Source organism: Anolis sagrei, chromosome 1 (assembly GCF_037176765.1).
Source record: "Anolis sagrei isolate rAnoSag1 chromosome 1, rAnoSag1.mat, whole genome shotgun sequence".
Classification (NCBI taxonomy): Eukaryota; Metazoa; Chordata; class Lepidosauria; order Squamata; family Dactyloidae; genus Anolis; species Anolis sagrei.
Window position 1 is genome coordinate 159,703,281 of NC_090021.1, and position 135,155 is coordinate 159,838,435.

The window sequence follows — 135,155 nt, forward strand, 5'->3', positions numbered from 1 at the left end:
TCAAAATAAAAATAGGTAAAATTACATTAATTGAGGCATCAGTAGATTAAATGTTTCTGAATATTTACATTTTATTTATTTATTTATTTATTTATTTGACTTGTATACTACTACTCCCAATTTGGCTCGGAGTGGTTTACAGCAGTAGATTAAAACAATACAACCAACTTTGTTGTTGTTCATTCATTCAGTCGTCTCCGACTCTTCGTGACCTCATGGACCAGTCCACGCCAGAGCTCCCTGTCGGCCGTCACCACCCCCAGCTCCTTCAAGGTCAGTCCAGTCACTTCAAGGATGCCATCCATCCACCTTGCCCTTGGTCGGCCCCTCTTCCTTTTACCTTCCACTTTCCCCAGCATAATTGTCTTCTCTAGGCTTTGCTGTCTCCTCATGATGTGGCCAAAGTACTTCAACTTTGTCTCTAGTATCCTTCCCTCCAGTGAGCAGTCGGGCTTTATTTCCTGGAGGATGGACTGGTTGGATCTTCTCGCAGTCCAAGGCACTCTCAGAGCTTTCCTCCAACACCACAGTTCAAAAGCATCGATCTTCCTTCGCTCAGCCTTCCCTAAGGTCCAGCTCTCACATCCGTAGGTGACAACCAACTTTAAAATACAATAAAAACAAGAACAGACATAGTCCTGAGTTATTCACCCATCGAAAGCCCTCGGAAAAGAAAGGTCTTACAGGCTTTCCGAAAAGCAAGTAGGTCTCGGATGGTTCGGGTTTCAACTGGCAAGGCATTCCATAAATAAGGGGCCACAATCGAGAAGGCTCTCTGCCTAGTAGAGGACAGATGATAAGTCCGGATGTTGGGGACTTCAAGCAAATTTTGGTCCTCAGACCGAAGTAATCTCTGGGGTTGGTATGGGGATAAGTGGGCCCTCAGGTACGCCGGCCCCAGACCATATAAGGCCTTAAAGGTTAGTACCAGCACCTTGAAGATAATCCGGTACTCAATCGGAATTGTAGAATTGGGGTGATATGACATCTCGCCGGAACCCCGGTGAGAAGACGAGCCGCCGCAGATTGAAACTAAATCCAGATAAGACAGAGGTACTCCTGGTCAGTCAAAAGGCCGAACAGGGTATAGGGTTACAGCCTGTGCTGGACGGGGTTACACTCCCCCTGAAGGCGCAGGTTCGCAGTTTGGGAGTTCTCCTAGATTCATCGCTGAGCCTGGAGCCCCTGGTTTCGGCGGTGGTCAGGGGAGCTTTCGCACAATTAAAACTTGTGCGCCAGCTGCGCCCGTACCTTGGGAAGTCTGACTTGGCCATGGTGGTCCACGCTTTGGTTACATCCCGTTTATACTACTGCAACGCTCTCTACGTGGGGTTGCCTCTGAAGACTGCCCGGAAGCTGCAGCTAGTCCAACGCTCGGCAGCCAGACTGCTAACGGGGACTGGGTACAGAGAGCACACCACTCCGCTGTTACACCAGCTCCACTGGCTGCCAATTAGCTTCCGAGCACAATTCAAAGTGCTGGTGTTAACCTATAAAGCCCTAAACGACTCCGGCCCTGTTTACCTCTCTGAACGTATTCTCCCCTATGAACCATCAAGATTATTAAGATCGTCTGGAGAGGCCCTGCTCTCGGTTCCACCGGCCTCGCAAACTGAGTCTGGATGGCTGTCTGTGGGGAGAGCTTTGATCGCGTCTTCCTGTCTGGCTAAAGGGGGCTAGATTAGATGTCCTCTGGGGCTCTCCTCCACTGATGTGTCCTTCTCTTGAGGTTCACCCCCTCCCAGGAGGTTTATTAAAAACTTAAGTGCAATACTTTCTAGAACATGGTTTAATATGCATGAACTTGAATGAATGTTCAGTATGCAATCAATATTTCATCAGTTGATACTTTCATTTCCTCGTTAATTTTTATTTAAGTTTTTAGTCTTATTATTTACAATCAATTTCATCTGGTGCATATGCAAATAAAAAGGCATCATAGTCATAAACATATCTAAAGAATGAATTTACAATTCCTGTGTCTGTACCTTGTCCTTTTATACATTATACAAGATAGAGGAGGTGATGGAGAAATAGAAGCGGGAGGACCTCCCTGCCATCCAGGTGGGCACCCCCACTAGCCCTTTGCCCTGGCAGGGCTCCCTCTCTCCATCTTGAGATCTTCCAGGAAGACCTTTCTTCTTTCCTTCTTTCTTTCCTTTCTGGAAGACCTTCCTTCATCTTAAAATCCTCCTTCCGTCAAGGTCTTCCAGATAGTCTTTCGTCATCTTGAGATCATCTTTCCTTTATCTTGATATCTTCCAGGAAGACCTACCTATCTTCAAAATCTTCCAGAAAAACCTTCATTTATTCATCTTAAGATCTTCCTTCATTTCAATGTCTTACATGAATATCTGTTCTTTTCATCTTGAGATCTTCTATAAAGACCCTTCTCTGTCCCACCATCATTACGGGGTCATCTGATAGGAACGTTGGGGCAAAAAGAAGCCATGTTGCTGTCTGTCCCAATATAAACCCCATAAGGTTTAGGTTAAGGCCCACATTCTCCAAGCCTTCCTTCATATTGAGATCTTCTGGAAGGTCCTTCTCATCCATTCATCTCCACAGGGAGAAAACGGAATATTCTTGGTGTCTGCCCCAGATATATAAGCCCTTTACGGCTCATGTCAAGGCTATCCAAAGGACTATACCTCTTTTCCTTCACCTTGAGATCTTCTAGAAGGTCCTTCTCCAAGTTCCATCATCTCCTCAGGGATACCTAGTAAAAGAATGGGTCCAGACAGACTCAGCTCACTCCCATGTCTATCTCTTCCGGTAGAAGAGCTGGACAAGTTCATCATGAACCAGCCTGAGAACTGTAAGAGGAACCCTGCTGAGGCAGAAGCTGCCTGGAACATTCCGTCCCAGCTTACACAACCACCACCACCATCACCTCTCATGATGCTGTCCTTGCACCACACGCCCAACTCACTGGCCCCCATGCAGTACCCACTACTGCACACTCTCCGCAGCATGGGTCACAGCTCCCTCCTGCAACCAATGCTGCTGCCACCACTCAGTTACCATAAAACTTAATTAAATTGTTCAGAGATTCCACATCAAGTTGCAGTGATAACTTGGTATTTTAAACAGTCATTAAAATGTACTGTTTAACCATTGTCAGGTGTCACCAGTGGCACAGCAGGTTAAACCAGTGAGCTGCAGAACTTGCTGACCGAAAGGTAGGCAATTTGAATCCAGGGAGCAGGGTGAGCTCCCGTGGTTAGGCCCAGCTTCTGCCGACCTAGCAGTTCGAAAACATGAAAATGTGAGTAGATCAATAGGTACCAGGAGGGAAGGTAAGGGTGTGCCATGCAATCATGCCGGCCACATGCCCTTGGCGGTATCTACGGACAACACTGGATCTTTGGCTTAGAAATGGAGATGAGCACTAGACTTAATGTCAAGGGGAAACCTTTACTTTTATAACCACTGTCAGTTTCGATCATTTAATAGTAAAATCTGAGAATCTGAGAATTTTCTCCCATTGTCTTTGTATGTATAAATGTGCATAATATTAGGAAATTAAGGACAAAAATGCAACAAATGAGTCCCACCTTCGAACGAACAAAAGGACGAGCAAAATTGTATGAAAATCCATTTTAATGAACATGGGAAAAATTAAACTTTTCAGTACCCGGACCCACTGATATCCTTCCTATGAGAAAGAGTGATATTTCCTGTAGTGAAGGTAAATATAGTTATTTTCTTATCCCTTTTAGGAAAAGAATACATATATATAATATGTATATTATATATACACACATACACACTCTTCCATGAATTTGCTTTATATATTCATTAACAAAACAGTGGTATTCGCAATGAATCTTGAAAAAAACTGCAATTTTGTGCTCTGTGGTGAAAATAGTGAAAAACGGCATTCTTTTGAATTGAATTTTTGTAGGATAGGCTCAATTTTTTTTTCTAATATGGCAGCTCCTTTCCCGAGTTAAAGACTATCTTGTCTTGCAGCAAAATATTAATATTATTGTATTAATATATATTACTATATTAATGTTGGTATATTATATTATTAATATTAATATGTATTAATATTAATATATTAATGTATTAATATGAGTTGAATTTTTGTAAAACAGCCTCAAATTTCTCAAATATTGTGGATCCTTTGCGGCATTAAATACTATTTTGGCTTGCAGCAAAATATTAATATTATTAATATATCAATATACATTAATATGTAATAATATGTAGTCATATAAGAATGTTTATAGGATAGGCTCATATTACTCAAATATGGTGGATCCATTACCACATTAATAATATATATTAATATAATATAATTATATTAGCACATAATATTAATGTCATATTTTATTATTATCATATTAATTCCTATTACTGACATGTTATAGTATTATATTAATATTTATTAATATTGTCATTATTGTACTATATTAATATCAATGTTAATATAATAATAATTAATATATTAGTATTTTGCCATAAGCCAAATATATGAATACTGCATTGTCTTTGTATATGAATAAGACCACTGTTGAGGTTGCCACAAACTCAACACAATAATCCAAATACCCATAAATGTAACTTGCCAGTATTTTTCAGAACCTTTGTTTCTACGCTTTAGGTACTCAATTCCTCTTCAAAAAATAGCATTTTTCTCTATCATACCATTGGGAAACATTATGGATCCTCCATTGAAGAAGCTGTATACAATTGTCATTTAGTGGTCCATGGTCCATGGATGGATCCGTCTGTTGGCCTTGATCCATTGGTCATCTCTCCTCAAGAGGAAGTCGGGTTGTCCATGGTGGCCAAAAGCCGGACGACTTGGGTCCGCTGGGCCCTCGACAGATGCTGGGTCATGTGGATGATGCAGTCCATGGTCACCTCAGGGTTGGCTTGGACCAAGCTATAAGAGAATTAGAAGGTTTGTCCAAGGACACCATCCAATACCTCCCAACTTAGAAACTTCCAGAGAAGGAAGGAGACTCCGCCAGACTTCCACTGCCTTATCATTATGGAGTTCTTCCTACCGTTTGAATCAATGGCTCAATGGGACCTCCTTCCAGGTATGTAAATATGGCCCTCATGTCCACAATTGATCTTTTCCTTCTCCAAGGTAAACACCATCTCAATGGAACAATAACTTCCTATGATCAATACTGACTTACCAAGCTGAATGCTGACTTCCTATTTTGTCAACATTAACTTACTAAGCTGAAAGTTGCCATTCTATGGTCAACACTGAATTACGCTGAAATATGAGTATTTAGTTTCCTTTACATGCTAATCACATAAATAACTTCAAAGTTGTTACACCACGTAAGGTTTTTGAGAAATGGCCAATTTTGTTTTACAGTCATTGTCAAATTATGAAACATTTTCTTTCTCGGCAGTAATTTGCATGATTTTTTAGATTGTTCATATCTTTGACAACCATAACCAACATTATGTAACATGTAAAAGAAACTCAGTCTATTAGCATACCACAAAATACATTTCTGATCATGTAGAAACTTGCTTGGGCATGTCAGAGGCATGGACACTAGAAGATGAGGAGGTAGACAACCAGTCATTTATATTACATTTCTAACGGAACAAAGCAAACAAACAGACAAAATACAAAATTTGTGAGTTTGGTAGTTGATTAAATGTCCTTTGAGCAGTATCTGGCCACTTGGAGTGCTTCTGGTGTTGCTGCAAGAAGGTCCTCCATTGTGCATGTGGCAGGGCTCAGGTTGCACTGCAGCAGGTGGTCAGTGGTTTGCTCCTCTCCACACTCGCATGTCGAGGATTCCACTTTGTAGCCCCATTTCTTAAGGTTGGCTCTGCATCTCAGGTGCCAGAGCGCTGTCTGTTCAGCGCCTTCCAAGTCGCCCAGTTTTCTGTGTGCCCAGGGGGAGTCTCTCATTTGGTATCAGCCATTGGTTGAGGTGCTGGGTTTGAGCCTGCCACTTTTGGACTCTCGCTTGCTGAGGTGTTCCAGTGAGTGTCTCTGTAGATCTTAGAAAACTATTTCTAGATTTAAGTCGTTGACATGCTGGCTGATACCCAAACAAGGGATGAGCTGGAGTTGTCTCTGCCTTGGTCCTTTCACTATTGGCTGCTACTTCTTGGCGGATGTCAGGTGGTGCAATACTGGCTAAGCAGTGTAATTTCTCCAGTGGTGTAGGGTGGAGACACCCCGTGATAATGTGGCATGTCTCATTAAGAGCCACATCTACTGTTTTAGTGTGGTGAGATGTGTTCCACACTGGGCATGCGTACTCAGCAGCAGAGTAGCATAGCGCAAGGGCAGATGTCTTCACTGTGTCTGGTTGTGATCCCCAGGTTGTGCCAGTCAGCTTTCGTATGATATTGTTTCTAGCACCCACTTTTTGCTTGATGTTCATGCAGTGCTTCTTGTAGGTCAGAGCACGGGCATGGGCAAGGTAGGATATAACTGGGATAGAAATTTCGGAGGGGATAGGGCGTGCAAATCAATCCTAAATCAATAATAAAGTGCATTTTGAGGACATATTGCTGAGAGTTTCAATTATTCTGGAAAGGCACACTGGAACGACCATGTTTTCAGGCTCCTCCTAAAGATTGCCAGAGTTGGGGCATCCCAGATGTCCTTGGGAAGCGAGTTCCAGACATTGACATATCAAGCTGAACATTCAACTTCCAACATCAAAGTTGACTTACCAAGCTGAACATTGACTTCTTATGGTCGATGTTGACTTATCAAACTGAACATTGACTTCCTATGGCCAGTGTTATCTTACCAAACTGAATATTGACTTACCATGCTAAATGTTAACGTTGTATGGTCAATATTGCCCTACTAAGCCGAACATTGACTTCTTATGGTCAAAGTTGACACAAAAAGTTTAACTTTGACTTATCAAGCTAAAATTGACTGCCTAGGAACACCATTGACTTCCTAAGCTGTACACTACCTTCGTGTGTTGAATATTGATCTTCCAAGCTGAATGTTGGCTTCCTATGGTAAACTTTGACTTGCCAAAATGAAAGTTGACTTCTAGAGTCCTCTAGTTAACCCTTGACACTACTGCTTCCATGTTGGATCTGGGGCCTACTCCATTTATCCATAAACAACCCCCAGAACCTCCCGATACTCACTTCCGAATGTGCTTGAGGGCATAGTCTCGCTTCAGGTACTTGATGTTGTCCCGGATGGCAGACTTGGCTCCATCTTCCTCCTTCAGGTGTTTCTCCAGCCATTCCACCACCACTTGGTTGTTGTCCCAGAGGTAACCCTGAAGCCAAAGGGAGTGAAAATAAGCCAAGAGTGATGCAGCAGCTAAAAAGGCCAATGCAATTCCAGGCCTCATCAATAGAAGTCTAGTGTCTACATTGATGGAAGTCATAAAAGATATGGATAATTCATATAGCATATGGCTCTAGAGGTCACAGTAGACCCCAAGTTAAATATGAGCCAAGAGTGTGATGCAACAGCTGAAAAGGTCAATACAATTCCAGCCTGCATCAATCTTGTAGGAGGCTAATATCTACATTGATGGACATTATGGAAGATATGGATCAATTATACAGGAGCTAGATAAGGGTCTTGGGGTCTTAGTAAATCCCAAGTGGAACATAAGTCAAGAGTGTTATGCAGAAGCGAAGAAAGCCAATGGAATTCTAGGCTGTGTCAACAAAAGTATACATTAAGGGAACTCTTATAGGATATGGATAAGGTTCTAGGGGTCTTAGTGGACCACATGTTGAACATATGAGTGTGATGCAACAGTGAAGAAAGCCAAAGCAATTCTAGGCTGTGTCAATAAAAGTATACATCGAGGGAAGTCATATAGGAAATGGATAAGAGTCTTGTGGTCTTAGCAGATGCAGTAGCTTAAAAGGCCAATGCAATCCCAGGTTCTTAAAGGGAGGCACCTTGACTGTCCCTTCTGTCTCCAGGAACCACCGGCGCAGCATGGACTGGATATGGCTGTTACTGAGCTCGTGGTTGGCGCTGAGGATGTCCGCCTTGACCACTTCCTCCAGCAGGAGGCGCCGCAGACGCCAGTAGAAGAAGCTACGGGCAGTTTTCCACTGGAGTATATCCTAGGAAGGGGGTGAAATATGGTTCAATTATAGATCCTCTGGGAGGACCTAGGGATTCCTACAAGCACACTTTTTCTAGGAAAGCATTACCGTGATGACACCCTTCTCCTGCATGCGTCCTGGAGTGTCATGGAGGTCAGCGAACTGTACTGCCACCTGGTGGTAGATTGGGAGAAGGTGTTCCTCCCTCACTTGCAGTTGCATCTCCAAATCTTGGCGCTTCTCTTTGGGGAGATCCGGGGCACCTGCGTTGGGTTTGTTGGTACCTATTACAGCCGTATTTTGCTTCCTTACTCTCCCCAAAAGAAAACCCCACACTCATCACACTCCTTACCCAGCCTCTGTGCGATACTGGCACAGGTCTTGTCAACTCTCCGCATGGTTTTAACCAGGTCTTTCTTGCGGAACTTGATCTCCACGGTGCCCTCCGCCTCCAGGATGCCACCCCGGCTCTCCCTGTCGGCATAGAGCTCCATGTGCAGAGGGTTGATAGTGGGGTCAATGACCACCCAGGAGCCACCCCGCAGCTCACTGTGTGGTGGGATGTAGACCAGGGCTGGTTGCTTGAACTGTCGCAGGCTGTCCACGATGTAGGCCCCAAACTTCAACACCTGATCGTACATATCTGCAAGGGAGGATCAACAGCCAAGAATCAGCGGCCAGGAACTTCCATGCTCCCCTGAAGTCCCCTTTCGCCCCAGAAATCATCTTCAGTTCCAGAAGTCCCCTCACATTCCAGAAGTCTCCTCTGCCCCAGAAGTCCTCTCACTCCACAAGTCCTCTTTCACCCCAGAGGCCCCTTTCCATCCCAAAAGTTTCCTCTCATTCTAAAAGTCACCTTCCACCCCAGAAGTAATCTTGTCCTATAAGTCCCTCTCATCCCAGACGTTTCCTCCTGCCCTGGGAGTTCCTTTTCAGCCCAGAAGTCCCCTTCCATCCCAGAAATCACCAACCATCTCAGAAAATACACTCACCTGATGTCCCCTCTTGTTTTAGAAATCCTCTTCATCCAGAAACTACCTCTCATCCCAGAAGTTTCCCCTTACCCCGGAAGGTTCTGTCTTAGAAGACCCCTTCCATCCTGCAAGTCCTCTCTCAGCCAGAAAATCCCTTTCCATCCTGAAGTCACCAGGAAGTCCCCTTTCAACGTGGATGCTCCATCTCATCCCACAAGACCCCTTTCACCCCAGAAATCCTCTTTTGCCCCAGAAAACCATCTATTTGCTGAAAACCATCTATTGCACCAGAAGCTCCCTTTCACCCTGAAAGTTACTCTTCACCCCAGAAGTTACCTTCCATCCCAAAAGAACTTCTCATGCCATAAGTCACCTTTTCTCTGGGAAGTCCCCCCTCCCTCACGCTCTAGATGTCCCCTTCCACCTCAGAAGTCACCTGGAAGTTACCTTTCATGCCTCCGGAGAAGCCCCTCCAGTTAGCAAATACCAAGAGTGGGAGACGCTCGCGATCAAAATCCCTAATAGCTTGAGCTGTCTTGAATGCCGAATCGGGGAACCAGACCTGTCCAGCTTGCTGGATGACCTGGAAAAGAATCATCATCATCGTCATCGTCATCATCATATCCCTCTTTCCTCTCAACCAAACAGGGCATGGAGCATTATCCTCCTGGGTGCTCCTCCTGACCTTTGCTTCTGACTCAGGGTTCGCAGGGTCAGCAGGGACTGCCAGTTCCACAGTCCTTGTTTCCACAGCAATGACCCCAACTGGGATCCCTCCCAACCTGCAATGGAGAGAGAGGAGTCACTGAACAAATCTTGAATTAAGACAGTAAACTGTGCCTAATCAATTCCAAGCCAATGCATGCATTTTCTCTTATCTATCCTGCTTTCCTTTCTCTTCCATACTTTTCATTCCTTCCTTTCTCCCCTCCCTTCATTTCTTCTTTCACCCTTTCCTTACTTTTCCTTCCTTTCTTCCCACCTTCCTTCATCCCTTCTTTCCCTCTTCCTTTCGTTTCTTCTTTCTCTTACCTTCTTTTCCTTCATTTCTTCCCTCTCTTACTTTGAACTTTCTCTCTTCCTTGCTTTCCCTTCCTTTGTTTCTACTTTCTCCCTCTCCTTCTCTTCCGTTTTTCCTTTCTTTTCTTCCCTTACATCTTTCCTTTTCTTCTTTCTCTTCCTTTCTTCCCACCCCCCCCCTTTCTCTTTACTTCCTACCTTGCCTTCCCATATACATCTTCCCCCTCTTCTCTCTTTCTTTCCTTCCTTCCCTTCTTTCTCTTTCCTCCTCTCTTAATACCTGGCTCGGCCGACCACCACTGTCTGGGCCCAAGGCTGCATGATTTCTGAGAAGGAGCCATGGTCAAAGAAGCCACTTTGCCACGATCCCTTTGTCGCTAGAAGAGGAAAACAGAAAAGGAAGGTGGCCATCTGTCAGGGGGGATTCGATGGCACCTGGCAGAAGGGGCAGAATGGGACGGATGGCTTTTGGGGGGCCCACTTACTGGGGTGAGGCCTCCCAGCCAGCATCCATCGGGGATCATAGGGACCTTTGGGAGGGAAAAACTCGATCTCTCTCTCAATGGGGTCAGTGGGTGGCATGATGGGTAACGGGCTGTGATTGTCCTATAAGAAATAACACCATTTATTTTAATTTTAAACAAAAGAAGAAGAAGAGACAATAGATCAGAGAGAAAGAAGACTGAAGAATTTAGGGCCTAAATACCCAGGCACCAAATCCAGAAATGTAGGGTTAGCCCTGACCTTTGGCATATAGGAGAGCCATTGCAGGATGGTGTAGACGCCTTCGAAGTCATCAGGGACGGCAACGTGGGAGACGCCATTGTTGTGCATGATTTCCACTCCTCCCAGTTGGTTGCTGGAAGTGTAGACTTCCCTGCCCAAGACCTGGTCAGGTAGGAAAAACAAAATTGCCCTCCAAAAGCTCAGCATATTATGATGGACATATGTCAGGAGGGATGGGAAGGTGTCTTCCTGACTGGGTTGGATTGGATAGCCCTTGGCTCCCTAGGGTTCTACCTTATTCAGAGCTGCAGCGCCTGTCAGTATGATATGGGAGTTTTCCACCTGAATGACTCGCTGGCCAAGCCTCACCAAATAGGCCCCGATCCCAATGGCGCGACAAGTGACCTACAGGGTAGAAATGAGCAGGGATTACATTATGGTTCTTTCCATTTATTTGATTTACAAAGGCTCTAAATCCCTACCATGCTAATGGTGACGATTTCATCATAGGCGAGGGACGACTCCCCTGCAATGGCTGCCGCTGCCCTGAGATTCTCCACCCCGAAGCCTTCGTCTTTGCCGATTATGTCAGTGAGGATGTACCTGCGGGAGAGGGTTACAAAGGTGGCGTAAAGGATGAGGAGGACGACAACAATGAGGTTTGGAACTGCAATGCATCATGCGCTCACCTGGATTCGCCGGCCTCTTCCACATGTTTGCAATGCACCACGTTTGAGGAACTGATCTTGGTGTAGTCCTGGGGGGTCAGGTACAGGTATTTGAATCCCTTTTGGAGGGAAAGAGAAGGTTAGCTGAAGATATGTTCAAGAGAAAGAAGCCCATTCAGAGCAAGAGGAAGAAGCCAATTCAATATAAGAGTAAGAGGTCATTTGGAGTGAGAATAAGAAGCCAATTCAATGTTAGAGTAACAAACCAATTCGGAGCGAGACCAAGAAGCCCATTCAGAGCAAGAGGAAGAAGCCAATTCAATATAAGAGTAGGAGGCCATTTGGAGTGAGAATAAGAAGTCAATTCAGTGTTAGAGTAACAAACCAATTCGGAGCGAGACCAAGAAGACCATTCAGAGCAAGAGGAAGAACCCAATTCAATACAAGAGTAAGAGGCCATTTGGAGTGAGAATAAGAAGCCAATTCAATGTTAGAGTAACAAACCGATTCAGAGCGAGACCAAGAAGACCATTCAGAGCAAGAGGAAGAAGCCAATTCAATAGAAGAGTAGGAGGCCATTTGGAGTGAGAATAAGAAGCCATTTCAGTGTTAGAGTAACAAGCCGATTCAGAGCAAGAGCAAGAAGACCATTCAATGTGAAAATAAGAAGATGCTTAGGAGCGAGGATAAGAAGACAATTAAAATTGAAAGTAAGATGCCAATTCAGAGCAAGAGTAAGAAGGCAATACAATGTAAGAATAAAACAACTAGGAGTGAGGGTAAGAAGACAATTCAATGTGAGAGTGAGAAGACAATTAGGAGTGAAAGTAAGAATGCAACTCAATGTGAGAGTAAAAAGGCAATTCAAAATGAAAGAAAGAAGGCAATTCAATGCAAGAGTAAGGTGGCAACCTGATTTGGAGGGAGAGTAAGAAGTCAATTCAATGCAAGAGCAAGATACCAATTTGGAGCAAAAGTAAGAAGGCAATTCAATGTGAGATTAAGAAACCAAACTGGAGGGGAAGTAAGAAGATAATTCAATGCGAGAGCAAGATGATAATTCAGAGTGAGAGAATGAAGGCAATTCAATGTGAGAGTAAGAAGGCAATTTAGGGCAAAAGTAAAAAGGCAAGTCAGAGCAAGAGAAAGAAGGCAATTCAATGTGATAGAAATAAGACAACTCAATTGAGTGCAAGAAGCCAGTTCTATGCAAGAGTAAGATGACAGAGTAATAAGGCAATTCAATGTTTGAGTAAAAAGATAATTCAGTGCAGGAGTAAGAAGCCAATTCAGAGCAAGAACAAGAAGCCAATTTAAAGCCAATTCAATGGGAGAGTAATAAGAAAATTCAATGCAAGAGTAATAAAGACAATTAAATGTGAGAGAAAGAAGACAATTCAGTGAGAGTAAGACACCAATACAAAATGAGAATATGAAGCCAATTCAATGTGAAAGTAAGAAGACAATTTGGAGTGACAGTAAGAAGTCAATCCAGAGTGAGATCAAGAAGCCAATTAAATGTGAGAGCAAGAAACGAATTTGGAGTGAATGTAAGAAGGCAATTTGGGGCAAGAGTAAGACGGCAATTCAATATAAGAATAAGAAGAAAATTACATGTGTGAGTAAGAAAACAACTTAATGTGAGAAGCCAATTCAGAGTTAAGAGCAAGAAGATTATTCAGATTGAGAGTAAAAAGCCAATTCGGAGTGAAAGTAAGACAATTTAATGCGAAAGTAAGGTGATTCAGAGGAAAGATAAGAAGACAATTCAAAGGGAGGTTAAGAAGACAATTTGGAGAGGAGATAAGAAGTCAGTTTGGAGCAAGGAAGGAAGCCAATTCAGAGCAAGACTAAGAAAATTATTAAATGTGAGAGTAAGAAGCCAATTCAATGCGAGAATAAGAAGCTAATTGAGAGAAAGAACAGGAAGCCAATTTAATGCGAGAGTAAGAAAACAATTTGGAGTGAGAGCAAGAAGTTTATTCAGTGCAAGGGTAGGAAACCAATTCGGGGCAAGAATAAGAAGCCAAATCACAGTGAAGGTAAACCCACTTCTCCCTCCAATTTGCCCACCTTGTAGGGGTCAGCGGGGTCAACCCAGGCCACTTGGAACTTGTGCTTGACCTCCTCAGCAAATCCGATGCGGGCCCCGCTGTTGGCAGCCACGTAGATTCTGGGGATGCCCTCGGCCCTGGCCAGCTCTGAGGTGCGCAGGAAGAGGAGATCCTCCTCGGGGCCAAATGACCCCATCTTGTAGGTGATGTCGTTGACAATGAACACCACCTCACGGCCCGTGGGGTATTCAGGAGTCCTCAGCTCCATCTTGAAGGCCACCATCCCGATCCCGTTCCCACCGGGAAGGCGATTCATCTGCATCAGTTTGCCCTGGGAGTCCAGCACTAGCTCCGTAAAGGTCAAGACCTCCGCAGGGCATGACTCCGAGGAACACCATAACTTGAACAGAGCCTGAGAAGGAAACATTGGGAGATCAAGTCTCCAAAGGACGGAGGTGTCATCTCGGTCAAAGAGCAGGGAGGGCTCACCTGCCGGATCATTTCCAGGAAGTCGTAGACGTAGGTGGTGCCCAGGGACTGGGCCTGGAAGCGCTTGGACTGCAGCAGATCCTTGGTGACGTATGGCGTGTTGATGAGCATCCCATGCAGGGGTCCCTGCTTTTCCCCAAAGGAATGGAACATGATCTAGAACAAAGAGAGGTAGGTGTCCCCTCTAGGCACTTGCTAGGTCCTTCAAATAGATACGATAGATAGATAGATAGATAGATAGATAGATAGATAGATAGATAGACAGATAGATAGATGACTAGACAGATGGACTAGATAGATAGATAGATAGATAGATAGATAGATAGATAGATGACTAGACAGATGGACTAGATAGATAGATAGATAGACAGATAGATAGATAGATAGATAGATAGATAGATAGATAGAGATAGATAGATAGATAGATGACTAGACAGATGGACTGGATAGATAGATAGAAATATAGGTAGATGGGTGGATAAATAGATGAGTAGACAGATGGCTGAGTAGAAAGATACAAAGAAGGATTGACAGATAAATAGACTAAAGGATGGATAGAAGGACAGACAGATATAAAGATAGATAAATAGAGAGACACAGATGGGGTGGGTGAATGGATGGATGGATGGATAGATAGATAGATAGATAGATAGATGGATGGATAGATAGACAAACAAGACAGACTGACAGAAGGAAGGATGGATGGATGAATAAACAGAGTAGTTAGGTACAGTAGATAGACAGAAAAATAGATGGATTGAAGGATGAATAGATAGGTATGTAGATGAAGGCATACACTCTTTAGGGGTCTCAGTTAGACCCCTAGTTGATTGTGAGCCAAGAGTGTGATGGTGCGGCCAAAAGCGGTCATTGTGATCCCGGATTGAGACCCTTGTCTCGAAGGGGGACTTACACTTCCAGTGCTGGGGTCATAGACCTCCCTGTACAGGCTGATGTCCAGGCGGTACCCAGATTCGTCGGTGAGGAAGAGGCGGACAGGGAGGGCGGGGTCAGAGAGCGACAGGCGGATGTTGATCTTGACCTCGGCCTGAAGGACACGCAGCCGCCACAGACGGCGCCCGTAGCGCATCACCATTGAGCGCACAGACTCCTCAATCTGCATAGGAGCAAATAATAATAAAAGTAATAATATATTACAGTAAAATAATACATCAAATAATAATAAAGCTTCCAATATAATAAAATAATAATAATAATAGTTATTATTATTATTATTGCAAAGGCTTTGGCAAATGATCTCAGCCAGTGCCAAATGATCTCAGCCAGCCTTTGAAAACAAAATCACGATCTGTCAACTGCAAAAGGCCACCTTACTTGGATCTGCGCACATCATTCGAAAATACATCACACAGTCCTCGACTTGTGATTTTGTGATATGAAATCCAGCATATTTATCTCATTTGCTGTATCAAACTGTGTTTTTGTGTACATAATAATAACAAGGTAACATCTAGTAGGGCTTCCATAACAACAACAACCTTGGCAGGATCCATGACGACGGTGGGGACAAAGTTGAGGAAGATGTGGTTGCAGTCGGTACGGAGGCCTTTGTCATTGAAGGCTACCTCCAGCTCATCCATGGCCTCCAGCAACAGGCGCTCTCCTTCATTCTGGAGGTACTCAAAGGAGGCCTCCTGCAAAAGAAAGAGGGTGTGACAATTTATATTTGTGTGTGTATGTGTGTAATTTTATAATTTATTATTATATAATTTTATTAATTTATCATTGTTTTACTATTATTTCCTACCAGTCTTGAAATATAATATCTATATAAATAAAAATGTAATGTTCGTTTGTAGTACTCACAGCACTCAGAAACCGCTGGACGAATTTACACCAAATTTGGACACAAGACACCTAACAACCCAATGTATGACCTTCATTCAAAAATTTTGAATTTGTCATTTGGGAGTTGTAGTTCTTGGGATTTATAGTTCACCTACAATCAAAGAGCATTCTGAACTCCACCAGCGATGGAACTGAACTAATCTTGGCACATAGTTCTCTCATGACCAACAGAAAAGACTGGAAGGGTTTGGTGTGCATTGACCTTGAGTTTGGGAGTTGTAGTTCACCTACATCCAGAGACCACTGTGGACTCAAACAATGATGGATCTGGACCAAACTTGGCAAGAATATTCCATAAGCCCAAATATGAACACAGATGGGGAAATAGACCTTGACATTTGGGAGTTGTAGTTACTGGGATTTATAGTTCATCTACAATCAAAGAGCATTCTGAACCCCACAAACAACAGAATTGGGGCAAATTTCCCACACAGAACCCCCATGACTAACAGAAAATACTTAAGGCCATCCAGTCCAACTCCCTTCACCGGGGCAAGAAAACGTAATCAAAGCCCTCCTGACAAAGAGCCATCCAGCCATAGATATAGATATATATGACTCACACACAGAGGGATATAATATCATAGATTTGTAAGGGACCCATAAAAAAAGACAATTATATTCCAGAGTAGGCAAACCAGACACTCTCCACATCAACACTGACAAAGAAACAACAAGAAATACTGTTTACCCACAAGCAGAAAGAAATTACATAGATTAGAAACCATTACTTTATCTTCCAGATCACCAAACTGGGCCACAGCAATGTGTGGCAGGGGACAGCTAGTAATATAATATAATATAATATAATATAATATAATATAATATAATAACAATATAAAATAATAATAGCATTGGCATTTTTGTGGCAGGATTGCATTGTTGACATTATTATCATTATATCATTATCATTATATTACATTATTATACTACCAGTCTTGAGGTAAGAAACAATATAATCAGAATAAGAATAGCATTGGGCTTTTTGGCCCGCACATCACACTGTTGGTTTCTTCTTCTTTCTTACTAGCCTTGAGCAGAGTAATGATAAAGCCAAGATTATCATCATCATCGCATTGGCTTTTTTACTGTAACATCATATTAGCCTTGTGGTTTTATCCTGCGGCCGGTTGATTACCTTGGTGATGAGATCTGAGTGTCGGACGATGGCACGGACAAAGAGGCGCTGGTCGGTGCTCTCAGGGCGGGCCCTGACCCTGGCGGTCCCCAGATAGAGATGCATCTTGTGGTTGGCGCAAGGCAAGGCCTGCAGGTGGAAGTGGCGCATGCGGCTCAGCTCCAGCTGGAAAGCCAAGGCAGGCTCCAGGTGTCGGTAGATGCGATCCTCACCAAACTGCAAACCAAAGAGATATTAGTATTATGATGGTTATCATTATATCATCATCATATTGTATTATATTATTATTTTATTATATTTATTATAGTCATATTATAAATATTATTATTATTTTGTTATTATATTATTATCATTATATTATTTTATTATTATTATATTATTATTATTTCTAAATCTTATCAATTTTGTATTGTTATCATTATTAATAATATTATAATATTAGAATAAGGGTGACAATTTCATACTATTATTATATGACTCTAAATTTTAATATAACATTATAAATGTTATAATAGTAATAATTATATACAATGTTATAATAATAATAATACATTCTCCTCTTTCTCCTCCCCCTCAAGGATTAATATTAAAATACACAGATAAAAACATAAGATCGTTGAAACACATATATTAAATGAAAGTAATATTTATATATATTGTCGTGTCAGAAGCGACTTGAGAAACTGCAAGTCGCTTCTGGTGTGAAAGAATTGGCCGTCTGCAAGGACGTTGCCCAGGGGACGCCCGGATGATTTGATGTTTTTATCATCCTTGTGGGAGGCTTCTCTCATGTCCCCGTATGAGGAGCTGGAGCTGATAGAGGGAGCTCATCCGCCTCTCCCCGGATTCGAACCTGCGACCTGTTGGTCTTTAGTCCTGCCGGCACAGGGGTTTAACCCAATGGGCTCCAAAGTAATATTAAATAATAATAATAATAATAATAATAATAATAATAATAATAGGGTTATTGTAGGTTTTTTCGGGATATAGGGCCATGCTGTAGAACATTTGATTCCGGCCATGAAAGCCTTCGACAATACATTGAACATCTCTACGGGGAGAAACTGTTCCAAGACACACAAAAATTGGAAAAACTAAGGACCAGGAAAGCACATCTACTGTGTTCCCTGACTTTCCTTCTACACTGCAGAGACACAGATACCATCCCACAATTTCTCACAGCCAAAAGGACTTTCAAAACTCTAGAACATGGCCATATAGCCCGAAAAAAACCTACAACAACCCAGTGATTCTGGCCATGAAAGCCTTTCGACAATATAATAATAATAATAATAATAATAATAATAATAATAATAATAATGTTGAATATATTTATTATTTGTTATTTACTGCATTTTTACCCATCTCTACCTCACCCCAGAGGGGACTCAGAGCGGCTTCCAGTTTGGCAATAATTCAATGCCACATTGAACATAAAAGCAAACAAATACACAACACATTAAACATTAAAATCAGAAAATAAAGCATATAAATACAATTAAATAACAGTTAAAAATATAGCACCAAATCCCACAACCATAGTCCAAGCTGACTACTACTCCCCAAATGCTATAATATAAATATAATAATAATATATGTGATATATAATAAAGATACTAATAATAATAATGGATAAAAATAAAAGTAATAAAATGATTTAAATAATAATATACACATAATATCAATACCAACAATAATAACAGTAATAATACAGGGTACCTTGTCTCGGGCCCGGAAGGTGAAAAACTTGGGAAACTCCCTCTGTAACAGAGAATATAAATTAAAAGGTGAGGGGAAAAAAATATAAACTAGGTACTTTGTTTTTATTAAAATAAAAATCAAAAATCTTCTTACTATTTAAAACTAATAATTGATAGGTATCAATACGTTCATAGTATTTACACCTACTTGCTGCATGATCAAAAAGGTGATTCTTCGGAGCCCATAATCCATGAGGATATTGTTCTGTATTAAAAACAAGAGACCAAAAAAGGGATTAGACTCATAGAATCCTTAGACTTGGAAGGGTTTCCCCTGAGGTCATCTAGTCTGATTCTAATGCTCAATTTAAGGCGGGAGACCCATTATGTCTATAGGCCACTGGGGTCCATTGCTGGGCTCCAAAGAGTGGGAAATCCTAAACTTGAATGGGGGGGGTCACATGAGGTCATGTAATGTGGCCCCAATTTTCAGTAGAGGAACTTTATTAACATCACTTGCCATCCCCTGCCATGCGTTGCTGTGGCCCACATGTGTGTTCTGTGTGGGAGGTTTGGCCCAATTCTATCACTGGGGTTCAGAATGCTCTGTGATTGTAGGTGAACTATAAATCCCAGCAACTACAACTCCCAAATGTCAAGATTCTATTTTCCCCAAACTCCACCAGTGTTCACATTTGGACATATTGAGTATCCATAGTAGAGTTTGGTCCAGATCCCTCATTTTTTGAGTCCACAGTGATCTCTGGATTTAGGTGAACTACAATTCCAAAACCAAAGGACACTGCCCACCAAACCCTTCCAGTATTTTCTGTTGGTCATTGGAAAACTGTGTGCCAAGTTTGGTTCAATTCCATCATTGGTGGGGTTCAGAATGCTCTTTGATTGTAGGTGAACTATAAATCCCAGCAACTATAACTCCCAAATGACAAAATCAATTTTTTTGAGTGAAGGACATACATTGGGTTGTTAGGTGTCTTGTGTCCAAATTCGGTGTCAATTCGTCCAGTGGTTTTTGAGTTCTGTTAATCCCACAAATGAACATTAGATTTTTATTTATATAGATTAGGACTCCATTAATCTCTGTAAACAATTCAGGTCCACTGCTTGAACTGCAAATATATTATATACTAGTAATATTGTATTATTATGTCATATTATTTCATACTATTATCTTTTATTATATTTATTATTAAGAGAAAATTAATAATAATAATAATAATAATAATAATAATATAATAATAATAATAAATCTGACTGCATATATATTAATTTTATTATATTATATTATTAGGATAATATAATTATATAATAATAATAATAATTCCCGAAGGTCAGAGAACCCCAGACTTGGAAGAAGTCACTTGAGGTCATCTAGTCTGGTCTCAATTCTCAATGGAAAACCTCCATTAAAATCATGAAGCAGAAAGACCCCCTTTATTTCTCTAGATTATTGGGGTCCATTGGTGAACTACAAAAGACAGAGGACTCTTGACTCAGAAGGACCCTCGGAGGTCATCTAGTCTGACCCCATTTATTTATTTATTTATTTATTTACAGTATTTATATTCCGCCCTTCTAACCCCGCAGGGGACTCAGAGGACAATGTACACATATATGGCAAACATTCAATGCCAAAGACACACTGTGATAAGAAGTTCCTTATCTTAAAGGGAGACCTTGGACTGTGCAAAGGACCGGAAGACAGGCACCAGCTCCTCATCTTCGCCTTGATCCACAAAACGGAGGGCAACATTCAGGATGTGGATGGGCTCCTCCTGGAGATTCTGCAGCAAAATATTAAGATATGTATTACTGAAAAATTAACAATAAACGTCAATTGAAAAAAATAAACTAATATTACCTTCTGATCCTCTTCTTCGTCTTCTTCGTCATAACGGGTGGCCCTGGCATCTCGGAAGAGGGGCCCCTCCGAGGGTGGGTCCGCAAAACAAGAAATGACCTCATCGAAGTTCCTGAGGGGCCCCACCCACCAAAGAGAAAAAATGTTATCAATTATATTATTTTATTATTATTAAATTGTTTTATTTTAATATATTTAATAGGTATATAATATTGTATTAATATTAACATATGATATTGTACTATTAACATAAATATATTTATATTGATATTAATAAAATATACAATTTATAAATATTAATAAAATGTCTGTGTATATCTGTATATTATGTAAGTTAATATTTTAGTATTTTAATATACTGTTTTATTTTGATAAAATGAATAAATATGTAATATTTTATTAATATTAATATACATAGTATATATATATATAAAGTATTACAAGTCATATCTACGTTGATATATGTATATTATGTAAATTAACATTTTGTTAATATTATTTTAATATTAGTTTATTGTTTTTAATGAAGTTAATATGTATTTTTTAAAAATATTAATTTTTATATTTTATATATTAATTTTAAATTTTACATATTAATAAGAATATGTATGTCTATATAGGTGTATTATGTATGGATATATATACTAGCGGTCCCCTGCCGCGTGTTGCTGTGGCCCAGTCTGGTGATCTGGAAAATAAAGTAATGAGAAAGTGTTGGTTTCTAATATATGTAATTCCTTTATGCTTGTGAGTAAACAGTATCTCTTGCTGTTTCTTTGTCAGTATTGTCTGTTGGTCATGGGGATTCTGTGTGGAATGTTTGGCCCAATTCCATCATTGGTGGGGTTCGGAATGCTCCTTGATTGTAGGTCAACTATAAATCCCAGTAACTTCAACTCCCAAATGTCAAGGTATATTTCCCCCAAACCCCATCTGTGTTTATATTTGGGCATATTGAGTATCCGTGCCAAGTTTGGTCCAGATTCATCATTGTTTGAGTCCACAGCGCTCTCTAGATATAGGTGAACTACAACTCCAAAACTCAAGGGCAATGCTCACCAAACCCTTCTAGTGTTTTTTGCTGGTCAGAGGAGTCCTGTGTGCCAAGTTTGGTTCAATTCCATCATTAGTGGAGTCCAGAATGCTCTTTGATTATAGGTGAACTATAAATCCCAGCAACTACAACTCCCAAATGACAAAATCATAACTTTTTGAGTGGTCACTCCTTATGTAGTGAGACGTTTTGTTGCCAAATTTGGTGTGATTTCGTTCATTGGTTCTTTTGTTTTTAAGGTATGCACAGAACATTTTTAAATATATAGATATATTTAGTATAAGTAACTACATGCATATTATGTATGTGTATTAAAGTATGAATAAGCACAAGTGTGTCTATATATGCATATTATAAAAGTTAATATTTTTATTATTATAGTGACCAGAAATGCCCCCCCCCCCCCCCACTTTCTGTTGTTACAAAAGTCCCTTGACTACCTAGTGAAGTCCTGGAAGTGGTCAAAGGCCACCATGACGCCCATCCGCTGGGAAAGAGGGGAGAAGCCGCTGTCCATGAAGAGCTCAGTGCTGTGGCGGGACAAGTCCGGGTTCAAGAGCCCTACTGGGACACACATCCTGCAAGAACAACAACAACTATAATAATAACAATAACAATTGTTATTAAGCAGGAGCTAGCTGGCCATCTGTCAAGAGGGATCACATGATGGCAGAATGGGAGTTGGTCTGGATGGCCCTCTGTGAAAGTCCCTTCTAAATCTAGGATTCTATAGCATTATCATCAACATTAGTATTTTTGGGTTGTTGTAGGTTTTCCGGGCTATATGGCCATATTCTAGAGGCATTTTCTCCTGACGTTTCGCCTCACTACCTCTGAGGATGCTTGCCATAGATGCAGGCGAAACGTCAGGAGAAAATGCCTCTAGAATATGGCCATATAGCCCGGAAAACCTACAACAACCCAGTGATTCCGGCCATGAAAGCCTTCGACAATATATTAGTATTATTACTATTATTATTGATTAGAGGCTGGATGACCATCTGTTGGGGGATTGCATGGTGTCCTTCTACAATTATTGGTATTATTAAGCAGAGGCTGGACGGGCATCTGTCGAGAAAGATTTGATGGGGACTTTCTATAATAATAATAATAATAATAATAATAATAATTCAATGTGGATGATCGAGATGGTTTTATACAGTGGATTTTGATGTAGAGATGAATGATTTTAATATTTATGTATGTGTACAATTTATGTATATCCCGGCATTGAATGTTTGCCGTTTTTATGCTGTGCTCCTCTCTGAGTCCCCTTTGGGGTGAGAAGGACGGAATATACATTATTTAAATAATAAAATAAATAAATAATAATAAAGCAAAGGCTAGATGGCTATCTCGGGAGGGACTGGATGGTGCCTTTCTTCATTGAAGGAGAATGGGCTGGATGGGTAGGATGGTGCCTGGCCTTACCTGTTAGGGTGGGAGGAGGGCAGCCTGAACTGGAACTGCAGGAGGCAGGTGTTATCAGACAAGGGGCGGTGCTGCAGGCCTTGTAGCTCATAGGCTATGTAGGCCCTCCGTACATAAACCTATAGGACACAAATAGGGAGGGACAAGAATGATGTGGTGGAAGAGGCAAAGATCATTCCAGGATGCAGTCACAACATGGAAGCCACAGACCCATCCTCTTCCCCTTTGGTCAAATCTAGAAGAATTGGGTATAACTGCTTATTATTATTATTTATTAATAATAATTTGTCGTTAATTTATATTTATTATAATTAAGTAGAATCAATTAAGAATTTGTTATTTATTTTATTATATTATAATATTATTTTTATTAATCACCATTATTAATATTTTTTTTATTAACTACCAACCCCAGAGATCCCTCCGTTCTGAGGACCAAGATCTATTGGAAATTCCCAGTGTCAAGACCTTGCGTCTAACAGCAACCAGATGCAGAGCCTTTACAGCAGTGGCACCATCACTCTCGAATACTCTGCCACCTGAAGTCCGTGCCTTGCGGGACCTATCAGCTTTCCGCAGGGCATGTAAGACATATCTGTTTCGACAGTCCTTTGATCTCTGATATTGTTGTTTTTAAATTGTGTTAGATTTTAGCCTGTTCTTGTAAGCCGCTCAGAGCCCCAGGGGAGTGGCGGCATATAAGTTTGAATTATAAATAAATAAATAAATAAATACATATTTATTGATCTATCTCCAAGGTAAGCCATAGTTCCACTCTCTTCTGCTTTGGTCAGGGCTCTTCACCTGGAATAATAACCCTGGGTCCAGTTCCCTATTATTATTATTATTATTATTATTATTATTATTAATACTTTCTTGTAATGAATTATTTAATATTCTTAATTTATTACATTTTCTTAATTTATTATAAATTATTATTCTTGATTTATTCTAAATAAATAATCTATAGTTATTCTTAATTATTATATTATTGTTTTATTACTATAATTAATAATACATGATTATACTTAATTTAATTAGTTTTAATCAGTTTGTCTTTTAATCATTACATGTTATTGTGCCTGTGCTTACTGTAATTTTTTACATTGTTATGTATGCATATGTTTTATGTTAATATGATGTTATTGTTATTGTTCGCGTTTTCGGTTTGTGTTTTGGTTTTTTCTTTATTGTAATTGTTAATTGGGCTTGGCCTCATGTAAGCTGCTCGGAGTCCCCATCGGAGAGATGGTGGCGGGGTATAAATAAATAAATTATTATTATTATTATTATTATTATTATTACTACTTTAGCACTATTAGTCATCCTCATCCTCATCATTATTATTATTATTGGACAATATGGAATGAACTACGGATTCTGAGCTTGGCGAACGTTGAATATTAGATTGTTTTTTATTAATTGTGATGTATAATTGGATTGTTTTTAATTGTTTTGTAACTGTTGTTGATACATGTTTATTTTATTATGTTTGTTGGCATCGAATTGTGCCTTTTTTGTAAGCCGCCCTGAGTCCCCCCTCGGGGGTTGAGAAGGGCGGGGCAGAAGTGCGCGAAATAAATAAATAAATAAATATTATTGAAATACCTCCAAGGCTGCCATGCGGACCACTGGCTTGTCGTGATAGAAGAAAGTGGGCAAGACATCAAAGATGGTGGTTTCTGAAAGGATCAACTTCTGCAAGGAATGCATAGAAAGAACAAATGTTTCTAGATGAGTTAGGAAACAGGGCAACTTACACAACAGAGATGGGAAACATCAAGGGTTTTCTCTTCATATAATTTGATATGAACGTTATGTATGTATTTGTCATAGGAAATATTATTATAATATAATGCTGGAGCATGTATTTTGTCAGATACGGGTGTGTTATGATGTATATTATATTAACAACAACAACAATGTATCTCTGAACATGACTTTTGTCAAAAGAAATATCATAAAGAACAATTGACATTAAATTAATAATAGTAATAATCGTTTGTGTTCAAAATCTGAAACCTTTCTGGTCCCAAGTGTTTTGGATATGGGATACCCAACCTGTATTGTTATGTGTATTATTGATCGATTGATTATTGATCAATTATTGGCTGACTTACCTTGAGGTTTTCAGGGCAGAACTGGTGCCCATACAGATCGATGGCTGAGAGGAAGATGGACTCCACCTGGTTGAGTCTCAGTTCGTAGGATGGCAGGTGGGATGCAATCAACACCTAAAAGGGATATTAAATAATAATAATAATAATAATAATAATAATAATAATAATATTTAAATAGGTTGATTGGATTATTTGTATGTGAAGATAATGCAGCATTAATATATTGGATTTAAGGCAAAATAATAATATATTATTATGCCAATTAGCTTCCGAGCACAATTCAAAGTGCTGGTGTTAACCTATAAAGCCCTAAACGACTCCGGCCCTGTTTACCTCTCCGAACGTATTCTCCCCTATGAACCATCAAGATTATTAAGATCATCTGGAGAGGCCCTGCTCTCGGTCCCACCAGCCTCGCAAGCGCGTCTGGTGGGGACGAGGGACAGGGCCTTTTTGGTGGTGGCCCCTTAGCTCTGGAACTCTCTCCCACTGGAGATCAGAACCACCCCTTCTATCCTGACATTTAGGAAACAGGTGAAGACTTGGCTATGGAGACAGGCATTCAACAAGTGAGTCAACACCCTGAGATATGGAAGGAGGATGATGAGCAACGATTTTAGTGTGACGACTGACCATTGTAGTTATTGATTGTAATTGCTGTTTTAATGTTTTACTGTAATATGAATTATGATGTTTTATTGATTGTCTATGATATTATGGTTGGAAACCGGTCTGAGTCCCTCAAGAGAGGTGAGAAGGCCGGTATATAAAACCTTTAAATAAATAAATAAATAATATTAATAATACTACAATATTAACATTAATATCAATCATGTAGTACTGTAATGTAATGACATTAATAGTTATAAACATTAATAATGAGATGCAGTGGCAAAAAAGCCAATGGGATTTTGGCCTGCAACAATAGGAGCATAGTGTCTAGATCCAGGGAAGTCGTGCTCCCCCTCTATTCCGCCTTGGTTAGACCACACCTGGAATATTGTGTCCAATTTTGGGCACCACAATTGAAGGGAGATGGTGACAAGCTGGAATGTGTCCAGAGGAGGGCAACTAAAATGATCAAGGGTCTGGAGAACAAGCCCTACGAGGAGCGGCTTAAAGAGCTAGGCATCTTTAGCCTGAAGAAGAGAAGGCTGAGAGGAGATATGATAGCTATGTATAAATATGTGAGAGGAAGTCATAGAGAGGAGGGAACAAGCTTGTCTTCTGCTGCCCTGGAGACTAAAACGTGGAACAATGGCTTCAAACTACAACAAAGGAGATTCATCTGAACATGAGGAAGAACTTCCTGACTGTGAGAGCCGTTCAGCAGTGGAACTCTCTGCCCCGGGGTATGGTAGAGACTCCTTCTTTGGAAGCTTTTAAACAGAGGGTGATTGGCCATCTGTTGGGGGTGATTTGAATGCAATATTCCTGCTTCTTGGCGACTGGATGGCCCATGAGGTGTCTTCCAACTCTTTGATTCTATAATACTATAACTATATACTATAGCCGCCCTGAGTCGTTCCCCCGCCCCGGGGGTTGAGAAGGGCAGGGTACAAATATTTGAAATAAATAAATAACAACATGAGGCCATCTAGCCTGACCTGCCTGGCCCTGAGGGCCACCTTGGCATTCTCCGTCCGGTGCAGCTGTGTCAGTTCATTCAAGATGGTCTCCAGCTCCTCCGTCAGAGTTGGGTCTCGGCCCCAGAGCTGCTCCTGCAGGGAATAAGAGGACAGAAAGGGATTTGTCTAGATGCTCTTGAGGGGACCCTCCCCTTCTGACTCCGAGGATGGTCCTCACATGAATGTATGTGTATATCAGCATTTTTTAGTGTGGTCCATGGAGCCTTTGGGGCTCCAGGAAGGATATTGAGGGGCTTCTCTTCTCCTCCTTCATTCTCCCCCCCCCCCCCCCAAAATTAGTTCACATAAATTTTAAAGCATCAAAAAGTTGCCCATGCCTGATTTATATACATTATATGTAATATATAATATAATATATATTACCGGACCCAATTCAAGGTGCTGGTCTTGACCTACAAAGTCTGGTCTATAATACCGGACCCAATTCAAGGTGCTGGTCTTGATCTACAAAGCCCTAAACGGTTCCGGCCCAAAATACCTTTCTGACCGCATCTTGGCCTACGAGCCCACGAGGACCTTGAGATCGTCTGGGGAGGCCCTTCTCTCGATCCCGCCTGCATCACAGGCACGGCTGGCGGGGACGAGGGAGAGGGCCTTCTCGGTGGTGGCCCCCCGGCTGTGGAACACTCTCCCGGCACACATCAGACAGGCGCCCTCCCTCATGTCCTTTCGAAAAAGCCTTAAGACCTGGCTGTTCGAGAGGGCATTTAATTAAGTGCTAAGCAACAACATTACGGTAATGAGAACTGGAATGGTATAAGGAAAATGAGACTGGCTATGATTCTACTAAGAGACGAAGCGGATTTTTATGTAGTTTGTATTTGTTGTATAGTCATATGTTGTTGATACTGGCCTCTGTAACTGTCTTTTTATGTGTACTGTACACCGCCATGAGTCGCCCGTAAGGGCTGAGAATGGCGGTCAATAAGTGCATCTAATAAATAAATAAATAAATAAATAATATATAAACATTTCTTAGGGCTCCACAAATAACTTTTGCTTCAAAAAGGGCTCTATGGCTGAAAAAGTTTGAGAACTCCTGGTATATAATTAAATATATATATGTTTATATACACAAATACATATTTCATATATATATGCACACACACACATATACATGTTCATATGTAAATACATATATGTCTATATTTATAAAAAAATATTATTTATTATTAATATTTTATTATTTCTTCTGACCAGCACTGAGATAAGAGATGATGATGATGATAATAATAATAATAATAATATAATAATAATAATAATATAAGGATAGTAATATAATTTGCCTTTTGACTGCAGCATCAAATTGTTGGCATTATTATTATTATTATTATCATCAATCATCAATGTGATGATGATGTTTATATTGTACTTATATTTTAATGTGTAATGATGATGCACTGTGTTGTTTTGTATATTATTGTATATGAACACATGTTGTGAACCGGCCTGAGTCCTTCCTTGGAGGTGAGAAGACCATTACCTAAAACTTCTAAATAAATAAATAAATAAATAAAATACTACTATCATTACATTATTATTATTATTATTATTAATAATAATAATAATACTCAATTTATCATTATTATTACGAAACCTGAGATAAGGAATATAATAATATACAATAAATTAATATATTAATAATATACATATATGATAATTATTTTTATAGTTATTATTCTTATTAATACTTAGTTTATCATTATTATTACCAGACCTGAGATACGAAAGAATATAATAATATACAATAAAATAGTATATTAATAATATACATATATAATTATTTTTATAGTTATTATTCTTATTAATACTTAATTTATCATTATTATTACCAGACCTGAGATAAGAAAGAATATAATAATATACAATAAAATAGTATATTAATAATATAAAGGTAAAGGTAGTCCCCTGACATTAAGTCCAGTCATGCCTGACTCTGGGGTGTGGTGCTCATCTCCATTTCTAAGCTGAAGAGCCAGCACTGTCCGTAGACACCTCCAAGGTCATGTGGCCGGCATATTATATTATTATATGTTTATTATATTAATAATATACACATATAATAATTATTTTTATAGTTATTATTCTTATTAATACTTAGTTTATCATTATTATTACCAAACCTGAGCTAAGGAATATAATAATATACAATAAAATAGTATATTAATAATATACATATATAATAATTATTTTTATAGTTATTATTCTTATCATTGTTTATATCTTATGTTCCAAATAAAGAGTAAAAGCCCATTAAAAACACATAAGACACCTTTGGGGCCTCTTTCTCTGGAAGGTTCTGCCCTTTTTCAGGAGGGTTCGGATAGTGCCTTCCTCCCTGTCAGACTGAATGGCCCCTTGGGGGGGGGGGGGGTGGTGGTTCCTTTCCACCTCTAGTGAAAGTCTATGGCCCTGTTCCTCCCTGCCTGATGTCTGTAACCACCTAGGGCCCATCTAGATACCCTTGGGAGCCCCTTAACTCACGATGAGGCTGGCCACCAGGCGGTTCTTGTAGGCCACTTGGGAGTGGGAGAAGAGGCAGCCCAGGACCGGGGACATGTCCCGCAGGTGGCGCTCCCGCAGGCGCATCACACTCTTCTCATAATGGGCTGCAAAGAGGAATGGAAGGAAGGAAGGAAGGAATAGAAGGGGAAATCAATATTCTGGAAAGGGAATATATTAAAGCCAACTCTACCTTGCTGGAACTCGGACTCCACCTGCAAGTAGCGCCTCAAGAGGTCCAAGACCACCGACTTCATGTGGCCCCGGATCCCACTGCGGTACCTGGATATGGAGAAGATTATTTTGTTGTTGTTATTACTATTATTATTAATCATCTTATAATCTTGTATTTAGTTTTAGATGTTATGATAATATTTATTTTTAAAATATTTGATTAATAATCATGTATTTATATTTTATTATATTTTATAATTATGAAAGTATCATAGGAATATATATAGTATAAATGTAATAATAATATGAATAAAATATAAATAACTAGCTGTCCCCTGCCACACGCTGCTGTGGCCCAGTCTGGTGATCTGGAAAATAAAGTAATGAGAAAGTATTGGTTTCTAATATATGTAATTTCTTTATGCTTGTGTTGATGTAGAGATTGTCTGGTTGGCCTACTCTGGAGCATGCAACATATAATTGTCCTTCTTTAGGGATCCCTTTCAAATCTATGACACTATATCTCTCTGTGTGTGAGTCATATATATCTCTCTATATTTATGGCTGGATGGCTCTTTGTCGGGAGGGCTCTGATTACATTTTCTTGCCCTGGTGAAGAGAGTTGGACTGGATGGTCTTAAGTATTTTCTGTTGGTCATGGGGGTTCTGTGTGGGAAGTTTGCCCCATTTCTGTCATTTGTGGGTTTCAGAATGCTCTTTAATTGTAGTGAACTATAAATCCCAGTAAATACAAATCCCAAATGTCAAGGTCTATTTCCTCCAAACTCCATCTGTGTTCATATTTGGGCATATGGAATATTTGTGTCAAGTTTGGTCCAGATCCATCATTGTTTGAGTCCACAGTGCTCTCTGGATGTAGGTGAACTACAACTCCCAAACTCAAGCTCAATGCCCACCAAACCCTTCCAGTGTGTTCTGTTGGTCATGGAAGTCCTGTATGCCAAGTGTGGTTGAATTCCATCATTGGTGGAGTTCAGAATGCTCTTTGGTTGTAGGTGAACTATAAATCCCAGCAACTACAACTCCCAAATGTCAAGGTCTATTTCCCTTAAACTCCATCTGTGTTCATATTTGGGCATATGGAATATTCGTGCCAAGTTTGGTCCAGATCCATCATTGTTTGAGTCCACAGTGCTCTCTGGATGTGGGTGAACTACAACTCCCAAACTCAAGGTCAATGTCCACCAAACCCTTCCAGTTTTTCCTGTTGGTCATGGGAGCCCTGTGTGCTAAGTTTGGCCCAATTCCATCATTGGTGGAGTTCAGAATGCTCTTTGATTGTAGGCAAACTATAAATGCCAGCAACGACAATTCCCAAATGACAAAATCATTTTTTTTGAGTGGAGAACATACATTGGACTGTTAGGTGTCTTGTGTCCAAATTTGGTGTCAATTCCCCCAGTGGTTTTTGAGTTCTGATGGTAGCACGAACTAACATTACATTTTTATTTATATAGATTATATTTTATAATTATGAAAGTATGATAGGAATATATATTGTATAAATGTAATAATATGAATATACTATAAATAATAAAATAATAATAACAACACAAACTACTTTGCATCTCAAAGAGATTAAATAAATAATCATACAATATAAAATAATTTGTACCTATGAATATAATGATATAAATGAATATAATAGAAACACACACACACACACATATATATATGAACATGAGCGGGTGTGCATCTGAGATAAATAAAAATAAGATATGATATAATATGAACATAATACGAATATGGGATGATGCTAGTACAATATCAATAGGTTTCCCCTTGACATTAAGTCTAGTCATGTCCAACTCTGGGGGGTGGTGCTCATCTCCATTTCCAAGCCGAAGAGCCAGCTTTGTCCATAGATGCCTCCAAGATCATGTGGCCGGTGTGACTGATTGGAGTGCCGTTACCAAAGTGGTACTTATTGATCTAATTACATTTGCATGTTTTCAAACTGCTAGGTTGGCAAAAGCTGGGGTTACTCATCCTGGATTTGAACCGCTGACCTTTCGGTCAGCATGTTCAGCAGCTCAGTGGTTATATATACTGTATATACTGTATATACCCTTTTTTTAGGCTGAAAAAGCCCCCCTTGGCTTATACTCGAGTCAAAGTTATTTATTATTTTACTCTGCTGCTGATGTTATTATTATTATTATTATTATTATTATTATTACAGTTATTATTTTACTCTTTATTATTATTACTATTACATTTATTATTTTACTCTATAGTATTATTATTATTATTACATTTATATTATTTTACTTTATTATTATTTTTATTACATTTTTATTGCATTTCCATTATTTTACTCTATTGTTAATATTTTAATTACATTTATATTATTTTACTTTATTATTATTTTATTACATTTATTATTTTACTCTATTATTATTGGAAGGATACGTAAGCACATTTACATTGTAGAAGGTTAGAATAATGGTTTAATCAGAGTTGGACAGTCTTATCTTAAATTACAGTTTTATGTAAATATTCAGAAACATTTAACCTAGTGATTCCTCAATTAATGTAATTGTATTGGTGTGTATATACGATATATATATATATATACACACACAACCACATATAACATAAATATAAAACTTATAATAAATAATATGAACCACTTTGCATCTCAAATAAGTGAAAGTGTGATATATGAACATAATATGAATATAACAATAACATAATACAGGGTTAGTCAAAATGCATAGGCCAAACATACATACAATTGTATGTATGTTTGGCCTATGCATTTTGACTAACCCTGTATAATATAAATGTAATATGATGATGATGATAACAACTATAATAATATTGCCTTTGGACCAGCTGGACAATGCTCTGGGTGTCCATGAAGAAGGCCTCCCGATCGGCCTTGCGTTGCAATGTTGCAGCATGACTGTCCAGGATACTGGCGATCTTAAAGGGAAGGAACACGATAAACAATCTCAAACAAGACCTATAATTTTCCTTACAAGCTGCTACAACAACAATAACAACAACAACAATTACAATAATAATAATAATAATAATAATAATAATAGCCATAATAATAATAGTAATAAAATCACTAATAAATTATGATTATCGTCCTGGTCACCTGCTGGCTGGGGAACTGGCAGAGGACAGAGGTGGCATTGCTGGCGTATTGGGCCATGGCCATCCGTATGGCCTTCTCCACAGAGGGTGGCAGGCGTCCTGAGAGGCTGGTCATGAGGTCCTGCAGCTCCAGGAGGGGCAGGGAGGGGTCCCGCAGGGTCTCCATCAGCGTCCTAACCCACTCCTGAACCTGGAGGGGGAGGGAGGTTAGAGAATGAGGGGAGGTAAGAGCCCCCCCAAAGGACCCCCAGAGAACATCCACCCGGTCCCTCTCCATTTACCTTGGTGCTGAAGTAGGGCTCCGGCAAGCAGTACCCATTCAGGACATTCACAAGGCTGTCCAGGACATTTCGGAAGACCTGGTGGGGATTCCCCCCGAGGAGGGGCAGGGGCTGCTGTGGAGGGAGGCCTCCGGTGTAGAGCTGGGCCTGGAGGACAGCCATAAGGACACATTGGAGGATCTGGAACCTCCCAGGCAGGTGTTCTTCTAGCCTTCCCAAACATTGGGAGCTGCCTAGTCAGTTGTTCTCCCTAGATTTCCAAAGTACTGGTATACCTAGAACTTTCTACATAGCTGTTCTCTCTAGTCCAGCAGTTCCACACTGAACTTCTGCTAGATGATCACATAAACACATTAGTGTACCTAGAACCTTATAGACTTCCACTGAGGTTCAACCACAAAAATGCATAAGAGAACCTAGAATGTCTTGGATATTGTTTCTCTTCAGTTTTGAAAGCACTGGTGGACCTAGAATCTCTTATGTAGATTTCTCTCTCTAATTTTAGCTCTATAGACAACTTCCATTGGAGATTGACTGTTGGCGGGCCTAGAACCTCCCAGACCTCCACTTGATGTATCACAGAAACTCATTGGCAGACCTAGAACATCCTAGATGTGTTCTTTCTAGCCTTCCAACCAAATGGACAACTTCCACTAGAGGTTGAACAGAGATACATTTGAGGGCCTACAACTTCATAGACCATAAGAATGCACTGGAGAATCTGGAACCGCCTAGATAGGTGTTCTCTCTAGTTCTCCAGCTATATGGACAACTTCTACTGAAGGCTGACCATTGGGAAACCTAAAACATCCTAGACAAGAGTTTACCTTAGCCTTACAATGCATTGGTGAGACATGAACCTTATGACAGAGTTTGTCTCTAATCCTCCAGCTCTACACTCAACTTCCATTGGAGGTTGACCATAGTGACACATTGGCAGATGTAAAAACTTGTAGGCAGGTCTTCTCTCTAGACTGCCAACACATTAGTAGAACTAGAACCTCTGAGACAGCTCTATGGAGTGCTTTGAATGCGATTTTCTTGCTTCTTGGCAAGGAGTTGGACTGGATGGCCCACGAGGTCTCTTCCAGCTCTATGATTCTATGGTCAACATTCAATGATGATGGTTAGAGAACCTAGAACCTCGTAGACAAGTGTCTCCCTGGGGTGACTTTATGGTCAAGATCCACTTTAAGGTGACCTAGAACCTCCTGGACTCACTGGGTGAACTTTGCTGGGGTTGTCCAGTTCCAGCTTGGCGATGATGCATCCGGGCTCCAGCAGGGTCCCGGGGCGTTTCAGGTAATGGATGACCCCAGAGTCCTCCACGGAGAGGGTCACTACCATCTTCATAACCTACAGAGTAAGAAAGACCAAGAGGTGATGCAGCCTAAGATTGCATTGGTCTTTTAAGCTGCTGCATTGCACTGCTGCCTGAGGCTCACCTCCATTTCTGCATAGCTGTCTCCAGCGCAGACGTGGCTCCCATCGTCCACAGTGTAATGCAGCAGCTTCCCGGCAGAAGAAGAGCGGAGCAGCGTTGGATCATTCTCCTTCTCAAAGTCGCAGGTTTGATTGCCAACAGTGATGCGGTACCTGCAGGATCAAGGGGAGGGAAGGCTGGGTGATCAAGGCCATCTCCCTGCCTTTGGGTCCAACTCAAGGATTCCCATCGGGAAGAGCGTTCAAGTCAGAGAAGAGAGAGAAAAGATGAAAGAGAGGAAGAGAGGGCAGATATGAAAAAGGGAGAAAGAAGAAAAAAGAAGGAGCAGAAAAAGAAGAGAAAAGGAAGGAAAGAAAGAAAGGGAAGGAGGGAGAGAAAGGGAGGGAGGACAGAAGGTTAGAAAGAAAGGAAGGAAGGAAGGAAGGAAGGGAAGGAGAGAGGAAGATAGGGAGGGAGAAAAGGAAGAAAGGAAAAAGAGAGGAAGAAAGGAAAAAGAGAGAAGATCAGAAGAAGAAGAGGACAAATGCAAGATACTCCACTTAGGCAGAAAAAACGAAATGCAAAGATACAGAATGGGGGACGATGATGCCTAGCTTGAGAGCAGTAAGTGTGAAAAAGATCTTGGAGTCCTCGTGGACAACAAGTTAAACATGAGCCAACAATGTGATGTGGCGGCAAAAAACAGCCAATGGGATTTTGGCCTGCATCAATAGGAGCATAGTGTCTAGGGTCCAAGGAAGTCATGCTACCCATGCTCTATTCCGCTTTCGTTAGACCACACCTGGAATATTGTGTCCAATTCTAGGCACCACAATTGAAGAGAGATGTTGACAAGCTGGAATGTGTCCAGATCAAGGGTCTGGAGAACAAGCCCTATGAGGAGCGGCTTAAGGAGCTGGGCATGTTTAGCCTGAAGAAGAGAAGGCTGAGAGGAGGTATGATAGCCATGTATAAATATGTGAGAGGAAGCCACAGGGAGGAGGGAGCAAGCTTGTTTTCTGCTTCCCTGGAGACTAGGACGCAGAACAATGGCTTCAAACTACAAGAAAGGAGATTCCATCTGAACATGAGGAAGAACTTCCTGACTGTGAGAGCCATTCAGTAGTGGAACTCTCTGCCCCGGAGTGTGGTGGAGGCTCCTTCTTTGGAAGCTTTTAAGCAGAGGCTGGATGGCCATCTGTCAGGGGTGATTTGAATGCAACATTCCTGCTCCTTGGCAGGGGGTTGGACTGGATGGCCCATGAGGTCTCTTCCAACTCTTTGATTCTATAATTCTATGATTCTAGGAGTGAGCGAGGGAAGGAGGGAGAGAGAGAAAGAAAGGGAGAAGCAGAGAAAGGAAGGACGGTAGAAACAGAGAGGGAAGAAACTCAGAATACTCCAGGAGGGAGGCGTGGTGCAGTAGTTTGAACTTCGGACAAAGGCCTTCTTGCCTCAGAGAAGGGAAAAAAAGGCAGGCCCTTCCTTCTCCTGAGACTGGATGAAGGCCGTGGATGATAGGGGCATGGGACATGCCTACCTGCCAAGGTCCTCCTGCATATAAGTAGTGTGGCTGCTCCCACCGAAGGAGAGGAGAAGTCCGCCATCATTCAACCGGTGGACATCTACCTCCAGGAGGGAGCCGTTCATCAGGACCACATAGGTGCTCAGAGACTGGCGCGCCACCTGTGAAAAAGGACTGTCAGTTGTTGCTGTAGTTGTTGTTGTGTGCCTTCAAGACATTTCAGACTCAGGAAAACCCTAAGGCAATGCTCTCAAAGAATTTTCTTGTCAAGATTTATTCAAAGGAAATTGGCTTTTGTCCTCCTCTGTGACTTATCAGTGTGTGACTTATCAGTCAATGGGTTCAGAGCCACAGTCCGAGTTTCAAACTGCTTTCTGAATTCCTTCCCTCTCTCCTTCCTTTCTTCCTTCCGTTTCCTAGATAACCTTTCTGCCTTTTCTCTCTCCCTTCTTCCTGTCTCCCATTCTTTTCTTCCTTCCCTGTTTCCTAGCTATCCTTAGTTCTTTCTTCCCTCCCTCCCTTTTTCACTTCCTTTCTTTTCCCCCTCTGCCCCTCCCTCCCTTGTTTCCTTCCTTCCTGCCTTTCCTTTTCCTTGCTTTCTTCTTTCTCCCATTCCCTTCTTTTTCTTCCTCCCTCCTTCCCCTTATTTCCTCCATCATTCCCTTTCTCCCTCCTTACTTTTCTCCCTCTCTCATTCCCTTCTTCTTTCCTTTCTACCCTTCTCCTCTTTGCTCCTTCTTTCCTCTTCTCCTTTCCCCCTTCTTTCCTTCCCTTCTTTCTCCCCCTCCCTTCCTTTTCTCAGTCCTTCCCTCCCTCCTTCCTTTCCTCCCTTCTTCCATATTCCCTCCTTCCTTCCCGATCTCTTTACCTTCAGGACATATTTAATGCCATCAGAAATGAGTTCAACATCAACGAGATTCAGGAGGGAAGTGGCCGGCAGCACTTGGCCCCTGGATGAGATTGAAATAGGATTATTATGCTTTTAAAATATTTTCATGGCTCGATTATTCATTTTATGGGCATTACCTTTCCAGGGAATGCAAGAAGTCGTCCCTGCAGGTGCGGAAGGCAGCGTCGGCCACATTCAACGCCCCACAAACCACTCCCAGCATGGTGTCTGGCTTCTCCGCCTTTTGAGCAAAAATAACAACAACAACAACACATAAGAAAAGGAATAGGAATAATCATGTGGTGTTTCTGTCTTTAAGAAATAATAATAATAATAATAATAATAATAATAATAATAATGGGAATAATATGGTGTCCGGCTTCTCTGTCTTTAAGAAAGAAGAACAAGAACAAGAACAAGAACAAGAACAACAACATGGTGCCTGGTGTCTCAAGCCTTTGAGAATAAATAAATAAATAAATATTATTATACTGTTCTATACAAACACACACACACTAAAATAAATAATAAGAATAAAATGAATTAATTAAATGAATTTTAAAAAGCAAAACCTTTCTAGCCTCACAATTCAACAAAATCATAACAAAAAATGCCCCCCCTCCAAGGACTGGACTACCAGTATAACCATACCAATTTAAGGCCAAAGGAGACATCTACAATTACTCAACATACTACCCAATATGCCTATTGTGTCATGAAATGAAAGTATTTGAAAGACTAGAATCATAGAATCAAAGAGTTGGAAGAGACCTCATGGGCCATCCAGTCCAACCCCCTGCCAAGAAGCAGGAATATTGCATTCAAAGCACCCCTGACAGATGGCCATCCAGCCTCTGTTTAAAAGCTTCCAAAGAAGGAGCCTCCAGCACACTCCGGGGCAGAGAGTTCCACTGCTGAACGGCTCTCACAGTCAGGAAGTTCTTCCTCATATTCAGATGGAATCTCCTTTCTTGTAGTTTGAAGCCATTGTTCCGCATCCTAGTCTCCAGGGAAGCAGAAAACAAGCTTGCTCCCTCCTCCCTGTGGCTTCCTCTCACATATTTATACATGGCTATCATATCTCCTCTCAGCCTTCTCTTCTTCAGGCTAAACATGCACAGCTCCTTAAGCCGCTCCTCATAGGGCTTGTTCTCCAGAACCTTGATCATTTTAGTCACCCTCCTCTGGACACATTCCAGATTGTCAATATCTCTCTTGAATACTGGATGAAAGGCTAAGAAGTCACACAGCTATTACACCAAATCAGTGTGGCTTTGTCAGGAGAAGTGGCACAACAGATGCTGTTTGGTTACTTGTGGAAAAACATTGGGAAAAGAAGAAACCACCTTGGTCTCAAAAAAACATTTGATCGGGTTCCCCATGACCTGATCTGCCAAGCACTATGGTCACATGGAAAAACAGAAGACTATGTAAGATGGATAAAGCTACTATACAATAATACAACAAGTATAGTCCACTGCCCTGCAGAATTTCACCACCCTTCAACATCATTATTGGAGTGCATCAGGGATCAGCACTCTCACCATTATTATTCATACTCTGCACAGACACTACTACCGTGGATTTACAGACTATGCATCCCAGGACAGTCTCATATGCAGATGACATCGCACTCAGACACCAAAAATGTGCAGTCCTCCAACAACAGTTGCAGACATGGAGTGAAAGTGAACTTCAGCTGAACATACCCAAAACAGAGTATCTGGAATGTGGCCTTCAAACTGGAAAAACAATCCAAATTAATGGGCAAGCACTAAAGAAGGCCACCCAATTTAAATGCCTGGGGTCACTGGTCTTCATAGATGGTGACACAAAGCCAGATGTACAGTCACGAATAAATGCTGCCTGGTTTAGATGGCGGCAAACTACTATGTGACTCAAAAATGCCTGTACAACTCAAGGCTAAGATCTAGACTAGTTGTTTGCCCAGTAGCCCTCTACAGAGTGCTGACCAACAACAAAGAAACCTGTACAAGATGTATTGTCGAAGGTTTTCATGGCCGGAATCACTGGGTTGTTGTAGGTTTTTTCGGGCTATATGGCCATGGTCTAGTCATCCGCAAACCAGATCAACAATTGGGTCACACCGTTTACAGAAAACCCACACACACAGATAGATATCTACATAAAAACTCCAACCATCACCCAAGTCAAAAAAGAAGCACCATTAAAGCCTTGGCAGAATGACAACCACATGGAAGGCCAAGGAAAAGATAGATTGACACCATCAACAAACACATACGGGCTGCCATCCTGAGACCTGAGGATGCTCAAAACAAAGCCCCGTGGAAACAAGAATCAAAATGCTAGCCCCTCCATTGGGAAAATAGCTTACAAAGAAGAAGATTAATAAAATAAAATATTTCTAGGAAATGAAAGCAGAAATGGGTTGTTGTAGGTTTTTTCAGGCTATATGGCCATGTTCTGGAGGCAATTTTTCTCCTGACGTTTCGCCTGCATCTATGGCAAGCATCCTCAGAGGTAATGAGGTCTGTTGGAACTAGGAAAAATGGGTTTATATATCTGTGGAATGACCAGCGTGAGACAAAGGACTTTTGTTTGCTGAAAACAAAGCAGAAATATTTATTATTATTTTATTAAAATATATTCTTGTTTTCGTTTTCTAGAAGAGACCCCAAATACTGTTATTTGGATCTAGTCCCTTCTTCAAACAGTGGCAGGAAATGTCCATTTTGGCAGCCATTTTGAGAAGGGCTCCCCCTCACCTGGACGTTCCCTGCAATCAGATGGTCCAGCCAACTAGTGTCGACCTCGTTGGCCCGGAAGGCCTCCGTCTCCAACAGCTTGACCAGATACTCGACAGTAGTCTGGAAGTCCCCCCGGATGGACAGTTCCTTCAGGGCCACCACCAGGTTCCTGCAACAAATCCAGAATACTATCATTTGCATTGGACTCCTTCACAAAATGGCTGTAATTTCATGAGGAAAAGTGCAAAACACCACCAGACAGGCTCCCGGAGCCCCCAAAACAGCATTGTTTTTTTCTGGGTCCTTCTCAAAATGGCAACAGGAAGTGCCTCTGCAGTCGTTCTGGTGGCCATTTTGAGAAGGATTTCCACAACTCGGAGTGGGTTTTCAAAGAGGGAAGGGCCTACTGACGCAATTGCCTCCTCTCGGTCCTCTCCCCAGGAGAAGCAGTGTCCAAATTGGGAGTCTGCGAATTCGTGGAGCCCCCCAGCGGCCGCCACACTGAAGTATCCCCAAACGTCCCGGCTGCTGCGGAAGTTCAGCTCCTGCACCGTCCCAGAGCTGGGCTTGAAGCCCTGAAACAAAGGGAGAGAGGGAGACCCCTCGGAATTAGGGAATGGACAACATAGGCTTAATCAAAGCTGGAGAAGAGAGGAAATAAGTATTTGAGTAGGAGAAGGGAGAAAGTAGGCTTCCTTTTCAGAGCTGGGGAAGGGAGGAAGTAGGCAAACTCGACTAACCTCCTCTGGGTTCTCGCTAGTGATCCGTGCAGCAATCACGTGGCCCCTGGGCACTGGGACGGTGCTGGGATTATCAAAGGATATTGGGGTATCAGCCCAGGGGGGCTCCCCATAGAGAGTGCGGATGTCCTTGATCCGGTGCAGAGGGACCCCCATTGCGATCTGAGAGGAACAACAGCAATAGCAATAACAATACAAATTAAAGCCTGGTTTAATCTTATCAGATGATGATGATAACAACAGCAGCAGTGGTTAAGCCATGGTTTAATTGTGACAAATAACAATAATAATAGCTGTTAAAGCCTAATTTAATCATACCAGTTATTAACAATAATGATAATCATAATTATAACAACAAAACAGCTACAACACTCTGGTTTAATCATAGCTAATAATAATAGTAACAACAACAACAACAACAATCATGCTGCTGATGGGCACCTGGAGCTGTGCTGCTGGGAGGTTGACATCGGCCACCATCTCAGTGCAGGGGTGCTCCACCTGGAGGCGGGGGTTCAGCTCCAGGAAGTAAGGAGCCCCTCCTTCTGCGTAGAGGTATTCCACCGTCCCGGCCCCCACAAAGCCCCCACTCTTAGCCAGGCGCACTGCCCACTGCGGAAGAGAGGGGGGAAGAGTTGTGGGTCGCTCCCTGACATTTGGGAGTTATAGTTGCTGGGTTTTATAGTTCACCTACAATCACAGAGCATTCTGAACCCCACCAACGATAGAATTGGGCCAAACCTCCCACAGAGAACTCCCATGTAGGCCACAGCAATGCATGGCAGGGGACGGCTAGTCTCAAATAACTGGCCAGAGAGAAGGAAATTTGTTTAATGCTGCTTCTGTTGATTCCTTCCCTTCTTTCTTTCTTTTTCTTCCATCTGTTCCTTTCTTTCCTTTCCTCTTCCTTTCTCCCTTCCCTTTTTTCTTCTTTCCTTCTCCATTACCTCCTTTCCATTTTTCTCTTTCCTAACTCTTCCTTTCCTTCTTTCTCTTCCTAACTGCTCCTTCCTTTTCTCTCTGCTTCCTTCCCTTCTTATTCTTCCTTCCTTTTCCATTACTTCCTTTCCCTTCCTTCTCTACTTTTCTTCCTCCTTGCTCCTTCCTTCCCTCTCCTTCTTTCCTTCCTTCCCTTTGGAAGCAAAGCCGAGAGGGTAAGGCTGTGGCACTGAAGGCCAAAGCGATGGCTCCCTACCTGCTCCATGCAGCGGAAGGCAGAGGGCGGGGCCACCGAGGCGGGGGCCTCCTCAATGATCTTCTGGTGCCGCCGTTGGAGGGAGCCGTCTCGGGTGAATAAGGAGAGGGCATTGCCGTACTGGTCAGCCAGGACCTGGACCTCCACGTGCCGGGAATGAGGCAGGAAGCACATCACAAACATGGGGGATCCCGGAGCCTCGCTTTGGACCTGTTTGGGGGGGGGGGATTCACACCCAGAACCAGGGAGAAAGGGAACGTGATGTCCAATCAATAGTTACATCAAAAGTGAGAAAGCAGATCTCCTTCTCAGACCCATAGAAGGAGGAATGCCTTTGGTAATTCCTGTCTTACCTGCCGGAATCGAGCAGGGAAACCTTCAGCCGTTTCTGCCACCCGGATCCCTTTCCCGCCTCCTCCTTCCGAGGCCTTGATCACAACTGGGAAGCCAATCCTCTTGGCAGCCTTGAAAGGGGAAGAAAAAGGACATCAGGGACCCCATCCAATCCCTCCTGATAGAGGGCCATCCCAAAGGAGGCCCCGTCAGACTCACCTCCAGGCCTTCCTCGACATCCTTCACACAGGCCTTTCTGTATATGTCTGGTGGGACTAAGAGGGTCTTTGTCGGACCCTCTTCTTCTTCTTCCGAAGGAGTCCATTCAGCCACCAAACCTAAGAAGAGGAAGCACAGGCACCCGATGGCCATCTGTTGGGAGGGATCAGATTGTGCCTTCCTCCATGGCAGAAGTTTCACAGCCCTGTGTATCACAACTCTGTGTATATTTATGAGCTCCATGCAAATAACTTGCAAATAATCTTTAGTTTCACAACCCTGTGTATCTTTATGAGCTCCCTGCAAATATGAGGGACATGTTTTAAGTAAGGTCTGTTTTGTTGTAGACACTAGTAGTTCGCGCGCATACCGCAACGAGCGCGTGCGTCGTGTACCGGCATGTCTCGGGAACAACTGTGCTCAGTTTCCGCTCTGTAGCTAACCTGTACGATTCTGTTCTGTGCTTTAAAAATGTTTAAGACTATCAACTCACCCTCCGCATGTGAGGTTTGCTCGCTTCAACTGAAGCCACCGAATTGTCTGTAATCAAAGAAGGGCGACCGGAGCGGTCCACATCATGGACGTTGTCACGGCCATCTTTGAATTGTCGTACCCACTTACGCACTTTGCTTTCACTCGTTAACAGTATCACTGTACACTTCACAAATCTGTCGATGAATTTCTGCAGCAGGCAGATTCCTTGCTGACAAAAACCATATCACTGAGCGAACCTCACAGTTGATAGTCTTAAACATTTTTAAAGCACAGAACAGAATCGTACAGGTTAGCTACAGAGCGAAAACTGAGCACAGTTGTTCCCGAGACATGCCGGCACATGACGCACGCGCTCGTTGCGGTATGCGTGCGAACTACTAGTGTCTACAACAAAACGGACCTTACTTAAAAATTACCCCTCGTAACTTGCTCCTATTTTTATCTCATTAGAGTTTTTAACATTTTATCCTATACATGTGGCCCGCCCACTGTTTACTGCGACTGTGCTTTTGTTTACTGTAATGTTTTTTTGTTATTGTATATATATATATATTTCTTTTTTCCCTATGTAATTTTGATGATGTTGCTTGTTGTTTATGTTTTGTTTTGATGTAATATGTTGTTCAGGCTTGGCCCCATGTAAGCCGCTCCAAGTCCCCATCGAGGAGATGGTAGCAGGGTAGAAATAAAGATTTATTATTATTATTATTATTATTATTATTATTATTATTAGATCCGACAGAAGGACCCTCTTTGCGGTCTCTTCCAACTCTTGGATTCTAATCTATTGTATTTTAATTATTGTTGTTATTATTTTTATTGTTGTTGTTATTAAGCAGGAATTGGATGGCCATCAGAAGATAATGGTATCTTCTTTTATGGCAGAATGGAGTTGGACTGGATGGCCGATGGCCTATCTCTTACAACTCTAGGATTCTACCATTCTAAACCCAAGAGAGAAATCCTATCCTTAGTTAGTTATTATATAAAGGGAAAGTTGGGAGAAAAATTAAAGTAAATAATGATGATGATGAAGTTAAAGTAGGTAATATTAATAATTGTACTGGATAAAAATAAAATATCAGCAATAGATAAAGATAATAATAATGGATAAAAATAAAATAAAGTAATGATAAGAATGATATTAATACCGGACAGAAATTAAAGAAAACAATAACAATGGAAAGATAATAATAATGATAATAATAATGGACAGAAATTAACATTAATAATAAAAATAACAATAACAATACCGCTTCCACTCCATGGCAAGGTGGGCACCTTGAGTGTCTGGGCCACGATGGTGGAGGCCACTTTGTCCCCTAAAGACCACATGGCTTCGCTGGACGGACCTGATTGATGGAAAAAGAAGTGGTCAAATAGCCAGGGAGGGCGGGACCACAAAAGACTGGTATAAGGACATCCCAAAGGCCTCCAATGGGATCCCATCCAAATCTCTCTTGTTTATGGGGTCAATATGAACTTACCTAGAAAGGCAACCCCATGCTTGTGCAGCAATTCAGGAAGTTTGGGGTTTTCAGAAGCATGGCCCCATCCGGCCCAAACGGCCTGCAATAAGGATGGAAAACAGTGGAATACAATCATTATCATTATTATTACTATTATTATTATTTAAAGATAATAATAATAATGGATAAAAATAATTTAATAATAATAATGTATAATAATAGATAATAAAATAATCATAATACAAATATAAAATAATAACAATAATAATATACAATAATAGTACAATACAGCTATTTCAAGTTGAATTGTCATTGTATATTATCATTGTTATTATATTATTATGTATTATAGAACCAACCCTAATGTTTATTGTCTATGTCTCAAAATGTATCCTGTATTGTTTTTAATCACAATTCATCACTTTTTGAGTATTTTTAGAAGAAAAATATACAAAAAATAAAAACAATAATTAAAATGCAAAATAAATATAACAAATAGGTATAATAAATATAATAAATTAAACAAAAATAATCACAATTCACAATTTTTGAGAAAAGTAGAATATATACAATAAAAACAATCATAATTAAAATGCAATAATGAATAAACATAAACAACAAAATAAATATAATGAAATAAATATAATAAACATACTACAATAAAAACAACAAATATAAATATAATAAATATAATACAATAAATATGATGAAATAAATATAGTAAGTATAACAATAAACATATGATACATAAGAGATAAATACAATATTAAAAGAATACATATAACAAATATAATGAAGTAAATATAATAAAATTATATATATAATGAAATAAATACAATAAATAATAATAATAATAATAATAATAACTTTATTTATATACCGCTCTATCTCTCCTAGGGGATTAAAGTGGTTTCCACATAGACAAAATAACACAAAAAAACATACAGAGTGAAACATAACCATAGGCATCAAATATTGTAATATAATATAAAGGAATAGATATAATAAACACAATGAAATATAATGAAATAAATACAATAATCTACGCAATACAATGCATATAAATAATAATAAATAAAATAAATAATAATATAATGGCATCCAAAGATGGCCCCTTACCTGGACCGGGATGCGCCTGGCAATGTCCACGATGAGCTCTACATTGGCGTAATTGTTATTGTTACTCCCTCCAGGGACTGGGACGTATTGATCGGCCATCTTTATGTACTCTGGAAAGTGTGGGAGGTATGGAAATGTATGCAAATACATTTAAATGTATGCAAATACATATAAAATTTTGCTACCCCTCCACCAACCTGCGTTGGCCTTAAGATCCTCAGGGGTCACCATGACCACAAAGCGGATGGCCCTCTCATTCCGGAACATTTCGTAGGACCAGCGTCGGATGGAGCGCATGCACTTCACGGCCGCAATGCCATTGTTGGCAATCAGCACCTGCCCAAACAGCTTATTTACATATATTTACATATGTTTGTGTGCTTGTTTCATCTATCTATCTATTGATATAGATCAAAGTTTTGGCTATCTGTTCATATCACAAAAGTAGGTGAAGACATATAATATTTATTATATATTTATTATTATTATTATTACACATCTATTGTTAGGCAAAGACTTAAATGTAGTATTTTCTCTCTATATAGAATATTGTTACATATTGATTGCTAGGTGAAGATATTATTATTATTACTCCAGTTTATCTTCTCAAAGGGGACTCAAAGCGACCTGGCATAAAAGCATTGGTATCCAATTTAAAATATACAAATATACAAACATTAAAACAGAATTAAACACAAACAGCATTAAAATTTTCAGTTAAAAACCATCAAAACATATTCAATGCTAAAAACCATGGCATCTTGACTAGATCTTAAACACCCTCATCTTTAAAACCCTGAATAAAAAGCCTGCCACGGGAAGGACATCAGGGAAGGGGCCATTCTGGCTTCCCTAGGAAGAAGGGAATTCCAGAGTGAGGGACAGCCACTGAGAAGGTGGAGGTGGGATCAAGAGAGGGGCTTCTCCTGAAGATCTCAGGGCCTGAACAGGTTTGTACAAGGGGATGCGGTCAGTCAAACAGCCTGGACCTGCATCGTCTTATATCTATATAAATAAAAATGTAACGTTGGCTTGTGGGATTGACATAACTCAAAAACCATTGGATGAATTGACACCAAATACAGACACAATACACCTCTCAGGCTAACAAGTGACCATCAATCATGAAAACACTAAAAAACACAGTGAAAGAGACTTAAAAAGCCATAATAATAATAAAAAATACATTAGAATGCATGCACAAAACCACAATTATACACGTATATACACACACAAAACACATATACACAGGCTGGGCCACAGCAATGCGTGGCAGGGGACGGCTAGTATCTATATAAATAAAAATGTAATGTCCGTTTGTGGGATTGACATAACTCAAAAACCACTGGATGAATTGACACCAAATACAGACACAATACACCTATCAGGCTAACGAGTGACCATCACTCATAAAACACTGAAAAACACAGCAAAAGAGACTTAAAAAGCCAAAAAATAAAAAAAATACATTACAACACATGCGCAAAATCGCATATATACACATATATATACACACACAAAACACATATACACAGGCTGGACCACAGCAACGCGTGGAAGGGGTAGGCTAGTATCGATATAAGTAAAAATGTAATATATCCATTTGTGGGATTAACATAACTCAAAAACCATTGGATGAATTGACACCAAATTTGGACACAATACACCTATCAGGCCAACAAGTGATCATCCCTCATAAAAACACTGAAAAACACAGCAGAAAAGACTTAAAAAGCCAAAAAAAAATTTACATCACAATGCATGCGCAAAACACACAAAACACACACACAAAACACATATACACAGGCTGGGCCACAGCAACATAACTCAAAAACCACTGGATGAATTGACATCAAATTTGGACACAATACACCTATCAGGCCAACAAGTGACCACCACTCATAAAAACACTAAAACCACAGCGAAAGAGACTTAAAAAGCCAAAGAAATAAAAAAAATACATCACAACGCATGCGCAAAATCACATATATACACACACAAAACACATATACACAGACTGGGCCACAGCAACGCGTGGCAGGGGATGGCTAGTATATATATATGTATGTGTATACATAATATTACATATCTGTTACTAGGTGAAGAGAGATATTAATATTTATATATAATATAATGAATATTGCATATACATATATATACAGTAGCCGTCTCCTGCCACACATTGCTGTGGCTCAGTCTGTGTATATGTGTGCCTATATATTTGTGTATATATGTAGTTATGCGCGAGCATTGTAATGTATTTTTTATTTTTTGGCTTTTTAAGTCTCGTCTTTTCTGTTTTTCAGTGTTTTATAAGTGAAGGGCACTCATTGGTTTGATAGGTGTAATGTGTCCAAATTTGGTGTCAATTTGTCCAGTGGTTTCTGATTTCTGTTAATCCCACAAACCAACATTACATTATATATATAGATATAGATAGATATATATTACAAACCTGTATCTAGGTGAAGGCATATAATATTATATAACAGACCTACTACTAGATGACGATGTATAATATAGATACATAGACAGACACATGTGTGTGTGTTGTCTGAAATTAAGCAGCTGTCTAACTGGTCCTGTATGATGTAACTAGGGAAGGACATATATGAGGAAAAAGGAGGAATCATAGAATCAAAGAGTTGGAAGAGACCTCATGGGCCATCCAGTCCAACCCCCTGCCAAGAAGCAGGAATATTGCATTCAAATCACCCCTGACAGATGGCCATCCAGCCTCTGTTTAAAAGCTTCCAAAGAAGGAGCCTCCACCACACTCCGGGGCAGAGAGTTCCACTGCTGAACGGCTCTCACAGTCAGGAAGTTCTTCCTCATGTTCAGATGGAATCTCCTCTCTTGTAGAGAAAGGAAAGGCGAAGGGAGGGAGGTTAGAAGGAAAGAAAGAAAGAGGGAACGTTATGAGGGAAAACGAAGGAAGAGAAAAGAGTCATTCCAAGAGAGGAGGCCTGGCCAAAACTGAAGAGTATGGGACTCCGGGCTTCCTTCGACCTGCACCCTTGGCTCCTCTGGATGTCCTCAACCTGTTCTACCGCAGCCTCACATTTTGGGATCCAGTACCTTTTGGAGGAGACGCTTCCCTCCGAAGCGGGTGAGGAACTCAGCTGGAGAGGCCACCGCCACCAAGTCCCTGGGAGGAAGGTCCCGGCCTCCCCTTCGCTCCATGCGCCGTCCCAAAGACATGCTGGGCCTGGAAAAGGGGGCAAGGGAAGAACTATTATTATTGATTATCTGCTATGATTAAACCATTATATTTGTTATTCCTACTATTATCGCTTCCGATTATTATTTTGAATCCTACCCAAAACCCTTCCCTCTGAAACCAACCCCAACTTCCAATAACTGACCCTCCTATCAGATGCTGCAACCAGTTCAATCCAGCCCTTTTTTCTTCCAGCAGATGACTTGCAGACTGGTTTGTTTGTGTATTTGTTTACTGGTGACTTGCTTGTTTGCTCACTTGTTCTGTGGCTTCCTTGCTTGTTTTCTGGAAGCCTCACTGGCTTGCAGTCTTGCTTACTAGTTTGCTTTCCTACTAGTTTGATTGCTTACTGGTTTCTTCATTTACTGGTTTCCTTTCTTCCTCACTTGATTGTTTACTGGTGTGTTTGCCAGGTTGTTTGCTTTCTGGTTTACTTGCTTACTGACTTCTTCTTTTACAGGTTTCCTTTCTTCCTCGCATACTGGTTCCCTGTCTTGCTTGATGACTGGTGTGCTTGCCAGACTGTTTGCTTTCTGGATTGTTTGCTTTCTTTCCTTGATTACGTGGTTCCTTTATAGCTCGCTTGCTGGTTTCTTGGCTTGTTTACTTGCTCATCTCCTTGCTTTCTTACTGACTTTGCTCCTTTCTTGTTTGCATACTGCTTTGGATTGCTTGCTCACTGGTTTCCTTCCTTGCTTGTTTGCTGGCTTGCTTTCTTGCTGGTTTCCCTTCTTGATTGCTAACCGGTTAGCTTCCTTGCTTTACTACTGGTTTGCTCAGCCTTCTCCTTTCTTCCTCCCTTCCTCCTTTCCTTCCCCTTTTCTTTCTCTTTCCCTTCTGCTGGCCCCTCCTTGGGCTCCCACCAGCGACCCCTGGTGGCCACATCTAGATTATTATTCGGTTTGAATGCCTGGAAAGGAGATTCTTTCCAAGGAAGCCCATAATGCAATAGAATTGGAAGGATACCCCAAAGGTCATCTAGACCAGGGGTCCTCAAACTTTTTAAACAGAGGGCCAGGTCACTGTCCCTCAAACTGTTGGAGGGCCGGATTGTAATTTGAAAAAAAATAAACACGAATGAGTTCCTATGCACACTGCACATTTATTTATTATTTATTTATTTACCTTACTTATATACCGCTGTTCTCAGCCTGAAGGCGACTCACATCGGTTCACAACAAATACGAACGGCAAAAATTCAGTGCTACAGTATAGAAACAGTTAACAACCTAACACATTGCACAATTAATAAACAGTTAATACAATACCCATTCAATGTCGTCTCGTCATCAAAAACATGTTCCAGATTCGTCATCCATTGTTCCATTCCAGTGTTCATTAACCAATCATTGCACTAATTATTCGAACGCCTGCTCAAACAGCCAGGTCTTCACCTTTTTGCGGAATACCATTAGAGATGGTGCTAGTCTAATGTCTGTAGGAAGGGCGTTCCACAGCCGAGGAGCCACCACCGAGAAGGCCCTATCTCTCGTCCCCGCCAGCCGAGCTTGAGAAGCAGGCGGGATCGAGAGCAGGGTCTCCCCGGAAGATCTCAAAGTCCTGGTGGGTTCATAGGCAGAGATGCGGTCGGATAGGTAGCTTGGGCCGGAACCGTTTAGGGCTTTAAAGGCCAACACCAGCACTTTGAATTCAGCCCAGGAGCAGATCGGTAGCCAGTGGAGTTGGCGCAACAGGGGGGTTGTATGCTCCCTGCGCTCCGCTCCTGTTAAAATCATGGCTGACGAGCGTTGGACTAGTTGGAGCTTCCGAGCTGTCTTCAAAGGCAACCCCATGTAGAGAGCGTTGCAGTAGTCTAAACGGGATGTAACCAGAGCATGGACTACCGTGGCCACATACTTTATTTGTAGTGCAAAACCCACTTTAAAACAATGCAATAATAAAAATGAAGAATAATTTTAACAAATATAAATTTATTAGTATTTCAATGGAAAGTGTGGACTGCTTTTGGCGGATGAGATAGGATTGTTGCTGTTGTGTGCTTTCAAGTCATTACAGACTTAGGTTGACCCTAAGCGAGGGCCGGGTAAATGACCTTGGAGGGCCGCATTCGGCCCCCGGGCCGTAGTTTGAGGACCCCTGATGTAGACTAACCCCATTCTCCTATAAAGAAATAGAAAATGATGACCATAGAATCATAGAATCAAAGAGTTGGAAGCCATCTAGTCCAACCCCCTGCCAAGAAGCAGGAATATTGCATTCAAATCACCCCTGACAGATGGCCATCTAGCCTCTGTTTCAAAGTTTCCAAAGAAGGAGCCTCCACCACACTCCGGGGCAGAGAGTTCCACTGCTGAACGGCTCTCACAGTCAGGAAGTTCTTCCTAATGTTCACATGGAATCTCCTTTTTTGTAGTTTGAAGCCATTATTTCGAGTCCTAGTCTCCAGGGAAGCAGAAAACAAGCTTGCTCCCTCCTCCCTGTGGCTTCCTCTCACATATTTATACATGGCTATTATATCTCTTCTCAGCCTTCTCTTCTTCAGGCTAAACATGCCCAGCTCCTTAAGCCGCTCCTCATAGGGCTTGTTCTCCAGACCCTTGATCATTTTAATTGCTCTCCTCTGGATACATTCCAGCTTGTCAATATCTCTCTTGAATACTGGATGAAAGGCTAAGAAGTCACAGTCTCCTCTCAGCCTTCTTTTCTTCAGGCTAAACATGTCCAGCTCCCAGTCCAAGGCAAGAGAAAAAAGGTCAGGAAGTGAGTCAACAACTGAAATACAAGTTGGAAGCCCAGCTAATATTGAAGTTCAAGCTCTGGGGTGGAGGAGGAAAACCGGGAACAACCCCTTAGAAGCCCTTATGGCCTGGTGCAGCAAAATACGTCCGGACATCTCAATATCACAGGACAACATTGGGAGAAATGGAAAGATTGGAAAGCCGTTTACCTCTTCATTTCCCAAGAACTCTGTAAAAGATTGAACTGTAAGATTTGCAAGATTGTCAAAGAAAATGTAATTCTACTCAACTCTGGCTAAAAATCAAAACCTGACTAACAGGAGAAGAAGAGCTTGAGATTGAACAGGATTTGGTGCCTGACCTGCTGAAGAAGCAAATGGAGTGAAAGCCAATGACAAGAAAAATGAAAGCACAGAAGGCTGCTGCTGTTCCTGCAAGTTGGAGAAGGAATTGCTAATAGGCAAGGCCACAGAAAAAAAGCGAATGCGCAATCTTGAAGAAAAGCATCGCCACTGCTATGTCTAGAAAGCCCTAAACGGTTCTGGCCCGACTTACCTGTCCGAACGCATCTCCCCTTATGAACCATCTAGGACGTTAAGATCGTCTGGGGAGGCCCTGCTCTCATAGAATCATAGAATCAAAGAGTTGGAAGAGACCTCATGGGCCATCCAGTCCAACCCCATTTGGCCAAGAAGCAGGAAAATCGCCTTCAAAACACCCCCAACAGATCATAGAATCATAGAATCAAAGAATTGGAAGAGACCTCATGGGCCATCCAGTCCAACCCCCTGCCAAGAAGCAGGAATATTGCATTCAAATCACCCCTGACAGATGGCCATCCAGCCTCTGTTTAAAAGCTTCCAAAGAAGGAGCCTCCACCACACTCTGGGGCAGAGAGTTCCACTGCTGAACGGCTCTCACAGTCAGGAAGTTCTTCCTCATGTTCAGATGGACTCTCCTCTCTTGTAGTTTGAAGCCATTCTTCCGCATCCTAATCTCCAAGGAAGCAGAAAACAAGCTTGCTCCCTCCTCCCTGTGGCTTCCTCTCACATATTTATACATGGCTATTGGTTCCTAAAGATTATTTAGGCCAACCCCATTCTTACAAGGATACATAATACAATAGAAATGGAAGGGGACACCCAAAAGTCATCTACTCTGTCCCATTCTCCTATAAAGAAATGTAATATAATATAATGACAATACAATTTGAAGGCTGCCTAAGAAGGAAAGTCTATCACTTTCAATGGAAGTCTATATTCCCATTAGAAATGGAAAGTGACCCTAAAGGTCATCTAGTCTGACCCCATTCTCCTATAAAGAGATAGACACCTAGAGATGACTATCCAAACGCTGACTGAAGGCCTCCAAAGAAGGATGAGCCAGCATCTTTCCAAGAAAGTGTCTAATGCAATAGAGTTGGAAGGGTACCCCAAAAGGTCACCTGGGCCCCTTCCACACAACTGAATGAAATCCCAGATTATCTGCTTTGAACTGGTTTATTACTGCCAGAAGGGACAGAGTTTCATCTATGCTGATGACTGTGCCATTACCGCTCAAGCAGGGAGCTTTGAGATGGTTGAACAGAAGCTCTCCAAAGCTCTAGGTGCTCTTACTGCCTATTACAGGGAAAACCAACTGATCCCTAATCCATCTAAAACACAGACATGTGCCTTTCACCTTAAGAACAGACAAGCATCCTGAGCTCTGAGGATTACCTAGGAAGGGATCCCACTGGAGCATTGCAGCACACCCAAATACCTGGGAGTCACTCTGGACCATGCTCTTACCTACAAGAAGCACTGCCTGAACATCAAGCAAAAAGTGAGTGCTAGAAACAATATCAAACGAAAGCTGACTGGCACAACCTGGGGATCACAACCAGACACAGTGAAGACATCTGCCTTTGCGCTATGCTACTCTGCTGCTGAGTACGCATGCCCAATGTGGAACACATCTCACCATGCTAAAACAGTGGATGTGGCTCTTAATGAGACATGCCGCATTATCACAGGGTGTCTGCGCCCTACACCACTGGAGAAATTACACTGTTTAGCCGGTATTGGACCACCTGACATCTGCTGGGAAGTAGCAGCCAATAGTGAAAGGACCAAGGCAGAGACATCTCCAGCTCATCCCTTGTTTGGGTATCAGCCAGCAAGTCAACAACTTAAATCAAGAAATAGTTTTCTTAGATCTACAGAGACACACGCTGCAACACCTCAGCAAGCAAGAGTCCAAAAGTGGCAGGCCCAAACCCAGCACCTTAATCCGTGGGTGATACCAGATGAGACTCCCTCCTGGGCACACAGAAGACTGGGCGACTTGGAAGGCGCTGAACAGACTGCACTCTGGCACCACGAGATGCAGAGCCAATCTTAAGAAATGGGGCTACAAAGTGGAATCCACAACATGCGAGTGCGGAAAAGAGCAAACCACTGACCTCCTGTTGCAATGCAACCTGAGCCCTGCCACATGCACAATGGAGGACCTTCTTGCAGCAACACCAGAGGCACTCCAAGTGGCCAGATACTGGTCAAAGGACATTTAATCAACTACCATGTTTGCAAAAATTGTGTTTTTTAATCTGTTTGTTTATTTTGTTCTGTTAGAAATGTAATACAATGGTATGGTTGCTGATGACACGATAAATAAATAAATAAATAACCTGTTTATTTGCCTGTGTGGTTTCTGCCTTGATATTCTGGCTTATATGGCTGTGTGAAAGGGCCCCTAGACTGACCCCCATTCCCTATAGGAAAAAATAGAGATAGAGATGGACATCTAACTTCTGTTGGAAGGCCTCCAAAGAAGAAGAGCCTTTCCAAAGAAGTCCATATTGCAATTGATATGGCAGGGACTCCCAAAGGTCATGTATTCTGACCCCATCCTGAAATGCAAACTCAAACCCTCTTGTCACTGACCTCATGGGGAGGCCGACCTCCGAAGCCAAATTCATGGAGGAAGAGGAGGTCCTATTGCTGGCCAAGCTGCCTCTCCGCTTTTGGGCTGCCATTTCTTCTTCATCCGAGGAGTTGTCCTCAAAGGAGCCCAGTACGAACTTGGCCAGGGCCCCTTTCCGACCCTGAGGGTCTGCATCAGGATGCAGGGACTTGCCTTGGCAATCAGGGGGCTCCGTGGGCTCAGAGGGGGCTTCCTTGGGATCGGCCCTTGTCTGTGCCAATGGGGTTTCCGGCAGCGGCGACGAGGGAGGAATCTCTGCCATCTTGGGCCAAGCCCAGCAAAGCAGGAGGATGGCCAAAGACACTAGGAGAAGCAGCATTCAGGACAACTGGAAGAGGCCCAAAAGGAGAATGATTATTATTAATATTATATGACATTATATTATTGTTTTTATTATGTAGCATTATATTGCTATTACGATTACCATATGGCATTGTATTATTGTTATGTGAAGTACTATTATGTGGCTGTCATTCTCACCAGTATTATATTTGTATTTTTTTATTCTGTGACATATTATTGTTAACATCATCATCATCATCATCATCATGTGGCTGTCATCATATATATATATATATATATATATATATATATATATATATGATGTATTATTATTATAATTATTATTATGTAGCATTATTTATTTGGGTTGTTGCAGGTTTTTTCGGGCTATATGGCCATGTTCTTGAGGCATTTTCTCCTGACGTTTCACCTCCATCTATGGCAAGCATCCTCAGAGGTAGTGAGGTCTGTTGGAACTAAGAGAAAGGGTTTATATATCTGTGGAATGACCAGGGTGAGACAAAGGACTCTTGTCTGCTGGAACTAGGTGTGTGTGTATATATATATATGCTAGGTATATATAAACACAGATATATAAACCCACTTTCCTAGTTCCAACAGACCTCACTACCTCTGAGAATGCTCGCCATAGATGCAGGCGAAACGTCAGGAGAGAATGGCCATACAGCCCGAAAAAAACTTGCAACAACCCAGTGATTCCGGCCATGAAAGCCTTCGACAATACATTATTTATTTATTATTTACTGTATTTGTATACCGCCTTTCTCAGCCAATCGGCAACTCGAGGCAGTTTCCAACAAAACAGTACTCATAATAACATAAAACAAATTAAAACAGTAAAACAGTATAAAGCAACAAGCAATTAAAAACAACATCGTTAGCATCTTATTATCAAGCATTGTCCAGTTATAATAATGTTATTATTAGTATTATTATCATTACGCAACTGTCATTGTTATATTTATAATTATTATGTGACTTATTATTATTGTGTGGCTGTCATCATTTATATATATATATGTGGTTATATTATTGTGTAGCATTATATTGTTATTATTGTGGTGTTAGTATATTATTATTGTTATGCAGTTGTCATCATCATCACTGTTATTATATTTATAATTATTATTCTGTGACATTATATTATTATTATTATTATTATTATTATTATTATTACTAGTACTACTACTGCTACTGCTATATTTATACCCTGCTTCAATAATATAATAATAATAATAATAATAATAATAATAATAATAATAATAATAATATTTTTTGTCGTGTCAGGAGCATCCTGTTGTGAGAGAATTAGCCGTCTGCAAGGACGTTGCCCAGGGGACGCCCGGATGATTTTGATGTTTTATCATCCTTGTAGGAGGCTTCTCTCATGTCCCCGCATGAGGAGCTGGAGCTGATAGAGGGAGCTCATCCGCCTCTCCACGGATTTGAACCTGCGACCTATCGGTCTTCAGTCCTACCGGCACAGAGGTTTAACACATTGCGCTACCAGGGGCTCCTAATAATAATAATAATAATAATAATAATAATAAAGCTTTTTTTCTAACCCACCCTTGCTCCAAAAACCAAGGGGCAAACATCTGATGCCATGTGCAGTATCCAAATATGCAAAATAAGCAAAAATTGACAAACAAACAACAATTGAAACGAACAGTTAAAATAAATAGATTAAAATGAACAAATAAAGACAACCTTAGCAAGAGAATGTCATTGGTTAGGCCTCATACGTAATACATTAACATATTAAGACTCAAAGTGGCTCATGACTATGTGTACTATTATTACTATTATTATTATTATTATTATTATATTTCTTACCTGCCTCTCCTTGTGGCTTGAAGTAGATTACAGAATAATTAAAACACATAAACATTGTAAAATATTACAAATACGCATATTAAAATTTATTTCTATAAAAGATATATATTAAAACGTATTTCTATAAAATACATATTAAAACACACAAAACAGAGATTAAACAAAGGACACACTTATAAAATTCATGTTTAAAAACTGTCTGGGTAGACCTGCCAGAAGAGATAGGTCTTTAGATGGCATTATTACCATTAATACCCTGCTTATATATGAATACACATAATAATAACACATATATTAATATACTACCCCTGTGCATGTGTATATATACCAAAGTATACATGTAATATTATAATAATTAATTATAATTATATAATAATTATATAATAATATCGTTATAATTATAATAATTATATAATAATATAATAATTATAATTATATAATTATATAATAATTATTATATTATTATAATATTATAATAAATGTAATATTATAATATTATAATGTATAATATTATTATACATGTAATACTACTTGTTATAATAATACACCGCTTTCCACACATAACACGTATGAATAATACTTGAATAATAATAATAATTTATTTATAACCCACCCTATCTCCCCAAGGTGTCTCATAATATATGCATATAATATATGTATACACACATACACACAACATTAACAACAATACCCCAGTTTTTCTGTAATAAGAACAATAATAGTAATGCACATAACACCACACCACTGCTAATAATAGTATCCTAACTTTCCTCTCATAAATGAAGCTCAATTGGCTAAGGCATTGTGTATAATAATAATAACAATAATGCACAAAAATACAGAAAATAATAATAATGCATAAAATTACAGAAAATGAACACACCAAACTACCCTGGGACTTCCAAATTCAGACTGACTGAGTTTTGGAGCACAATACTCCTGACCTCACAACTGTGGAAAAAAACAAATTGTGGATAGTTGATGTTGCAATCCCAGGCGACAGCAGAATTGATGAGAAGCAACTGGAAAAAAACTTACACGATATGAGGATTTAAAGATCAAACTGCAAAGACTCTGGCACAAGCCAGCAAAGGTGGTCCCAGTGGTGATGGGCACACTGGGTGCAGTACCTAAAGACCTTGGCCTGCACTTAAAAACAGTGCTGACAAAATTACCATCTGTCAGCTACAAAAGGCCACCCTACTTGGATCTGCACACATTATTTGCCGATACATCGCACAGTCCAAGTCACTTGGGAAGTGTCCGACGTGTGATCCAATACAAAAGCCAGCTTAATTATCTTGTTTGCTGTATACCTATCTTGTTGTGTATCCAATTGCTGTGTATCAAGTAATAATAATATTTATATCTCATTTCCTTATCTGAAACAAAACTTCGGGCAACTCAGAATGTGTGGATTATTATTAGTATTTATTTTATTATTTATTTGTTTATTTACGGCATTTATATGCCGCTCTTCTCACCCTGAAGTGGACTCAGAGCAGCTTACAATATATATTTTCATACAATATATTATATTATTAGCATAGTACAATATTAGTATTATATATTACTATATTGCACTATACCATTATATTGTAATATTATTAGTAATATTACATGTAATGTAAATATATAATTATAATTATAATACAGATTCTCCCCTATGAACGATCAAGGTTGTTAAGATCTTCTGGAGGGGCCCTGCTCTCGGTCCCACCACCCTCGCAAGCGCGTCTGGTGGGGACGAGGGACAGGGACTTCTCGGTGGTGGCCCCTCGGCTCTGGAACTCTCCCCCATTGGAGATTAGAACTGCCCCTTCCCTCCTGGCTTTCAGAAAGTTGGTGAAAACCTGGCTTTGGAATCTGGCATTTGATGAGTGAGTCAATAACTTTTGACCACACGGACGGATGGGGATGAATAGTGATTTTTATGCTAACGACTTGGCTTTATGTAATTATATGATAGTATTTTAATGTGTTTATATCAGTGTATTATTGATGTGATGTTTTTAAACTATTGTGTATGAACCCCCTTGTTGTAAACCGGCCTGAGTCCCTCGTTGGAGGTGAGAAGACCGGTATATAAAAGTTCTAAATAAATAAAATAATAAATAAAATATTGTATTATTATAGTATTTATATTATTTATATTACTCACTGCTCAGGCGATGCAAATCATGATTATTAGCTCTCAAAAAACTTGTTGGAATAATAATCATAACAAGGTTTGTCTTAGGAGCCAGAAAATGCATAATGATAATAATAATAATAATAGTAGTAGTAGTAGTAATAATAATCCCAGGTGACAGCAGGATTGAAGAGAAACAACTGGAAAAGATGACACGATATGTGTATTTAAAGACCGCAAAGACTCTGGCACAAGCCAGTCAAGGTGGTCCCAGTGGTGATCGGCACACTGGGTGCAGTGCCTAAAGACCTTGGCCTGCACTTAAACACAATTGGTGCTGACAAAATTACCATCTGCCAGCTACAGAAGGCCACTTTACTGGGATCTGCATGCATTATTTGCCGATACATTACACAATCCTAGACACTTGGGAAGTGTCTGACGTGTGATCCAATTCAACAGCCAGCAGAGTGTCTGCTGTGGACTCATCTTGTTGTGTTTCCAATAATAATAATAATAATAATAATAATAATAATAGGCAGAAAATACTTGGAGGGGCTTACAACAACTATAATTTCAGATACAAACATATCACAAAATAAACAGTGCTAGGTCTTTTCCTTGATGCAAGATCCTTCTTTGTCAATCCCCATTAATAACCAGAAAAATATGAAATATTAATGGGATCCCAAGGCCCGGACTCTGCCTTACCGAATGCAGGGCTCCTTTGCTGGCTCCTCCAGTTGCTCAATCCTCAAAGTTTCCACCCTCCTCCTCCCAAAGCCAGGATATAAATAAGCACAGGGTGAAAAGTGAGCTGGGCAGCAACAAACATTAGATAAACTGGACCCTCCTCCAGGGCTAAAAAAAAGGAAAAACACACACACACACAGTGAACGAAAGAGCACAAAGCAAGCCTATAAGGGCAGGAATGCCTGGGCATTATTATTATTATTATTATTATTATTATTATTATTATTTTGAATACAAGATTAGTTATTATTATTATGTGGCTGTTATCATAATAATTATATTCATGATGATGATGATATGGTGGTGATCATCAATATAATATTTATTACTAGCATTGGTTTCCAGTGGAAGGCGGTCTTGGTCGGGGTTGGCTTGACGCGCCTTCCTCTTGGCACGTTTCTCTCTTTCACCCTCCATTCGTGCCTCTTCAAATTCTACAGCACTGCTAGTCACAGCTGACCTCCAGCTGGAGCGCTCAAGGGCCAAGGCTTCCCAGTTCTCAGTGTCTATGCCGGAGTTTTTAAGGTTGGCTTTGAGCCCGTCTTTGAATCTCTTTTCCTGCCCTCCAACATTCCGTTTTCCGTTCTTGAGTTCGGAGTAGAGACGGTGGTCGGGTATCCGGAAAACATGGCCAGTCCAGCGGAATTGATGGCAGAGGACCATCACTTCAGTTCTGGTGGTATTTGCTTCTTTAGCACGCTGACGTTTGTCCGCTTGTCTTCCCATGAGATTTGCAGGATTTTCCAGAGGCAGCGCTGATGGAATCGTTCCAGGAGTTGCATGTGACGTCTGTAGACAGTCCACGTTTCGCAGGCATAGAGCAGGGTTGGGAGGACAATAGCTTTATAGACAAGCACCTTGGTATCCCTACGGATGTCCCGGTCCCCAAACACTCTCTGCTTCATTCGGAAAAATGCTGCACTCGCAGAGCTCAGGCGGTGTTGTATTTCGGTGTCGATGTTGACTTTGGTGGAGAGGTGGCTGCCAAGGTAGCCATTTCAAGGTCAACATTTTCTAATGTTACACCATTAGTCTGTATCACTGGCATTGGAGAGGGGTTGGCTGGTGTCTGCTGGAACAGCACTTTGGTTTTCTCGATGTTCAATGACAGGCCGAGCTTCTCGTATGCTTCTGCAAAGGTGTCCAGGGTGGCTTGTAGATCTTCTTCTGAATGCGCACAGACAACGTTGTCATCAGCATACTGGAGTTCTATAACAGATGTTGTTGTGACCTTGGTCTTGGTTTTCAGTCTGCTGAGGTTAAACAGCTTGCCATCTGTCCGATAGATGATTTCCACTCCGGTGGGAAGCTTCCCATCAACAAGGTGAAGTATCAAAGCGATGAAGATGGAGAATAAAGTTGAGGCAATAACACATCCAGCACTATACAGATATAAAATAAAATATTTATATACAAGTTGTCCCCTGCCATGCGTTGCTGTGGCCCAGTCTGCGTATATGTGTTTTGTATGTGTGCATATATTTGTGTATATGTGTATATATGTGGATTTGCACATGTGTTGTAATGGGGTTTTTTTGTGGCTTTTTAAGTTTCTTCCGCTGTGTTTTTCAGTGTTTTTATGAGTGATGGTCACTCGTTGGCCTGATAGGTGTATTGTGTCCAAATTTGGTGTCATTTCTCCCAGTGGTTTTTGAGTTAAATCAATCCCACAAATGAACATTACATTTTTATTTATATAGACTAGCCGTCCCCTGCTACGCATTGCTGTGGTCCAGTCTGTGTATATGTGTTTTGTGTGTGTGTATGCGTATATATGTGTATATATTTGTGTATATGTGTATATACATGTTTGTCTATATATGTGGTTTTGCGCATGCGTTGTAATGTATTTTTTTGTTTTTTTGGCTTTTAAAAATAAAGAGACTTTAAAGAGACTGTGTTTTTCAGTGTTTTTATGAGTGATGGTCACTCGTTGGCCTGATAGGTGTATTGTGTCCAAATTTGATGTCAATTCGTCTTTGAGTTATGTTAATCCCACAAATTAACATTACATTTTCATTTATATAGATTTAAAAACATTTCACATAATACAGCTATCTTGTTATCTCATGTTATCTCTTGACAGATTAGAGAGATGAGCCAAAACTAACAAAATGAAGTTCAACAGTGACAAATGCAAGATACTCCACTTTGGCAGGAAAAACGAAATGCAAAGATACAGAATGGGTGACGCCTGGCTCGAGAGCAGTACGTGTGAAAAAGATCTTGGAGTCCTCGTGGACAACAAGTTAAACATGAGCCAACAATGTGATGTGGCAGCAAAAAAGGCCAATGGGATTTTGGCCTGCATCAAATAGGAGCATATTGTCTAGAATCAAGGGAAGTAATGTTACCCCTCTATTCTGTCTTGGTTAGACCACACCTGGAATATTGTGTCCAGTTCTGGGCACCACAATTCAAGAGAGATATTGACAAGCTGGAATGTGTCCAGAGGAGAGCGACTAAAATGATAAAAAGTCTGGAGAACAAGCCCTATGAGGAGCGGCTTAAGGAGCTGGGCATGTTTAGCCTGAAGAAGAGAAGGCTGAGAGGGGATATGATAGCCATGTATAAATATGTGAGAGGAAGCCACAGGGAGGAGGGAGCAAACTTGTTTTCTGCTTCCTTGGAGACTAGGACGCGGAACAATAGCTTCAAACTACAGGAGAGGAGATTCCATCTGAACATGAGGAAGAACTTCCTGACTGTGAGAGCCGTTCAGCAGTGGAACTCTCTGCCCCGGAGTGTGGTGGAGGCTCCTTCTTTGGAAGCTTTTAAACAGAGGCTGGATGGCCATCTGTCAGGGGTGATTTGAATGCAATATTCCTGCTTCTTGGCAGGGGGTTGGACTGGATGGCCCATGAGGTCTCTTCCAACTCTTTGATTCTATGATTCTATGATTCTATGATTCATCAATTTCCAGATCTATATCCCGTCCCCACCCCTGCCATGATTTAGATAGCAATATACTATGTATCTTCAAAACGTATCCAACCATATTTTTTGTGTGTATGTAGGGGATCCTAATGTTTAATTTTTTTCCTGCCTGCAGGGGCTGTCAGCTGCCGGCAGACAACAGACGAGTGAGGAAGTGTATATCATTGCTATGCGATTTTTGTAGTTGACAAAATGACAAAAAAATGTGAACAATGCTACTGCTTTAAATTTTTGTGTCAAGGTTTGTGATTCCCAAGTGGAAACGATCCTCAAGGTTCAGAAACCAAGCTATGGGCACCACATAGAAAAAGGAGTGGAACAACTGTGTCAAAAATGGCCGCACATCAGTGGAGGGTGAAGCATGTTTTGGTAGGCTCCCAACATCCAGAAATGAGATAGTCATTGACCAAGTGAGGACCCTGTTGATGTAGGATCGTTGAATCACAATCAGAGAACTTGCAGACAAGACAAGGGACAGGGCCTTTTCTGTGGTGGCCCCTCAGTTATGGAACTCCCTCCCGAGTGAAATTAGATCAGCTGCATCCCTCTTGTCCTTCCGGAAACAAGTAAAATCCTGGCTATGGGATCAGGCTTTTGAAGAGTAGGCTGACTTGCTAACGTGCTGACCTATATAGAACTGATGGACTGCCCCTGGATAATGTGTAAATCGGTGACTGTTTGTTGTCTGTTTTTATACTGCTTTTATATTGTTCATATGGTTTTATACTGTTTCGACTGCTTATATTACTGTTTTATTGTATTATTGTTAAATTATATATTCATGTTTTGATGTGGGCGCCATGGGTGCCGATTTGTTAGCCGTCCTGAGTCCCTCTGCGGAGGTTGAGATAGGACGGGATATAAAAAGCCCTAAATAAACAAACAAATAAATAAATAATTATCAGCACTGGATCCTTTCATTCCACTTTGAATCTCAGTGAAATTTGTGTCAAAGCTGCTAATGACAGAGCAGAAGCAACTCCATTTTGAGATCACACAAGACATGCTGCAGACTATGATCAGTAATCCCAACTTGCTCAACACAGTGATGACTGGTGATGAGTTCTGGGTTTATGGGTATGACCCAGAACCAAGCTGCAGTCATCACAATGGAAGCATCCAACATCCCCGAGGCCAAAAAAAAGCACAGCAGGTCCACAGCAATGCCAAAGTCATGCTGACTATCTTCTTTGACTCCAGTGATGTGGCTCATCATGCATACGCACTACACTACACAACCATCACCAAGGAGTACTACCAAGAGGTTCTGTATCACTTTCATAACACTGTGAAAAGCAAACAGTCAGACTAGTGGGCAGCAAGCCATTGACAGCTCCTTCACGATAATAAACCTGCTCATTCTTCATAATTGATTCAGAATTTCCTGGCCAAACACAGCAAACTTAGTTTGAAGCTGCTCAATTGACACAGATTTGCAAACTTGTTGTGATAAAGAATCCACACATTGAAGAGAAGCGAAAAGACAAGCACACACACGCCTCCCAAAAAGTTGTGTGATGGTGACAGAGCTTATTCACAGTAATGTTTCTGGGTCTATGAGAGTGACACCAGTTGCTGGGAATAGGTATTTCTTGACTTTTAAGGATGACTCCAGGATATTATTTATTTATTTATTAATCATTTTTATATACCGCCACTCCCCGAAGGCTCAGAGCGGTTCACAATATACACCTGTTGTTGTAGTAGAGTCTATTGGCAATGCTGCAACTGGTAGTAGGAGTGGTAGAGGAGGGAAACGAGGCGCCCAGGTGTTAGATGAAGAGCTTTCAAAGATCTTTTGCCATATTGAGGCACCTTCTTCAAAACCTGATTTGCTATCTTTCTTGAAGTGATCTTTAATCTGAAGGCGTTGGAACCAGATTATGTTAGGAAATTCCTTATTTAATTCTTCTTGCATTTTCAGTTTAATTTCCCTTAGTTCTTTCTTCAGAATATCTTTATAGAAATATGTGTTTTCTGATGTTCTTTGGCGACCCCTCTGCAACCCCCTCGTCCCGACCCCCAGGTTGAGAAACGCTGTTCTATGAATCCTTGCACCACCTGGCACAAATTCAAGAAACAAAAGACAGGAGCATCAAACTATTTTTAAATGTTTTATTTAAAAATAAATAAAATATTATTATTATTATTTCTCTCTTATTACCATTACTATAATGTAAAAAGTTACCTTTTGAAGAGATTCAAAATCAACATTGCATGAGAGTTTTCCTACGGCACCTATACAGTTGATTCAGATATTTACACCATCTAATTATTCCACTTTCTGTCAATCCCTTAACAATTAAATATCACAAACCTACATGTAAACATAAAACATTTTTAAAATTCAGAATTTATAACCCAGCATCCAAATTGAGAGCTTTGAAGGCTCCACGTTAAATGCCATGTCTGGATTACCAGACTGAACCATCAGGACCAATTCAGAAATACATCTATAGAATCTGCTATGCTGAATACAAGAAACCGACTTTTGAACTATTACCAGTAACTATAATTCCACTTCAGTTTATCTTATCATTTATAAATACACAATGTTCACATCTTTGGTTCAATAAAAATTTAACAAATCTTAAACCTAAACTCTGTTATAAATCTTTAATGTAAGTAAAACTACCAGTAACTATAATTCCACTTCGGTTTATCCTATCACTTAGCCCTAGTGCTTTTGGCACAGGAAACAAACTCTTGCAGTTCTGCAGTTTCAAAGTATAAACACACAACGTTCAATAAAAATCTGATAAATCTTAAACCTAAACTCTGTTATAAATGTTTAATGTAAGTAAAACTGCTTAAATATGATACACAGATATACGTAGATTACCACCAAAGGCATCCCAGTCAGATATGACACAGTCTCTTTGGGGTTTTTTTTCCATCAGGTGACTTTTCATCAGTCTTCATGGTTAGCAAGACATTTTTTCCTGCCCAATTTCAATAAAGCTGATCACACTCCAGTATACAAAGACAAAAAATAAATGTACAATAGAAAGACACGGTAAATCAAGAGGGGCTTCATCGTTTTGAATTCTTCTCCAACTAATAAAGAAGCAGCACTGTCCACAGCCCAAAAGACTCCCAAAAGTTTTGTTAGAGTAGAAACAACTTCAAATGATCCGACCACCAGAAGCACAGGTGCTATTACAATAAGAGGGAGTAAAAAATATCCAATCACTCCAAGAACCTGACCGTAAGCGACCTCTCCTCCAAGAACTCTGGCCGGTAGGAAGATGGTCAAGGATCCGAATATCCAAATAGTTATAATCCACCTTGAGGTGTCCATATAGTCCACCTTGAAGTGTCCAAATAGTTATAATCCACCTTGAAGTGTCCATATAGTCCACCTTGAAGTGTCCAAATAGTTATAATCCACCTTGACGTGTCCATATAGTTCACCTTGAAGTGTCCAAATAGTTATAATCCACCTTGAAGTGTCCATATAATGAGATCATTGAGAATAACAGAACAACTGCTGGAGGACCCCAAAAGTCAGGATTACCTCTTACTACTTGTCTATTAAATCCAAAAGAAGGCATAGGCGTCAAGACACACCGAATTTTGTAGTTTATGTCCTTCAGATCAGACACAGTCTCTGTTTTGTTTTGTTTTTCCATCAGGTGACTTTTCATCAGTCTTCATGGTGAGCAAGACATTTTTTCCTGCCCGATTCCAATAAAGCTGATCACACTCCAGTATACAAGGACAAAAAATAAATGTACAATAGAAAGATGGGGTAGATCAAGAAGGGCTTCTTAGTTTTAAATTCTTCTCCAACTAATAAGGAAGCAGCACTGTCCGCAGCCCAAAAAACTCCCAAAAGTTTTGTTAGAGTAGAAACAACTTCAAAAGATCCGACCACCAGGAGCACAGGTGCTATTACAATAAGAGGGAGTAAAGAATATCCAATCACTCCAAGAACCCGACCGTAAGCGACCTCTCCTCCAAGAACTGTGGCCGGTAGGAAGATGGTCAAGGAACCGAATATCCAAATAGTTATAATCCACCTTGAGGTGTCCATATAACGAGATCATTGAGAAGAACAGGACAACTGCTGGAGGACCCCAAAAGTCAGGATTATCTCTTACTAGTCTATTAAATCCAAAGGAAGGCATAGGCATCAAGACACATCGAATTTTGTAGTAGATGTCCTTCAGATCAATGTCTAACTCCTCCAAGAGAGGTTTATTATCTTCAGGGTCATCATCTTCTACTTCCAAAAGCCAGCCATATCCTCTCTGTCTCAGAATGTAGTTGCTGTAGATTCGTTACCAAATTTACCACTTCCTCTTTCAAGTTGGAGCTTCACATCTGGAGATGCTATTGAACTGCTCAGATCTGCTGTCCTTCCTTCTTTTTTCTCTCCTAGAAAGAAAACAAGACTCATATCAGGTAATGCAAGCTTTTTTTCACAAGTTCTCAGCAGCATCTTTGAAGTTAAGCCTGTTGGGATAGAAACATTTACATGACTCTTGGGTAAGGAACATAAGCATTATACTACTGTTTACATTTTTCAGTTAAAAAATAAAGAAACTATAGAAATCACTCACAATATAAAACAGCTCTGTTGCTGTAACATTTCTGTATGGTATCAGCGCTGCAGCCAAGCCGGGAGACAAGGAGTGAGGACCCCGTTCCAGAGGAGTCCAATGAGTCCTGGGTGGGGAGCGATGGACAGACCATGGAGCCAGCTGTCCCAGGGGTTCTTCATTCGAGATCTTCAATCACAATATCTGTTGTTGGTCTAAGAGAAACAAAAAGACATGTAAGAACATAATACACAAATACTCCTCCAACTCAACAAAGGACCCCACCCCCACCCAAACAGTTACTTCTCTCCCTGGGGCAGCGGGCTCCATGGTCCGTCCATGCTCCCGTCATCCGACAGGTTGGTAATGGTGACCTGTGAAAGAAAGAGAAGATCAAAGTGATTATTTGAAGACTTTCTCTGAAAGCTTGCCCCCCCCCCCCCTTCCCCTTGCCAGAAAGACAGTACTCCTGCCTCTCGCTCCTTACCCAGGACTCAAAGGACTCCACGTGAAGGGGGTCCTCAGGCTTGTCATCCGGGCATGGCTGCGGCACTGGTACCATACAGAAATGCTGTAAAGAAAAAAGAAGAGACATTATTCAAATCCCGATCCCCTCCGCTTTGCAGAAGTACAATCCTCCTGCCTTCCCCTCCTTACCCAAGTCTCCAAATCGAGTTCATCGGAGGAGGACGCCTCAATTTCTTCTTGGGGGCTAGAGAAGGAGAGAAAACAGCATAAAGTTAGCAACAGATCAAGGGTGCTCACTAAAACACCCGTGAATTAAATTATAACAAGCAGAAAGAAATAAGGAAGGGGGATACCTGAGGGGATAAACCTTGATCGATGTCCTCCTCCTACAACACGAAAAAAGGTCTTCGCAGATGTTCCTGATGTTCTGCAAAGGAGAGAGGAGGACAAGGTCAGAGGGAAGAGGACGGAGATGCTTTGGGAGAGCGGCTGTTTTAGGGCCATTGCTCTTCCCATAGCAGCTTCGTTTTTGTGACATACATGATTTTTGAAACTATTTAGCTTACTAACAACACCAATAATAAAATAATAAAGTTTATTTATATCCTGCCAGGCACAAAATTATAACAAATCATGTTTATTTATTTATTTATTTACATATATATATATATATACATACACACACACACCGCTTTTCTCAGCCCTTAGATAACTCAAAGCGGTTAACAAACAGCAAGATTCAATGCAAAACATTACAAAACAGATGTGTTAGAGGTTAAATTCGTAAAATTTGGTAAAACCCTGGATGAGATTTTTGAGGGAGATGTGTTTCTGGGGGGGGGGGGGGACTCGAAAGGACAAAAAAAACCCCTATTTAAGTTAAACCTACAATAACTCTCCCCTCCCCCCTTTTTGTTATTTTGCTAACTATTTTCCCTCTTGGTTCTTGTGGGTTTTTTTCAGGCTATAGAGCCATGTTCTAGAGGCATTTCTCCTGACGTTTCGCCTGCATCTATCGCAAGCATCCTCAGAGGTAGTGAGGTCTGTTGGAATTAGGACAATGGGTTTATATATCTGTGGAATGGCTGGGGTGGGGCAAGGAGCTCTTCCCTGCTGCAGTTAGGTGTGAATATTTCAGCTGATCACCTTCATTAGCATTTGAAGGCCTGCCTGAGCCTGGGAAAATCTCTTGCTGGGAAGTGTTAATCTGTGCCTGGTTGTTTCCTCTCTGTTGTTTTGCTGTTGTAATTTTAGAGTTTTTTTAATACTGGTAGCCAGATTTTGTTCATTTTCATGGTCTCTTCCTTTCTGTTGAAATTGTCCACATGCTTGTGGATTTCAATGGCTTCTCTGTGTAGTCTGACATGGTGGTTGTTGGTGTGGTCCAGCATTTCTGTGTTCTCAAATAATATGCTGTGTCCAGGCTGGTTCATCAGGTGCTCTGCTATGGCTGACTTCTCTGGTTGAAGTAGTCTGCAGTGCCTTTCATGTTCCTTGATTCGTGTCTGGGCGCTGCGTTTGGTGGTCCCTATGTAGACTTGTCCATAGTTGCATGGTATACGGTAGACTCCTGCAGAGGTGAGAGGATCCCTCTTGTCCTTTGCTGAACGTAGCATTTGTTGGATTTTCTTGGTGGGTTTGTAGATTGTTTGTATGTTGTGTTTCCTCATCAGCTTCCCTATGCGGTCAGTGGTTCCCTTGATGTATGGCAGGAACACTTTTCCTCTGGGTGGATCTTCATCTTTACTCTCATGGCTTGTTCTTGGTCTTGCAGCTCTTCTGATGTCTGAGGTGGAGTCTCCATTGGCCTGGAGAGCCCAGTTGAGGTGGTGCAGTTCATCTTGGAGGAGGTGGGGTTCGCAGATTCTTTTTGCACGGTCTGCCAAGGCTTTAATGGTGCTTCTTTTTTGACTTGGGTGATGCTTGGAGTTTTTATGGAGATATCTATCTGTGTGTGTGGGTTTTCTGTAGACGGTGTGACCCAATTGTTGATCTGGTTTGCGGATGACTAGGACATCTAGAAAAGGCAGTCTTCCTTCATTTTCTTTTTCCATGGTGAACTGGATGTTTGGGTGGATGCTGTTAAGATGGTCCAGGAACCTGTTGAGTTCTTCTTCTCCATGGCTCCAAATGGTGAAGGCGTCATCCACATATCTGAACCATATCGTGGGCTTTTTGGTTGCTGTCTCCAGGGCTTGTTTTTCAAAGTGTTCCATGTAGAAGTTAGCTATGACCGGGCTGAGAGGGCTCCCCATAGCTACTCCATCTTTCTGTTTGTAGAATTCATTGTCCCACTGAAAGTAACTGGTGGTGAGGCAATGGTGAAACAGAGCCGTGATGTCTTCTGGGAACCTCTGGTTGATGAGTGCCATGGTGTCTGGTACCGGGATCATGGTAAATAGAGATACCACATCGAAGCTGATCAGTTTGTCGTTGGTATTTAGCTTGAGATTGCTGATTTTTTTCTATGAAGTGGGCTGAGTCCTTGATGTAGTGTGTAGTAAGCCCAATATGGCTTTGTAACTGTGCAGCAAGAAATTTTGCTAGGTCGTATGTGGGGGATCCAATGGCACTCACGATGGGTCTTTCCCTCTTTCCTGCTTTCCCTCCTCCCCTCCTGTCCCACGAGTGCCAAAGGGCCCAGGCATGTAGCCGGGGGGGGGGGGGGGCCTCGGGGGGCTTCAGCCCCCCCCCCCCCCGAAATTCTCACGGTGGTTCACGAAAAGGCCTTACTGGTGCATTATTTAAACTATTTATTCATATCATGATCTGATCACCATACTCAATATATCCCATACGCATGGGGGTATTGGGGTAATGATACAAAAGGTTTGCTAGGCTAGACCCTCTTTCACTCAGACTCAGCCCCCCCCCCGAAACTCAGCCCCCCCCGAAACCCCCCTGAAAAAAATTCAGCCCCCCCCCCCCCCCCGAAACGAAATCCTGGCTATGAGCCTGTCCCAACACTTACAGTAATGAACCTTCGGAAAGACATCTTTGATGATTGCAGGTTAAACACAAAGCCAAAACCTGCCTTCGGCTTAGAAAACAGCAACGGATCTGGTTTGAACATTCTTATTCTTATGGCAACGGTGGAACACGAAGCTCCAGGGAAGCCATGGGCCCTTTCCATTGGATCCATACCAAGAGGGCAGTTGCCCAACAAGATTTGAAATGAGTAGTATTTATTTCCTGCACTTATATACTGCCTTTCTCACCCCTGGGAGGACTCAAAGCGGTGTACATCGAGTAATGGCAAGATTCAATGCCAACGTATATAGAAAACCAAGCATAATAACTAAAATGATAACATATGGCTATAAATTAAACCAGTTCAAATCATATTAAACATAGAACATAAACAGACATTTAGGCAATTAAAACATAGAATCCATAAATTAAAGAACTATTAAAAGAAATAAGACTCCAATATATTATATATTGCCTGCAAAATCAAGATCCAAAGATTTCTTGGGAGAAAAAAGTCTCCAACCATTTGTGGAAAAACATTAAAGGGATGCCTGGATCCCTGTCTGGGAACGGGAAGGGATTTCCAGAGCTGGAACAGCCACTGGGAAGGCCCTCTCCCATGTTCCCACCAAATGGGAATATCTTTGAATTGGTCCCCAAGTTTTAATTTGCGATTGATGGGGATGAGGGACAGGGCCTTCTCATCAGTGGCCCCCTGTCTGAGGAATTCCCTCCCCAGGGACATCACACTGGCCCCCTCCCTCCTGTCTTTTAGAAAGAAACTCAAGACTTGGCTACATCTTTATTAATGACTTAGATGAAGGGCTAGAAGGCAGGATCATCAAGTTTACAGACGACACCAAATTGGGAGGGATAGCCAATACTCCAGAGGACAGGAGAAGGATTCAAAACGATCTTGACAGATTAGAGAGATGGGCCACAACTAACAAAATGAAGTTCAACAGTGACAAATGCAAGATACTCCACTTTGGCAGGAAAAACGAAATGCAAAGATACAGAATGGGAGACAATGCCTGGCTCGAGAGCAGTACGTCTGAAAAAGATCTTGGAGTCCTCATGGACAACAAGTTAAACATGAGCCAACTATGTGATGCGGTAACAAAAAAAGCCAATGGAATTTTGGCCTGCATCAATTGGAGCATAGTGTCTAGATCTAGGGACGTCATGCTACCCCTCTATTCTGCCTTGGTTAGACCACACCTGGAATATTGTGTCCAATTCTGGGCACCACAATTCAAGAGAGATATTGACAAGCTGGAATGTGTCCAGAGGAGGGCAACTAAAATGATCAAGGGTCTGGAGAAAAAGCCCTATGAGGAGCGGCTTAAGGAGCTGGGCATGTTTAGCCTGAAGAAGAGAAGGCTGAGAGGAGATATGATAGCCATGTATAAATATGTGAGAGGAAGCCACAGGGAGGAGGGAGCAAGCTTGTTTTCTGCTTCCTTGGAGACTAGGACGCGGAACAATGGCTTCAAACTTCAAGAGAGGAGATTCCATCTGAACACGAGGAAGAGCCGTTCAGCAGTGGAACTCTCTGCCCCGGAGTGTGGTGGAGGCAGTAACTTACCTTCTGGGCACCACAATTCAAGAGAGATATTGACAAGCTGGAATGTGTCCAGAGGAGGGCGACTAAAATGAGGAGGGTCTGGAGAACAAGCCCTATGAGGAGCGGCTTTATTAAAACTTTAATTTTTTTTAAACTCTTGTTAGAGCCATTTTAGGGTTGTCATAAATTGGAAATGACCCGAAGGCACAGAAGAACAAAAACAATTATAATCTTGTTGTCAAAAAGAGCTTAATGAAAACCCTTATAACTCCCCAGAGCTGGGGTTGTAATTGGGGAAATCACCCCATTTTGTAAACAAACACAATTGAATAGTCTTTCAAGTAGAAAACTTGCTTAGCAGGAAGTGTCTTGGATTAGGACCTCTCAACTGAGACACTTGTTTTGGGGAAAATGCAAAGAGCTAAACATACAAATGGGGAATCATTCTGAAACGGCCTCTTCTCCTTGCAGCAACACAACATCAGGCGTCATTCTAGCTCATAAGTAGACTTCAAATAAATATATCATGCTTTGCATTTGTCCATCCTAATTTCCTCCCTTACATGCCTCTGATTACTGTTTTTCTGGTGTTATTGATTTCATCTCTACTTGCTTGTTGTTACAGAGCCACTGGATGGCAGCATTGTTGCACTATGTTTCCTCAAATGTTGTGTTTTGAATCTCATGTCAAGCTCTATGTAGTGTAATGCGGCAGGCGGCATTCTGTTCCCTTCAAGGCATTTGTATGCTGGGTATGCAGAGTCTTTGAAGACAAAAGAGGGCCATGCCAGGATCCCTCAGTGTGTTCAGAGAATGTCTACTTTCCTACTCAACTATTCTTACCAAGCCCAGGTCTTTTGATACATAAATCACATTTAAAACTTTAAAAATATGTATTATATAAATATGTATTATGCAGCATTTTTCCGAATGAAACAGAGAGTGTTTGAGGACTGGGACATCCGTAGGGATACCAAGGCGCTTGTCTATAAAGCTATTGCCCTCCCAACCCTGCTATATGCCTGCGAAACGTGGACTGTCTACAGACGTCACATGCAACTCCTGGAACGATTCCATCAGCGCTCCCTCCAGAAAATCCTGCAAATCTCTTGGGAAGACAGACGGACAAATGTCAGCGTGCTGGAAGAAGCAAAGACCACCAGCATTGAAGCAATGGTCCTCCGCCATCAACTCTGCTGCACCGGCCACGTTGTCCGGATGCCCGACCACTGTCTCCCAAAGCAGTTGCTCTACTCCGAACTCAAGAAAGGAAAATGGAGTGTTGGAGGACAGGAAAAGAGATTGAATGATGGGCTCAAAGCCAACCTTTAAAACTCTGGCATAGACACTGAGAACTGGGAAGCCCTGGCCCTTGAGTGCTCCAGCTGGAGGTCAGCTGTGACCAGCAGTGCTGCAGAATTTGAAGAGGCACGAATGGAGGGCGAAAAGGAGAAACGTGCCAAGAGGAAAGCGCGCCAAGCCAACCCCGACCGAGACCGCTTCCCACCTGGAAACCAATGCCCTCACTGCGGAAGAAGATGCAGGTCAAGAATAGGGCTCCACAGCCACCTACGAACCCACCCCCAGGAGACTGAACTTGGAGGACCATCATCCTCGGACAACGAGGGATCACCTAAGTAAGTAAGCATGTAACAAACCCTCTAGAAAGGCAAATAAGGTTGGTTCTCTCTGCATACAGAAATACATGGCACCCCTAAAGCTTTCCTGTCACTTAGGCCTGAACCTTAGATTTGGTGGGAGTCAGAGTCTGGCTTTGTCCCCATGGCACCTATGTGCCACTGAAAATTTCCCTTCACAACTATTGATTTATATAAAATCAGTTGTAGTAAGACGTGAAAGAAATGAGCAGTTGTAATATTTCAGTGATCCATGATTATATTTTGAAACTGTAGCTGTTTTGCATGAATAGTTGTGACTTGGCCATTTTTGTGGCTGTCACAAACTTCTCTTTTTCTCAAATCGGAGTTTCCAGAAATTTTCTCTGTCACTTCTTCATATCACTGTCCAACTACAGCACCAGATGGGCTCCTTTCCCCATCGTACGCTGCTTCATCTCCTTTTTCTCAACAGAGCCCATTACATCCGGAGTTTCGGGGTACGGTGTCATCTGTAAGCAGATGATGTCCAACTCTGTCAACCCTTATCTACCTGCTACTAAGGAGGCTGTTCAGGTCCTAAGGAGGCTTGGCCACTGTGATGGTCTGGATGAGGGTGTTTTTTTTTGTTGTGTCAGGAGCAAGTTGCTTCTGGTGTGAGAGAATTGGCCGTCTGTAAGGACGTTGCCCAGGGGACGCCTGGATGATTTGATGTTTTTATCATCCTTGTGGGAGGCTTCTCTCATGTCCCCGCATGAAGAGCTGGAGCTGATAGAGGGAGCTCATCCGCCTCTCCCCGGATTCGAACATTCACTCCTGCCGGCACTGGGGTTTAACCCACTGCGCCACCGGGGGCTCCTTGGATGAGGGTGAACCAATTGAAATTGAATTCAGACAAGACAGAGGTACTCCTGGTCAGTCGCAAGGCCGAACAGGGCATAGGGTTACAGCCTATGTTGGATGGGGTTGCACTCCCCCTGAAGATGCAGGTTCACAGCTTGGGTGTGATCCTGGACTCATCGCTGAGCCTGGAACCCCAGATCTTGGCGGTGACCAGGGGAGCATTTGCACAGTTAAAACTTGTGCGCCAGCTGCACTCGTACCTTGGAAAGTCTGACTTGGCCACGGTAGTCCACACTCTGGTTACATCCCGTATAGACTACTGTAATGCACTCTATGTGGGGTTGCCTTCGAAGACTGTTCAGAAGCTGCAAATGGTCCAACGAGCAGCAGCCAGGTTGCTAACAGGAGCGGCAATCAGGGAGCACAAAACTCCTCTGTTGTGCCAGCTCCACTGGCTGCCTGTTTGCTTCCGGGCACAATTCAAAGTTCTGGCTTTAGCCTATAAAGCTCTACACGGTTTTGGTCCAACTTACCTATCCGAATGTATCTCTCCTTATGAACCATCTAGGACGTTAAGATCCTCTGGGGAGGCCCTGCTCTCGCTCCCGCCTTTTTTGCAGATGCGTTTGGTGGGGACGAGAATAATAGAATCATAGAATCAAAGAGTTGGAAGAGACCTCATGGGCCATCCAGTCCAACCCCCTGCCAAGAAGCAGAAATATTGCATTCAAATCACCCCTGACAGATATAGCCTCTGTTTAAAAGCTGCCAAAGAAGGAGCCTCCACCACACTCCGGGGCAGAGAGTTCCACTGCTGAACGGCTCTCACAGTCAGGAATTTCTTCCTCATGTTCAGATGGAATCTCCTTTCTTGTAGTTTGAAGCCATTGTTTCGCGTCCTAGTCTCCAAGGAAGCAGAAAACAAGCTTGCTCCCTCCTCCCTGTGGCTTCCTCTCACATATTTATACATGGCTATCATATCTCCTCTCAGCCTTCCCTTCTTCAGGCTAAACATTCCCAGCTCCTTAAGCCTCTCCTCATAGGGCTTGTTCTCCAGACCCTTGATCATTTTAGTCACCCTCCTCTGGACACAGGGCCTTCTCAGCAGTGGCCCCTCAACTGTAGAATACCCTGCCTAGAGATATAAGTTTGGCTCCCTCCCTCCTGGCTATTCGAAAAAAGGTGAAAACCTGGCTTTTTGAGCAGGGCTTCCCAAATATGGCATAGCTAAACAGAATTACGGAACTACTCGACAACGCAATGGAATAACGATTTGACATGGAGACGCTCACTATAATGTTTTAAGCCATTGTACGGTTTTTATATTTTTTATATCATATGCTATTGTTTTTAACAGAATTTCTTGATTTTTTTACTTGTTATAATTGTTGAGGCATCAAATTGTTGCCAATTTGTGAACCGCTCCGAGTCGCCTCTGGGCTGAGAGGGGCGGTATATAAATATAGTAAATAAATAAATAAATAAATACACGACACATGCATACTTTCAGCCAGACTCAACTGGGAAAGGGGAGAGCAAGCAGAGTATGAGGGGAAGCCGGGCAGTGACCTTTCCCCACATGTGATGGGATCCCTGGTAAGTCACAAGATGCAGGGCATGGAGCGACAGGTTTTCTCCACCTCCCACCTCCACCTCCCCATGAATTTGCCATGATGCATGACAAATCCATGGACCTTTGTGATGAAATCCTATGACAAATTTAGCTTGCTGCTCTGGGTGGAAGAGGGGATGTGAAGCAATTCTGATACATTCACTGAGCCTTTATAGCGGACAAGCAGTAGGGATTGAGGAATTAAATCAGTTCCCTATGTGAGCCTCTATAGTTGTGACTTCCTGTCCAGTGACTTCCTGTTTTGCATAAAAACACCCAATAGTCTGAAAAAAGATCCTAAAAGGGCGAGTTTCCCAGCAAAGTGGTACACATAATCAACAATGCCCCACGAGGCTTATGCTATTGTCATTTGGGACAGAAACACTTCAAATTTCAGGAAGTGGTCAGGAGAACTCTTAGAACTTCTAAATAGCCTCAAGAACCATGTGCAGCCTAGGAGATAAGGAAGTAGATCTTGGCATTGAAATCTGTCAGTCCACTTTTACATGTTATTGTGTGCCTCCAAGTTGTTTCCAAATTATGGAGACCTAGAAGTGAACCTATCATGGGGTTAGGTTAAAAGATAACCTAACCTAACCTAAAAGCTAAAAGTTAAATTCATTATTATGTGACTGATGATGATATGGTGGTGATCATCAATATAATATTTATTACTAGCATTGGTTTCCAGTGGAAGGTGGTCTCGGTCAGGGTTGGCTTGACACGCCTTCCTCTTGGCACGTTTCTCTCTTTCACCCTCCATTCGTGTCTCTTCAAATTCTGCAGCACTGCTGGTCACAGCTGACCTCCAGATGGAGCGCTCAACGGCCAGGGCTTCCCAGTTCTCAGTGTCTATGCCAGAGCTTTTAAGGTTGGCTTTGAGCCCATCTTTGAATCTCTTTTCCTGCCCTCCAACATTCCGTTTTCTGTTCTTGAGTTTGGAGTAGAGACGGTGGTCGCGTATTCGGAAAACCTGGCCAGTCCAGCGGAATTGATGGCAGAGGACCATCGCTTCAATGCTGGTGGTCTTTCCTTCTTTAGCACGCTGACGTTTGTCCGCTTGTCTTCCCATGAGATTTGCAGGATTTTTCAGAGGCAGCGCTGATGGAATCGTTCCAGGAGTAGCATGTGACGTCTGTAGACAGTCCACGTCTCACAGGCATATAGCAGGGTTGGGAGGACAATAGCTTTATAGACAAGCATCTTGGTATCCCTACGGATGTCCCAGTCCTCAAACACTCTCTGCTTCATTTGGAAAAATGCTGCACTCGCAGAGCTCAGGCGGTGTTGTATTTCGGTGTCGATGTTGACTTTGGTGGAGAGGTGGCTGCCAAGGTAGCCATTTCAAGGTCAACATTTTCTAATGTTACACCGTTAAGTTCTATCACTGGCATTGGAGAGGGGTTGGCTGGTGACTGCTGGAACAGCACCTTGGTTTTCTCGATGTTCAATGACAGGCCGAGCTTCTCGTATGCTTCTGCAAAGGTGTTCAGGGTGGCTTGTCGATCTTCTTCTGAATGCGCACAGACAACGTTGTCATCAGCATACTGGAGTTCTATAACAGATGTTGTTGTGACCTTGGTCTTGGTTTTCAGTCTGCTGAGGTTAAACAGCTTGCCATCTGTCCAATAGATGATTTCCACTCCGGTGGGAAGATTCCCATCAACAAGGTGAAGTATCATAGCGATGAAGATAGAGAATAAAGTTGAGGCAATAACACATCCAGCACTATACAGATATAAAATAAAATATTTATATACAAGTTGTCCCCTGCCATGCGTTGCTGTGGCCCAGTCTGCGTATATGTGTTTTGTATGTGTGCATATATTTGTGTATATGTGTATATATGTGGTTTTGCACTTGTGTTGTAATGGTTTTTTTTTTTGGCTTTTTAAGTTTCTTCCGCTGTGTTTTTCAGTGTTTTTATGAGTGATGGTCACTCGTGTGCCTGATAGGTGTCTTGTGTCCAAATTTGGTGTCATTTCTCCCAGTGGTTTTTGAGTTAAATCAATCCCACAAACGAACATGACATTTTTATTTATATAGACTAGCCGTCCCCTGCTACGCATTGCTGTGGTCCAGTCTGTGTATATGTGTTTTGTGTGTGTGTATGCGTATATATGTGTATATATTTGTGTATATGTGTATATACATGTTTGTGTATATATGTGGTTTTGCGCATGCGTTGTAATGTATTTTTTTGTTTTTTGGCTTTTACAGTCTCTTTGGCCTGATAGGTGTATTGTGTCCAAATTAGATGTCAATTCGTCTTTGAGTTATGTTAATCCCACAAATTAACATTACATTTTCATTTATATATGTTTAAAAACATTTAACATAATACAGCTATCTTGTTATCTCATGTTATCTCTTGACAGATTAGAGAGATGGGCCAAAACTAACAAAATGAAGTTCAACAGTGACAAATGCAAGATACTCCACTTTGGCAGGAAAAACGAAATGCTAAGATACAGAATGGGTGACGCCTGGCTCGAGAGCAGTACGTGTAAAAAAGATCTTGGAGTCCTCGTGGACAACAAGTTAAACATGAGCCAACAATGTGATGTGGCGGCAAAAAAAGCCAATGGGATTTTGGCCTGCATCAATAGGAGCATAGTGTCTAGATCAAGGGAAGTTATGCTACCCCTCTATTCTGTTTTGGTTAGACCACATATGGAATATTGTGTCCAATTCTGGGCACCACAATTCAAGAGAGATATTGACAAGCTGGAATGTGTCCAGAGGAGAGCGACTAAAATGATAAAAGTTCTGGAGAACAAGCCCTATGAGGAGCGGCTTAAGGAGCTGGGCATGTTTAGCCTGAAGAAGAGAAGGCTGAGAGGGGATATGATAGCCATGTATAAATATGTGAGAGGAAGCCACAGGGAAGAGGGAGCAAGCTTGTTTTCTGCTTCCCTGGAGACTAGGACGCGGAACAATGGCTTCAAACTACAAGAGAGGAGATTCCATCTGAACATGAGGAAGAACTTCCTGACTGTGAGAGCCGTTCAGCAGTGGAACTCTCTGCCCCGGAGTATGGTGGAGGCTCCTTCTTTGGAAGCTTTTAAACAGAGGCTGGATGGCCATCTGTCAGGGGTGATTTGAATGCAATATTCCTGCTTCTTGGCAGGGGGTTGGACTGGATGGCCCATGAGGTCTCTTCCAACTCTTTGAATCTATGATTCTATGATTCTATGATTCCCCACCCCTGCCATGATTCAGATAGCGTTATACTATGTATCTTCAAAACGTATCCAACCATATTTTTTGTGTGTATGTAGGGGATCCTAATGTTTAATTTTTTCCTGCCTGCAGGGGCTGTCAGCTGCCGGCAGACAACAGGCGAGTGAGGGAGTGTACATGATTGCTATGCGATTTTTGTAGTTGACAAAATGACAAAAAATGTGAACAATGCTACTGCTTTAAATTTTTGTGTCAAGGTTCGTGATTCCCAAGTGGAAACGATCCTCAAGGTTCAGAAACCAAGCTATGGGCGCCACATAGAAAAAGGAGTGGAACAACCGCATAAAAAATGGCCGCACATCAGTGGAGAGTGAAGCATGTTTTGGTAGGCTCCCAACATCCAGAAATGACATAGTCATTGACCAAGTGAGGACCCTGTTGATGTAGGATTGTTGAATCACAATCAGAGAACTTGCAGACAAGGCGAGAGACAGGGCCTTTTCTGTGGTGGCCCCTCAGTTATGGAACTCCCTCCCGAGTGAAATTAGATCGGCTGCATCCTTCTTGTCCTTCCGGAAACAAGTACAATCCTAGCTATGGGATCAGGCTTTTGGAGAGTAGGCTGACTTGCTAACGTGCTGACCTATATAGACCTGATGGACTGCCCCTGGATAATGTTTAAATCGCTGACTGTTTGTTGTCTGTTTTTATACTGCTTTTATATTGTTCATATGGTTTTATACTGTTTCTACTGCTTATATTACTGTTTTATTGTATTATTGTTAAATTATATATTCATGTTTTGATGTGGGCGCCGTGGGTGCTGATTTGTTAGCCGTCCTGAGTCCCTCTGCAGAGGTTGAGATAGGACGGGATATAAAAAGCCCTAAATAAATAAACGAATAAATAAATAATTATCAGCACTGGATCCTTTCATTCCGCTTTGAATCTCAGTGAAATTTGTGTCAAAGCTGCTAATGACAGAGCAGAAGCAACTCCATTTTGAGATCACACAAGACATGCTGCAGACTATGATCAGTAATCCCAACTTGCTCAACACAGTGATGACTGGTGATGAGTTCTGGGTTTATGGGTATGAACCAGAACCAAGCTGCAGTCATCACAATGGAAGCATCCAACATCCCCGAGGCCAAAAAAAAGCACAGCAGGTCCACAGCAATGCCAAAGTCATGCTGACTATCTTCTTTGACTCCAGTGATGTGGCTCATCACGCATACGCACTACACTGCACAACCATCACCAAGGAGTACTACCTAGAGGTTCTGTATCACTTTCATAACACTGTGAAAAGCAAACAGTCAGACTTGTGGGCAGCAAGCCATTGACAGCTCCATCACGATAATACACCTGCTCATTCTTCATAATTGATTCAGAATTTCCTGGCCAAACACAGCAAACTTAGTTTGAAGCTGCTCAATTGACACAGATTTGCAAACTCGTTGTGATAAAGAATCCACACATTGAAGAGAGGTGAAAAGACAAGCACACACACGCCTCCCAAAAAGTTGTGTGATGGTGACAGAGCTTATTCACAGTAATGTTTCTGGGTCTATAAGAGTGACACCAGTTGCTGGGAATAGGTATTTCTTGACTTTTAAGGATGACTCCAGGATATTATTTATTTATTTATTTATTTATTAATCATTTTTATATACCGCCACTCCCCGAAGGCTCAGAGCGGTTCACAATATGCACATGTTGATGTAGTAGAGTCTATTGGCAACGCTGCAACTGGTAGTAGGAGTGGTAGAGGAGGGAAACGAGGCGCCCAGGTGTTAGATGAAGAGCTTTCAAAGATCTTTTGCCATATTGAGGCACTTTCTTCAAAACCTGATTTGCTATCTTTTTTGAAGTGATCTTTAATCTGAAGGCGTTGGAACCAGATTATGTTAGGAAATTCCTTATTTAATTCTTCTTGCATTTTCAGTTTAATTTCCCTTAGTTCTTTCTTCAGAATATCTTTATAGGAATATGTGTTTTCTGGTGCTCTTTGGCGACCCCTCCGAAACCCCCTCATCCCGACCCCCAGGTTGAGAAACGCTGTGCTATGAATCCTTGCACCACCTGGCACAAATTCAACAAACAAAAGACAGGAGCATCAAACTATTTTTAAATGTTTTATTTAAAAATAAATAAAATATTATTATTATTATTTCTCTCTTATTACCATTACTATAATATAAAAAGTTACCTTTTGAAGAGATTTAAAATCAACATTGTATGAGAGTTTTCCTACAGCACCTATACAGTTGATACAGATATTTACATCATCTAATTATTACACTTTCTGTCAATCCCTTAACAATTAAATATCATAAACCTACATGTAAACATAAAACATTTTTAAAATTCAGAATTTATAACTCAGCATCCAAATTGAGAGTGTTGAAGGCTCCACGTTAAATGCCATGTCTGGATTACCAGACTGAACCATCAGGACCAATTCAGAAATACATCTATAGAATCTGCTATGTTGAATGCAAGAAACCGACTTTTGAACTATTACCAGTAACTATAATTCCACTTCAGTTTATCTTATTATTTATAAATACACAATGTTCACATCTTTGGTTCAATAAAAATTTAACAAATCTTAAACCTAAACTCTGTTATAAATCTTTAATGTAAGTAAAACTACCAGTAACTATAATTCCACTTCAGTTTATCTTATCATTTAGCCCTAGTGCTTTTGGCACAGGAAACAAACTCTTGCAGTTCTGCAGTTTCAAAGTATAAACACACAACGTTCAATAAAAATCTGATAAATCTTAAACCTAAACTCTGTTATAAATGTTTAATGTAAGTAAAACTGCTTAAATATGATACACAGATATACGTAGATTACCATCAAAGGCATCCTAGTCAGATATGACACAGTCTCTTTGGGTTTGTTTTTTTCTCCATCAGGTGACTTTTCTTCAGTCTTCATGGTGAGCAAGACATTTTTTCCTGCCCAATTCCAATAAAGCTGATCACACTCCAGTATACAAAGACAAAAAATAAATGTACAATAGAAAGACGGGGTAGATCAAGAGGGGCTTCATCGTTTTGAATTCTTCTCCAACTAATAAGGAAGCAGCACTGTCCGCAGCCCAAAAGACTCCCAAAAGTTTTGTTAGAGTAGAAACAACTTCAAATGATCCGACCACCAGAAGCACAGGTGCTATTACAATAAGAAGGAGTAAAAAATATCCAATCACTCCAAGAACCTGACGGTAAGCGACCTCTCCTCCAAGAACTCTGGCCGGTAGGAAGATGGTCAAGGATCCAAATATCCAAATAGTTATAATCCACCTTGAAGTGTCCATATAGTCCACCTTGAAGTGTCCAAATAGTTATAATCCACCTTGAAGTGTCCATATAGTCCACCTTGAAGTGTCCAAATAGTTATAATCCACCTTAAAGTGTCCAAATAGTTATAATCCACCTTTAGGTGTCCATATAAGGAGATCATTGAGAAGAACAGGAGAACTGCTAGAGGAAACCAAAAGTCAGGATTACCTCTTACTACTTGTCTATTAAATCCAAAAGAAGGCATAGGCATCAAGACACACCGAATTTTGTAGTATATGTCCTTCAGATCAGACACAGTCTCTTTGTTTTGTTTTGTTTTTCCATCAGGTGACTTTTCATCAGTCTTCATGGTGAGCAAGACATTTTTTCCTGCCCGATTCCAATAAAGCTGATCACACTCCAGTATACAAGGACAAAAAATAAATGTACAATAGAAAGATGAGGTAGATCAAGAGGGACTTCGTCGTTTTGAATTCTTCTCCAACTAATAAGGAAGCAGCACTGTCCGCAGCCCAAAGGACTCCCAAAAGTTTTGTTAGAGTAGAAACAACTTCAAATGATCTGACCACCAGAAGCACAGGTGCTATTACAATAAGAGGGAGTAAAAAATATCCAATCACTCCAAGAACCCGACCGTAAGCGACCTCTCCTCCAAGAACTCTGGCCGGAAGGAAGATGGTCAAGGAACCAAATATCCAAATAGTTATAATCCAACTTGAAGTGTCCATACAGTCCACCTTGAAGTGTCCAAATAGTTATAATCCACCTTGAGGTGTCCATATAAGGAGATCATTGAGAAGAACAGGAGAACTGCTAGAGGCACCCAAAAGTCAGGATTATCTCTTGCTAGTCTATTAATCCAAAGGAAGGCATAGGCATCAAGACACATCAAATTTTGTAGTATATGTCCTTCCAATCAGACACAGTCTCTTTGTTTTGTTTTGTTTTTCCATCAGGTGACTTTTCATCAGTCTTCATGGTGAGGGAGTAAAAAATATCCAATCACTCCAAGAACCCAACCGTAAGCGACCTCTCCTCCAAGAACTCTGGCCGGTAGGAAGATGGTCAAGGATCCGAATATCCAAATAGTTATAATCCACCTTGAGGTGTCCATATAATGAGATCATTGAGAAGAACAGGAGAACTGCTGGAGGACCCCAAAAGTCAGGATTATCTCTTACTAGTCTATTAAATCCAAAGGAAGGCATAGGCATCAAGACACATCGAATTTTGTAGTAGATGTCCTTCAGATCAATGTCTAACTCCTCCAAGAGAGGTTTACTATCTTCAGGGTCATCATCTTCTACTTCCAAAACCAGCCATATCCTCTCTGTCTCAGAATGTAGTTGCTGTAGATTCATTACCAAATTCACCACTTCCTCCTCCAAGATGGAGCTTCACATCTGGAGATGCTATTGAACCGCTCAGATCTGCTGTCCTTCCTTCTTTTTTTCTCTCCTAGAAAGAAAACAAGACCCATATTAGGTAATGCAAGCTTTTTTTCACAAGTTCTCAGCAGCATCTTTGAAGTTAAGCCTGTTGGGATAGAAACATTTACATGACTCTTGGGTAAGGAACGTAAGCATTATACTACTGTTTACATTTTTCAGTTAAAAAAATAAAGAAACTATAGAAATCACTCACAATATAAAACAGCTCTGTTGCTGTAACATTTCTGTATGGTACCAGCGCTGCAGCCAAGCCGGGAGACAAGGAGTGAGGACCCCGTTCCAGAGGAGTCCAATGAGTCCTGGGTGGGGAGCGATGGACAGACGATGGAGCCAGCTGTCCCAGGGGTTCTTCATTCTAGATCTTCAATCACAATATCTGTTGTTGGTCTAAGAGAAAGAAAAAGACATGTAAGAACATAATACACAAATACTCCTCCAACTCAACAAAGGACCCCACCCCCACCCAAACAGTTACTTCTCTCCCTGGGGCAGCGGGCTCCATGGTCCGTCCATGCTCCCGTCATCCGACAGGTTGGTAATGGTGACCTGTGAAAGAAAGAGAAGATCAAAGTGATTATTTGAAGACTTTCTCTGAAAGCTTGCCCCCCCCCCCTTCCCCTTGCCAGAAAGACAGTACTCCTGCCTCTCGCTCCTTACCCAGGACTCAAAGGACTCCACCTGAAGGGGTTCCTCAGGCCTGTCATCCGGGCGTGGCTGCGGCACTGGTACCATACAGAAATGCTGTAAAGAAAAAAGAAGAGACATTATTCAAATCCCGATCCCCTCCGCTTCGCAGAAGTACAATCCTCCTGCCTTCCCCTCCTTACCCAAGTCTCCAAATCCAGATCATCGGAGGAGGACTCCTCAATTTCTTCTGGGGGGCTAGAGAAGGAGGGAAAACAGCATCAAGTTAGCAACAGATCAAGGGTGCTCACTAAAACACCCGTGAATTAAATTATAACAAGCAGAAAGGAATAAGGAAGGGGGATACCTGATGGGATAAACCCTGATCGATGTCCTCCTCCTACAACACGAAAAAAGGTCGTCGCAGATGTTCCTGATGTTCTGCAAAGGAGAGAGGAGGACAAGGTCAGAGGGAAGAGGACGGAGATGCTTTGGGAGAGCGGCTGTTTTAGGGCCATTGCTCTTCCCATAGCAGCTTCGTTTTTGTGACATACACGATTTTTGAAACTATTTAGCTTACTAACAACACCAATAATAAAATAATAAAGTTTATTTATATCCTGCCAGGCACAAAATTACAACAAATCATATTTATTTATTTATTTATTTACATATATATATATATATATATATATATATATATATATATACATACACACACACACCGCTTTTCTCAGCCCTTAGATAACTCAAAGCGGTTAACAAACAGCAAGATTCAATGCAAAACATTACAAAACATATGTGTTAGAGGTTAAATTCGTAACATTTGGTAAAACCCTGGATGAGATTTTTGAGGGAGATGTGTTTCTGGGGGGGAAGGGGGACTCGAAAGGACCAAAAAAAACCCTATTTAAGTTAAACCTACAATAACTCTCCCCTCGTTTTTGTGACATACATGATTTTTGAAACTATTTAGCTTACTTACAACACCAATAATAAAATAATAAAGTTTATTTATATCCTGCCAGGCACAAAATTACAACAAATCATATTTATTTATTTATTTATTTATTTACTCTCTCTCTCTCTATATATATATACACACACACACCGCTTTTCTCAGCCCTTAGGCAACTCAAAGCGGTTAACAAACAGCAAGATTCAATGCAAAATATTACAAAACAGATGTGTTAGAGGTTAAATTCATAAAATTTGGTAAAACCCTGGATGAGATTTTTGAGGGAGATGTGTTTCTGGGGGGGAAGGGGGACTCGAAAGGACCAAAAAAAAACCCTATTTAAGTTAAACCTACAATAACTCTCCCCTCGTTTTTGTGACATACATGATTTTTGAAACTATTTAGCTTACTTACAACACCAATAATAAAATAATAAAGTTTATTTATATCCTGCCAGGCACAAAATTACAACAAATCACATTAAACCCTATTTAAGTTAAACCTACAATAACTCTCCCCTCCCCCCTTTTTGTTATTTTGCTAACTATTTTCCCTCTTGGTTCTTGTGGGTTTTTTTCTGGCTATAGAGCCATGTTCTAGAGGCATTTCTCCTGACGTTTCGCCTGCATCTATGGCAAGCATCCTCAGAGGTTGTGAGGTCTGTTGGAATTAGGACAATGGGTTTATATATCTGTGGAATGGCTGGGGTGGGGCAAGGAGCTCTTCCCTGCTGCAGTTAGGTGTGAATGTTTCAGCTGATCACCTTCATTAGCATTTGAAGGCCTGCCTGAGCCTGGGAAAATCTCTTGCTGGGAGGTGTTAATCTGTGCCTGGTTGTTTCCTCTCTGTTGTTTTGCTGTTGTAATTTTAGAGCTTTTTAATACTGGTAGCCAGATTTTGTTCATTTTCATGGTCTCTTCCTTTCTGTTGAAATTGTCCATATGCTTGTGGATTTCAGTGGCTTCTCTGTGTAGTCTGACATGGTGGTTGTTGGTGTGGTCCAGCATTTCTGTGTTCTCAAATAATATGCTGTGTCCAGGCTGGTTCATCAGGTGCTTTGCTATGGCTGACTTCTCTGGTTGGAGTAGTCTGCAGTGCCTTTCATGTTCCTTGATGCGTGTCTGGGCAATGCTGCGTTTGGTGGTCCCTATGTAGACTTGTCCACAGCTGCATGGTATACGGTAGACTCCTGCAGAGGTGAGAGGATCCCTCTTGTCCTTTGCTGAACGTAGCATTTGTTGGATTTTCTTGGTGGGTTTGTAGATTGTTTGTATGTTGTCTTTCCTCATCAGCTTCCCTATGCGGTCAGTGGTTCCCTTGATGTATGGCAGGAACACTTTTCCTCTGGGTGGATCTTCATCTTTACTCTCGTGGCTTGTTCTTGGTCTTGCAGCTCTTCTGATGTCTGAAGTGGAGTATCCATTGGCCTGGAGAGCCCAGTTGAGGTGGTTCAGTTCATCTTGGAGGAGGTGGGGTTCGCAGATTCTTTTTTGCACGGTCTGCCAAGACTTTAATGGTGCTTCTTTTTTGACTTGAGTAATGGTTGGAGTTTTTATGTAGATATCTATCTGTGTGTGTGGGTTTTCTGTAGACGGTGTGACCCAATTGTTGATCTGGTTTGCGGATGACTAGGACATCTAGAAAAGGCAGTCTTCCTTCATTTACTTTTTCCATAGTGAACTGGATGTTTGGGTGGATGCTGTTAAGATGGTCCAGGAACCTGTTGAGTTCTTCTTCTCCATGGCTCCAAATGGTGAAGGTGTCATCCACATATCTGAACCATATCGTGGGCTTTTTGGTTGCTGTCTCCAGGGCTTGTTTTTCAAAGTGTTCCATGTAGAAGTTAGCTATGACCGGGCTGAGAGGGCTCCCCATAGCTACTCCATCTTTCTGTTTGTAGAATTCATTGTCCCACTGAAAGTAACTGGTGGTGAGGCAATGGTGAAACAGAGCCGTGATGTCTTCTGGGAACCTCTGGTTGATGAGTGCCATGGTGTCTGGTACCGGGACCATGGTAAATAGAGATACCACATCGAAGCTGATCAGTTTGTCATTGGTATTTAGCTTGAGATTGCTGATTTTTTTCTATGAAGTGGGCTGAGTCCTTGATGTAGTGTGTAGTGAGCCCAATATGGCTTTGTAACTGTGCAGCAAGAAACTTTGCTAGGTCTTCAGGGGGGCTCGGGGGGCTTCAGCCCCCCCCCTGAAATTCTCATGGTGGTTCGCGAAAAGGCCTTACTGGGGCATTATTTAAACTGTTATGATTATTCATATCATGATCTGATCACCATACTCAATATATCCCATACGCATGGGGGTATTGGGGTAATGATACAAAAGGTTTGCTAGGCTAGACCCTCTTTCACTCAGACTCAGCCCCCCCCGAAACTCAGCCCCCCCGACCCCCCCCCCCCCCTGAAAAAAATTCAGCCCCCCCCCCCCCCGAAACGAAATCCTGGCTATGGGCCCGGGCCAAACACTTACTTTGAGAAATCTTCGTAAAGACATCTTTCTGTGTGCAGTTCAGACAAAACAAAGGGAAAGCAGTCTCCGGCTTCGATCTCAGCCACGGAATGGCCAGCCCGGGTCTGGTTCGGAACTGCATTCTTATGGCAACGGTGGAACACGAAGCTCCAGGGAAGCCATGGGCCCTTTCCATTGGATCCATACCAAGAGGGCAGTTGCCCAACAAGATTTGAAATGAGAAGTATTTATTTCCTGCATTTATATACTGCCTTTCTCACCCCTGGGAGGACTCAAAGCGGTGTACATCGAGTAATGGCAAGATTCAATGCCAACGTATATAGAAAACCAAGCATAATAACTAAAACGATAACATATGACTATGAATTAAACCAGTTCAAATCATATTAAACATAGAACATGAACAGACATTTAGGCAATTAAAACATAGAATCCATAAATTAAAGAACTATTAAAAGAAATAAGACTCCAATATATTATATATTGCCTGCAAAATCAAGATCCAAAGATTTCTTGGGAGAAAAGAAGTCTCCAACCATTTGTGGAAAAACATTAAAGGGATGCCTGGATCCCTGTCTGGGAACGGGAAGGGATTTCCAGAGCTGGAACAGCCACTGGGAAGGCCCTCTCCCATGTTCCCACCAAATGGGAATATCTTTGAATTGGTCCCCAAGTTTTAATTTGCGATTGGTGGGGATGAGGGACAGGGCCTTCTCATCAGTGGCCCCCTGTCTGTGGAATTCCCTCCCCAGGGACATCACACTGGCCCCCTCCCTCCTGTCTTTTAGAAAGAAACTCAAGACTTGGCTACATCTTTATTAATGACTTAGATGAAGGGCTAGAAGGCAGGATCATCAAGTTTACAGACGACACCAAATTGGGAGGGATAGCCAATACTCCAGAGGACAGGAGAAGGATTCAAAACGATCTTGACAGACTAGAGAGATGGGCCACAACTAACAAAATGAAGTTCAACAGTGACAAATGCAAGATACTCCACTTTGGCAGGAAAAACGAAATGCAAAGATACAGAATGGGAGACAATGCCTGGCTCGAGAGCAGTACGTGTGGAAAAGATCTTGGAGTCCTCGTGGACAACAAGTTAAACATGAGCCAACTATGTGATGCGGTAACAAAAAAAGCCAATGGGATTTTGGCCTGCATCAATAGGAGCATAGTGTCTAGATCTAAGGAAGTAATGCTACCCATGCTCTATTCTGCTCTGGTTAGACCACACCTGGAATATTGTGTCCAATTCTGGGCACCACAATTGAAGAGAGATATTGACAAGCTGGAATGTGTCCAGAGGAGGGCGACTCAAATGATCAAGGGTCTGGAGAACAAGCCCTATGAGGAGCGGCTTAAGGAGCTGGGCATGTTTAGCCTGAAGAAGAGAAGGCTGAGAGGAGATATGATAGCCATGTATAAATATGTGGGAGGAAGTCACAGGGAGGAGGGAGCAAGCTTGTTTTCTGCTTCCCCGGAGACTAGGACACGGAACAATGGCTTCAAACTTCAAGAGAGGAGATTCCATCTGAACATGAGGAAGAGCCGTTCAGCAGTGGAACTCTCTGCCCCGGAGTGTGGTGGAGGCAGTAACTTACCTTCTGGGCACCACAATTCAAGAGAGATATTGACAAGCTGGAATGTGTCCAGAGGAGGGCGACTAAAATGAGGAGGGTCTGGAGAACAAGCCCTATGAGGAGCGGCTTTATTAAAACTTTATTTTTTTAAAAAAACTCTTGTTAGAGCCATTTTAGGGTTGTCATAAATTGGAAATGACGCAAAGGCACAGAAGAACAAAAACAATTATAATCTTGTTGTCAAAAAGAGCTTAATGAAAACCCTGATAACTCCCCAGAGCTGGGGTTGTAATTGGGGAAATCACCCCATTTTGTAAGCAAACACAATGGAATAGTCTTTCAAGTCGAAAACTTGCTTAGCAGGAAGTGTCTTGGATTAGGACCTCTCAGTTGAGACACTTGTTTTGGGGGAAAATGCAAAGAGCTAAACATACAAATGGGGAATCATTCTGAAACGGCCTCTTCTCCTTGCAGCAACACAACATCAGGCGTCATTCTAGCTCATAAGTAGACTTCAAATAAATATATCATGCTTTGCATTTGTCCATCCTAATTTCCTCCCTTACATGCCTCTGATTACTGTTTTTCTGGTGTTATTGATTTCCTCTCTACTTGCTTGTTGTTACAGAGCCACTGGATGGCAGCATTGTTGCACTATGTTTCCTTAAATGTTGAATTCTGAATCTCATGTCAAGCTCTGTGTAGTGTAATGCGGCAGGCGGCATTCTGTTCCCTTCAAGGCATTTGTATGCTGGGTATGCAGAGTCTTTGAAGACAAAAGAGGTCCATGCCAAGATCCCTCAGTGTGTTCAGAGAATGCCTACTTTCTTACTCAACTATTCTTACCAAGCCCAGCTCTTTTGATACATAAATCACATTTAAAACTTTAAAAATATGTATTATATAAATATGTATTATGCAGCATTTTTCCGAATGAAACAGAGAGTGTTTGAGGACTGGGACATCCATAGGGATACCAAGGTGCTTGTCTATAAAGCTATTGTCCTCCCAATCCTGCTCTATGCCTGCGAAACGTGGACTGTCTACAGACGTCACATGCAACTCCTGGAATGATTCCATCAGCGCTGCCTCCAGAAAATCCTGCAAATCTTTTGGGAAGACAAGTGGACAAATGTCAGCATGCTGGACCACCAGCATTGAAGCAATGGTCCTCCACCATCAACTCCGCTGCACCGGCCACGTTGTCCGGATGCCTGACCACCATCTCCCAAAGCAGTTGCTCTACTCCGAACTCAAGAACGGAAAACGAAATGTGGGAGGACAGGAAAAGAGATTTAAAGATGGGCTCAAAGCCAAACTTTAAAACTCTGGCATAGACACTGAGAACTGGGAAGCCCTGGCCCTTGAGTGCTTCAGCTGGAGGTCAGCTGTGACCAGCAGTGCTGCAGAATTTGAAGAGGCACGAATGGAGGGGGAAAGAGAGAAACATGCCAAGAGGAAGGTGCGCCAAGCCAACCCCGACCGAGACCGCTTCCCACCTGGAAACCAATGCCCTCACTGCGGAAGAAGATGCAGGTCAAGAATAGGGCTCCACAGCCACCTACGAACCCACCCCCAGGAGACTGAACTTGGAGGACCATCATCCTCGGACTACGAGGGATCACCTAAGTAAGTAAGCATGTAACAAACCCTCTAGAAAGGCAAATAAGGTTGGTTCTCTCTGCATACAGAAATATATGGCACCCCTAAAGCTTTCCTGTCACTTAGGCCTGAACCTTAGATTTGGTGGGAGTCAGAGTCTGACTTTGTCCTCAAGGCACCTATGTACCACTGAAATTTTCCTTCACAACTATTGATTTATATAAAATCAATTGTAGTAAGACATGAAAGAAATGAGCAGTTGTAATATTTCAGTGATCCATGATTATATTTTGAAACTGTAGCTGTTTTGCATGAATAGTTGTGACTTGGCCATTTTTGTGGCTGACACACACTTCTCTTGTCTTTTTCTCAAAAAGGAGTTTCCAGAAAATTTCTCTGTCACTTCTTCATATCACTGTCCAACTACCTCACCAGATGGGCTCCTTTCCCCTTAGTACGCTGCTTCCTCTCCTTTTTCTCAACAGAGCCCATTACAGAGTTTCAGGGTACGGTGTCATCTGTACGCAGATGATGTCCAACTCTGTCACTCCTTTCCACCTGCTACTAAGGAGGCTGTTCAGGTCCTGAACCGGTGCTTGGCCACTGTGATGGTCTGGATGAGGGTGTTTTGTTTTTTTTGTTGTGTCAGGAGCAAGTTGCTTCTGGTGTGAGAGAATTGGCCGTCTGCAAGGACGTTGCCCAGGGGACACCCAGATGATTTGATGTTTTTATCATCCTTGTGGGAGGCTTCTCTCATGTCCCCGCATGAAGAGCTGGAGCTGATAGAGGGAGCTCATCTGCCTCTCTCCGAATTCGAACCTGCGACCTGTTGGTCTTCAGTCCTGCCGGCACAGGGGTTTAACCCACTGCGCCACCAGGGGCTCCTTGGATGAGGGTGAACAAATTGAAATTGAATCCAGACAAGACAGAGGTACTCCTGGTCAGTCGCAAGGCCGAATAGGGCATAGGGTTACAGCGTGTGTTGGATGGGGTTGCACTCCCCCTGAAGACGCAGGTTCGCAGTCTGGGTGTGATCCTGGACTCATCGCTGAGCCTGGAACCCCAGATCTTGGCGGTGACCAGGGGAGCATTTGCACAGTTAAAACTTGTGCACCAGCTGCACTCGTACCTTGGAAAATCTGACTTGGCCACGGTAGTCCACACTCTGGTTACATCCCGTATAGTCTACTGCAATGTACTCTATCTGGGGTTGCCTTCAAAGAAGCTGCAAATGGTCCAAATAGCAGCAGCCAGGTTGCTAACAGGAGCGGCGCTCAGAGAGCACACAACTCCTCTGTTGTGCCAGCTCCACTGGCTGCCTGTTTACTTCCGGGCACAATTCAAAGTGCTAGCTTTAGCCTATAAAGGTCTACACGGTTTTGGTCCAACATACCTATCCGAATGTATCTCTCCTTATGAACCATCTAGGATGTTAAGATTCTCTGGGGAGGCCCTGCTCTCGCTCCCGCCTTCTTTGCAGATGCGTTTGGCGGGGACGGGAATCATAGAATCATAGAATCAAAGAAGGAGCCTCCACCACACTCCGGGGCAGAGAGTTCCACTGCTGAACGGCTCTCACAGTCAGGAAGTTCTGCTTCATGTTCAGATGGAATCGCCTTTCTTGTAGTTTGAAGCCATTGTTTCGCGTCCTAGTCTCCAGGGAAGCAGAAGACAAGCTTGCTCCCTCCTCCCTGTGGCTTCCTCTCACATATTTATACATGGCTATCATATCTCCTCTCAGCCTTCTCTTCTTCAGGCTAAACATGCCCAGCTCCTTAAGCCGCTCCTCATAGGGCTTGTTCTCCAGACCCTTGATCATTTTAGTCACCCTCCTCTGGACACAGGGCCTTCTCAGCGGTGGTCCCTCAACTGTGGAACACCCTGCCTAGAGATATAAGATTGGCTCCCTCCTGGCTTTTTGAAAAAAGGTGAAAACCTGGCTTTTGAGCAGGCGTTCCCAAATACGGCATAGCTAAACAGAATTATGGAACTACTCGACAACACAATGGAATAACGATTTGACATGGAGACGCTCACGATAATGTTTTAAGGCTTTGTACGGTTTTTATATTTTTTATATTCGATGCTTCAACAATTATAACAAGTAAAAAAAATCAAGAAATTCTGTTCAAAACAATAGCATATGAATGCTATTGTTTTGAACAGAATTTCTTGATTTTTTTTACTTTTATAATTGTTGAAGCATCGAATTGTTGCAAAATAAATACACAACACACACATACTTTCAGCCAGACTCCACTGGGAAAGGGGAGAGAAAGCGGAGTATGGGGGGAAGCCGGGCAGTGACCTTTCCCCACATGTGATGGGGTCCCTGGTAAGTCACACGATGCAGGGCATGGAGAGACAGGTTTTCTCCACCTCCCGCTGGGACCCCATGAATTTACCATGATGCACGACAAATCCATGGACCTTTGTGATGAAATCCTATGACAAATTTAGCTTGCTGCTCTGGGTGGAAGAGGGGATGTGAAGCAATTCTGATACATTCACTGAGCCTTTATAGCGGACAAGCACTAGGGATTGAGGAATCAAATCAGTTCCCTATGTGAGCCTCTATAGTTGTGACTTCCTGTCCAATGACTTCCTGTTTTACATAAAAACACCCAATAGTCTGAAAAAAGATCCTAAAAGGGCGAGTTTCCCAGCAAAGTGGTACACATAATCAACAATGCCCCACGAGGCTTATTTATTTATTTACTTTACTTTACTTTACTTTACTTTACTTATATACCGTTGTTCTCAGCCCGAAGGCGACTCACAGCGGTTCACAACCAGTAAAACAGCAATAATTCAATGCAGAATGTAACAACCATTAAAAACTTAACACATTACCCAAACAATAAACACTTACTACAATAACCGATCACAATCGTCTCATTATCAAAAACATAATCCAGATTCGTCATCCATTGTTCCATTCCTATGTTCATTACCAATCATTGCACTAGTTATTCGAACGCCTGCTTGAACAGCCAGGTCTTCACTTTTTTGCGGAATACCATTAGAGATGGTGCTAGCCTGATGTCCATGGGAAGGGCGTTCCACAGCCGAGGAGCCACCACTGAGAAGGCCCTATCTCTCGTCCCCGCCAACCGTGCTTGAGAAGCAGGCGGGATCGAGAGCAGGGCCTCCCCGGAAGATCTCAAAGTTCTGGTGGGTTCGTAGGCAGAGATGCGGTTAGATAGGTAGCTTGGGCCGGAACTGTTTAAGGCTTTATAGGCCAACGCCAGCACCTTGAATTGAGCCCGGTAGCAGATCAGCAGCCAGTGGAGCTGGCGCAACAGGGGGGTCGTATGCTCCCTGCGTTCCACTCCTGTTAGAATCATGGCCGCCGCACGTTGGACTAATTGAAGCTTCCGGGCCATCTTCAAGGGCAACCCCACGTAGAGAGCGTTGCAGTAGTCTAGGCGGGATGTAACCAGAGCGTGGACTACCATGGCCAAGTCAGACTTCCCAAGGTATGGGCACAGCTGGCACACAAGCTTTAGCTGTGCAAATGCTCCCCTGGTCACCGCCAAGATCTGGGGTTCCAGGCTCAGCGATGAGTCCATGCTATTGTATTATGCTATTGTCATTTGGGACAGAAACACTTCAAATTTTGGGAAGTGGTCAGGAAGGCTTGTAGAACTTCCAAATAGCCTCAAGAACCATGTGCAGCCTAGGGGATGAGGAAGTAGATCTTGGCATTGAAATCTGTCAGTCCACTTTTACATGTTATTGTGTGCCTCCAAGTTGTTTCCAAATTATGGAGACCTAGAAGTGAACCTATCATGGGGTTTTTCTTGGCAAGATTTGTTCAGAGGGAGATTTCCTCTGAGGTTGAGTGTGTGTGACTTGCCCAATGAGACACTGTAGGTTTCCATGACATAGAGGAGATTCAAACCCTGGTCTCCAGAGACATGGGCCAATGCTCAAACCATTACACCACACTGGCCCTCTTTTTAACATGTAGACCTCTTGTATTCGTAAAGTTCTTATTAAATACTAGCCATCCCCAGCCACGCGTTGCTGTGATCTGGAAAATAAAGTAATGAGAAAGTGTTGGTTTCTAATATATGTAATTTCTTTATACTTGTGTTGATGTAGAGATTGTCTGGTTGGCCTACTCTGGAGCATGCAACATAGAAGTGTCCTTGTTTAGGGATCCCTTTCAAATCTATGATACTATATCTCTCTGTGTGAGAGTAATATATATCTATATCTATATCTATGGCTGGATGGCTCTTTTTCAAGAGGGCTTTGATTACGTTTTCTTGCCCTGGAGAAGGGAGTTGGACTGGATGGCCTTAAGTATTTTCTGTTGGTCATGGGGGTTCTGTGTGGGAAGCTTGCCCCATTTCTGTTGTTTGTGGGTTTCAGAATGCTCTTTAATTGTAGTGAACTATAAATCCCAGTAACTACAAATCCCAAATGTCAAGGTCTATTTCCTCCAAACTCCATCTGTGTTCATATTTAGACATATGGAATATTTGTGTCAAGTTTAGTCCAGATCCATCATTGCTTGAGTCCACAGTGCTCTCTGGATGTAGGTGAACTACAACTCCCAAACTCAAGGTCAATGCCCACCAAACCCTTCCAGTGTGTTCTGTTGGTCATGGAAGAAGTCCTGTTTGCCATGTTTGGTTCAATTCCATCATTGGTGGAGTTCAGAATGCTTTTTGATTGTAGGTGAACTATAAATCCCAGCAACTACAACTCCCAAATGTCAAGGTCTATTTTCCCCAAACTCCATCTGTGTTCATATTTGGACATATGGAATTTTTGTGTCAAGTTTGGTCCAGATCCATCATTGCTTGAGTCCATAGTGCTCTCTGGATGTAGGTGAACTACAACTCCCAAACTCAAGGTCAATGCCCACCAAACCCTTCCAGTGTGTTCTGTTGGTCATGGAAGAAGTCCTGAATGCCATGTTTTGTTGAATTCCATCATTGGTGGAGTTCAGAATGCTCTTTGATTGTAGGTGAACTATAAATCCCAGCAACTACAACTCCCAAATGTCAAGGTCTATTTTCCCCAAACTCCATCTGTGTTCATATTTGGGCATACGGAATATTCGTGCCAATTCCATCATTGGTGGAGTTCAGAATGCTCTTTGATTGTAGGTAAACTATAAATCCCAGCAACGACAATTCCCAAATGACAAAATCATTTTTTTTTTGAGTGGAGGACATACATTGGGTTGTTAGGTGTCTTGTGTCCAAATTTGGTGTCAATTCCCCCAGTGGTTTTTTGAGTTCTGATGGTATCACAAACGAACATTACATTTTTATTTATATAGATGATGATGATGATGATGATGATGATGATGATGATATCCTAGTTATGTGAAGTTTCACCAACATATCATTAGATTTCATGGATTGGATTGTCCTGGGGGTGGGAATTGGTGAATGCTGCTGCTGATCAGTACTGCCCCTTTCTCCCATCCTTTTCACTGGAGTCATTGATGAATGCCTTTTAGAATAATACAAGAACTAAACAATGGTTTTCTGTTGAAACTGAATGGAATCCCAGCATATTGTCATTTTATTTGTAGCTGGCACTGTCATGCTGCTAACAATGTGAAGATAACTGTTCTGGAGGTGATGCTCAGAATATTTATGTGTATGACCTATGATTCAGTTTGTACAGAATCGGAAATGCTGTGACTCACCAAGAGCCTGGAAACTCAACAATGTTGAAAAAGCTTCTCAGGACTTACGATGTGCTCCATCTTTATTTTAATGTGTTGCTATTCCCTGCCTGAATCCACAGGGAGAGGCAGATTAGAAATTATTATCACCATCACCATCATCATTATGAAATATACTCATAACTCAGTTCACATAAGTATACTAAGCTTTAAACTACTTAGCAGCTAAATCTACTGTATCTACATTATTTTTCAAGTCAACATACTTTTAATTCCAGCTATAAATAAAGTGATTGATTGATCAGCTTAGGGCTCCTTTTAGATAAGGAGTAAGTATTTTGTAATTTCAAAGGGAGAAGCCAGATTGTATTGCTTGCTTTTTTTTTTTTTTTTTTTTTGGAAATGTCATTCTTCTCTGTCAGTTCATAGCCATGTGGGAGGGCTTACTGTTTGTCTGTATACATTTCCTAAATAACACCCCAAAGCAAAAATGAAGAAACTATGATCACAACACTATCATTCTTTCCCTTGCATGCGACTAAAATGATCAAGGGTCTGGAGAACAAGCCCTATGAGGAGCGGCTTAAAGAGCTGGGCATGTTTAGCCTGAAAAAGAGAAGGCTGAGAGGAGACATGATAGCCATGTATAAATACGTGAAAGGAAGTCGTAGGGAGGGGGTCTGGAGAACAAGCCCTATGAGGAGCGGCTTAAGGAGCTGGGCATGTTTAGCCTGAAGAAGAGAAGGCTGAGAGGAGATATGATAGCCATGTATAAATATGTGAGAGGAAGCCACAGGGAGGAGGGAGCACGCTTGTTTTCTGCTTCCATGGAGACTAGGACACAGAACAATGGCTTCAAACTACAAGAAAGGAGATTCCATCTGAACATGAGGAAGAACTTCCTGACTGTGAGAGCCGTTCAGCAGTGGAACTCTCTGCCCCGGAGTGTGGTGGAGGCTTCTTCTTTGGAAGCTTTTAAACAGAGGCTGGATGGCCATCTGTTGTGAGTGCTTTGAATGCAATATTCCCGCTTCTTGGCAGGGAGTTGGACTGGATGGCCCATGAGGTCTCTTCCAACTCTAGGATTCTATGATTTTACCATTTTTGCCTGATGAAAACCCCTGTGAGTTTCAAAATCCAGCTTCTTATATTTTGCAGTGTAGTGATTTGAGGATTGGACTATGAATCTGGAGACTGGGGTTTGATTCCTTACAAAGCCATCGAAACTCACTGGATGATCTTGCTCAACACATACACTCTCAGTCCCAGGGAATCATGTGACAGATTTTCATCATATTTATTTATTTATTTATTTCATGCATTTCTCCCCCGCCCTTCTCCCCCGAAAGAGCGACCTCACACAAGCATCATATAATGCTATCAGCATATAAACAATCAAAAAATTACATTTAAAACAGTAAAAATCATTAAAACACATTATACAATTTCATTAAACAATAAATTAAACATGCCAATAAAACCAAGTCTAAATCAGGATAAACCCAATGTCGCAGTTATCCTAAGTTTCTTTCCAATTGCCGCTGTCCACTAATTGATTGCCTAGAGCCAAAGCCAATACTTAGTTGTCTTCTAAAGGACAGGAGGGAGGTGGCCAACCTGATGTCCCTAGGGAGAGAGTTCCACAGATTGGGGGAGGGGGGGCACTGCCGAGTAGGCCCTGTCTCTCGTCCCCACCAATCGCATTTGCAAAAGTGGTGGGATTGAGAGCAGGGCCTCCTCTGACGATCTTAAGCTTTGTGTTGGTTCATAACAGGAGATATGTTTAGACAGGTAAAATGGGCCAGAACTGTTTAGGGCTTTAAAAGTAAAAACCAACACTTTGAATTGTGCTCGGAAGCTGATCTGCAGCCAGTGGAGCTGGCGTAACAGAGGAGTTGTATGCTCCCTGTACACTGCTCCAGTGAGCAACCTGGCTGTCGACTGGTGTCTAGATCTAAGGAAGTAATGCTACCCCTCTATTCTGCCTTGGTTAGACCACACCTGGAATGTTGCGTCCAACTCTGGGCACCACAATTCAAGAGAGATATTGACAAGCTGGAATGTGTCCAGAGGAGGGCGACTCAAAGGATCAAGGGTCTGGAGAACAAGCCCTATGAGGAGCGGCTTAAGGAGCTGGGCATGTCTAGCCTGAAGAAGAGAAGGATGAGAGGAGATATGATAGCAGTGTATAAATATGTGAGAGGAAGCCACAGGGAGGAGGGAGCAAGCTTGTTTTCTGCTTCCCTGGAGACTAGGACAAGGAACAATGGCTTCAAACTACAAGAGAGGAGATTCCATCTGAACATGAGGAAGAACATCCTGACTGTGAGAGCCGTTCAGCAGTGGAACTCTCTGCCCCGGGGTATGGTGGAGCTGCCTTCTTTGGAAGCTTTTAAACAGAGGCTGGATGGCCATCTGTCAGGGGTGATTTGAATGCAATATTCCTGCTTCTTGGCAGGGGGTTGGACTGGATGGCCCATGAGGTCTCTTCCAACTCTTTGATTCTATGATTCTATGATTCTAGAGGAAACTACACAAGAATCAACTATTGTACATAAGAAGTGCAAATAAAAAAAATGTCAAACCTTGTTTATACAGTAAAGATGCGGAAGTACTTCATCAGTGTAGCCGATGGATGATGAAAGCGACAGCACCCCTGGTGGCCAGAAAAGTGAAATAGCCTCTGACTGTCTGTCTATATCTATTGTGTGTCTTTGGCACTGAATGTGTCAGGTTTTACAATGTATTGTAATGTAATATAGCTGAGTCATGCACTGCTAATAGGCTTCTATTGGAAATGCTGAGTCATGCATTAACTGTATATAGGGAATCATTTGGGGAATGTGTTCTGGCCTAGTCCAGGTGATTGTGAATGATGTAATCCTGGGTCTGAGTTAAGTTAATGAGTTGGGAACCAATCAGAGATTGCTATGTGTAATTGTATAGAATTGTATATAAGGAAGTCATGTAGAGTGTATTCTCTCTCCTTGTGCTGTGATGCTGTTCGTCGAAGGCTCTATGTAATTGATTAAAAGAACCTGTCTGCTAAGACAAGACATAACTGTGTGCTGTGGTAAGTTTGTAGTGTCATCTAGATTGAAGCGGAAAACAATAGTAAAACTGACAATGGCCGGGCATGTGCTCAAATGCCTGTAAAGAGTTCCAGAGTGACTACAGTTTGTGGGAGCAGTTGACTGAAAATACTGTGCAGGAAGGAGCTACTGGAAAGTGCTGAAGTTGTGCAACTGATCTGCTGCTGAATTGTGAAATTAATCTCAACAGAATGTTTGCCATATATGTGTACATTGTAATCCGCCCTGAGTCCCCTGCGGGGTGAGAATACTGTAAATACTGTAAATAAAATAAATAAATAATAAATATATGGATGATTATATGATTAACTGAATGGGTGAGAGACTTAACCCATTCAGTCTCAAAGGGGACATGGTTTAAGTGGTGTCCAGCAGTCATTTGGTAAGAACCCAGCACATTGTGGCTTGTCTTAATTGTTGAACGATCATTTCCGTTTTTCTTTTTTTTTTTGCGTTTATTTATTTCTCGTGTCAGGGCAGCCAGTCAATTATATTACATTTCTAACAGAACAAAGCAAACAAACAAACAGACAAAATACAAAATGTGTGAGTTTGGTAGTTTATTAAATGTCCTTTGACCAGTATCTGGCCACTTGGAGTGCTTCTGGTGTTGCCGCAAGAAGGTAATCCATTGTGCATGTGGCTGGGCTCAGGTTGCATTGTAGCAGGTGGTCAGTGGTTTGTTCCTCTCCGCACTCACATGTCGAGGATTCCACTTTGTAGCCCCATTTCTGAAGGTTGGCTCTGCATCTCGTGGTGCCAGAGTGCAGTCTGTTCAGCGCCTTCCAAGTCGCCCAGTCCTGTGTGCCCAGGAGGGAGTCTCTCATTTGGTATCAGCCATTGGTTGAGGTTCTGGGTTTGAGCCTGCCACTTTTGGACTCTCGCTTGCTGAGGCGTTCCAGCAAGTGTCTCTGTAGATCTTAGAAAACTATGTCTGGATTTAAGTCGTTGACGTGCTGGCTGATACCCAAACAGGGGATGAGCTGGAGATGTCTCTGTCTTGGTCCTTTCACTATTGGCTGCCACTTCCCGGCGGATGTCAGGTGATTTTTTGCGTTGATCTAGCTAGCATTTTTGAGTTTCTATTGCTATACATGGTGCTTGATTGCAAATGACAACAGCAACAAACAGGAAGAAAAATTTACTGGAAAACAAGTAGGCAGTCTAGACTTCCAAATTAGTTACCAAGGCTATTACAAAATGATGATTCAATGATCACATTTACTAATCTGAAAAATCTGTCTACAGTGTTGTGTGAGTGGCTGGCAGCCTCAAATAAGCTCTGGTTTCGTTAACAAATTAAATAAACATAAATTACATAAACATAATGGTTACATAAAAATCAACTGCCTCTGCTTCTTCTCCTGTGACAAATAGAGGTACTGAGTGAATTTCCCAGATAGGACAACATTCCATCATTGTTGATAGTATAACTCCGTATATTTTGTTTTTTCATTGCCTAGTTCTTTACTGCCTAGTGATCTTTACATCAATGGCAACAAGCATAACAAAGTAAGTGTTTTAAGAAGCAAGTTCCTGTTAGCGCCGTAGACAGGAAGCAGGGCCAGCCCTAAAGCATATAAAGGATAAGAAGAAGGGATAAGAATTCATTCCAGTTAGTACAGAGATTTCTTCTCGAAATCCGTTCATCCACAGCTGTAACATTCATCACAGACCAAATAACATTCTGTACTCACTCTTGTGCATATGGCTCACGAAATGCTACATCAGAGAACAAAGGTACTAAACCTGCATCATATGAGGGATGAATGAAAAGTAAAGCCTCCACCTTCGTTGCTTGGGTTTGGATGGGAATATTTTAATACATCAAATGCAGAAATATTCCTTAGAATGTGCTCTTTAACTACCACTATTCACTTTTCCACCTAATGACCAGACAATTCGATACATTTCTTCCAACAATGAACAGGTTTTCTGAAGCCACCACGGAAGAAGTCAACACTCTGTTTCCACAACCAGCGTCTCACAGTTCTCTCATCCTGGGTACCCACCGTGCACAGATCTTCTGATAGCCAAGCGAAGCAATAATGTGACCCACACATTCTTGTGAAATGCCGATTATGCTTGAAAATTCTCTCTGAGTGATACGACGATCGTCCTGAATCAATCTGTCAACCTTTTGCTTGTGAAACTCGGTGGTTGCTGTCACAGGACATCCAACACTTTGTTTGTGACGCAAGTCAGATGTTCCCACTTCAACATCTTTAAACTTACCCGCCCAATGACGCACAGTAGTCACATCAACACAATCACCATAAACAGCTTGCATTCTCTGATGAATATCCTTTGGGGTGACACCTTCTGCTGTCAAGAATTCAATGACTGCACGTTGCTTAAGTTCAATTACTGCGTGGGGTTCCGTACTTTGCATTTTAACAACACAACTGTTCAATGCTAAGGCTTCCTGCCAAAATGGAACTGTAGAGGAGAGTCTATTATTATTATTATTATTATTAATTATTAATTATTATTATCTTTATTTGTACCCCGCTAGCATCTTCCGTAGGACTTGATGTGGCTTACAATGGCCAAGGCCTCAATAAAACAACAATACAACAATACACATAAACCATAAAGCAAATCAAAACATTATGCAATAACAATAAACAGTAAAAACAATACACCGTAGCACATTAAAACTAAGGCCAGGCCCAGTGAAGATGGGTACAGATTAAAAGTGCTGAGTATGACAGTTAAAATATATGGATTTTTGGGTAAGTGCAATATGCGGACAATCTTAAGTCTCTAGTAAAGTGCTTTTGGGACATATTGCTGGGGTTTCCTATTCTGGAAAGGCACACCGGAATAGCCAAGTCTTCAAGCTCTTCCTAAAGACTGCCAACGTAGGGGCCTGTCTGATGTCCTTGGGGAGGGCGTTCCAGAGGCGAGGGGCTACAACAGAGAAGGCCCTTCCCTCGTCCCCACCAACCGCGCTTGCGACGCAGGTGGAATCGTGAGCAGGGCCTCTCCAGATGAACGAAAGGGAGCGTGCGGGTTCATACTGAACAAGCCAGTACCTGCCGCATACCAGTACTGCCATCTGTTAAGGAGTTATGAAGGTGGAGGCATTACTTTTCATCCAACACTCATAGAACAGATAAAATAACCATGTGCTTATGTTAAAAAGAAATAAATAAACATTGGTGGTCAAACCATCATGAAACCATAAACCACCTCATCGTTATATACTTTCGGCAGAAGGTTTGACACCCATTTAATGTTGTATTCTCTTGTTTGTTATGCAGGGGCGGCTCAACCCATTACGCAAAGTAAGCATTTGCAGTATAGTTGATTTTGCCCAGGGGCGCTCTTGAGGCGCTCTTGGGGGAAAATAGACCTTGACATATGCGAGTTGTAGTTACTGGGATGTATAGTTCACCTACAATCAAAGAGCATTCTGAACTCCACCAATGATGGAATTGAACCAAATATGGCACACAGAACTCGCACGATGAACAGAAGTTCTGATGGGTGGGGGGTGGGGGGGGGGGCAAAATACTGTTTGCTTACCATTGAAAATTACCTAGGGCCGCCTCTGTTGTTATGTTTATTCAATACAATGGGGGAGGGCTAACAAATTATAGGGAACATTTATTCATTTGATTTATATCCTGCTTTTTTCTTGAATGGGCCCCAAAGCAGCTTACGATATAAATCAAAACAGAGCATTTGAAACAGTATGGAGGACAAACACTCAAAAAGCATTAAACTACCCATTTGGCAAACATAACCAGTGTTAACCCTCAATCAGTACAACAGTGGCTTTTCCTCCGCTTTGCTCTTAAATATCTCAGAATTCTCCAACTCTTACTCTCTGTCCCTTTCTCTCTTCTTCCAGAGGAGGGCAACTAAAATGATCAAGGGTCTGGAGAACAAGCCCTATGAGGAGCGGCTTAAAGAGCTGGGCATGTTTAGCCTGAAGAAGAGAAGGCTGAGAGGAGACATGATAGCCATGTATAAGTATATGAGAGGAAGTCATAGGGAGGAGGGAGCAAGGTTGTTTTCTGCTTCCCTGGAGACTAGGACGCGGAACAATGGCTTCAAACTACAAGAGAGGAGATTCCATCTGAATATTAAGAAGAACTTCCTGACTGTGAGAGCTGTTCAGCAGTGGAACTCTCTGCTCTGAAGTGTGGTGGAGGCTCCTTCTTTTGGAGGCTTTTAAACAGAGGCTGAATGGTCATCTGTTGAGGGTGCTTTGAATGCGATTTTCCTGCTTCTTGGCAGAGGGGTGGACTGGATGGCCCATGAGGTCTCTGATTCTAGGTGGAAAGATACCACCTAAGAAGGGTCTCTATGAGAAAGGACAATCCTCATGAAGTGGAACTGACAGGTTGTGAGAGTTCAATAGAGCCAATATCTCTGTGAGCGTGCTCTTCCTTTTGCATTTTGCAACTAGCAACACCAGCTGCCCCAGCTGGGAAACATCATTGTACAGTTTTATGTTCAAGATCCCCAGGCCTCCATGTCTCACATTTTTGTACATAAGGCGGCTATTAATCCTTGGCTGTTTTCCTTTAGGTGGAGAAGTGTTTCACATTTTCTGCAAGGCTTTAAAGTGATAGGGTTGTGGGTAATGTTAGAAATAAGAAATTTACATTTAGAATACAGAGACATTTTATTATTAAACATGCAGCAGGTTTGTTGATAATAAAGAAATATTAATATTTATTTTGTGATGACATCTTCATACTTATTGTGTTCCTTCAAGAAATATCTAACTTATGACCCTGATTATCTAGATCCGGCACAGGCTTTTGGCCAGGAAATGGTACCAAAACAGCCTTGGTTGCCTTAGTAGATGATGTATGCCAGGAACTAGACAGGGAGAGTATGTCCCAGTTGGTTCTGCTGGACCTCTCAGCGGCCTTTGATACCGTTGACAACAGTATCCTTCTGGGACACCTCAGGGATATGGGTCTTGGTGGTACTGTTTTGCAGTGGCTCCAGTCCTTCCTTGAGGGTCGTTCTCAGAAGATGTTGCTGGGAGACACCTGTTCGACCTCACAACCATTGACTTATGAGGTCCCACAGGGTTCTATACTGTCCCCCATGTTGTTATCATTTACATGAAGTCGCTGGGAGAGATCATCCGGAGTTTTGGGGTTAGATGACATCTGTACACGGATGATTTTCAGTTCTGTCACTCCTTCCCACCTGTTGTGCAGGTCCTGAACTGGTGCTTGGCTGCTGTGTCGGCCTGGATGAGGGCAAATAGATTGAAACTTAATCCAGACAAGACAGAGATACTCCTGGTGAGGTGAAAGGCCGAACAGGGGATAGGGTTACAGCCTGTGTTCAGATGGGGTTACATTCCCCCTGAAGACGCAGGTTCACAGCTTGGGAGTGATCCTGGACTCACTGCTGAGTTTGGGGGGGGGGGGGGGGCTGAGTCTGAGTGAAAGAGGGTCTAGCCTAGCAAACCCTTTGTATCATTACCCCAATACCCCCATGCATATGGGATATATTGAGTATGGTGATCAGATCAAGATAGGAATAAACATAACAGTTTAAATAATGCACCAGTAAGGCCTTTTCGCAAACCACCATGACAATTTTGGGGGGGGAGGGGGGCTGATACCCCTCAAGCCCCCCCCCCCCAGGCTACATGCCTGGCTATGGTGGTCCATGCTCTGGTTACATCCCGATTAGACTACTGCAACGCTCTCTACATGGGGCTGCCTTTGAAGACCTCTCAGAAGCTTTAACTAGTCCAACATAGAATCATAGAGTCAAAGAGTTGGAAGAGACCTCATGGGCCATCCAGTCCAACCCCCTGCCAAGAAGCAGGAATATTGCATTCAAATCACCCCTGACAGATGGCCATCCAGCCTCTGTTTAAAAGCTTCCAAAGAAGGAGCCTCCACCACACTCCGGGGCAGAGAGTGCCACTGCTGAACGGCTCTCACAGTCAGGAAGTTCTTCCTCATGTTCAGATAGAATCTCCTTTCTTGTAGTTTGAAGCCATTGTTTCGTGTCCTAGTCTCCAGGGAAGCAGAAAACAAGCTTGCTCCCTCCTCCCTGTGGCTTCCTCTCACATATTTATACAAGGCTATCATATCTCCTCTCAGCCTTCTCTTCTTCAGGCTAGACATGCCCAGCTCCTTAAGCCGTTCCTCATAGGGCTTGTTCTCCAGACCCTTGATCCTTTGAGTCGCCCTCCTCTGGACACATTCCAGCTTGTCAATATCTCTCTTGAATTGTGGTGCCCAGATTTGGACCCAATATTCCATGTGTGGTCTAACCAAAGCGGAATAGAGGGGTAGCATTACTTCCCTAGATCTAGACACTAGGCTCCTCTTGATGCAGGCCAAAATCTCATTGGCTTTTTTTGCCGCCACATCACATTGTTTAACATGTTTAACTTGTTGTCCACAAGGACTCCAAGATCATTTTCACACGTACTGCTCTCGAGCCAGGCGTTGAGCCAGGCGTCTCTATAGCCCTGGCCCTTGAGCGCTCCAGCGGGAGGTCAGCTGTGACCAGCAGTGCTGTAGAATTTGAAGAGGCACAAATGGAGGGTGAAAGAGAGAAATGTGCCAAGAGGAAGGCACGTCAAGTCAACCCCAACCGGGATCTCCTTCCACCTGGAAACCAATGAGAACATGCAGATCAAGAATAGATCTCCACAGTCATCTACATACACACCACCAGTACACTGATCTTGGAAGACAATCCTACTCAGATGAGGGATTGCCTAAGTAAGTAAGCCGCTTCATGTGACTCATCACAGACATAATTGTCAACAGATTTCATTTTCTTAATTGGAAACCTGTTCATTTTAGTGGTAATTACTGCAACTTAAACAACAAATTGTGCAAATTATAACTGTACGTATACTTTAACAGTACCGGGACTCCTCTTCTGTAGTAAGTAAACTTCTCTGGATGTTTTTAAACAGAGGCTGGATGGTCATCCAGGGGTGCTTTGATTGTGTCTGCCTTAATGCAAAAGGGGGTTGGACTTTGTAGGGATGAGGAAGGCGGGGGACATGCAAGATACCTGTGGACTACAGACAAAACACTACACATGTGTGGAAAGCACTGACCAAGATGATGGGACAGTACTATTGAAAATGAACAGTGGAGCAGATGAGTCCAAGTGGTACTGAAGGAATGTGTCTATCTGGCAGCAACGAAACTGCCAGATAGATGCAGTGGTGGCCAAGAAACACAGCATATCCATACACACACTATACACACACACCACACACATACATGGCAGATCTTTTGAAGCTGAAATGGTAAACAATTTGGCTGGCTAGAGTTTGCTTTTTAATTAAGATGCAGAATTCTATTTTGCTTGATGCATATTTTATCAGCTCAGTTTGAAGTATAAGCAGGAGCTTTCAAAACTGGGGAAAGAGTTTTTGAAAATAAAGGGAGCATTTTCTGTTTTGCCCAAACCTCAGTGGACTTCAGAAAACAGAATATAGGTAAAGTTTGATACAGAGCCCCCGGCGGCGCAGTGGGTTAAAGCATTGAGCTGTTGATTTTGTCGACCGAAAGGACGGAGGTTCAAATCCGGGGAGCGGTGTAAGCTTCCGCTGTCAGCCCCAGCTTCTGCCAACCTAGCAGTTCGAAAACATGCAAATGTGAGTAGATCAATAGATACCACTCCGGCGGGAAGGTAATGGCACTCCATGTAGTCATGCTGCCCACATGACCTTGGAGGTGTCTATGGACAACGCCGGCTCTTCGGCTTAGAAATGGACATGAACACCACAACACCCCAGAGTCAGACACAACTGGACTTAATATCAGGGGAAAACCTTTACCTTTTCCTATCTTGATACGGAGCATAATTGCATAATCTCACACCTCTACATAAAACATGCAGCCTGCTGCATAAAATCAGTTTATTCCTGTAGATGAGTCTGAATGTGAAATATTGAATCAGATCTGACCATATCCAATTTCCATGTGTGTTGATTATAATATTTTAAACTGTTTTAACTCATGTTAAATGGTCTAATATTTATCCATTATCAATTATTGTACAAAATTAATATGTTTGTTAGCTGGACAGTTCGCCTATTGTCGAAGGCTTTCATGACCGGAATCACTGGGTTGTTGTAGGTTTTTTCGGGCTATATGGCCATGTTCTAGAGCAGCGTTTCTCAACCTGGGAGTCGGGACCCCTGGGGGGGTCGCGAGGGGGTGTCATAGGGGTCGCCAGAGACCATCAGAAAACAGAGTATTTTCCGTTGGTCATGGGGCTTCTGTATGGGAAGTCTGGCCCAATTCTATTGTTGGTGGGGTTCAGGATGCTTTTTGACTCTAGGTAAACTATACATCCCAGTAACCACAACTCCCAGATGGCAAGGTCTATTTCCCCCAAACTCCACCAGTGTTCACATTTGGGCATATTGAGTATTTGTGCCAAGTTAGGTCCAGATCCATCATTGTTTGAGTCCGCAGTGCTCTCTGGATGCAGGTGAACTACAACTCCAAAAATCAAGGTCAATGCCCATCAAACCTTTCCAATATTTTCTATTGGTCACAGGATTTCTGAGTGCCAAGTTTAGTTCAATTCCATCGTTGGTGAAGTTCAGAATGCTCCTTGATTGTAGGTGAACTATAAATCCCAGGAACTACAACTCCCAAATGACAACATCAACCCCCCACCCCCACCCCACCAGTATTCAAATTTGGGTGTATCACTTATTTGTGCCAAAATTGGTCCAGTGAATGGAAATCCATTCTGCATATCAAATATTTTCATTGCAATTCATAACAGTAGCAGAATGACAGTTATGAAGTAGCAACAAAAATAATGTTATGGTTGGAACTGTATTAAGGCGTCACGACTTCAGGAAGGTTGAGAAACACTGTTCTAGAGGCATTCTCTCCTGACGTTTTGCCTGCATCTATGGCAAGCATCCTCAGAGGTAGTGAGGATGCTTGCCATAGATGCAGGCGAAACGTCAGGAGAGAATGCCTCTAGAACATGGCCATATAGCCCTAAAAAACCTACAACAACCCAGTTCACCTATTCATGTTATCAAAGGGTAGGGAAGGTCACCTCTTGCATTTCTAATGAAATACCTCCTGAAATAATTTCACTACGATTCTATGGAAACTTTGGGTCCTTCCACACAGCCCTATAACCCAGAATATCAAGGCAGATAATCCACAAAATGTGCTCTGAGTCCACACTGCCATATAATCCAGTTCAATGTGGATTTTATACAGCCGAGTGGAAGGGGCCTTTGAGTCTGGTAGTAGACCAGGGTGGCATTCCTATGTGTTGTTTCCAGGTTCACACACCAATAGATGAATGATTCCTGGCATTGTGTGTATATGTGTGTGTATCATGTTTGCTGTCTTTGTCAGCCTTCATTGATTTATTACAATTAGCTTGGGATTAAAGCTGAGAACACTTTTCCCCTCAGAAAAGATCTTAGTCAGCCTTTAGCATCATGTCTGTGCCTAAGAAAAAGACCAATCTGGCTGTGATATAAAGCAAACATTGCTGATGTTTCTACAGTTCTGGGGAAAGGGGTGGGGTTTTCTCATTGGCACTTTTTCAATACCTTCAACCTCTTGTAAGTTTTAGATGAGATAGGTAAGGTCATTATTCAACGCCAGTAGAGGAGAGACCCACCCCCAGACTTTCTCTTCCAGAATTTCCTACTCTCTTGCTAAACCTCTTTTTTTTGACTTTTTAATAACAATGTTTACAAATCTTTGTAAAATCTTACAAATCTTTGTAAGCCGGCCAATTATCCCACCCAATTTCTCTGCATTGGATGGATTCTAACGACGACACCCATAAAGCTGTTTTGTCATATAGCCTGTCTTTATATTTATTCCAAATTTTGATTATGGATGATCTCACAAAATGGTTCCTGAATTTTTTTTTCATTTTTTGCTTTTCGGTACCGAATTATATTTTTTCTTCACTATCTGGGGGACATGAGAGAAGCCTCCTCGCAGGATTGCAAAGCATCCGGGAGTCCCCTGGGCAACATCTTCATAGACGGCTGATTCTCTAGCCACAGAAGCAACCAGAAGCGACTTGCAGCATGCAGACAAGTGAACAAAACAACCAACTGACCTTTTCAGGACCAACCATTACAATAATCTCAATCAACATTGAAGGCATGTCAACCGCCAAAGAACAACTGCTCTATGAACTGTGCCGAGATAAAAAAAAATGCAACACAACTGTCTGGTCTGCCCCTGACACGATAAATAAATTCACTATCTTCCTCCAAACGAGTGCTAGGTTAAAGTTTATATCAAATCATATATCTTATTTTGCATCCATTCTTAACCTAATGACTCTTTGGTATGCAGTCTGGGTGTCCTCCTGGACTCATCACTTACACTTGAGGCTCAGGAGGTGGCGGTGGCCGGGAGGGCCTTTGCACAATTAAGACTCGTGCGCCAACTGTGACCGTACCTCAGGAAGGCAGATCTGGCCAGGGTGGTCCATGCCTTAGTCACCTCCAGATTGGACTACTGTAATGCACTCTACGTGGGGCTACCCTTGAAAACGGCCCGGAAAATCCAATTGGTCCAACGGGCGGCGGCCAGGTTGTTAACTGGGGCTCCTTACAAAGAGAGGTCAACCCTCCTGTTCAAGGAGCTCCATTGGCTGCCGTTCATTTTCTGGACCCAATTCAAGGTGCAGGTGCTCACCTACAAAGCCCTAAACGGTTTGGGACCCGCCTACCTGCGTGACCGCATCTCCGTATATGAACCCACACGGTCTCTCCAATCATCCGGAGAGGCCCTGCTCACGATCCCACCTGCATCGCAAGCGCGATTGGTGGGGACGAGGGACAGGGCCTTCTCTGTGGTGGCTCCTCGACTCTGGAACTCTCTCCCCAAGGACATCAGACAAGCCTCAATGTTGGCAGTCTTTAGGAAGAGCTTGAAAATGTGGTTGTTCCAGCGTGCCTTCTCAGAATAGGAAACTCCAAGCATCATGTCCCACATGCACTTTACTAGAGATTTAAGATTGTCTGCACATTGCACCTATTGCCAAAAACCTACCCATTTCACCTGGTCATGTCCAGCATTTTAAAAAACTTTTAACCACTACATTGGCCCGACCATAGTTTTTAAATTGCGTTGTGATGTTATTGTGTAATGTTTATTGTTATTGGTTTGTGTTTATTGCTTTGTTTTTATGAGTTTAATGATTGTTGTATTTGTTATGTTGTTGTTTCACTGATGTATTTGGCCTTGGCCTCTTGTAAGCTGCACCGAGACCTTCGGGAGATGTTAGTGGGGTATAAATAAAGGATTATTATTATTATTATTATTATTATTATTATTTTTATGCTTTCCCCTCGGCTCATAAAACAAATTTCGTCATCCTCAATACCTGCCTGTTCTTTCTTCTCCTTCCATCCCACATTGTTTCAAACTGTACCTTTCCCGCTTGTTCGCTCAGCCAATTCCATCCATACTCAAATACATATTATTAGCCTAGAATGACATACTGTATAAATACACTTAACAATGATACAAATCCATTTTACGTTACATTATGCTTTCTTCCAAAGCAAAACCTGAAAGTGCTTTTAGTAAATGGCATCATCTTTGGATTCTCCTGCCCAATATCACTTCAAAATATTTTTAATCACAATAATAACATGGGAGATGCTTATTTTGATTTCCTGTGGCTCGGCCTGTCTCTTTAATGCATGTTTACGCTAGATGGGCTTATATATGCTTATTCAAATGTGTTATAATCTGGATCCATTCCACCGCATCAGCAAAAGGGTGAAATACGTTTGCCTAAATATATAGTTGCTGCAAGAGGATGAGCTACGAGAATCAACTATCATGATATAAATTTTTAATATCCCCGTGACCTCATTTTTATTTTCCTTTATTATATTTAGTTGCCTATGCTGGAGAATAACTGTGTGAAAGCTTGGTGCCCACTCATACATTTTACACCTCTTATTGTAGTAAATTGAAATTATTACTCCCTGAATTTAGGGTATATAATATGCTTCTTTTTGTATTTCTCTACTGAAAGAAAAAAATAACAAAATGAGAGGCAAAAAAAAAACCCAAACAAAACAAACAAGCAAGTTATTTATTCTTAAACACAAATGGGTTTCTTTTCAAATTATTAGTCACCAAGACCTTTTTACCTTAAAAGGGCCGCATTTGAAAGCATAAGTGAAATTGAACAATTTGAAGCAATCACAGATACTGAGATCTGGACCATGGATTGCGAGACCCAAGCCGCAGATATTGAGATCTATTAAGCAAATGGCAAAACCTGGCAGCAAGCTGCTGAGAGTCGGTGTCTGGCAAGACTAAAAGCTATGACCCTCGTGGACAAGTTAAACGTGAGCCAACAATGTGATGTGGTGGCAAAAAAAAGCCAATGGGATTTTGGCCTGCATCAACAGGAGTCTAGTGCAGTGATGGGCAACCTTTTGAACTTGGTGTGCCAAAATTCAACAAAAAAACTGAGCATTACTCAGGTGGGGTGTCACTTCGAGAAAAAAAAAAGATATATTTTCACGTTATTTATAGTTTAAATAACACAAATGTATTATTGTAATATATAACTTTATTTAATAAACCAAAAACTAATTATTTAACTTACCTGCTTAGTAATTTCTTTGTTCATCCGTCAGTCAGTTTCTTTTGTTGGTCTTGATATTATTTAATGTGTGTGATGTGCCTTGAACTAAGATAAGTGAGGGGGAGGGGGACTTCTTTAACTAACCTGCCTATTAGTGGTGGGAAACGGCATCATAGCACATGCCCTCGCCTCTCCCAACCTCCCCTTTCACTTATCTCAGTAATGATGGTCAATCAGAAATCCATGACACCCCAGAACAGTAGATTGGATGATGGTTGCTGTAGTTATATGGTTGCTGGTAGTGGCGAACATAGGGCCCCTGGAGATTTATTTATTTATTTATTTACTGTACTTGTATACCGCCGTTTTTCAGCCAACTGGCGACTCAACGCGGTTTACAACAAATATACAGTCAACAGTATACAATTAAAACCATAAAAAACATAATATACTATATTAACACGTACATCACAATCCAATACATCTCCTAACTAAAATCGTGGTCCAGTTTCGTCATCCATGTTACTAATCCATAATCAACACATTCATTGCACCGAATTAACCAAATGCCTGCTCGAACATCCAAGTTTTTAGTCTTCTTCGGAATACCATCAGCGAGGGGGCTGATCTTACCTCCATGGGAAGGGCGTTCCATAGCCGAGGGGCCACCACAGAAAAGGCCCTGTCCCTCGTCCCCGCCAGCCGCACCTGTGAAGCAGGCGGGATAGAGAGCAGGGCCTCCCCAGAAGATCTTAGGGTCCTGGCGGGCTAGGAGATGTGTCCCCCATGACATTCCGCTGCTTCCTGCTCCGCCGGCCAGAAGCGAGGTCAAAGAACCCCTAACAGGCTAACTGGAAGTCTCAGAAGTAGACGCTCTGTGCCAGAGTTCTGTTGTTTTGGCCTACAGACCTCTGGCACAGAGTGTCTACACTACACTACAGCAAATGTTTCATCTTCGGCTACTGCATCTGGCCGTGCAGGAGCCGAGGATGAAACGTCCTTCTCAGCATATGGCCCCATAACTCTCTGTATGCAGCCGCATGCAGTCATGTGTCATCGAAAATGGCTATGTGTGTCAGCGCTGACACGCATGTCATAGGTTCGCCATCAAGGGTCTAGTGTCTAGATCCAGGGAAGTAATGCCCTAGAGACTAGGACATGGAACAATGGCTTCAAACTACAAGAAAGGAGATTCCATCTAAACATGAGGAAGAACTTCCTGACTGTGAGAGCCATTCAGCAGTGGAACTCTCTGCTCTGGAGTGTGATAGAGGCTCCTTCTTTGGAAGCTTTTAAACAGAGGCTGGATGGCTATCTGTCGGGGGTGCTTTGAATGCAACTTTCCTGCTTCTTGGCGGGGGGTTGGACTGGATGGCCCATGAGGTCTCTTGCAACTTATGCAGAGGCGGCCCTAGGTAATTTTCAGCAGTAAGCAAACAGTATTTTGGCGCCCCTCCCCTCCCAACCAATCATTGATATAGATCTTCTGTTCGTCATGGGAGTTCTGTGTGCCATATTTGGTTCAATTCCATCATTGGTGGAGTTCAGAATGCTCTTTGGTTGTAGGTGAACTATACATCCCAGTAACTACAACTCGAATATGTCAAGGTCTATTTCCCCCCAAGAGCACCTCAAGAGTGCCCCTGGGCAATATCAACTATACTGCGAATGCTTACTTTGTGCAATGGGTTGAGCCGCCCCTGACTCTATGATTCGATGATTCTACGACCCAATGTTCCCCAATCAAAGAAATCTTACCAGTTGAAGCAGAACCCACCGGGGAGTTTATTCAAACTGGCCAGAAAGGATGTCAGCTAGTAGTATGCTGCTCAAAGAAGCTGATATGTTTGATACAAGCAAAACATACATTTGTATACTGTATGGTCAATCACGGAGCATTCCCAGCTTCCGATGGAGATTTTTGATCTCCAATGGATGATGGGATATCTGATTGGATAATCAGTTTTATCTGTATTGGTGTAGAAGGGCCTTGGATTTCCTCCAATAAAGCTTTATTAAAGTTCCCACTATACATAGCCTGCCAATTACAGCTGTGAAAACGACAACAGTGAATGCACATCAAACCAGTGAGAGAACCGACTGTACCTTTCCACCAATCAGACAATATATTTAATTTTGAATGTCCATAAAATACTGATGTCGGTGAATGAAAGGCATGTTGGATTTGGCATCCTCCCGTGGCATTCTTCTTTGATCAATGAGGCAGTTAAATGCAACCTCCCATTCTCCTCTTCTCTTTGTGTGTCTCAATTCGGAAACATTGGAGCTGGCACAGAGCAAATTAACAGGATTGGTTAATATAATATAGGACATATAGGATTGTGGCGCAGCTGGCTGAGTGTCAGCTGCATTAAGATCACTCTGACCAAAAGGTCACGAGTTCGAAGCCAGCCCGGGTTGGAGTGGGTTTCCAACCAATTGTGTAGCCTGTTGTCGACCTTTGCAACCCGAAAGACAGTTGCATCTGTCAAATAGGAAAATTAGGTGCCACCTTAAAGTGTGGGTAGGCTAAATTAACTGATTTATGAGGCCATAAAAAAGACTCCAGCAAAGCATTCCAGCGGGGAAGCATGCGGGGAATGCGGAAGTGCTTCATCAGCGTCGCAGATGGACGATGAAAGCGACAGCTCCTCGGGCGGCCAGAGAAAAGTTATATAGCCTCTTTGTATGTTTGTATGTCAAAAATTGGCATTGAATGTTTGCCATGTATGTGTACACTGTAATCCGCCCTGAGTCCCCTGCAGGATGAGAAGGGCGGAATATAAAAGCTGCAAATAAATAAATAAATAAATAAATAATACAGGCCATTTGTCATAGGAGTCGTTAATCAAAAGCATGACGAAACATCCAACGTTTTTAATTCCTTACGGAATGTGGCTAGGGAGGGTGCCAGCCTAATCTCCCTGGGAAGGGAGTTCCAGAGACGAGGGGCCACCACCGAGAATGCCCTTTCTCATCCCCACCAACCGTGCATGAGACAGGGGTGGGAGTGAGAGAAGAGCATCCCCGGAAGATCTTAAAGACCGTGTGGGTTCGTAAGGGAGGAGGCGGTCGCGCAGATAGGCAGGTCATAGGGTCACAAAAAGGCTAATGTGCTGGGATTATCAGGCTGGATGTGATATAGTACATGCTTGGTATTTTGCTGCTTCCTCCCCCCCAAATAAAACAAATGTACAACTACTCTCTTTTTAGTATAACAGGAGCTCTGTGCAAGCAGGCTAGGTTTCCTTGGCAATCCCTGCCCTGCTAAAGCGCTTTGAAATCTTACAACATTATGAAGCCAGTAATTACCTCCTCCTTTTTCTGATTCATTTTCATCAGCAGACGCCCTGCAGAGCTGGAAAAACAAAACAAAAACCAACCCAAATCCCACAATGTACTATTGGAGCTGTATGGTTAACAAATACCCTTTGTTTTCATTTGTTTTACTATTGGAATAGCCCTATTACTCAAAACTACTAGGCTTTACCTCCTGCTGTCCCAATAAAAGGAACATGCAGCATTTTACAGGCACAAGCACTGATTTCTTCCAACTGATTTTTCTCATTCTCAAGATGGCATTTTGGACCTCACCTGCTCTTCCTCTCCACATCTCTTCCCCGCAAGCAAACGAATGCTCTTATCCTGAAAATTACCAACTGGGAGCAAAGCTCATATGATACCCTTGCCAGAAACAATACATGCTTCTATTTACTTAAATGTAGTGCTTTTCTTTCCTATGTCAAGCAAGAAAATCAAAATATGAAAGAAGCAACCTTCTTCCTTGCAAAATTACATTTGGCTTTGTGAGATAAATGATTGGAGGAAATCAGCCTCGGGTTTCCACTAGTTACTTGATGCCCCTGGGTCTAGTCTAGAAATGTTGAACTGCTTGCTAATGGAGGCACGTTCCACGGGAAATGCTGATAGAATTACAGAACAGAGCAATCTCTCCCTAAATCCTGACTGCTTCCAGGAACATAAGAACATCGAGAGAGAGAAAGGAACTGGTGAAAGATGCCAGGCAAGGAAACTAGGGGTACATCCTACTCTGGAGAATGAATGCAATTTGTTCTCTCAGTTCTTGTGGATTTTTTCGGGCTATATGGCCATGTTCTAGAGGCATTTCTCCTGACGTTTTGCCTGGATCTATGGCAAGCATCCTCAGAGGTGGCGTCATAGATGCAGGCGAAACGTCAGGAGAAATGCCTCTAGAACATGGCCATATAGCCCAAAAAAACCCACAAGAACTGAGTGATTCCAGCCATGAAAGCCTTCGACAATGCAGTTTGTTCTGTTGCACGCTGGGCCTGTAAAGAATTTTCTTTAGAACAGGACATGCAACCTTTGCCCAGCGGGAAGCCAGGGGGCCCAAAGAGAAGTTCTCAGAGGTTTTCCACCACAAATAGTCTTTAGATGGCTTGTGAAGTACAACAAAGTCTATCTATCTATCTATCTATCTATCTATCTATCTATCTATCTATATATATATAGGTAAAGGTAGTCCCCTGACATTAAGTCCAGTCATGTCTGACTCTGGGGTGTGGTGCTCATTTCCATTTCTAAGCCGAAGAGCCAGCGTTGTCCGTAGACACCTCCAAGGTCATGTGGCTGGCATGACTGCATGGAGCGCTGTTACCTTCCCACTGGAGCGGTACCTATTGATCTACTCACATTTGCATGTTTTCGAACTGCTAGGTTGGTAGAAGCTAGGGCTGACAGCAGAAGCTCACGCCGCTCCCCGGAATCGAACCTGCGACCTTTCGATCAACAAGCTCAGCAGCTCAGTGCTTTAACCCACTGCGCCACCGGGGGCTCCCATCTATATCTATATCTATATTATTGAGGTTTTCTAGTAGCAATACATCAATAAGGTGTTAATCATTGACATATTGGTTATGCATTAAAAACAAAGAGGTAAAGGGAGGTGAGGGCGAAGGGGTCGGGTAAGGTAACTATCTGCTGGAGTGTGTGTGGGGGGGTGAACGGGAGTTCGGGAAGAGTAGGGTAGAACTCATCTAAGGGAAAATGGGGGGGGAGGTTGTGCGTGGTTTGGAGAGTGGGACGTGAAGTGTATTAGTATTTTTATTTACTCATTATGTCCCCCCATAGATTTGTTAGTATTAGTGTTGTCCTAGGAGCCCTTGGTGGCGCAGTGGGTTAAAGCACTGAGCTGCTGAGCTTGTTGATCGAAAGGTCGCAGGTTCGATTCCGGGGAGCGGCGTGAGCTTCCGTTGTCAGCCCTAGCTTCTGCCAACCTAGCAGTTCGAAAACATGCAAATGTGAGTAGATCAATAGGTACCACTCCGACGGGAAGGTAACGGCGCTCCATGCAGTCATGCCGGCCACATGACTTCGGAGGTGTCTACGGACAATGCCGGCTCTTCGGCTTAGAAATGAAGATGAGCACCACACCCCAGAGTCAGACATGACTGGACTTAACCTTTACCTTTAACCTAGTATTGTCCTCCGCTGTATTTGTCTTCTGTCTTCTTTTATTTTTTCCCATTCACCATTTCTGTTCTTAATTGCCTTCTAAATATTTCCTGATTGGAGGCCAGTCTGTTTTGCTACCTCCTGTCATCTGTTTGGTTCTTATATGTTGCGTCAATGTGTCCAAGTTCATTATATCCATTAATTTTAGTCTCCAATCGTCTAACTTTGGAATTTCCTCATTTTTCCACTTGTTTGCTAAAACTAATCTTGCTGCAGTTGCCATGTGGAAAAAGAGCTTGTCTTTATTCTTGTCCAACTCAAAGTCAAAGATTCCTAGTAAATAATACTCCGCTTTCTTTTCTATTCTTAATTCCAAGATTTTGGTTATTATTCCATGTATTTCCGTCCAGAATTTTTTTACTTTCTCGCAGGTCCACCAGAGATGGAAAAAGGTGCCTTTCTTGTCCTTGCACTTCCAGCATCCTTCAGTTACATTTTTATAGTACCTTGCTAACTTACTTGGTGTTAAGTACCATTGGAACATCATTTTAATCCAATTTCCTCTTAAGCTGTAGGAGTTGATCCATTTTAATTTTGTCATCCATATTTTTTCCCATTCTGGTATTCCTATGGTGTGGCCTAGATTGGCTGTCCATTTTGTGATGTAACTATTTATACTATTTCTTTCCGTTTTCCAGCTTAGTAGAATTTTGTATAGTTTTGTGATTCCTTTTTTTCCCGCTACCATAATCCTTTCCCATTGTTTTTCTCTATTTTCAAATCCTTCTTTTTTGTCTTTATTGAATGGCTCGTTTAGTCGCCTATGTTGAAACCATGAAGTACAACGAAGTCTTTTATTAATGAACAATCAAACAGAAACTTCTCTTGTCTTCAGTAAAGTTAAGCAAATGATTCCAAGCTTTGAGGCAACTGATGAATTCCTACTCTTGCCCACGAAGGACAGGCAACTGTTTTCAATAACTTCTTCTTTAGAGGAAAGTCTCCTTTTTAACTTCTCCTAGGCTGACTGTAATCTAACCCTTACTGATGTGGGCTCCGCTACCGGGTCGAACTGCGTCTCGAACGCTGAGTGGACCTACCAGTAAGGCAGTAGACTCTCCAGCTGGATTTCTTTGGTCTTTAGGGCTGTTTTCCTGGAAATTATTTGGAGACTCTTAAGACTGTTCTCCCCCGGAAGGTCCTCAAAGCTTTGGGGAGGCTTCCCTGGAGTTCTCTGGTTTGCTCTTAAGACTATTTTCCCCTGGAACATCTTAAGAGTTGAAGCTTTCATACAGCGGAAGCTTGCACACGTCCTGTACATAGCTTTCCTTGCTGAGAATAACTAAAAAATGGCTCCCTTCCCTTCCCAATTGCCCTGAGCAAGGGGCGGGACCAAAACGTAACGATGATGGACAGGTGACTTGTCCTATGACTGCAACCAAAGGAAGCCACCTTTCTGCAGAGTCCCTGAAACCCAGGACTGCAACCAACATTTAATACAAAGCAAATAAAGTTGGAGCTCCTGGTACAGCTGTATCAGAACAGTTTGCTACCACTTTAACTGCCAGGGAGTTTGCTGCTGCACCAGCAGCTCAGTGCTTTAACCCACTGCGCCACCGGGGGGGGGGGGGTCCATAACTGTGATATTATGTGTTAAATTTGTGTATTGTATATCGCATTGTATGTTGTAATTATTAGGCATCGAATTTGTGCCTTTGTAAGCCGCCCTGAGTCCCCCCAAATAAATAAATAAATAAATTTGTTAAACAGTTAATTAAAACAGTTAGTTAAAACATGCCAGTTAAAATCCAAATCCAGGTCCGGGTCAATTCATTATCATGCGTTGCTTAAATCTTCTTCTCACATTGCTGCTATTCAATGGTCGAACGCTTGGTCCCATAGCCAAGTCTTGAGTTTCCTTCTAAAAGACAGGAGGGAGGGGGCCAGTGTGATGTCCCTGGGGAGGGAATTCCACAGACAGGGGGCCACTGCTGAGAAGGCCCTGTCCCTCGTCCCCACCAAAATTTGGGGACCAATTCAAATATATTCTAATATTGCTTTAAATTGGGTAGAATTTAACTTCCCCATTTATTTATTTATTGTCGTGTCAGGAGCAACTTGAGAAACTGCAGGTCGCTTCTGGTGTGAGAGAATTGGCCGTCTGCAAGGACATTGCCCAGGGGACACCCGGATGATTTGATGTTTTATCATCCTTGTGGGAGTCTTCTCTCATGTCCCCTCATGAGGAGCTGGAACTGATAGAGGGAGCTCATCCGCCTCTCCCCGTATTCGAACCTGTGACCTGTCCTGCCGGCACAGGGGTTTAACCCACTGCGCCACCGGGGGCTCCCCATGAGGTTTGACTATAATTTGTACTATTTATGAAGCTTTTACCAACTTTTCTGTGAGTTTTTGTCATTTTGCCAAATTTGACTTCAGGATTGATACTGGAATGGCTTGAAACGAGAACACAAATATAGGTGAAAGGTGGCCTTGGACAATGGTGAGTCTGCCCAACAGAGACAACGGTAGATTAGACCTTTCCATTTACGTTTGCATGATATAACTAAACATGTCCTTGGAACTGATGGGCCCATTTGGTGGGAACATGGAAGAGGGCCTTCCCAGTGGCTGTTCCAGCTCTGGAAATCCCTTCCCGTTCCCAGACAGGGATCCAGGCATCCTTTAAATGTTTTTCCACAAATGGTTGGAGACTTTTTTCTCCCAAGAAATCTTTGGATCTTGATTTTGCAGGCAATATATAATATATTGGAGTCTTATTTCTTTTAATAGTTCTTTAATTTATGGATTCTATGTTTTAATTGCCTAAATGTCTGTTTATGTTCTATGTTTAATATGATTTGAACTGGTTTAATTTATAGCCATATGTTATCATTTTAGTTATTATGCTTGGTTTTGTATATACATTGGCATTGAATCTTGCCATTACTTGATGTACACCGCTTTGAGTCCTCCCAGGGGTGAGAAAGGCAGTATATAAGTGCAGGAAATAAATACTACTCATTTCAAATCTTGTTGGGCAACTGCCCTCTTGGTATGGATTCCAATGGAAAGGGCCCATGGCTTCCCTGGAGCCTCGTGTTCCACCGTTGCCATAAGAATGCAGTTCCCAACCATTCCGTCACTGAGTTGAAGTCCAGTAGATGATTCGTTTTCAGATCATTTTCAGAAATTTGTGTATCATTTTGTTGGTACTTCTCAGCTGTATCTGGAAATATGGCTCTGAGGAGACTTCTCAGAGTAAGTGTTTGACCTAGGCTTGGGCGGTTTCGTTCGTTAATTTCGTAATTTGTTATTAATTCGTATTTAAATTAGCTTACGATCCAATATTGAGCCATGCAGGAATAGTGAGAGGAGTAATTAAGATTCAAAACAATTTTTTGTAATTATTTCGTAATAATTTCCTTGTGGGAGGCTTCTCTCATGTCCCCGCATGATAGAGGGAGCTCATCCGCCTCTCCCCGGATTCGAACCTGCAACCTGTCGGTCTGCAGTCCTGCCGGCACAGGGGTTTAACCCACTGCGCCACCAGGGGCTCCATAATAACAATAATAATAGCAGTTAAAGCCTGGTTTAATCATAGCAGTCATTAACAATAATGATCATGATGATAATTATAACAATAAAACAGCAACAACACCCTGGTTTAATCATAGCTAATAACAACAACAACAACAACAATCATGCTGCTGATGGGCACCTGGAGCTGTGCTGCCGGGAGGTTGACGTCGGCCACCATCTCAGTGCAGGGGTGCTCCACCTGGAGGCGGGGGTTCAGCTCCAGGAAGTAAGGAGCCCCTCCTTCTGCGTAGAGGTACTCCACCGTCCCGGCCCCCACAAAGCCCCCACTCTTAGCCAGGCGCACTGCCCACCGCAGGAAAGAGGGGCGGGGGGAGAGTTGTGGGTCATAGCGCTACGATGGGCAAGGCTAATGCCATCCCAGCCCAAGCCAGAGGAGCCTACTTTCGCAGTTCAGTAAAATCAGAGTCCCACTCTCTTCTGCTTTGGTCATGGCTCCTGTCCTGAAATAACCCTCCTTTTTCTCTTTCTTTCTCCCATACCATTCTGGTCCTTCCTTTCTCTTTCTTTCCTTCCTTCCCTACTTTTTCATTCATTCCTCCTGTCCCCGTTTCCTTCTTTTTATTTCTGTTCTTCTTTTCCTTTCTTTCTTTTCTTCCTCTCTTCCTTCTTTTCTTTCTTCCTCCTTTTCCACTCCTTCCCTTCTTTCTTCCTCCCCTTCTCCATTACTTTCTTTCCCTCCTTTTTATCTCTTCCTTTCCTTTCTTCTCTATTTTTCTTCCTACGTGCTGTGTGACAAATGTGACTTACCTGGGAAAATTGATATGTGACTAAAGGGTTGTTCCAGTGTGCCTTCCCGGAATAATGATCCCTTAGCACTTTGTCCCTCTAAAACACTTTACATTTTTAGGTCTGCTCGTATGTCTTTCCACAAATGCCACTATCACCTTTTCGTCCATGTTTCAGCACTCTTTCCAATTTTAATTTTACATTTGGCCTTCCCACAGTTTTTAATTGTATGTTTTATTGATAATGTTATATGTTTATTGTTTATGTTTTTTTTTAATTGCTTGTATTGTTGTGATTTTTGCTTGTATTGTTGTGTTCGGGCTCGGCCTCATGTAAGCCTCACTGAGTCCCTTGGGGAGATGGTAGTGGGGTGTTGAGCGAAACCGTGAAGGGCCACCCAAGACCGGACGGTTGTGGCAGAGAGGTCAGACCAAGCGTGATCCCTGGGGAAGGCAACGGCAAACCACCCCAGTATCCTTGCCAAGAAAACTAAATGGACCAGTACAACCAGAGATATGTCGGTATGCCATTGGAAGATGGGACTCCCAGGTCGGAAGATGGCCAAAATGCTACTGGGGAGGAGCAGAGGATAAGTTCAACTAGCCCCAAATGTGATGACGCAGCTAGCTCAAAGCTGAAAGGAAGGCTAGCGGCCGACGGTACTGGAGGTGAACGACGAATCCAATGCTCCAAAGATCAACACACCATAGGAACCTGGAATGTAAGATCTATGAGCCAGGGCAAATTGGATGTTGTTATTGGTGAGATGTCAAGACTAAAGATAGACATTCTGGGGGTCAGTGAACTGAAATGGACTGGAATGGGCCACTTCACATCAGATGACCACCAGATCTACTACTGTGGACAAGAGGAACAGAGAAGAAATGGAGTAGCCTTCATAATTAATAAGAAATTCGCTAACGCAGTGCTTGGATACAACCCAAAAATGACAGAATGATCTCAATTCGGGTGCAAGGAAAGCCTTTCAACATTACAGTGATCCAAATATATGCCCCAACCACAGCTGCTGAAGAAGCAGAAGTAGATCAGTTCTATGAGGATCTGCAGGACCTACTGGATAATACACCAAAAAGAGACATTATTTTCATTACAGGAGACTGGAATGCCAAGGTGGGAAGTCAAATGACAACTGGGATCACAGGCAAGCATGGTCTGGGAGAACAAAATGAAGCGGGACGCAGGCTGATAGAATTTTGCCAGGAAAACTCGCTGTGTATAACAAACACTCTCTTCCAGCAACCTAAAAGACGGCTTTATACATGGACTTCACCAGATGGTCAACACCGAAATCAGATTGACTACATCCTTTGCAGCCAAAGGTGGCGGACATCCATCCAGTCGGTGAAAACAAGACCTGGGGCTGACTACAGCTCAGATCACGAACTTCTTATTGCTCAATTTAGAATAAAACTAAAGAGATCAGGGAAAATACACAGACCAGTTAGATATGATCTCACTAACATTCCTAGCGAATATACAGTGGAAGTGAAGAACAGATTTGAAGGACTAGATTTAGTAAACAGAGTCCCAGAAGAACTATGGACAGAAGTCCGCGACATTGTTCAGGAGGCGGCAACAAAGTACGTCCCAAAGAAAAAGAAAACCAAGAAGGCAAAATGGTTGTCTGCTGAGACACTGGAAGTAGCCCAAGAAAGGAGGAAAGCAAAAGGAAACCGTGATAATAAGGGGAGATATGCCCAGTTAAATGCGCAATTCCAGAGGTTAGCTAGAAGAGATAAGGAACTATTTTTAAACAAACAATGCATGGAAGTGGAAGAAGACAACAGAATAGGAAGGACAAGAGACCTCTTTCAGAAAATTAGAAACACTGGAGGTAAATTTCAGGCAAAAATTGGTATGATAAGAAACAAAGATGGCAGGGACCTAACAGAAGCTGAAGAGATCAAGAGAAGGTGGCGAGACTATACAGAAGATCTGTATAGGAAGGATAATAATATTGAGGATAGCTTTGACGGTGTGGTGAATGAATTAGTACCAGACATCCTGAGGAGTGAGGTTGAATGGGCCTTAAGAAGCATTGCTAACAACAAGGCAGCAGGAGACGACGGGATCCCAGCTGAACTGTTTAAAATCTTAAAAGATGATGCTGTCAAGGTGATGCATGCCATTTGCCAGCAAATATGGAAAACACAAGAATGGCCATCAGACTGGAAAAAATCAACTTACATCCCCATACAAAAAAGGGAAATGCGAAAGACTGCTCCAACTTCCGTACAGTGGCCCTTATTTCTCATGCCAGTAAGGTAATGCTCAAGATCCTGCAAGGAAGACTCCAGCAATACATGGAGCGAGAGTTGCCAGATGTACAAGCTGGGTTTAGAAAAGGCAGAGGAATGAGAGACCAGATTGCCAATATCCGCTGGATAATGGAGAAAGGCAGGGAGTTTCATCTATTTCTGCTTCACTGACTACTCTAAAGCCTTTGACTGTGTGGATCATAATAAACTGTGGCAAGTTCTTGGTGGGATGGGCATACCAAGCCACTGTTGGGGTTCAGCCTGAGTTTGAACTTGAACCTGATTCTCTGTTTGTTCCTCCTGATGCTAATGAAAGTATATTTACTGATGCTAGTGGAAATGTACCTTTTGATGTCAATGCTCCTGAAATTAGTGAGGAAGAAACTGCTGTAGGTTTGGAAAATGCCAATGTTCCTGAAATTAGTGAGGAAGGAACTTCTGTAGATTTGGAAAATGAAAGTACCAGTGTTCCTGAGAATGTTTCAGAGGGAGACCTTGAACTTTCCCTCCCTTCTGCACCTGTTAACTGTAATGACAACAGAAGGGGCCAAATTTGGGAAGACAGAAGTAAAACACTCAGTTTGCGTCGATCCTCCCGAATTCAAGAATTAAAAACATTGGCTTCAAAACAGAAGGGCGGTTCACGGAACCGATTCTTGAGTTTTAATTGCAATATGCCAGGCTGATTGCCTCAGTTCAGGCATCGTTTCAGAATTGATGAAGACCTTGGCAGTTCTCCCGGTTCCCTGGCCATAGTTTGGGAAGATTTCTAGGATATCAAGTACGGTTAGTGGATTGCTAACAGATTCCAGTATTTTCCCAGTGAGGCTTTTGGTTTTGCTTTGTCCATTTAAATTCATGTTTGCTGATTTTGCTGTGGCTTTTGACTTGCATTTTTCCTTTATTTTGTAACCATTTTTCTTCAATAAAAAAAGATTGTTTTTCACAGCCAAGTGTGGTGGATAGTTATCTTAGGGCCTCGTTCCTTGCTCTGGATTGCAACAGCCACCTTGTCTCTCTCCTGAGGAATCTGTACAATGACCAAGTCGCAACAGTCAGAACTGACCACAGAACAACAGACTGGTTCAAGATTGGGAAAGGCGTACGGCAAGGCTGCATCCTCTCACCCAACCTTTTTAACTTGTATGCAGAACACATCATGCGATGTGCGGGGCTGGATGAATGCAAAGCTGGGGTGAAAATTGCTGGAAGAAACATTAACAACCTCAGATATGCAGATGACATCACTCTGATGGCCGAAAGCGAGGAGGAGCTGAGGAGCCTTCTAATCAAGGTGAAAGAAGAAAGCGCAAAAGCTGGGTTGCAGCTAAACATCAAAAAAACCAAGATTATGGCAACAAGAATGATTGACAACTGGGAAATAGAGGGAGAAAATGTGGAGGCCGTGACAGACTTTGTATTTCTAGGTGCAAAGATTACTGCAGATGCAGACTGTGGCCAGGAAATCAGAAGACGCTTACTTCTTGGGAGGAGAGCAATGTCCAATCTCGATAAAATAGTAAAGAGTAGAGACATCACACTGGCAACAAAGATCCGCATAGTCAAAGCCATGGTATTCCCCGTAGTAACCTACGGATGTGAGAGCTGGACCTTAGGGAAGGCTGAGCAAAGGAAGATCGATGCTTTTGAGCTGTGGTGTTGGAGGAAAGTGCTGAGAGTGCCTTGGACTGCGAGAAGATCCAACCAGTCCATCCTCCAGGAAAAAAAGCCTGACTGCTCACTGGAGGGAAGGATACTAGAGACACAGCTGAAATACTTTGGCCACATCATGAGGAGACAGGAGAGCCTAGAGAAGACAATTATGCTGGGGAAAGTGGAAGGCAAAAGGAAGAGAGGCCGACTAAGGGCAAGATGGATGGATGGCATCCTTGAAGTGACTGGACTGACCTTGAGGGAGCTGGGGGTGGTGACAGCCGACAGGGAGCTCTGGCGTGGGCTGGTCCGTGAGGTCACGAAGAGTCAGAGACGACTGAACGAATGAACAACAACAAGCACTTTGTCCCTCTAAAGCACTTTACATTTTTAGGTCTGCTCGTATGTCTTTCCACAAATGCCACTATCACCTTTTCGTCCATGTTTCAGCACTCTTTCCAATTTTAATTTTACATTTGGCCTTCCCACAGTTTTTAATTGTATGTTTTATTGATAATGTTATATGTTTATTGTTTATGTTTTTATTTTAATTGCTTGTATTGTTGTGATTTTTGCTTGTATTGTTGTGTTCGGCCTCGGCCTCATGTAAGCCACACCGAGTCCCTTGGGGAGATGGTAGCGGGGTGTTGTTATTATTATTATTATTATTATTATTATTATTATTATTAGTGTGTAAGCTGCCATTTTGGAAAACCAGAAAGTTAGGCAGACCTTTTGTGGCTCTCATCGTGCAGCAGAACCAGGGGAGGAGCTATTTGCATAGGAGAGGCCTGATTGGCCAGATGCAAATGAGCAGGTGCTGAGGTACGAGAGATGGGCGGAGTCAAGAATGGCCAACTTAACATTCATTCTCACTTAGCGGGTGTCGAGGAGCTCGGAGTTAGTCATGGAGAGGTTTTGAAGTGCAGAGTAGTCAGGATTTCAACGTCCAGTTAAGGAGTGTAGGGGTTTTTTTTAGAAATCGGTTTTTAGGAGTAATATTATAAAAGCCTTTTGTGAAGGAAAGGCTGAGGAAATATATAAATAAAAGTCACAGAAAAACTATTTTTAAAGTAACATCTTCATAAGAGAATAATCAATAACCATCATTGTAACAACCAAGCATCTGTACTGAATATCTATATCTATATCTATATAAATAAAAATGTAATGTTCGTTTGTGGGATTAACAGAACTCAAAAACCACTGGACGAATTGACACCAAATTTGGGCACAAGACACCTAACAACCTAATGTATGTCCTTCACTCAAACATTGATTTTGTCATTTGGGAGTTGTAGTTGCTGGAATGTATAGTTCAACTACAATACAGAGCATTTCGAACCCCACCAACAATGGAATTGAACCAAACTTGGCACACATTTCTCCCATGACAAACTGAAAATACTGGAAGGGTTTGGTGGGCAGTGTCCTTTCGTTTTGGAGTTGTAGTTCACCTACATTCAGAGATCATTGTGGACTCAAACAATGATGGATCGGGATCAAACTTGGCACAAATACTCAATATGCCCAAATTTGAACACTGGTGGAGTTTGGGGAAAATAGAATCTTGTTATTTGGGAGTTGTAGTTGCTGGGATTTATAGTTCACCTACAATCAAAGGGCATTCTGAACCCCATCAACGATGGAATTGAACCAAACTTGGCACACAGTTCTCCCATGACCAACAGAAAATACAGGAAGGGTTTGGTGGGCAGTGTCCTTTGGTTTTGGAGTTGTAGTTCACCTGCCTCCATAAATCACTGATGACTCAATGATAGATCTGGACCAAACTTGGCACTGATACTCAATATGTCCAAATATGAACACTGGTGGCATTTGGGGGTTGTATTTGCTGGGATTTATAGTTCACCTGCAAACTTGGCCTCGTGGCCGCGGAGAGTAGAGCAGCCAGAGCAGAGGGCATCCGCAACTGACAGAGCGGCGCCGGGTGGGCGAGGCCAGGGAACGCCGGCGTTCCCTGACCACGCCCACCTGGCACCGCTCCTTCACTTTGGGACACCCTCTGCTCCGGCTGCTCTCCTGTGTGGAAGGGAGAAGCCTCCCAGCTGGGTCCTCTGCAGCTGGGAGGCTTCTCCCTTCCACACAGGGAGAGCGGCCGGAGCAGAGGGTATCCCAAATTTTCAGAGTGGCGCCGGGTGGGTGTGGCCAGGCCAGGCCAGGCCACGTGGGCCGGAGAAATGCCCGCGGCGGGCCGCATACAGCCCGCGGGCCGTTGTTTGGGGACCCCTGTGTTTGACCCTTTGGCACTGGTGGGGCAGGAGGGGGGGAGGGGAAGCAGAAAATAGAGAAAAGAATAACAAAATAACAAAAAGGGGAAGGGGGGAGTTATTGAAGGTTTAATCTAAATGGGTTTTTTTGGTCCTTTCTAGCCCCCCCCCCCACCCCCAGAAACACATCTCCCTCAGAAACATATTCCATATATTCCACGTATCTCATCCAGGGTTTTTACTGATGAGACGCTAATGATTGCTATATTGATGTTTAATTGCTGTGATGCTACTGTTTTTATCTGTCCCATATTCGTTTTGTAATGTTTTGCATTGAATCTTGCTCTTTGTTAACGGCTTTGAGTTGCCTAAGGGCTGAGAAAAGCGGTATATATATGAAGTGGGGGACGCCTGGCTCGAGAGCAGTACGTGGGAAAAAGATCTTGGAGTCCTCGTGGACAACAAGTTAAACATGAGCCAACAATGTGATGTGGCGGCAAAAAAAGCCAATGGGATTTTGGCCTAAATCAATAGGAGCATAGTGTCTAGATCTAAGGAAGTAATGCTACCCCTCTATTCTGCTTTGGTTAGACCACACCTGGAATATTGTGTCCAATTCTGGGCACCACAATTCAAGAGAGATATTGACAAGCTGGAATGTGTCCAGAGGAGGGCGACTAAAATGATCAAGGGTCTGGAGAACAAGCCCTATGAGGAGTGGCTTAGGGAACTGGGCATGTTTAGCCTGAAGAAGAGAAGGCTGAGAGGAAATATGATAGCCATGTATAAATATATGAGAGGAAGCCACAGGGAGGAGGGAGCAAGCTTGTTTTCTGCTTCCTTGGAGACTAGGACGCGGAACAATGGCTTCAAACTACAAGAGAGGAGATTCCATCTGAACATTAGGAAGAACTTCCTGACTGTGAGAGCCGTTCAGCAGTGGAACTCTCTGCCCCGGAGTGTGGTGGAGGCTCCTTCTTTGGAAGCTTTTAAGCAGAGGCTGGATGGCCATTTGTCAGGGGTGATTTGAATGCAATATTCCTGCTTCTTGGCAGGGGGTTGGACTGGATGGCCCATGAGGTCTCTTCCAACTCTTTGATTCTATGATTCTAAGTAAATAAATAAATATGATTTGTTGTAATTTTGTGCCTGGCAGGATATAAATAAGCTTTATTATTTTATTATTGGTGTTGTTCATAAGGTACATTGTTTCAAATATCATGTATATCACAAAAACGAAGCTGCTATGGGAAGAGCAATGGCCCTAAAACAGCCGCTCTCCCAAAGCATCTCCGTCCTCTTCCCTCTGACCTTGTCCTCCTCTCTCCTTTGCAGAACATCAGGAACATCTGTGACGACCTTTTTTCGTGTTGTAGGAGGAGGACATCGATCAAGGTTTATCCCCTCAGGTATCCCCCTTCCTTATTTCTTTCTGCTTGTTATAATTTAATTCACGGGTGTTTTAGTGAGCACCCTTGATCTGTTGCTAACATTGTGCTGTTTTCCCTCCTTCTCTAGCCCCCCAGAAGAAATTGAGGAGTCCTCCTCCGATGATCTGGATTTGAAGACTTGGGTAAGGAGGGGAAGGCAGGAGGATTGTACTTCTGCGAAGAGGAGGGGATCGGGATTTGAATAATGTCTCTTCTTTTTTCTTTACAGCATTTCTGTATGGTACCAGTGCCGCAGCCACGCCCGGATGACAAGCCTGAGGACCCCCTTCAGGTGGAGTCCTTTGAGTCCTGGGTAAGGAGTGAGAGTCTTTCTGGCAAGGGGAAGGGGGGGCCAAGCTTTCAGAGAAAGTCTCTGAATAATCACTTTGATCTTCTCTTTCTTTCACAGGTCACCATTACCAACCTGTCGGATGACGGGAGCATGGACGGACCATGGAGCCCGCTGCCCCAGGGAGAGAAGTAACTGTTTGGGTGGGGGTTGGGTCCTTTGTTGAGTTGGAGGAGTATTTGTGTATTATGTTCTTACATGTCTTTTTGTTTCTCTTAGACCAACAACAGATATCGTGATCGAAGATCTCGAATGAAGAACCCCTGGGACAGCTGGCTCCATGGTCTGTCCATCGCTCCCCACCCAGGACTCATTGGACTCCTCTGGAACGGGGTCCTCACTCCTTGTCTCCCGGCTTGGCTGCAGCGCTGGTACCATACAGAAATGTTACAGCAACAGAGCTGTTTTATATTGTGAGTGATTTCTATAGTTTCTTTATTTTTTAATTGAAAAATGTAAACAGTAGTATAATACTTATGTTCCTTACCCAAGAGTCATGTAAATGTTTCCATCCCAACAGGCTTAACTCCAAAGATGCTGCTGAGAACTTGTGAAAAAAAGCTTGCATTACCTGATATGAGTCTTGTTTTCTTTCTAGGAGAGAAAAAAGAAGGAAGGACAGTAGATCTGAGCGGTTCAATAGCATCTCCAGATGTGAAACTCCAACTTGGAGGAGGAAGTGGTGAATTTGGTAACGAATCTACAGCAACTACATTCTGAGACAGAGAGGATATGGCTGGCTTTTGGAAGTAGAAGATGATGACCCTGAAGATAATAACCCTCTCTTGGAGGAGTTAGACATTGATCTGAAGGACATCTACTACAAAATTCAGTGTGTCTTGGTGCCTATGCCTTCCTTTGGATTTAATAGACTAGTAAGAGATAATCCTGACTTTTGGGGTCCTCCAGCAGTTGTCCTGTTCTTCTCAATGATCTCGTTATATGGACACTTCAAGGTGGATTATAACTATTTGGACATTTCAAGGTGGACTACATGGACACTTCAAGGTGGATTATAACTATTTGGATATTCGGTTCCTTGACCATCTTCCTACCGGCCAGAGTTCTTGGAGGAGAGGTCGCTTACAGTCGGGTTCTTGGAGTGATTGGATATTTTTTACTCCCTCTTATTGTAATAGCACCTGTGCTTCTGGTGGTCGGATCATTTGAAGTTGTTTCTACTCTAACAAAACTTTTGGGAGTCTTTTGGGCTGCGGACAGTGCTGCTTCCTTATTAGTTGGAGAAGAATTCAAAACGATGAAGCCCCTCTTGTTTTACCCCATCTTTCTATTGTACATTTATTTTTTGTCCTTGTATACTGGAGTGTGATCAGCTTTATTGGAACTGGGCAGGAAAAAATGTCTTGCTCACCATGAAGACTGATGAAAAGTCACGTGATGGAAAAATTAAAACAAAACAAAGAGACTGTGTCTGATCTGAAGGACATATACTACAAAATTCGGTGTGTCTTGATGCCTATGCCTTCCTTTGGATTTAATAGACTAGTAAGAGATAATCCTGACTTTTGGGTTCCTCCAGCAGTTGTCCTGTTCTTCTCAATGATCTCATTATATGGACACTTCAAGGTGGATTATAACTATTTGGACACGTCAAGGTGAACTATATGGACACTTCAAGGTGCATTATAACTATTTGGACACTTCAAGGTGAACTATATGGATACTTCAAGGTGGATTATAACTATTTGGACACTTCAAGGTGGACTATATGGACACTTCAAGGTGCATTATAACTATTTGGACACTTCAAGGTGGATTATATGGACACTTCAAGGTGGATTATAACTATTTGGACACTTCAAGGTGGACTATATGGACACTTCAAGGTGGATTATAACTATTTGGATATTCGGTTCCTTGACCATCTTCCTACCGGCCAGAGTTCTTGGAGGAGAGGTCGCTTACAGTCGGGTTCTTGGAGTGATTGGATTTTTTTTACTCCCTCTTATTGTAATAGCACCTGTGCTTCTGGTGGTCGGATCATTTGAAGTTGTTTCTACTCTGACAAAACTTTTGGGAGTCTTTTGGGCTGCGGACAGTGCTGCTTCCTTATTAGTTGGAGAAGAATTTAAAACGAAGAAGCCCCTCTTGTTTTACCCCATCTTTCTATTGTACATTTATTTTTTGTCTTTGTATACTGGAGTGTGATCAGCTTTATTGGAATTGGGCAGGAAAAAATGTCTTGCTCACCATGAAGACTGATGAAAAGTCACCTGATGGGAAAAAAAAACCCCAAAGAGACTGTGTCATATCTGACTAGGATGCCTTTGGTGGTAATCTATGTATATCTGTGTATCATATTTAAGCAGTTTTACTTACATTAAACATTTATAACAGAGTTTAGGTTTAAGATTTATCAGATTTTTATTGAACGTTGTGTATTTATACTTTGAAACTGCAGAACTGGAAGAGTTTGTTTCCTGTGCCAAAAGCACTAGGGCTAAGTGATAGGATAAACTGAAGTGGAATTATAGTTACTGGTAGTTTTACTTACATTAAAGATTTATAACAGAGTTTAGGTTTAAGATTTGTTAGATTTTTATTGAACCAAAGATGTGAACATTGTGTATTTATAAATGATAAGATAAACTGAAGTGGAATTATAGTTACTGGTAATAGTTCAAAAGTCGGTTTCTTGCATTCAACATAGCAGGTTCTATAGATGTATTTCTGAACTGGTCCTGATGGTTCAGTCTGGTAATCCAGACATGGCATTTAACGTGGAGCCTTCAACACTCTCAATTTGGATGCTGAGTTATAAATTCTGAATTTTAAAAATGTTTTATGTTTACATGTAGGTTTATGATATTTAATTGTTAAGGGATTGACGGAGAGTGGAATAATTAGATGATGTAAATATCTGAATCAACTGTATAGGTGCCGTAGGAAAACTCTCATGCAATGTTGATTTTGAATCTCTTCAAAGGGTAACTTTTTACATTATAGTAATGGTAATAAGAGAGAAATAATAATAATAATAATATTTTATTTATTTTTAAATAAAACATTTAAAAATAGTTTGATGCTCCTGTCTTTTGTTTGTTGAATTTGTGCCAGGTGGTGCAAGGATTCATAGCACAGCGTTTCTCAACCTGGGGGTCGGGATGAGGGGGTTTCAGAGGGGTCGCCAGAGAGCATCAGGAAACACATATTCCTATAAAGATATTCTGAAGAAAGAACTAAAGGAAATTAAACTGAAAATGCAAGAAGAATTAAATAAGGAATTTCCTAACATAACCTGGTTCCAACACCTTCAGATTAAAGATCACTTCCAAAAAGATAGCAAATCAGGTTTTGAAGAAGGCAAAAGATCTTTGAAAGCTCTTCATCTAACACCTGGGTGACTCGTTTCCCTCCTCTACCACTCCTACTACCAGTTGCAGCATTGCCAACAGACTCTACTACAACAACATGTGTATATTGTGAACCGCTCTGAGCCTTCGGGGAGTGGCGATATATAAAAATTATTAATAAATAAACAAACAAACAAATAAATAATATCCTGGAGTCATCCTTAAAGGTCAAGAAATACCTATTCCCAGCAACTGGTGTCACTCTCATAGACCCAGAAACATTACTATGAATAAGCTCTGTCACCATCACACAACTTTTTGGGAGGCGTGTGTGTGCTTGTCTTTTCGCTTCTCTTCAATGTGTGGATTCTTTATCACAACAAGTTTGCAAATCTGTGTCAATTGAGCAGCTTCAAACTAAGTTTGCTGTGTTTGGCCAGGAAATTCTGAATCAATTATGAAGAATGAGCAGGTGTATTATCGTGATGGAGCTGTCAATGGCTTGCTGCCCACAAGTCTGACTGTTTGCTTTTCACAGTGTTATGAAAGTGATACAGAACCCCTTGGTAGTACTCCTTGGTGATGGTTGTGCAGTGTAGTGCGTATGCGTGATGAGCCACATCACTGGAGTCAAAGAAGATAGTCAGCATGACTTTGGCATTGCTGTGGACCTGCTGTGCTTTTTTTGCCTCGGGGATGTTGGATGCTTCCATTGTGATGACTGCAGCTTGGTTCGGGGTCATACCCATAAACCCAGAACTCATCACCAGTCATCACTGTGTTGAGCAAGTTGGGATTACTGATCATAGTCTGCAGCATTAAAATCTATTGCTTTTTCAACTGTAACATGCTGATGACAACGTCATCTGTGCGCATTCAGAAGAAGATCTACAAGCCACTCTAAACGCCTTTGCAGAAGCATACGAGAAGCTCGGCCTGTCATTGAACATCGAGAAAACCAAGGTGCTATTCTAGCAGACACCAGCCAACCCCTCTCCAATGCCAGTGATAGAGCTTAATGGTGTAACATTAGAAAATGTTGACCATTTCCGCTACCCTGGCAGCCACCTCTCCACCAAAGTCAACATCGACACCGAAATACAACACCGCCTGAGCTCTGCAAGTGAAGCATTTTTCCGAATGAAGCAGAGAGTGTTTGAGGACCGGGATATCCGTAGGGATACCAAGGTGCTTGTCTATAAAGCTATTGTCCTCCCAACCCTGCTATATGCCTGTCTACAGACGTCACATGCAACTCCTGGAACGATTCCATCAGCGCTGCCTCCGGAAAATCCTGCAAATCTCTTGGGAAGACAAGCGGACAAACGTCAGTGTGCTGGAAGAAGCAAAGACCACCAGCATTGAAGTGATGGTCCTCCACTGTCAAGCCAACCCTGACCGAGACTGTCTTCCACCTGGAAACCAATGCCCTCACTACGGGAGAAGATGCAGATCAAGAATAGGGCTCCACAGTCACCTGCAGATCCACCGCCAGGACTCCGATCTTGGAGGACCATCATCCTCGGACAATGAGGGATCGCCTAAATAAGTAAGTAAGTCTATGATTCTAGTGCCACTGTCTTTCCCAAGCTCACAACTAACAGGCTGTTTATATACAATCAATCAAAAGAACCAAGTGGTAAAGCCTTTAGTGAAGGGAATCCATTTTGGGCTACAAATCTAGGACTGCCTGTACAAAGGTTCCCCTCAACAACACACTATCTTGAATAGTTGGCATACCCTTCTTCTGCGGTTAGTAAGGATTTCTGTCAGTTTGAATAGGTTGTGGAAGGACACATTTTGCTGCCTGAATGGCTTATACAGGCAGCGCTCAAGTTAGAAACAAGATAGGTTCTGTAGGTTTGTTCTTAAGTTGAATTTGTATGTAAGTCAGAACAGGTACATTTTTAAGTGTAATTCCAGCCAAAAGTGTGTGTGTGTGTGTTTGTAGAGAGAGAGAGTGGTAGAAAGAAAACGAGCATAGGGAAGCGTTAACAACCCTATGATGTTTGTTTTGCTGTCTGTGACTCTATTCAGAAGTTTTCACATCACTTTCCGTCCCTGTAATAATTGTTGTTATTATTGTGATATTTCGCCTGCATCTA

General features: G+C 42.1%; 3 protein-coding genes, 1 long non-coding RNA gene and 2 pseudogenes across 4 annotated transcripts; 1 reads left to right on the forward strand and 5 right to left on the reverse strand.

Annotated features, from left to right (window-relative positions):
- Positions 1-3,585: 3,585 nt before the first annotated feature.
- LOC132780396 (acetyl-CoA carboxylase 2-like) lies at positions 3,586-58,957 on the reverse strand. The gene is made up of 51 exons (XM_067469759.1): positions 58,904-58,957; positions 53,883-54,250; positions 48,118-48,247; positions 45,237-45,375; positions 45,040-45,149; positions 43,939-44,020; positions 43,705-43,803; positions 41,957-42,075; positions 41,758-41,868; positions 41,405-41,614; positions 40,651-40,821; positions 40,210-40,371; positions 39,881-40,044; positions 39,488-39,638; positions 36,878-36,981; positions 36,720-36,801; positions 35,867-36,012; positions 34,349-34,499; positions 34,125-34,259; positions 32,904-33,050; positions 32,624-32,812; positions 32,342-32,442; positions 29,513-29,601; positions 29,302-29,426; positions 26,776-26,889; positions 25,169-25,282; positions 24,657-24,746; positions 23,049-23,167; positions 22,058-22,195; positions 20,564-20,675; positions 20,379-20,486; positions 18,890-18,946; positions 18,701-18,742; positions 16,982-17,197; positions 15,474-15,629; positions 14,888-15,091; positions 13,975-14,130; positions 13,505-13,897; positions 11,453-11,550; positions 11,246-11,366; positions 11,058-11,168; positions 10,782-10,925; positions 10,523-10,643; positions 10,318-10,414; positions 9,703-9,799; positions 9,465-9,600; positions 8,396-8,686; positions 8,152-8,306; positions 7,891-8,061; positions 7,114-7,250; positions 3,586-4,897 (listed from the first exon to the last, which is right to left on the reverse strand). Exons 2-51 carry the CDS (start codon positions 54,239-54,241, stop codon positions 4,771-4,773), a joined length of 7,101 nt encoding a protein of 2,366 aa, XP_067325860.1. The 5' UTR covers positions 54,242-54,250; positions 58,904-58,957; the 3' UTR covers positions 3,586-4,770.
- A 5,890-nt stretch (positions 58,958-64,847) lies between these two features.
- LOC137095856 (protein YIPF4-like) lies at positions 64,848-65,514 on the reverse strand. Its single transcript, XM_067463180.1, has 2 exons — positions 65,326-65,514; positions 64,848-65,192 (listed from the first exon to the last, which is right to left on the reverse strand). The coding sequence occupies exons 1-2, from the start codon at positions 65,512-65,514 to the stop codon at positions 64,848-64,850; spliced, it is 534 nt and encodes a 177-aa protein (XP_067319281.1).
- On the reverse strand, positions 65,506-66,284 carry LOC132771188 (protein YIPF4 pseudogene; annotated as a pseudogene).
- A 15,835-nt stretch (positions 66,285-82,119) lies between these two features.
- On the reverse strand, positions 82,120-83,953 carry LOC132770862 (protein YIPF4-like). Its single transcript, XM_067463181.1, is given in 5 exon segments — positions 82,120-82,737; positions 83,101-83,315; positions 83,318-83,338; positions 83,341-83,458; positions 83,927-83,953. Coding segments are annotated over 5 exon segments (726 nt in total). The 3' UTR covers positions 82,120-82,392.
- A 159-nt stretch (positions 83,954-84,112) lies between these two features.
- LOC137095925 (uncharacterized) lies at positions 84,113-84,488 on the reverse strand. The gene is made up of 3 exons (XR_010909071.1): positions 84,443-84,488; positions 84,279-84,333; positions 84,113-84,192 (listed from the first exon to the last, which is right to left on the reverse strand). It is a non-coding gene; the product is annotated as an uncharacterized lncRNA (long non-coding RNA).
- A 45,528-nt stretch (positions 84,489-130,016) lies between these two features.
- LOC137095857 (protein YIPF4-like) lies at positions 130,017-132,232 on the forward strand (annotated as a pseudogene).
- Positions 132,233-135,155: the final 2,923 nt, after the last annotated feature.

Bases quoted from the DNA above. Each gene is read 5' to 3' on its own strand.
- LOC132780396 (XM_067469759.1), bottom strand. From the start codon at position 54,241: ATGCTGCTTCTCCTAGTGTCTTTGGCCATCCTCCTGCTTTGCTGGGCT. The intron at 29,427-29,512 runs GTAGAGTTGGCT...TCCTCTTTGCAG, and splicing joins GGAGTCCGAGTTCCAGCAAG to CCCATTATGAGAAGAGTGTG. The intron at 18,743-18,889 runs GTAGGTGTAAAT...TCTCTGTTACAG, and splicing joins CCTTTTTGATCATGCAGCAA to AGGGAGTTTCCCAAGTTTTT.
- LOC137095856 (XM_067463180.1), bottom strand. From the start codon at position 65,514: ATGGAAAAACAAAACAAAACAGAGACTGTGTCTGATCTGAAGGACATA. The intron at 65,193-65,325 runs GTGGATTATAAC...GGACACTTCAAG, and splicing joins CATTATATGGACACTTCAAG to GTGGACTATATGGACACCTC.